At 41.0% G+C, this 144,179-nt stretch overlaps 4 protein-coding genes and 1 pseudogene across 4 annotated transcripts; all 5 read right to left on the bottom strand.

The window, feature by feature from the left end:
- Positions 1–3,502: 3,502 nt before the first annotated feature.
- Positions 3,503–15,399, bottom strand: LOC134496714 (vomeronasal type-2 receptor 26-like). The gene is made up of 7 exons (XM_063302423.1): positions 15,351–15,399; positions 11,910–12,099; positions 10,979–11,267; positions 7,759–8,601; positions 6,787–7,014; positions 5,297–5,423; positions 3,503–4,410 (listed from the first exon to the last, which is right to left on the bottom strand). Exons 1-7 carry the CDS (start codon positions 15,397–15,399, stop codon positions 3,503–3,505), a joined length of 2,634 nt encoding a protein of 877 aa, XP_063158493.1.
- Positions 15,400–41,670: 26,271 nt separating this feature from the next.
- Positions 41,671–58,408, bottom strand: LOC134496713 (vomeronasal type-2 receptor 26-like). The gene is made up of 6 exons (XM_063302422.1): positions 58,251–58,408; positions 56,649–56,937; positions 54,691–55,536; positions 46,557–46,781; positions 43,176–43,302; positions 41,671–42,572 (listed from the first exon to the last, which is right to left on the bottom strand). Exons 1-6 carry the CDS (start codon positions 58,406–58,408, stop codon positions 41,671–41,673), a joined length of 2,547 nt encoding a protein of 848 aa, XP_063158492.1.
- A 3,816-nt stretch (positions 58,409–62,224) lies between these two features.
- Positions 62,225–94,137, bottom strand: LOC134496712 (vomeronasal type-2 receptor 26-like). Its single transcript, XM_063302420.1, has 9 exons — positions 93,794–94,137; positions 93,175–93,401; positions 81,856–82,027; positions 81,579–81,716; positions 79,599–79,887; positions 77,887–78,732; positions 75,476–75,700; positions 73,786–73,912; positions 62,225–63,126 (listed from the first exon to the last, which is right to left on the bottom strand). Exons 1-9 carry the CDS (start codon positions 94,135–94,137, stop codon positions 62,225–62,227), a joined length of 3,270 nt encoding a protein of 1,089 aa, XP_063158490.1.
- Positions 94,138–103,405: 9,268 nt separating this feature from the next.
- Positions 103,406–116,455, bottom strand: LOC134496711 (vomeronasal type-2 receptor 26-like). The gene is made up of 6 exons (XM_063302419.1): positions 116,280–116,455; positions 114,631–114,913; positions 111,979–112,830; positions 109,235–109,462; positions 105,342–105,468; positions 103,406–104,307 (listed from the first exon to the last, which is right to left on the bottom strand). Exons 1-6 carry the CDS (start codon positions 116,453–116,455, stop codon positions 103,406–103,408), a joined length of 2,568 nt encoding a protein of 855 aa, XP_063158489.1.
- A 24,740-nt stretch (positions 116,456–141,195) lies between these two features.
- LOC134496710 (uncharacterized) lies at positions 141,196–143,372 on the bottom strand (annotated as a pseudogene).
- Between the last annotated feature and the right edge of the window lie 807 nt (positions 143,373–144,179).

Below are 144,179 nucleotides of genomic sequence, written 5' to 3'. Positions count from 1 at the left end.
CTGGTGGCTGATAAGAAGAAGCAGGATCTGAAAACCACGTGGAAACGTCTTATTGAAGCTGCCAAACTGAAGAAGACCTCTCTTTTTTGGCAACTATTATCCAATCAGACTGTCAGATCATCTACTATTCTAGACTCTCACATTTCACCAGAGGTGTGGGAATACCATTTCCAGAAAATGTATGAGGATCCTAACAATGCAATGTTGACACAAATGAACAAAGGTCTAACCAAGTGGCCCCCAGTCTCGGTGGCTGAAATCAAATTTCTTATTGGACAACTTAGAAAATGGAAGGCTCCAGGAATGGATTTTATTTCAGCGGAAGTATTAAAGAATAATGTTGAATGGTGGTCCCCAATTTTAGCATCACTTTTTACCTATATTGATAATTTGGGGAGAATCCCAGAGGATTGGGGCCTGGCTATTATAGTCCCAATTTTTAAAAAAGGGAAGACAAATGATCCTGCCAATTACCGACCTATTAGTCTACTGAATATAATTAGCAAGCTATATGCTAGACATTTGCAAGGAAAACTCAAAGACTGGCTGGACCAGAGAAATCTTATAGCAGAAGAACAGGCTGGCTTTAGAGAGGGCAGAGGAACTATTGAACAATGTCTGATTCTTCAACACTTGATTGAAAAATATTGTTCCAACAAGATAACATCATTGTATGCTGCTTACATAGACTTAAAGGCAGCTTTTGATTCTATATCTAGGCCTAAGCTGTGGGAGAAGTTGGAAGCCGCCTCAATAGATAGCAGGCTTCTCTACCTAATACATGCCCTACACTCTGATACGACCTTGAAGGTCAGGTGCAATAGATCTGGGTCACTGTCCAAGCCGATTATAGTACAAAAGAGGGTGAAACAGGGTTGCATTTTGGCTCCCCTATTTTTTAACTTTTACATTAATGATATGGTAAGATGCCTAAGTCACCCAGACTTTCATCCTCCTAAATTAGGGGACCAAAGTATTGCCCTGCTTCTCTATGCAGATGATGCGGTCATACTCTCTAGGACTCCTGTAGGTCTCAAGAGAGCTTTGACATCCTTAGCCCAATATTGTATTAACAATCAGTTAGAAATAAATTATCAGAAAACAAAGATAATGACCTTCAGTAAAAGGCCGAAACTTCGCTCCTGGCATATAAGTGGGCACAGAATAGAGCAAGTGACGAGCTTCAAATACCTAGGGGTAGTCATGCATGCCACTGGATCTAGGAAACCTCACTTTGGTTATGCAGCTGATTCTGGACAAAAATCAGCCAATGCCTTTCTAAAGTTTTTCCAAAGCAAAGGCGGGCACTATATTCCAGCAGCTCTTAAGTTCTTCCAGGCGAAGTCATTAGCCCAGCTCCTTTATGGGTCCTGCGTTGGTGCTCCGACTTCAAGCATTACACCTCTGGAAAGAGTGCAGTCCAAATTTATTAGAGCAATACTCCAAATGCCCAAATGTGTGACAAATGCTCAACTTCGATTGGAAGTCGGCATGATAAAAGTCGAGGCAAGAGTGTGTCTAGCCTCCCTGGACCTTTGGTTAAAACTCAAGCATTATCCCCAAGGTTTAGCACCATGCATTTTTCAAGATTACTTCCAATCTTCTTGGTTAAAGGACATTGAATTTAGCCTCGCAAAGCTAGGATTTTCTACAGATTCAATTCTTAGGATGGATTACGAACAGGCAAAACTGACCCTGAAGCAAAGGATAAAGGATATAGAGAGAGACAAACGGGCTTACAGAAGGCTCCTCATTTCCTATCTTCAGAGCATAATAAATATATTGTCAATACTGCTAACTACATTTCTCAACTCGAAATTCCTACCCAGCGGAAAGCTTTCTCCCTAGCTCGAAGCCATGAACTTTTTTCTGCAGTCTTGGAAGGCAGATACAAAAAAATCCCAATAGCTGCAAGGCGGTGCCCTTGTAACAATGGAGAGATGAAACTACAGACCATGTGCTTCTCCATTGTCCTTTTTATAAAGAGCTCAGGAGTGAACTAATACTACCTTTGATTAGTAAATGCCCTAGATGGAAAGATATAGACTGTATGCAAATGTTACTTATAGATGAATATCTCAAGTAGCCAGATTCTGTGCAGCTGCTATGAAGGTACATCAGATTATGATTGGAAAAATGTAGTAATGTACCCCTTGTAATAACTTTGTGGTCTATATAACACATTTTATATATAATATTTTTCTCTTTTTATCGCTTCTTTTAATATTTTACATATATTTTTATAGACACTTATACCTGATAGAACATTAGTCATGATAATGCCAATTAATAAGATTGTTTTTAAACTTGATTAAGGGGCTCATTTACATTGTGATCCAAACGTATTTTAACACTTAATTGGAACTTGTAAACTCAAATTTAAAATTATTTTAATTTAGATGGCTCATGTTTTATGGCTAATGGCTTTGTTGTTGTTGTTTATTCGTTTAGTCGCTTCCGACTCTTCGTGACTTCATGGACCAGCCCACGCCAGAGCTTCCTGTCGGTCGTCAACACCCCCAGCTCCCCCAGGGACGAGTCCGTCACCTCTAGAATATCATCCATCCATCTTGCCCTTGGTCGGCCCCTCTTCCTTTTGCCTTCCACTCTCCCCAGCATCAGCATCTTCTCCAGGGTGTCCTGTCTTCTCATGATGTGGCCAAAGTATTTCAGTTTTGCCTTTAATATCATTCCCTCAAGTGAGCAGTCTGGCTTTATTTCCTGGAGGATGGACTGGTTGGATCTTCTTGCAGTCCAAGGCACTCTCAGAATTTTCCTCCAACACCACAGTTCAAAAGCATCGATCTTCCTTCGTTCAGCCTTCCTTATGGTCCAGCTCTCGCAGCCATATGTTACTACAGGGAACACCATTGCTTTAACTATGCGGGCCTTTGTTGTCAGTGTGATGTCTCTGCTCTTCACTATTTTATCGAGATTTGTCATTGCTCTTCTTCCAAGGGGCTAATGGCTAATGTGCATATTTTTTATAGAATTGTATCTTGTACTGGTCAGTGACCGTAATAAAATCAAGTGAATTGTATTTACACACTAGGGAGTAAAAGCATATTTTTTCAGTACTGTTTCTCTCCACGCAGGGAGATAAACTGTTCAAGCAAGACACAGAAGCAGAAGCAGGAAGCCAGAAAGAGCAAGCCCAAAAGATTCATCTTTATCTAGGCTATTGACAATTAGTTACCATAGTAACTATTAGCATATCAATTTGGAAGACAAAAGACTGCCTTGTTGACCTGGCCAACACTCAGACTTTTTGGCTCCAGCAAGAAAAAACTACACCCACCAGAACTTTTTGCTTCTTGATTCCTAAGCCATAAAAAATGAAATAACAACAGAATAATATAGGAATTTATATCCCATCATTTTAAGAATTTCCTTCTCAAAAAGTGTTGTAGGACACGCTGAAGAGCAAGAGCAGGCTTTGAAATTTTAAGATCTGAAACAAGGACTGCTAAAGGAAAGGGAAATAGGAAGAGAGGGTTATGAATTATTTATACTGTTTTCCATGTATTAGCACTTCTCTCTTGTTTAGCTCAGGTCTCAGGATAATGATGTAACATTTTGGTAAAAACATGCAACTGAGTAACCCAGCACTGGAGGCTAAGATGGAAAAAATCTCCACAGCAGCCACATATTTTCCTTTGGTGCTCAGGTAGCTGGGAATAAAGGAGAGCCACACACTGCAAAAGACCAACATGCTGAAAGTGATTGGTTTGGCTTCATTGAAAGTGCTGGGGAGTTTCCTGGCCAGAAAAGCCACTATAAAACTGGCCACAGCCAGGAAACCCATGTAGCCCAGGACGCAATAAAACATGAACACCGAGCCTTCGTTGCATTCTAGAACAATCTCCTCAGTGACTGAGATCATATCAGCGTCTGGGAAGGGGGGAGCCATTGCCAGCCACAAGGTACAAATGACGGCTTGCACAAGAGAGCAGGTAAGTACAATGGAGGTTGCCAATTCTTTCCCCACCCACCTTTTCATTTGGGATCCTGGCTTGGTGGCCAGGAAAGCTAAAACCACAATGATGGTTTTGGCCAAGACGCAGGACACAGCCACTGAGAAGATGAGTCCAAAAGTGATTTGTCGGAAGAGGCATATTATAGTCCCAGGCGTAATGAGGAACTGCAGTGCACAAAGGAAGCAGAGCTGGAGAGAAAGGAGAAGAGTGTAGGTGAGATCCCGGTTGTTGGCTTTGATGATGGGGGTGTGGTGGTGTTTCAGAAATGTTCCCAGCACCAAAGCTGTGAGTAAAGAGAAGGAGAGGGCCACAATACTTAAAGCAGTGCCCAAAGGTTCTTCATAAGACAAGGAAGTAACCCTCTTGGGAATACATGAAGTTTTGTCTTTGCTTGCGTACTGATCTTCTGGGCAACCTGAACAGTCTTCAGCATCTGAAAAATGGAAAGACTCATTCTCTTACTATTCTCCCACAAATATTTCTATCCTCAGTAGCACAAAATCATTATGATGATTATGATTTAGAACTAAATTTTATTGTAAACCAGTTTATTCCACTTCATTCTGGGGAAGACCTAGCTATGCAGTCAATAAGAGGTGACCATTCTGTGATGGCACATAATCAATCAATCAATCAATCAATCAATCAATCAATCATTTATGGTATAATATTAAGATTTTAACGTTTCTAGGATGAGAACAAGTGGAAAGCATCCTAAATATTCTTTATTTATTTAATTTAGCCTGAATTCAGAATATTCATGGAAGAACAGCAGAAGTCTGGAGCACCAGAGAGTTACACTCATGTTCAAAACACCATGAATAAAAATGTCATTCTCAGGTCTTCACTGGACATGTGCAGATGATAAAGAATAGAATAGGGAACTGCCCTGTTTGTTTTACTAATTATTCCAGGTTGATTTTTTTTTTAAAAAAATGAAGTACTTTAAATAAGATTTATCTAGTTCAGCTAACTTTGAATTAGACCTATGCAATCTGAACAATTCTTTGTTAGATTATCCGATGAAATAGTTACATTAAATATCTTTGATACTGGTATATTTCTGTAGCAGATTGCTATGTTGAAATTTATTAATGGTTGTTAACAAAGCTGAGTTAAATTAAAAAGTCCGAATAACTCTGGCACTTTTTTCCTCCATCAGCTTTGTTTGTGTGCTGGGTGTGCATGGGTATTCCCACCATACACAGGGAAAGCAAATTATGCCTTCTACACAAAAAAATATGTGTATTGAAGCTTGGACAAATCTCTCTTGTATATTCCTACAGAATGTAAGGTAACTGTTGATTGATAGTTCTTACCATTCTGGCCTGACACCTTCCCTGCAGGACATAGGATGCAGTCATAGCAGCAAGGTGGTTTCTCCCCTTGCTTTTGCCTGAAATAACCAGGATGGCAGCTATCAGTACACACAGATGAGGGCACGGTCTAATCCATAAATGGGAAAAAGGAAAAAGGAATTTACCATTCAGGACAAATATTTGGAAACCTTCAGAAGATAAATTGGGATTTTAAAGACTTACAGGTCTACAGAAATTTCAGGGGAAATTTCAATGGATCTGAATTGCCCATCTGGATGGAAATTGGGTTATGGTACAGACATACCTTTGACACATATATGACATTTGCTTTGAGTTCATACTTATTTTCTTGGTATCATAGGGCTGTAGAAAGCTTCAAAGGGGGATTTTGGTTCAACAGAGGTTAAAATGGACCTTAATGGACCTCTTAAAGGTGCTTTACGAAGTGAAGTGGCTATCTTACCTAGTGTTGGCCAAAGTGCTTCCCTCTTTTTTGTATGCTGTGGTTAATTCTACAGCACTTATGAGACCTTCCAGACTAAACATTTTCAAATTTCCTGAAGGTCTTTCAGGCTGGATCTCATCACTCACCCTGCAGACAATCCCACAGAATTCGACAAATATCTCCTTCCTCAAATTCTATCAAGGTTTCCTGTGTGAGTGGCTGGGAAGCTTTGAAAGGTTCCTGTGCATCTGTTTATACAGTACTTCATAAACAGATTCCCATAAACTTTCCCTTTCTCATGATGTTTTGTAGTGAAATTGACAAATAACACTATATACATAAAAGAAAATAGAGTGAATTGAGGGCTACTATTTATTTATTTATAAATACAGAATGTATTATTTTTATTCATGGACCCAGTGGAACCTGGAAGGAGAAATAAGATTGGGAGTTTCAAGGCCAACTTGATATTATAGCAATAGAGCACTGACTAAATAAAAGTACCCCTGACTTGAATGTTTGTCCTCTGAGAGCTTTAGACTTGAAGATATTTATCTATGTGACCATTTTCATGATGTAAGGGTTAACATCGATCTGAACTATGGTAACTAGACATAGATCTGGCCTTGAACAATGTTTAACCTGAGTTGATAACAGTTGTAATGCAGATAGGCTAGCCATCTGAAAGGCCTTGTGTTTTACAAAGACATAAATATCTCTACCTTTGATTACAAGTTTACTCGTAATCCTTTGCAATCATTCATATCTATCTATCTATCTATCTATCTACACATACATACACATACATACATACACATACACACACATACATACACATAGATACATACACATATACATATACATACACATACATACATACACACACACACACACACAGACACACAGACACACAAAAACATATATTTGAGAATGCACATACATGTGTGCATATACGTATGTACAGATGTATACTGCAGAAAATCTTTATTTCATGATGCTTAGCATTATCAACTGAAAATTATATTAGATGGACATTCGAGGCTACCTGGTTAACGCTGCTATGCCAAGTGATGTTGTTATCATTGATCACAAACATCTTCTCTTGAGGAGCCCAAGGATCCAGTTTCCCGACCTTCCTTCGATGAAGGGATTGGTTTGGGAATGTTATCCAGTTTATAATATCAAATGCAACTATCAATTTCCCATTCCTGTCAAAAGAAATTGCATCTCCAGCACTGTTATTAAATGAGACTCTTTTCAGATAATAGTGGAGCTGGATATGAAAGGAAAAAAATAAGCACATACAATAGGGTAAGTTAGGGAAGAGATGAAACTATTCCATTTCAAGTAGAGGGAACCTCAGATACTGCTGAACTATTTCATTAAAGCTGGAAAAAAGTTAATGAACATCAGTCATCAACCACATATTTCACTTATACAGAAGCTAGAAACTAGATGAGCTTATCTTCTGCCTCCACTGCCAAAAGGTCCCGTTCTTGAACCCACCCATTCTGGGAGTGTCTGGCTTCCACCTAAACAAACAAACAGACAGATAGAATCATACTGCATTTTTTCCATGTCATAAATAGAGGAGTAACACTATTAATGATTTTATTTTATTTGCAATTTTATGTAAGCACTAATCACTATGTCACCAAATTCCTGCTAAGGGAAAAAATGAGAGAGTCTTACTCATATCCACTTGGGCTCTTAGAGGAAAGGTAAGATATGGAAGGAAGGATGGAAGGAAGGAAGGACAGACTGATTTTAGGCTAAAGATAGAAATGGGTTTATTGTCAATCCAGTATGAGACATATGCATATGTAACAGAAGCAAAATTGAACTGCTTGATTTACAGATATTCCAGCCCTCTAATCTAATGGAGAGAGAAAAGACAGCTGGGGAAGTAAACTCATGAAATCTTGGAGGGAAATGCAAGTTTTCCATGCATTCTTGAAGTACGAGATGAACTCTCCAAATTTAGTACTCTCCACTATTTGTTTAGCTTCCACTTTACCTGCCATGGCTGCTGATCCGGAAGGTGCACTTTCCCTCTGTTCATTGGCACTCTGTGTTTTTCTGCACTCAGCTGCATGTCATGTAAAGCATACGCGGCAGCAGAGACTGAATTGTATATACTGTAACTGTGGCCAGTCATGCTCATTTCAAAAAGAACCGCAGGAAGGCTCTCCAATCTCTCTTCCCCAGTGCAGGTGCCATCTTCATTCACAGATGGAGTGGGATAATCACAGCCAAATGCTTGTTCCCACACTTCTCTGACAAACAGATCCCCTTTTATGAATAAATGGTTCCTACTTCGAAGGAAAGTTTGAAATCCTGGAACTTCATTGGAGTAAGTGGCAAAAGACAGCGCACCATGGAGGACTTGTAGATCCCAACTTCTTTGAAAAACGTAGGAAGCCAGATCCATCTCAGACAGCAGGATCCACACTTTAGCTTTAGGCTTTACAAGTACTTCCTCCATTTGAGGTAAATGTAACAACACCCTCAAAAGTAAAACATTTCTTTCATAGACTATCACTGCATTGGCTTTGCTGTTCATGATAACGTGATATGTTTCCAACAATTGTTCCATTCCATCAGAAAGAGAACTGATGAAAAAAGGCTTAAGACTTTCTAGGAATTCAACACAAATGCCAGAATGGGGGAATAAGGAAAGCATGTTTTGCTGAAATCCTTCTATTTCATCTTCTTTAACCAGAACCCCAACCCAGGTCCATCTGAAATGCAGCAATAGCAGAAGAATCCCTCTGTACTGATATTCCTGATTTGGGACCATTTCATAGAGAGAAGTGACTTGGGTTTTCTTTTCTATTTTTGGAAGAGAAGTGTACACAAACTAGAAATATAAAAATTAGATTGTTTAAAATGGGAAATTAAAGGGGAGGGGGAATATTATTTACAAGTACCGTATGGTTTAAAAAAAATAGATTGTTCCTTTTATCCTTTTTTACAGGATGAATTGCATGAAAAGAGATTAGTGTGCCCAATGTTTTTAATGCACTTAAGAGTCTGGGGTACTTTCTCTTAACTTGCAATTATACAGATAATGTTCAGAATTCCTAATACAGAAGTTTAGAACTAACAACAGTCATTGAAATGGTGGATAAGACTTGAAAGACCATGTTGAGGACATATCATCTTTCTTTGTGATTGCTAGGAATCAGCACTAACTCAATGGAACAAAAGTCAATTAATCAATTCAAAGGGCTTCCTATAATTCAAAAACTTCATGTTACTTGAAACTGAAGTCTCAGTTCTCTCAGCCTATATGTATCTCCAAAGCATACTTCTCTGATTCCATTTTTCTGCTACATTTTTCCTTTACTGGACTTGGTGCACTGTTGAATTGTTGGGTTTTTGATCTCTGTTAGAAAAGTTATGTAAATCTTTGTACTTAAACTTTGTACTTAGGGATGTTTGGATCAGGAAATTTATAATTCATTTTACTCTCCAAATAATCAGGGCAATCTTATATTTTACTTACTGGATAGTAGTCTTTTAAAAAGGTAATACTCAGAGATAACTCAATGTACATACATTTACATAATTTTAACAGACTTTGAATACACTTTGTCTTAATGTTCATAGAATTATTGAAACTTAAAGTCTTCTATACTAAGACCAGTGAGATAAAATACTTGATAAGATAAAGAAAAAAAATTATAAATCATTTCTCAGAAAATACTCCAGCTACATGTAGCTGTGCATAATAACACATAGACATTTTTATAATATATGATCAATCTGAAACAAAGAAGATAAAAAATAGATAGTGATCACAAATACTCAAGGAGAAAACTCAGAAAGGTGGCCTGGAAGTTATCTTTTGTCTGATTTTATATGCTATCATACAAAATGTGGTGGCATGACAAAATTGACTTTATAATACATAATCAGAGAAACAACATTGCTCTAATTAACCTAGATTTTTTTTTCATTTTTTTAAAGTATTTATAAGCATGTAACAACAAAAGCAAGAAGAGAGGAAAAAATGAAAAAAAAATCTAAAAAGAGATTTAAAAGCACTAAACTATTGACTTTAAAAAATGCAGTATTAGGTTAGTGTTGCATATTAAGTATCTTTTATTAATTTAGAACTTCAGAGCCTTATTGAAATCAAGTCAAGGCAATTAACTTCTGAAGCCAGTACAATATAATTTGTAAGTCAAGATAAAGGATTAACAATAAGTTCCGTCTAATATAAGTATGATTTCCTTAGTGAATCAAACAGAGGCTTAGCTATTAAACCCTTACGTTAAGACAAACCCACACTTAGGCTCCATTACAAGCCCATGTGTGCAATTATAATCAATGAATGGATTCCAATTTGAATTAAATTCTCTGTCAGACTCCTTTTTCAAATATGAAGTTATCTGTGACGTTGACATATACTCTCAGAGCTTAATCTATCTCTTGCTTACCACCTGTTCTTTAAAGGTAAGGGCTAGAGCTATGTTCCAAATCAAGGTAAAGCTCAAACCCAGTGTACATTAAAGTACTCCACTGTAGAGTGAGAGCATACAGCTATAACCCATTTTCTCCAAATTCAAAAGCTAGCATGAATCTCTGCTCTTCCACGTTGTTCTAGAGATTATCATATAATTGGAAGCACTGTGAAATCCTATCAAGAAGGGAAAACAAATAATTTTTGCCCTTGCCCTTGAAGCTTAATAAGCTTCAATGTGGAAGAAAGAGAAAACTGGATTCAGCAGTCAATGAGTCTCCCAAAAGCAAAGTGATTCTTGCAATGAGATCACTATCATTTACACAAATTAAATCCTTTTGGCAATGATAATAAAAATATATGGACACTTTGGAATGGTGTAAAAAAATCCTAGCAAGAAGTTGATGAATTCCAGAAACCGAAGACAAAGTCTTTGAGATACTGTGATGAAGGATATAAGACTCTGAGTCTAAATAGCAGTCCATATTGAGAGTTGATGATTAGCTGGCTGTGTGGGAAGGCTTAAAAAGGGCACTGTTTGAATCACAACAGTTGATGCCCAAAGGTATTTGAAATGTTATTATCTCAAACAACTTTAAAGTCTAAAATCTTCACATACACTACTTCAGTCTATAAGAAACTGCCTTTGATTTCTCTACTGAGATACAATTCCAAAGAAGGTATCAATAGATACTTCTGTGCCTCTTATATTAGAAAAGTCTTAGAAAGTGAAGAAAATGGGTGTGACTGAAGTCTCCTAACAACCTACCTGTGGAACTTTGTACATCGCCAAGATAACTGACATATCAAGAGAGATTTCAGGATACAGAGCCCCAATCACGGAAATCATGTTGTTCTGGGTACCACACTTATAATTGGGAATCAATTTGTTTTCAGGGGAGAAAAGTTCCATGGTAGTATGATAAGTCCATTTTCCAGCATACTTGTCATAGATTCTGAAGCCCAAGGTGATATTGGGTAAAACCTGGACGTTTTCATTGATCTCTTTCACAGCAAATACGAATGCCAAAACATGCTGGTAATGCTTAGTGAGAACTCTGCAAAATATATATATATACAATCAATCAATATCAGCACCTAAAAGAGACATTGCAAATGAGATATACTTCATCAAACAGCTGTGTTTTATAAGGTAACACTTAATCCGCCAGTTAAAGTATATAACCCAGTATTTTGGACACTACAATGAAAACCTTTCTTAAGGGTATTGGTGTTCTCTTCTGTTGAGATGTGCATGTATATGTGTTCAAAGAAAAATGGATTTATTTTTTTTTAAATCATGTCTATATTGAAAACTCAGTTTCACAATGCACCTTTTCCTCTTATTTTAGCAAAATACATATTTTTTTAATTCTTTCTACCTTGGCAATAATGTTCCAGGACTGTAAGTTAGAATAATGGGGGGAAAAAAGAATGTATTGTCTCGAATGGCAGAACTAATTTGAGTACATACACGGAAATTAAAAACATGCTTACTTTATTGCATAAATCCAAGCTTAGTATATGATTTCACACAGAAAATCTGGTCAATTAAGTAAATATATCTGAGCATAGGGCTGTCCAAATCTTTGAAATGTTTCTCTTCTGGAAATGCATATCTGCATTTTAATAACTTCTCAAAATTAATTTAAAAGGTATGCATTTTAATATATACATATATATATACATATATTGCTTACAGAAGTTCATCAATAACTGTAAAGATGTGGTTTTCTTTAAAGTGAGTTTGCACTTTAGGAATAACAAAAAGAGAAGTAATGGCACCAATGATGAAGTCTTCAGTTTGAAAATACTTGTGTTGAGTAATAGGAAGATCACTGAAAGCACAATCTATTCTCTCTATATGGCATGCCACGTGAGGAAACAACACTAAAAGAAAAGCAAATATCATTCTTCTCAATGTACGTTCAATGCTGAAAGAGTTAGTCTTAGTTAATTCTGCAGTGTCTGTGAGATAGCTGGATTAGAATGACCATTCATATTTAACTTCTTAAACATTCTGTACTAAAGAATTTTTTTTTGAGCCATCCTAGAAACCTACCTACCTTTAGTTTCTAACGCAACACATGAAATTACATGAACCTTTATATTATCTATCACCTCCCCATCCTTAGTTAGGCTGATGGGAACAGTGTCTTCAGAATGGCTGTGCCAAGGAACAGAGTTGTTCAACAGTCATTGTAGTAATTAGAGGTGAAGAAAAAATAATTCTAAATTAGATTTCTCTGTTGCATTATGAAGAATGTATTTTTCACCTCTAATTACTAGTTAACTACCAAGGGACATATCAACGTGAAATGAACTAGGGGTAGAAATGTAGTCAATGGTTAATTTAAATCTCTACTTTTTAAATTTATATAGTTTTGGACAGAGGCATGGATACATAAAGAATTTTAGTCTGAAAGTTTTTAAGAGAAAATTCCAAACACTGTGCAGAAGCTACTTTGCCATCTTCAAGGATTGGATCCAATCCTCTAGAAATAGACTGTCTTGACTCAATTGTGGTTCCAGAATACAATTTGGGAAAACACAGTTCTGTCCTTGTTGTGAGGATTCTTCTTATCTTCTTATAAATCTCTCCAATCTCAATGGGGATGTTCTCAATTTGTCCATCGAGAAAATGATTGGGACCAGGAATCTTTTTATCCCCTTCCTCCCCATTTTTCCAAAACTTCTCATATGGAATTCTATGTAGATAATGTTTAAGCCCGAGACTACACAAGCCATTTCCTTTATAAGACTGTAGAGGGCCTGATCCAAATATCTAGAGTTTTGGATAACTTTTGGAATGCAGATCCTGGCATTTCATAATCACTTTTGTACTTTAGTTGGAAAAATCAGTACTTGGACCACATAATTTCATTCTGAGCTATACAATAGGACTGCTCAGGAATGTAGAATACCTATGCATTATAAAAAACAAAACAAAATAATGTTTTCTTAGGCTGATAAATAAGTTGGAGATCTTCACAAATGCTAATTGGTTCTCTAGGCATAACGACAAGAGAAGTGATGTCTCCAACAATGAGGTCACCTGGGTGGAAATACTTGTGAAGAATGGGAAGAGGATCCCCAATCGTATGTTTCATCATTTGTAATTTGGAGGTAAAGAGCACACCCAAATCCAAGGATTATGCACCAGATCCAAGGATAGACTAGCCAGATTTGAATTGCCATAAACATCTCACTCTATCCTGTTATGTTCTGAAACATGGAATATGAAACCCACAGGATCAGAGGTGATTCTGATAGAATCCTTGTTGTTGTTTATTTGTTCAGTCACTTCTGACTCTTTGTGACTTCATGGGCCAGGCCATGCCAGAGCTTCCTGTCAGTTTTGGCCACCCTCAGCTCCCCCAAGGATGAGTCCGTCGCCTCTAGAATATCATCCATCTTGCTCTTGGATGGCCCCTCTTTCTTTTGCCTTCCACTCTCCCTAGCATCAGCATCTTCTCCAGGCTGTCCTATCTTCTAATCATGTGGCCAAAGTATTTCAGTTTTGCCTTTAATATTGTTCCCTCAAGTGAGCAGTCTGGATTTACTTCCTGGATTATGGACTGGTTTGATCTTCTTGCAGTCCAAAGTACCCTCAGAATTTTCCTCTAGCACCACAGTTCAAAAGCATCAATCTTCCCTCTCTCAGCCTTCCCTATGGTCCAGCTCTTGCAGCCATGTTACTGTGAGGAACACCATTGCTTTAACTATGCAGGCCTTTGTTGTCATGTGATGTCTCTGCCCTTAGCTATTTTATCAAGATTTGTCATTGCTCTCCTCCCAAGAATTAAATGTTTTCTGATTTCCTGGCTGCAGTCAGCGTCTGCAGTAACCTTTGCACCTAGAAATACAAAGTCTGTCACTGCCTCCATGTTTTCTCCTTCTATTTACCTGTTATCAATCAAGCTGGTTGCCATAATCTTTTTTTGTTTTTTGAGATTGAACTGCAACCCCACTTTTGCACCTTCTTTTTTCACCATCATAAGGCTCCTCAGTTCCTCCTCACTTTCAACCATCAGAGTGGTATCATCTGCATATCTGAGATTGTTTTTCTGAAACTCCCTGGCTTTTTCCATTATCCAGCGGACGTTGGCAATTTGGTCCCTAGGTCCTCTGCCTTTTCTAAACCCAGCTTGTACATCTGGCAATTCTCACTCCATAAATTGCTGGAGTCTAGCTTGTAGGATTTTGAGCATTACCGTACTGGCATGTAAAATAAGTGCCACTGTTCGATAGTTTGAACATTATTTAGTGTTTCCCTTTTCTGGTATGGGGATATAAGTTGTTTTTTTTCCCCCAATCTGATGGCCATTCTTGTGTTTTCCGAATTTGCTGGCATATGGTATTGACAGCATCATCTTGCAAGATTTTAAACAGTTCAGCTGGGTTACTCTTGTCTCTTGCTGCCTTGTTATTAGCAATGCTTCTTAAGGCCCATTCAACCTCACTCTTCAGGATGTCTGGCTCTAACTCATTGACCACACTGTCAAAGCTATCCCCCATATTATTATCATTCCTATACAGATCTTCTGTATCTTCTTGCCACCTTTTCTTGATCTCTTCTTCCTCTGTTAGGTCCATGCCATCTTTGTTTGTTACAATCCAATTTGTCTCTAATTTCTATCTCAAGACACGAAAATAGAGGGAATTCTTACACTACTTGGTAGCTCTCAGACTTGCAAACAGATACCAGTCTCCATAATGGCTTTACCTAGAAGCTGAATTAATACTGATCATTTTTTATAATTATTATAGAGGGAAAAGTGTCAATTTTTAAGTTGTTCTTAAATATTTTTCACCTCCAAATAATGCTTCTTAAGGGAACAACAAAGGCAGATTAACTTGGAATGAAGTAAAGTGGCAGAAAAGCATCCAAAACCCAGGTAACAAATGGTTTATGAGATGATAAAAAAGAAAACATTGCTTCTGTAGGCACATCTTTAGACACATATGTAGATGCAAGTTGGCCAGAAAGTTCTCAAAGAAATATTGCATTTCAAAATTGGATATGGAGTATCATTTTAAGGCAGGCTTCATGAAGATCTGTAGCTTAGTATTAGTGGCTTTTTATTTTTTAAAATCATTTTAATTAAATACAGTTTCAGTTATGATGTCATTCGGAGTACCTCCTAGCTGGACAGACTCTTTGTTATTTTCCTGGCATATTTCATTCATAGTGCAATTTCTGGGTTCTCTGCAGTAAAACAGCTGCCACTGTTCTCCAACATGAAGGCAAGCTTAAGACTAGCAAGTCAAATGAGCAACATTCTCACTTACCTGGCTTATCTGTTTATGTTTGTATTTCTGTTCATGTGTGTGTATGTGTGTGTGTGAGAGAGAGAGAGAGAAGCTATATCCATCTATACGTCTATCCATCTGTCTAATTGTAGTCAATGAAACAAACCAAAATATAGAGACTCCAGACAAACAACTTTACAAATAAAATATACTATACATTATTATACTAGAAGAGGAATATCTGAGCTACCTGAAATATATCACATGGCCAAGGCGTGAAGGCACATTGTTGTTAAACAGTTTTTTAAAAAAATCTTATCACATGAAAATGCAATTATTTGTTTGCTTGGGGGGGAGGGAGAATCCAGTGTCTTGTTCCTAACATTGTAGATAACACCCTAACAGGTAGTTGATGGATTATATACAATCTATATAATAACAGCTATAAGTAAGATTCCAGTTTAAAATCTTGAAAAAAAGTACATAGAACTGGACTAGATATTCTAAGGTCAACAGTAATGTAAGATAGTTTTATATACCTAAAATTGGAATGATTCTAATATTCCAGCTCGAGATGTATCTAAAATAATTCAAATAGACTGTCATGAGTGCCGTTGAGCTGAAGACATCAGCACAACGGCACACATGACAATACCGAGGAAGCAGAGGAAGGGACTTAAGATAAGCATAGCACACACAACAACAGACACAGACCCCGGCCGGATGATTCAGCCATCAGGACACAAAAGAGGAAGAAGGAAAGACAAAGACAGGGCTGATCACGAGGCACACCTAAGCTGTCAGCAAAGCGCAACGGAGATCGCCCAGCTGACAGCAATCACCGGCTGAAGGAAGAAACAGATTATGGGCAATCCCGGGGCACCAGCAGGGGCCCCGCAACCCTTCACCTACCGGCACGAAAGCATGCAGGACAAAGGGGGGATGACACAACCCAAGGTGAGGGGGCGCTGACCGGCACGGGGTATTTAAACCCCGCACCGGCGCGCTCCCTTCACTCTCAGCTTTTTTCACGTCTAGCACTACATTTGAATAAACCTGAACCTGCTCTTCTCCGAATCAGTGTCTGTGTTTTACTCAGCGGTAGGCAGCGCATGACATAAAGCTGAGAGTCACAAACTCAGCCTCGCCGAGCCCCACCGGACAACAACGAGCCGCGGGAGGAATAGACGGCAAGAAGAACACGAGCGATGGGGCCGACGCGTCGCGGCCAAGGCGGGTGAACCGCACGGTGAGAAGCGGAGGAGGACCGATCGAGGCCAGAGGCACCGCGGACCCCAGGAGCCACGGACACCCTCCCGGCCCACCCCAAGCCTCAGCTCCAACCCCAGAGGGAGGCGGAGGCGGAGGCGACCCAGCCACGGGAGGGAGCAACATACCTCCCGAGACCCGCGGAGACCCCCCCGCCCCACATCGCACCCCAGCCACAGGCGTGGAGCGTCAGCCCAACTGCAGCAAGCACGGTGGAGGACGGAGAGGCAACCCAGCCGATTCACTTCCAAATGGAGGAAGCTGACCAGCGGACGGGAACGCCTGAACCTCACCGGCGGCTCAACCCTGCGGAAACGCCGACAGATCCGACCCCAATTGCGGTGCGGATCTCAGACGGGGAAACACAAGCCAGACTCGCGGCCATGGAGGCCCAGCTAAGGGACCTCAGGACCATGCTGCAATTGCTGATGTCCCCCACGCCTCACAACTACGTTCCCGTGCAGGTACACACCCCGATCCACACCCCGAGCGGGTCGTCGCACCCCCATAGGCCAAATGCTAACCAACAAGCGTCCCAGGCGGACGAAGCCATGGGTCGGGAAGCAAGAAGAGGGGACTCACTGAACGCCTGGGCCCCAAAGGACTTCCCCATTTTCTTCGACGGGAACCCCGCGAAACTGCCGTTCTTCATCACGAACGCAGGGAGTTCATGGGGCGGCACGGACACTCCTTTAACTCAGAAGCGGACAAGATCACAGCCGTGGCGATCAAACTACAAGACAGGGCGGCGGACTGGTACGTCCAAATGTATGAGTCCAACTCCCCCGCCCTCTCTGACTTCCATGCCTTCATCACCGAGATGAAGCACTACTTTGAGGACCCGCTAGCCAAAGAGAGGGCTAAAAGCGCACTCCAAAGCCTCAAACAGGGCGCACGAACTGTCCCGGACTACGCCCTCGAATTTAAAGCCCTCGCAGGGAAGATCAACGACTGGTCCACGACCACCCTGCTAGAAATGTTCAAAAGGGGCCTCAACCGCGAGGTACTCCAAAGGGCTCTCTACCGGGATGACCCGGAGACTCTGCAAGGCTGTATCCACCTCGCGGGGAGAGCGGAACACGTGCACCGCACCTTCCTAATGGCGACGACAGAAGACAAAACCAACACCAGCCCAAAGGTACCCGCGCCACACATGGGGCCGGCCGGTCCCACATATCAAAGGAAGAAATTTAGTCGCGGGCCCTGCGGGAGGTGCGGAAAAATGGGGCACAAAACGGCAGATTGCTTCTCCAACCGAACCCTAGCTAGCGCTCCCAAACCCGCACTGAAACCTAGCCTCAAACCAACGAACCCATCGCCGCCCCCCCACCGCCGAATGACCGGAGCCACAGCGACACCGGACGAAGGCTGGGATGCTTATTTGGGGGGAGAGGACGCCGAAGACCCAGACCAGCTGGCGGGAAACGCTCCCCGCCTGCCCTAAAACGCGCCGCGAGGCAGGTGGTGGGACAGAGGCGCGAATCACTTTGACAGAGCGATGAAAGCTCCATAATAATGGCGGCAATCAAGCTCTCTGTGGGCAACGGAGCCACCACGGCCGCGGCACTAGTGGACTCGGGGTGCTCGAAAAACCTGATCCACCCCGACATAGTCACCAAGCTCGACCTACACTGCCTCCCCCTCCCCACACCACTGGCATTCCACCAGCTGGACGGCTCAACAGTGGGAGGGAAACCAGCCACGATGCAGACCGAGCCGGTCACCCTACAAATGGGCACCCACACCGAACGAACATCGTTCGTGGTAACCCACATAGGGCGGCCCATCGTAGTCTTGGGAATACCATGGCTCGCGACAAACAACCCGCGCATCAACTGGAAGACCCGCACCTTCCAATTCGACGACGGCGCGTACCGGGCGCCAGTTCCGGCGGGCAGGACCAACCCCACTGTGGGACGGGCAGAGGTGGCAACCCAGGACAACATAGCTACCCCAGAAGACCTACCTGAGCAATACGCTGACTTCTCAGAGGTCTTCGGAGAGGCGGAAGCTGATCAACTACCCCCCCACCACAAGACGGACTGTAGGATTGACCTGCTGCCTGATGTCCCCTTACCTAGGCCGAAGATTTACTCGATGACCCCGAAGGAGATGACAACCCTCCAGGAGTTCATCGACAAAAACCTGGAGAGGGGCTTCATAGAGCCGGCATGCTCACCGGTCGGAGCGCCCGTCTTATTCTGGGAGAAAAAAGACGGCACCCTACGGCTCTGCACCGACTACCGGGGCCTCAACGCAGCTTCCCTATCCAATAAATACCCCTTACCCCTCATGAAAGACATGCTCGCCCACCTGTCCACGGGCAGAGTATTCTCCAAGCTGGACCTTCGCGAGGCGTACTACCGAATCCGAATCAGGGAGGGGGATGAATGGAAAACTGCGTTCAACTGCCCCCTAGGCGCCTTTCAGTACAAAGTGCTGCCATTCGGACTAGCAGGGGCCCCGGGGGTGTTCATGCAGCTCATCAATGAGGTTCTGCATGAACACCTGTTCAAAGGGGTCCTGGTCTACATAGACGATGTCCTCATCTACTCCAAGACGCACGAGGAACACGTGACCCTAGTCAGACAAGTCCTCGAGAAGCTAAAAAGGGCGAAACTCTATGCCAAACCCTCAAAGTGCGAATTTCATAAAGCACGCCTAGACTACCTGGGGTACCGAATCTCCGGGGAAGGCATAGAGATGGACCCCGCAAAAGTCGAGGCGGTGGTGAATTGGGAACGCCCCCGTAACAGGCGCCAACTCCAGAGCTTCCTTGGCTTCGCGAATTTCTACAGGTCATTCGCACGGGGGTTCGCGGAGATAGCCCTCCCCCTAACAGACCTCCTCAAAACTAAAGGGGTGGGGGACACACGACGCACCAAGAACCCAGGGACAGTACTAAATTGGACTCCCGCGTGCCAAACCGCATTCAACAGGCTGAAAGCACTGTTCACCACGGAGCCAATCCTCGCACACCTGGACCCAGAACGGCCGTTCGTGGTCCAAGCCGACGCCTCAGACTTCTCCCTGGGGGCCATCCTACTCCAAAAGGACCCCACAGGAGTCCTGAAACCATGCACCTACCTGTCGAGGAAATTCTCAGAGACAGAAAGGCATTGGCACGTGTGGGAGAAGGAAGCCTTCGCAGTAAAATCGGCACTAGAAACATGGAGGCACCTACTGGAAGGAGCCACCCAACCATTCGAGGTCTGGACAGACCACCGGAACCTCGAGGCCCTCCAGACGCCCAGACGCCTCAGCCCAAAACAGGTCAGATGGGCCCAATTCTTCAGCCACTTTAACTTTCAGCTGAAGTTCATGCCGGGCAAAAAGAACTTCCTGGCTGACGCCCTCTCCCGACTGCCCCAAGACGAAGAGCCCACTCCAGATATGATCGGGATGGTCCTATCCGCTTCCCAGCTGGGGATGGCTGTGACCACCCGGAGCGGCGCTCGGAGGCAGCCCAACCCCACGGCGCAACCGACGGTGGGGCAACCAGTGACCAGACGGCGCCACCCGCAACTGCCAGAGGGGATACGCGCGGACCTCACCGCCGCCCTCAAAACTGACCCCTGGCTACTAGCAAACCCCGACAAGGTGATGATGGCACAGGACCTGGCATGGGGGGAAGAGAGAATATATGTCCCGGACTCGCAACGCCAGGCGATCTTGCGCAGATCCCACGACACCAAGCAAGCGGGACACTTCGGGTTCCTAAAGACCCTGCATCTAACACGACATCAATTCTGGTGGCCCGCACTGAGACGGGACGTGAAAGCCTATGTAGCATCCTGCCCGACATGCGCCAGGGCCAAATGGGCACCAGGTAAGCCCCCGGGACTTTTACAAACAGTGGCAGAGCCCTCCCGCCCATGGGAGGAAATCTCCATGGATTTCATAGTAGATCTCCCACCCAGCCAGAAGAAAACGGCCATTTGGGTGGTGAAAGACTACTTTTCGAAACAGGCCAACTTCATCCCCTGCTCATTGGTCCCGTCCGCCCAGCAACTAGCCAAACTCTTCCTTATACATGTGTACAGGTTACACGGATGTCCCGCATGCGTGGTGACCGACAGGGGCACACAATTCACCTCGAAATTCTGGCGGGCCTTCCTAAAGCTGACGGGGACCCAACAAGCCCTATCCATGGCCTGGCACCCCCAGACGGACGGAGCCACAGAGGTCCTCAATGCCACCCTGGAACAATTCATACGCTCATACACCAACTACCACCAAGACGACTGGGTCGAACTGCTCCCGTTCGCAGAAGTCGCATACAATAATGCCGTCCACACGAGCACAGGGAAAACCCCGTTCAAAGTAGTCTCTGGGCGCGACTTCATACCCATACCGGAGCTACCGCAACCCCCGGGACCCCAAGTGGACGCTAGTGACTGGGGACAGAAGATAGCGGAATCGTGGCCAATAATCACGGCACCGCTGAAGGAAGCACAGGCGGCCTACAAAGAGCAGGCCGACAAGCACCGGCGCCAGCAACCGACGTTCCAGGCAGGGGATATGGTCTACCTATCCACCAAATTCCTGAAGTCACCGCAACCCTCGAAAAAACTGGGGCCTATGTATATCAGGCCGCTTCGAGTGACACAGATAGTGAACCCGGTGGCAATACGCCTGGACCTGCCGCACAACCCGGTATTTCACACCAGCCTCCTGAAACCTGCAACCACCTCTCGATGGCACCCAAGCACGGCACTGCCCTCCCCAGTAATGATCGACGGCCAACAACATTTCGAAGTAAGAGACATACTCGACTCTCGCCGTCAACGGGGAACACTACACTACCTAGTAAGGTGGAAACACTTCCCCCACCCAGAATGGGTGGCGGCGCAACACGTCAAGGCGCCAGACCTGACCCGGGCATTCCACAGGATGTACCCTGACAAGCCAAAGGGTCGCCAAGCCGAACCGGCCCCTGAACACCCTTTTCCCCGTGGGCCTCCCCCCCCACCCGCCGTGCCCCCAGGGAAAAGGGCCCCCCAAGCCCGCGACTTGAGTAGACCTCCTCCCCCCCAGGACTCACCCTCCCCCCGCCCCGAGCCCACGAGGGAGTGACGATTGGTCACCAGTGCATGCCTGGGGGCAACGCCCAGGATGCACACATACAATGGCGATCGCACAATGCAAATGATAAGGTTCCTACCTGGAGCTGAAAAGCACCCGACCAGCCACGCCTCTTCCCTCGACGAACTGAGCCAAACAAGCAGGGTGTGGCCGGGGCATGCGCACGCCCAGGGTGTGGTCAGGGCATGCGCACTCAGAACACACCCTAAAGATGGACACGAGGTAGAGGGCGGAACAGAGGGAGGGGCAAAAACACTCCAGCGGGAAATTTAAAAAAAAAAAAGTTTTGACAGCTCTCCTGGAGAAAAACGGAAGGCCGGGGGGGGGCACTATTCGGACGGGGGGCAGTATGTCATGAGTGCCGTTGAGCTGAAGACATCAGCACAACGGCACACATGACAATACCGAGGAAGCAGAGGAAGGGACTTAAGATAAGCATAGCACGCACAACAACAGACACAGACCCCGGCCGGATGATTCAGCCATCAGGACACAAAAGAGGAAGAAGGAAAGACAAAGACAGGGCGGATCACGAGGCACACCTAAGCTGTCAGCAAAGCGCAACGGAGATCGCCCAGCTGACAGCAATCACCGGCTGAAGGAAGAAACAGATTATGGGCAATCCCGGGGCACCAGCAGGGGCCCCGCAACCCTTCACCTACCGGCACGAAAGCATGCAGGACAAAGGGGGGATGACGCAACCCAAGGTGAGGGGGCGCTGACCGGCGCGGGGTATTTAAACCCCACACCGGCGTGCTTCCTTCACTCTCAGCTTTTTTCGCGTCTAGCACTACGTTTGAATAAACCTGAACCTGCTCTTCTCTGAATCAGCGTCTGTGTTTTACTCAGCGGTAGGCAGCGCATGACATAGACTATATTCAGAATTCAAAATATTTAAAATTTGATTGATGGGGTTTATAGCCTACTCCAGCCAGAAATAAGTGATCTAGATGCTGCTCTTGAAAATAAAATGAAGAGAGGGATTCTAATATGTCTTATTTCAAGATTTTTCCTCATTAATTCTTCTCTGATATTTAACTGTGGCCTGAGAAAAATTAGGAAACATTTTGGAAAAAAAAAATACAATCCAATAATGCAGCACTTGAGGCCAAGATGGAAAAGATCTCTACGACCACCATGTATTTCTCCTTGGTGCTCAAATAGCTTGGAACAAAAGACAACCAAACGCTACAGAAGATCAACATGCTGAAGGTGATAAACTTGGCTTCATTGAAACTGCTGGGGAGTTTCCTCGAAAGAAAAGCCACTGTAATACTGGAAGCTGCCAGGAAGCCCATATAACCCAGGACACAGTAAAACATAGTAGCAGAGCCTTCATGGCATTGCAGTATAATTTCTGCAGTTTCTCAGTGTAGGTCCATATCTGGGAAGGGAGGAGATGTTCCCAACCAAACTATACAAATGCCTGTTTGAATAAGGGAACAAGAAAGGACAATGGAGATGGCCAGTCCTCAACCTACCCACTTCTGTACTCTGGATCCTGGTTTGGTGGCCATGAATGCTAAAAGCACAATGATGGTTTTTGCCAACACACAAGATACCCCCACAGAGAAGACAATGGCAAAACTGATTTGCCGGAGGAGGCAAGTGATATTCCCAGGTTCAATGAGGAACTGCAATGTGCAGAGGAAACACAACAATAGAGAGACAAGGAGCATGTAGGTGAGATCCCTGTTGTTGGCTTTCACAATGGGAGTGTTGTGATATTTCACAAATGCTCCTAGCACAAAAAGAGTGGAAATAGAAAAGGAAAGGGCCAATATAGCTAAGGTCATCCCCAAAGGGTTGTCATAGGAAAGGAAGGTCAATCTCTTCATCATGCACAAATCATGCTTCTTGCTTGCATATCGGTCTTGTGGGCATTCAGAACAGTCATACGCATCTAAAGACAAAAAGGTTGGTTCAGGTATGAGTGTGAGCTGAGAAATTATCCGATACTGATCAATAATTATCAAGAACATAAAACATTCAAGCTGTTAAGATTTTTAAGAATTACAAATATATAATTACAAATATATAATATATTCCTTATGTAAGAAGTACATTTGTAAACCTATTGTCCTCAAGCCTACACTGTTTATTGTATATAGGCCAGCAACCCCTCTGTAAAGATCTGCTCAAGAGGAATTGGAGTTAGAATGTAAAAGAGCAAGAAATTGATTTTTTTCCCCATTCCAGTGAGGGCTAATTACAATCTTTATTGGCTATACACAATATTTGTTAATTCTGAGGGATTTAGGCAATATTGGATGGCTATTTCATGAGGAAAGGACTGATTTGTAAGCACAAAAAGGCAAGTAAACAGAGGATTTGAATGCAGTCATCTGACCTGGATTTTTTATTAAATTTATAAATGTTTGGAATTCGATGTGACTGTGAAATAAAATCTGAACCCTTTTAACAAAATTTTTGAAGCTAGTAATAAATATTTATCTCCACTCATGTAGCATTTTCTTTAGGTTTATTTGATACCACACAGTTATTAAATTCTACCTTTCTTGGGAGAAAAAATCTGCCTCCACCTTAGTTCAATGTTCCTGGAGATTTCTCATAAGCATTTTGGGATGATACAATAAGCTGAAGGATCTTACCATGCTGACTGGATATTTTCCCTTTGGGGCAGGGTGTCATGTTCCCGTTCCGATGTTTATGGTTCCTCGTAACGTTTCACATGTCATATCTGCAGTTGCGTGCCTGCCTGGCCACGCTGGTAAATTTCCTTTGTGCTGACTTGTGATCTTCTGGAATGTATGTTTGGGTTATCTCTGCTGTTCAAGGTTACTTTCTCAGGCAATTCTAATGGTTGCTAGCATCTGGGGTGGGTGGTTGCTATGCTAGCCTGAGGGGAGGGTTTGCAACGGGAGCAAGGCTTTTTAAGTTTGTAATTGGCACGCTTTTGCTTATTCTCAGCTTTCTTCGTACTTTGCATACTATTCATTCAATAAATTAGTTTTCTCTAGTAACTACTGATGAGACTCCTTTTATTGGAATAGGCAATCATTACACAGGGGAGGCAGTCATAACAGCAGAACTGCTTCCCTTCCTGCTTTTGTTTGAAATAACCGGGGAGGCAGCTATCAGTATATGAAGACACAGGCAGGGCCTAGGAAATGAACAGGAAGGAGAGTTAACCACTGCCATTTAGGCTAAAGCTCTAGAAACATTCTGGAGATGACTTGGAGAAAAACATATCCCTTGGGGATCAGCAATTCAGCAATTCAAGGAAAAGGCCATTTGCACTGAAGCAAACATTATGCAAACTTTTTACATAGTTTTATAGGTTTTTCAGATTTCTATTGGTGATGTAATAAAATTATATACAGAATTAAGTTCGGAGTTCTATAATGTTATGAACCCCATCTGTAAGAGAATTCCATCTGGCGGTGTCCAGGAAATGGGCCTTCTCTGCAGTGGCCCTCGCACAATGGAACATCTTGCCCCCAGAGGTAAGGCTGGCCCCTTCACTCCTGACCTTCCAGAAGGCCCTGAAGACTTGGTTCTGCTATCTCGCCTGGGGTGGGAAAGGGGATAACCATTCTTGGTGGTGGCTTGCACCCTAGAGTCCCTCCTACCAGCTGGGAATTTTATAGCCTCTTGATTTTATATTTATTTATTGTATTTTATTATTGTGATATGTTTGATTTTTATGAGATTTTAACGTTTATGGTCGTAGTTTGATTTTATTGTAAACCACCCAAAGTCCCTCTTGTGGGGGAGATGGGAGGTGATTAAATTATAATAATAAAATAAATAAATAAAAATAATACGGTATCCTTGCTCTCAGCCTTGTCATATGTCTCCCTTTCTTATTCAGGAACAAGGGGGTATGGGAACCAAACCTCATATTTCCATTTATCAAGAACAGACCTTCTCAGAATTGCAGTGTTGTCTACTCTTCTTCATTTGATTATCTAAATATATTCAATTGCATTAATATGGTGTTGTTGCATAATGTTGATGCAAACTGCTCTTCATCCAAAAGGAAAAATAAACATATGCCAATAATTCTTATCTAAAAGTGAATACGTATGCTTTTAGATAAAAGTCAAAGACTTGTTCCTTTTGACCTGTTTCCAAATAAATATCTTTCCTCTCTCTTTCTATCCTTACACAAACACACTTATACATGACTACTTCTGTATTAACTCATAATATACTATAATTCCAGGTTTTAAAAGGATGTATAAAATCTCTCCCTTTCTGTTGGCAGAATGCTGGGAAAGCCTTTAGCCCAGGAGAGATCAGAAAAGTCACACACCAAGCATTTCTATAAAAATAATTTATTTACAGAAAGCAAAACAAAAGCAAAACATATTTAAAGGACTTAGCTCTCATTGAGAGCAAGCCTGGCTTGCTACATATCAGCAGAGAGAAAAAAGAGGAAGTAAGAAACAAGTCCGGGCAGGATCCTCCCCCCAGGCGATCTGCATCAAGCACGTGAAAGGAGTCAATCAAATACAACCTCTTCACCTGGCCAAAATGATTAGGTACAATAGCAGTCTTAATAGTTAGTAGGAAAACCTCAACACTCCCCTTTTTACACTATAGATTAAGATGCAAACCAATTTTCTCTGACAACTTTATGTGTCTTTCCATTCACATTACTTTACCATTATCTCCCCTTTGGTTTAACAGAAAGCTACCATCCTTCGTCCTGTGTTTTTCCAAACCTAGGTTGTTATAATTCCAAGGCTTTTTAATGTGAAATGGCTTTTCATGCAGGCTTCAAAATCAAGCCTTTGTTTTTCAATTGATGTGAACAGCAGCAAATCATCAACATAAATGCACAGATACGTACAGCCTTGTTTGTCCTTCATATATACACAGGATCTGCTTTTCCTTTTTCAAAACCAAAAGTCTGCAGTTTTTCATCTAATTTTTGGTTCAAGGATCTAGCAGCTTGTTTTAACCCATAGATTGACTTCTGCAGCTCACAGACTAGATTCTCCCCTTTTTCATAGCCAGGGGGTTGCTGCATGTATAATCTGTGATCTAAATCACCATAGGGAAATGCAGTCTGAATGTCATAGTGGTTAACTGACATTCCTTTCAGTGCAGCAACTTTTAACAGTAATCTAATTGATTCACCTTTAGTAACTGGTGTAAAAGACTTGTCAAAGTCTAAATCTTTCCTTTGAGTGAATCCTTTTGCAACTAACCTTGCTTTATATTTTTGGATTTCGCCATCAGCATCCCTTTTTAGTTTGAAAACCCACCTACAACCCAGACAGCATTCATTGGGAGGTAGATTTACCAGTTTCCATGTTTTATTTTCTTTCAAGGATGCTAATTCCTGTTGCATGGCAGAATGCCAATTTTGTGCAATCTCAGGTGGTAAAGCATTCACTTGTTCTAAAGACTCAGGTTCTGTGAATATGTGAAAAGCCTTTACTGTTTCAGCCTGAAAACGTGATGGAGGAACGCCTTTATTACTCCTCTGAGATCTGCGAGGTAATACAGGGCTTAAATTTTGACTCCTATCACTTTCCTGAGAAGCATCTATCTCATCAGACAGATCTTCAGTTTGCTTTTCTGGTTTAATGTCCTCATCAGGCAAAAGATCACCATCAGCAAGTCCTTGTGGTGGTCAGTTCAACTGGAGAGCTAGAATTTAATCTCCCCCAGTTTTGTTCAGCAAAAGAAGCGCTTTTGCTAATTATTAATTTATCTCCCATTATGAACCTGTAGCTCCTTTGGCTTTGTTCATAGCCAACAAAGATGGCTTTGTTGTGGGGCCTCCTTTCCTTCTCTGTTGTTTTGGAATATGAACCCAAGCAGTGCTACCAAACACTCTAAGATGGTTTACCTTTGGTTTCACACCATAAAACAAATGGAATGGAGTGTCCTGAATCACAGAGTTATACAACCTGTCCTGTACATAAGTGGCAGTAGATATGGCCTCTCCCCAGTACTTAAAACATAATTGTGAATCTTTAATCATGCATTCCATCGCATTTTGCAAGGTTCTGCCCTTTCTTTCAGCAACACCATTTTGCTGAGGGGTGTACGGGTTAGAAAGAATTTGTTCTATCCCCTTTTCCACTAGGAACCTTCTGAATTTGTGAGAAAGGTATTCTCCTCCTCTATCACATTGGAGTGCAGATACAGGCCTAGGGAATTTTCCATTTGCCCATGTCACAAAACTTTTAAATTTCTCAAATGCCTCATCTTTATGTTTTAAGATGTAGATAAATGTGTATCTTGAGAAATCATCAATGATGGTCATTGCATACCTTACTTGTCCAAGACTTGGAGCAAAAGGACCAATAATGTCAGAGTATCCAATTTCCAAAGGTCTAGTTGTAACTCTGTCACTGTGCTTACTCACAGAAGCTTTTAGTGTTTTGCATTCTTTGCAAACTACACAGTCTAAGTATTTATCACAGGGTTTTATCTTTAGGTCAGCACACAGCTGTGGCATTTGTGCTATACACTTGACATTAGCATGACCAAATCTCCTGTGCATCAGGTGTACACATTGGTCATGATATGGTGTGTTGCCAACTGCAGCCTTGCAGCTTGGCTTCCTTGCATTTTGCACAATGTACAAGGAGTCTTTTAACATACCAGTAGCACACAATTTCCCATTTTTTTGTATCTCACAACCATTTTTCTTAAATGTTATGACATACCCTGTTGCAGCCAATTGTGCCACAGATAAAAGGTTTGATTGTAAATTTGGCATATACAACACACCTTTTACAGTTTCTCCTAAGCAGGATAAATACAAGTCACCTTGTCCCATAATTTTGGTCACAGACCCATCAGCCAAAGATACACTTTGTCTTTCAGTTTTAGACAGTGACACAAAAGAGCTTTTACAATTACATAAATGACAATTGGCCCCAGAATCTAACACCCATACATCAGAATTACCCTTCTCAGCAACCTGTGCAATCTGAGTTGTCTGAACAGCCTTCTTCTCTGTTGCCCTTGTGTTTTTCTTCTCTGTGTTTCTACTCTTGGGTCTCATGGCACAGTCTCTTTGCAAATGTCCAGCTGAACCACAAGTGAAGCATCGCTGGCTGGCTAGCGCTGTGGCCTCAGGTTCCTTTCCCTTCTTTTCCCTCATTTTCTGGTCTTGCAGCTTTCCAGAAGAGATGGGGGGGGGATCTTTCCTCTCTCTTCTCCCATTCAGCGAGTAAGCACTGTGTAACATACGATGGGGTGAGGTCTGCTTCAGGCATAGCCTCCAGGGTACAAATCAGCATGTCCCACATTTCATTCAGTGAGGACAGCAGGATATATGATTTTGTGAGAGGTGTAAATTCCATTCCTCTCTCCTGCAACTCAACAAACAGCCGCTGAATATAATGCAGGTGCTCAGGAAGGCTATCTCCTTCTGCAAGGTAGGCTCTGTACAGCTTTTTCGTCAGAGTAACTTTACTCCCTACTGTTGCCTTTACATATAAGTCTCTCAAAGCATCCCAAAGTTGCTTTGCAGACTGCATGCCTCACACGTGGACTAGCTGATTATCCTCAACTCCCAAGATAATGGTGGCTCTAGCCCGCTCATCCTGTCTCAGCCATTCAGCACTGGGATTTTGGGGGGTTTGCTCACCAATTGGCAGCCAAAGATTCTCTCTGCGAAGATACATCTCCATCTTCAGGGCCCAATTCAAATAGTTGGTCTCTGATAGGCACTCCAGAGGCATCGCTGAGGGCTGGGAGGTAGCCATGGCTTCTTCCTTCTTTTGCAAGTCACCTCAGCTGGCTTCTTTGTCCTGTAGACCGGCAGTTGCTGGAAAATCTCCAGGTGGCTCCAAAGAAAATCTTCACAGGTCTTTGCTACCTGCCTTTAAATTGTGCATGAGGTGTGGAGCTGATCTCTCTTTTCTCTCTGGGTTTTACTGGGCTGCTCACTGGGCACATAACCTGTTGGCAGAATGCTGGGAAAGCCTTTAGCCCAGGAGAGATCAGAAAAGTCACACACCAAGCATTTCTATAAAAATAATTTATTTACAGAAAGCAAAACAAAAGCAAAACATATTTAAAGGACTTAGCTCTCATTGAGAGCAAGCCTGGCTTGCTACATATGGGCAGAGAGAAAAAAGAGGAAGTAAGAAACAAGTCCAGGCAGGATCCTCCCCCCAAGCGATCTGCATCAAGCACGTGAAAGGAGTCAATCAAATACAACCTCTTCACCTGGCCAAAATGATTAGGTACAATAGCAGTCTTAATAGTTAGTAGGAAAACCTCAGCACTTTCCTCCCAGTGGAATTTTTCTTTCCCCTCAGCATACACTTGATTATTAAATGACAACTTCTTTAATAGTCAAGTTGCCACTTTTTTTGAAAAAAATATTAACCAGATTATATGAGGCACTCTTTACTCTCACATACAGACTGCACATACACAGTGTATGCATGTGCATGGCAGAGAAAATTACAGCACAGTGGACTCTGGGCTCAGGCACATTTTCCTAAAGCCCAAAAATGTTCTCTGGATCAAGGAGAATTCCAGGAATCAGCCCATCTGTCCTCTGAAAGGCTGATTGTAGCCAGAAGATTGCAAACTGAGCTTCGAATTTGCCTGGTGAGATCAGCTGGGAGGCATGGGATTCCACCATTTTCTGTGCTGTTGCCTCAATATGACACTAAGTCCAGCCAGCCCACTTCTTAACCACCAGTTTTCAATTACTTTTAAGCATATGTACCCCAAGAGAGGCTTTATACAGTGAGGCAAAGCTGGTTCTCTTGGTGCCTAACATTATTTCTGGGATCACTTCTTAATTAAAAAAAAAAATATTTTTAACTTTTGGAATTCATTTTCCTTCTAAAAAACAGATAAGATTGAGATTGAAAAAAAATGTTTTCCTGTTAGAACATTTGTGTTAAATTTGAAGATATCAACTTTTTTCCACATGTTGAATTGTGTCATGAGCACTGATGGTGAGCAGGAGGGGGCCACTATCCAGGGGGGAAAATGCATGCGTAGTAGTGAGGAGTTGAGCAGCCATCAAAGAGACACAGAACAGACCCACCTTGACTTTTGGGGTTTATCTGTCTGGGTTTTCCCACGCTTCTTCAGTTTGTTAGGATTTTCTGTCTAATGGAGCAGTAATGAAACACTAGAGACCTATTCCTCATCTCAGTGTGGTTCCTGACTATTAGGACATCAATCCTAACAAACTCTTACTCCCATTGAAAGAGGGAGGAACAAAAAAAAAAGGACATTTGGGAACATGTCTTCGGAAAACCAGGAAATTCAGCAAGCCATCCAACAGCTGGCAGAAGCCTTGCAACAACACCAGCAACAAGTAGATCTCCAGATCAACACATTACAAGCAGCTATTCTACAGCAGTCACAACAACCAGCTCCGATTAACCCACAACTGGTGCCAGCAGCAGCAGCAGCTCTGCCAGTAGTGTTGAGATCCCAGGGCAGTCTACCAGAGAAGTTTGGAGGAGAAGCAGGACAGTTGAGAACCTTTCTCACACAGTGCACAATGTTTTTCGACAGCAGACCAGCAGAGTTTCCCACAGACAGAACCAGAGTCACCTTCATTTTAAGTCTGCTAAAGGGCCCAGCAGCCAAATGGGCTATTCCCATGGTGGAGAACAATGACCCAATTCTCAACGACTACCAGAATTTTCTGGCAGAGTTCCGAGCACACTTTGACGACCCGATCAGAGAGGTCACTGCCAGCCAGGAAATTTGGAACCTCAAGCAAGGCAACAAGAGGGTGGGAATTTACAATGCTGATTTCAAGCTGTTAGCAGGAGATCTGGACTGGAATGAGAGTGCTTTGAAAGACCAATTCAAACGGGCTGGATGAGGAAATTAAAAATGAATTAGTGCACCAGCAAACACCAGCTACCTTAGAAGTTTTATATCAGCTGTCTGTGGTCATAGACACCAGGCTACAAGAGCTCAGACAGATGCAGCTGGGGAGAGGCAGTGGCTTTAGAGTGCATCCAGGATTTCCAGCTCTCTCTGCAGCATCTCTCTACTCAGGACCAGAGGAGCCAATGCAGATTGGGGTGAGCAGGAGGCTTACTTCCGAGGCTGAGAGACAGAGAAAGTGAGAGAGCCCTTTGTTTCTACTGCAGAGTCCCGGGGCATATGGTAAGAGCTTGTCCAGCGAGAAGCCAGGCAAATTCCGTAAGAGCCCCAGGGCAAGCAGCAGAACCAAGAGCCACCTCCAGCTCTACTTCCAACCAGGGAAACTCTGTCAGTCTCCCTCCACAGAGCTCAGCAGGGAGACCATCTATCCATTAAGAAGGGCTAATTCTGGGGATTCCAGGCAATCCTTTTACTACTTACCAGTCATAATGCACATAATCCCAGAGCACCAGGTCGAGCAAGAGTCCCTCATGGATTCCGGAGCTTCCACCAATTGTATTGATGTGCAGACAGTACAAGACCTCAACATCCCAACCAAGGAATTGCCACATCCCATAGAAGTTGAGACCATTGATGGCCAGCCCCTCAAGGCAGGACTGATTCGAAGTTTCACAGAACCTTTGCAACTAACAATGGGGTACAACACTGAGTGGATTCAACTTTATGTTACTGCATCATTTAATGTGCCTATAATCCTGGGCACACCTTGGCTGAAGATCCACAACCCATTGTTGGACTGGACTATGGGAGCAGTCTCCTTTCCAGCTAAGGAATGCCAGCACCACCAGATTCAAGCCGGTCTTCTCTCTCCAGCTACCAATGCAGTCACTGAAGCAGGGGGGATCTAGTTGCCAGCCAAGTATGCAGATTTTGCAGATGTTTTCAGCCAAGAAGAGGCCACAGCACTACCCCACCAGAGGGACTGTGCACTATTGACTTGATACCAGGAGCCAAGATACCAGCAAGGAAACAATATTCCATGTCCCCCAAGGAGCTAGCCACCTTAAAAGATTACTTGGATTCTAAACTCCAAAAGGGTTTCATCCAACCATCTACTTCCCCAGCATCTGCTCCTACATTCTTTGTACCAAAGAAGCCTGACCCTTTGGCACTGGGAGCTCAGGAGACACCCATGAGAGTGGTGCATGATTTCAGCTCCCTCAATAAGGTCACGGTAAAAGAAAATTTCCCACTCCCCTTAATATCTGATCTGCTGGATCGCTTACAGAAAACACACATTTTTACTAGGTTGGACCTCAGGAATGCGTACAATCTGATCCGGATGAAAGAGGGGGATGAATAACTCACTGCCTTCGATACCAGGTTTGGTAAATTTGAGTACCTTGTTTTGCCCTTTGGCTTGACAAACGCAGGAGCCATATTTTCCCGAAGCCATGTATTCCCATGCTTCTTCAATTTGTTAGGATTTTCTGTCTAATATAGCAGTGATAAAACACTAGAGACCTATTCCTTGTCTCAGTGTGGTTCCTGACTGTTAGGACAAATTGGCTGATCAGTTTCATGTTCACTTTCCCTTGTGAACTGCCTGCTATCTCACTCCCACTTCACGTAAACAAGCTGCTGACTTTCACTTTTCGCTGATTAAGCTTCTAAGGGGAATTTACTGTGTGAGACATGGAGGATTTAGACAGATCTTTTGTGAACTTCACCAGGATATCAAGCAAATTTCCTCTGATTCTTATTTTGCTTTTATGCAAGACATACAGGACATTGTAGGATCTAAAATGTGTCTTCAGGTTAGGGTTGTGGTGGATGGAATTGAAGAATTTAAGAGTGAAGGAAATGACTTTTTCAAGACTGAGAGTGGAATTATTAGTGGGATGCTGGAGGAAAATTACACAAAGGGCTTGGAGAAAATTACAAGGGAGAGAGCTACCTGCAAGCAATTGATTTCTTGGTGGAATTCCAGGAAAAGGATCTGGAATTTCTGAGGGATAGGAGTGCAGTTGGACTGGCTGATTTTCCTACAAGGGAACTTCTGAGCATACTGTGGATATGTAACTGCTTTGGTTTATTATGAAGTGAGATAAGGGTTGAAAAAAAAATATCTGGTTTGCTTTAAGGATTTGACTGATGATATTTGCCTTTAAAGATTTGGATTTAGTCTCTTGAATTGTTTTTTTACAGGTTTATTAAGATTAAAGTTATTAAAATTCTTGTATAAGGGTTAAAGAATATCGGTCAGGTTGTTATCATCAAAATTGTTGTAGTATTAATTATAATTTTCTCCTTTTATTTCAATATAAGGGTGAGGAGTAACTGTACTTAGTGATTTTTATTGAAAGTTAAAGTGGATTGATTTATCAAAATAATGTGCTATTTTAGGTTTAATATAGAGTAAGAGACATTAACAATCTCAGATATGCAGATGATACCACTTTGATGGCTGAAAGCAAAGAGGAACTGAGGAGCCTTATGTTGAAGGTGAAAGAAGAAAGTGCAAAAGCTGGCTTGCAGCTAAACCTAAAAAAAAACAAGATTATGGCAACCAGCTTGATTGATAACTGGCAAATAGAGGGAGAAAATGTAGAAGCAGTGAAAGACTTTGTATTTCTAGGTGCGAAGATTACCGCAGATGCTGACTGCAGTCAGGAAAACAGAAGACACTTAATCCTTGGGAGAAGAGCAATGACAAATCTCGATAAAATAGTTAAGAGCAGAGACATCACACTGACAACAAAGGTCCGCATAGTTAAAGCAATGGTGTTCCCCGTAGTAACATATGGCTGCGAGAGCTGGACCATAAGGAAGGCTGAGAGAAGGAAGATAGATGCTTTTGAACTGTGGTGTTGGAGGAAAATTCTGAGAGTGCCTTGGACTGCCAGAAGATCAAACCAGTCCATAATCCAGGAAGTAAATCCAGACTGCTCACTTGAGGGAACGATATTAAAGGCAAAACTGAAATACTTTGGCCACATGATTAGAAGATAGGACACCCTGGAGAAGATGCTGATGCTAGGGAGAGTGGAAGGCAAAAGGAAGAGGGGCCAACCAAGGGCAAGGTGGATGGATGATATTCTAGAGGTGACAGACTCATCCCTGGGGGAGCTGGGGGTGTTGACAACCGACAGGAAGCTCTGGCGTGGGCTGGTCCATGAAGTCACGAAGAGTCGGAAGTGACTAAACGAATAAACAACATATATATATGTGTGTGTGTGTGTGTGTGTGTGTGTGTGTGTGTGTTTGTATGCGTCTGTGTGTTTTCACTTTTTGTAGTTTTTTTTTTCTTTTTTGTAATTTGTTGTTTTCTTGTAGTTTTTACTTTTCTTCTTAAACATAAATATATATATATATATATTAAAAAAGAGAGAGGGGGGGGAGAGAGATGGCCCTAATTGTGTCCAAAAAACCAACTTCTCGAACATGAAAATGTGATAGGTACATAACCATGAGAGTCCCACACTCTCATGCCCCAGCTTCCTAAAACAGGAAGGAATAGCATTGGTTTTTGACACATGACAGAAAGCCTGGTTGCACCTCTTCTAATTTACAAGCTTTATTAAAAGCATCAGGTTTCATAATGGGCATGTCACTTTATCTGATGCATATATGGCTAGACGGATTTTATTTTGTTCAATGTACTCTAACATTGCTTTATAGAGTTACATTCTGAATGATTCAAAGTGTTTCCTAAGAATTCAAAAACAATACATTCAGAAAACTAAATAATTTAAAACTTTTATTGATTGATAGATAGAGTTTATATGCTAGTCCAGCCAGAAATAACTCTGAATGGTGTGTAATCAGGGGATGATGATTATAAGAGAGAGTTCTCAATATATCTTCTTTCAATGTTTTTTCCTCATTAGCTCTTCCCTGATATTTAAGTGGGGCCGCAGAAAAATCAAGAAACATTTCGGGAAAAAAATACAACCCAATAATGCGGCACTTGACGCTAGGATGCAAAAGATCTCCACGGCCACCATGTATTTCCCCTTGGTGCTCAAATAGCTTGGAACAAAAGACAACCAAACGCTACAGAAGATCAACATGCTGAAGGTGATAAACTTGGCTTCATTGAAACTGCTGGGGAGTTTCCTGGAAAGAAAAGCCACTGTAAAACTGGAAGCTGCCAGGAAGCCCATATAACCCAGGACAGAGTAAAACATAGTAGCTGAGCCTTCATTGCATTGCAGTACCATTTCTGCAGTTTCTGAGTGTAGGTCCATATCTGGGAAGGGAGGAGAAGTTGCCAACCAAACTACACAAATGCCTGCTTGAATAAGGGAACAAGAAAGGACAATGGAGATGGCCAGTCCTCTCCCCACCCACTTCCGGACTCTGGATCCCGGTTTGGTGGCCATGAATGCTAAAAGCACAGTGATGTATACACACACACATAGACACAAACAGACATACATATATATATAGATATATATAGATATATAGATATATACACACACACACACACACATACATACATACATACACATACATATATACATACATACACACAAACACACACACACACACACACACACACACAATTTTTAACTGTAATAAATCCACTGGATGATATTGAAAGCCTGGCATTAATGAAACTGAATTAGTAAAAAATATATGTCCGTCTGAATGAACATAAGGCAGCACCTTAGATGGCTCAGTTGTCGTTTTTTTTATTTGCTAAGGTCATTTTCTGGCTATATGGAAAAGGTTTTTGTGATTGCAGGGATTGTAACAGCTGAAGGCAGATCAGCATTTCAGCTGGGGGGGTGAATTGATTCGTCCATGTTATCCTCTTGTGATGGTTGCCTTATTCTACAAAAACACAGACTCACCAGCCAGGGCTAAGGATATCTGGTTTATTGCGAATAGAATGCAGACACTGAGAAAGATGGGAATGAGCACATGGCGTGTGAGGTAGCCGGTAATTACCCACGGTGCGGACCCAATCCTTCCCCCTCCCATTGTCCCAAAGTCCTGCCCGACAGCGATTCCGGAGTCTTGATGGGTGATCAGGGGGCGATTCCGGAGTCTCGATGGGCAATCCAGGGGATTAGTGCTGATTACCTCTGTCCTCTTCCTGTGTCCAGAGCAGGTGTGTCCCCCATGGTAATGCAGAGATGTCAGGTAGATAGGATGATGGCTTCCTGGGTCAGGGCAAAGGTATGGCTCCTTTGTCCCTTATCTGCATTGCCCCTCAGTGCTTAATGGATTAGCACTGATTCCTTCCTCCCCTCTTCCCTTCACTGGGAAGGCATGTTCCCCGTTGTGATGTATGTATACATCGCAACGGGGGACATGACACCCCTCCTGTTTCAGCATTTGGATGCCACCAGATTGAAGGTTGGTGTCAGATTTTCAGATCGAAGAAGCAAAGAAAAAAACTTTTACATAAAGTACAGCCTTAGTGTAGGATTAATCAACATCTGTATTTCTTCAACGATAGGGTTACTATCTATTTGCTTCTTAAATTTATATAGCCACCCATCTTGTTCTTGTGAGAATGAACCAATTGTGGCATATTTTTAAACTTGTAAAGGATTTGAAAATACAAATATCTCAATCTGTTAAAATGCTCTTCAGTTTTAACAGCAATTTAAAGATGGCCTTCTAATCTGAACTATCATAACGTAGTAACAATGCTGTATGTTATTACTAGGCTGACCTAGTCATAAGAAGAATGGGGTAGTAAATTTATTAAGGGAAAATACATCAAGGTTAAAAGCAAAATAAGGACTGTAAAATACACTAAAATTTCAGGGCATCTTGCAAATATTCCTCTACAAACATGGATTGTCTTGAGATCCTTTTTCTTTTCTATCATGCAGAAAAATGTTGGTTCAACAGTAGCATTTTTGTGACATACTGTCAGGATCTCTTCATCTTTAATTAGTAAACTGAATTAAATTAAATTGTGATTCCCTTCAGAACTTCAAATATATTAATCAGAGCTAAAATATTTGAACTGGAAAATTCCTTTGTCACTATAACTAATGTTGCTTTGTGTAGGGTTATCCCAAATATAATCTGGAATCCTGTACTCCATGCAGTGGGGCTGGGGATACTTACACAGCTTCACCAATAAAAGAAAGATGGGGATCTTCAGAGAAGCTATCTATGTCTGTAGGCATGAACATAAGAGACATAATGGCACCAATGACGAGATCACCAGGTTGTAAATAGTTGTGAGGAATAGGGAGAGGGTCACCAATAATGCAATTTCTAATGTCACATTTCCAAACTATGTGAGACAAAAGCAGGAATAAAACAATCAAGGTCATTGTGACAAATCTACCTCTATAGCAGAGCTTGTCTGATGAAGGTTTATAGTCTCCAAAACTAAAGTAGCATCATCTGCAGTACCACCCCACCTTCACACTACTCAGAATTACTCCAAAACTTTGAATAAAAATTATCAAGAATAAACTTGACAGGACTTCATCTGTTCTTAGACTTGAGCTACAGATGAGGGCAGCCAGGGAATACATTCTCCAAAACTATCCTAGCATGATCTGCATTACCATCTCAACTTCACAGTAGTCAGAATTATTCTGAAATTTTGAGTACAAATTGTCAGGAATAATGTTGACGGGACTTCATCTGATCTAAGGCTTGAGCTATACATGAGGAGAACCAGGAAAGATTTATATTCTTCCTAGGGTCTCAGTCCTTACTGGGTGTAATTTTGCCAGAGAGGCTTTAACAACAGGCAGAATTAATCACAGTGTTTTTGATAATTATCAATGGTGGGAAGAACTCTCTTTAGATTTCAATTTCTCTGTGGTATGTGAGGAACCTGTTTTCTTACCTGGACATACACATCTTTGCTATCAGGTTAATAGAACAACAAAGGACATGTCAATTTTGAAAGGAGCCAGTGTGAAAGAAATCTATAGAATGTAGAAGAAAGCATTAAAAAAAAAACTTTTCAAGGAATTCGGGTGCTGGCAAATGTGGTTTCATCTGCAAAGTCATGTACATGCTGAGTATGAAGCTAAGATTTCCAAAGGTGACTGTCCACTCAAACTGGATCAGGGCAGTTTCAGAGGAAAGGTCATGCATGTGGAGGGTCAACATTGATATCCCTCCATTGTATGTGCATGTGTGTTTGAAAACAAGTCATCTATTTCGCAGAGAGCGGAGCACATTTGTGGGGGGGGGCGGCAGAGGGTCAGAGTAGGGTGTCAGCTATGCTGCAGAGTAAGGCATGAAGGAATAAGTCTTGTCTCCCAGTAAGTACTCTGACTTGGTGCCTCCAACTGAAAGCCTTTTCTGCCCCTCCTATCTCACCACTCAAGGTGTGCAAATAATCAGAGCAAGGGAGATCCCTGCCTTGAAACCCAAAAGCCCCAGGCTATTTTACACTTATTTTCCATGCCTTCAGCACAGCTGATTTGTGAGTCTCAGAGAAGAACTGCAGGAAAGAAGCAGCATGGAAGAAAGCAGGAAGCCTATGGGGGAAGAGCTGCTGCCCACCACCTACACCTCCAGAATCAGCTCTTGTCTCCATATCCACTTGCCCTCTCTGTAGTGAGGCTCAGGCCCACTGCTGCTGATGAATGTGGCCCTCCTTGCTTCTTCCTCCTGCCCTTGGTTGCTGAAGCCTGGAGAGGAGGCTCAGTTCCTGAGTGATCTCTCTTGGAGCCAGGGAATTCTAGACATGTCCTTCATTGAAGCTATGTAAGATAATTTTCTTTTTCTGTGCCAGCTTCTAAGCTGTGTTATAAGCTCTGCTCCATTTCAGTGCTTCTAGCAGGCCGCTGAATTGGCTTCATTGGCAAGATTGATTAGCACTTTCTTCTTTGGTGCCAACATCCTGCCTATGAGTGTGCCATTACTGGCTTCTGATGCCTTTACCTACCTGGCTGTACTTCTGTCTGCTGTAGCTTGAAGAGTCTCTCAAATTTAGATGGCCTGCATCCATTAAAGCCTGTCCATCTCTTAGCAACTCTGGAAATCCTGGCTGTTATATGAGCTACAGTATGCTTCCTACCTGACTGCCTGCCAAATGAAGCTACTGATTTCAGAAGAAAAAGCCAGCCTGGTACTCTCTGTAACCCATGGATTAGGAGGTTTAAAATACACTGCTCTCAAGGACAGAACAATAGGCATTTTTAAAATTTGTTTATTTATTTATTTACTTACTTATTTGATAGGCATTATTCTATGCATGCCAACATCAAACGGAAAACTAAGAGCTTTCTATATAAACTGTTTTGAAAGTTGGAAAAAAATACTTGGAAAACAATCCTTTCTGCACTGCATCATGACACTTTAGCTTGAGCTCTTTTCTTAACACAATTTGTTGGTTTATTTATTTATTCATTTTATTTATCATACATTTATCACCGCCCTTCTCCCTTATATGGGGGACTCTGGGTTACTATTTAATCCTCACTGCCTATTATCTTTGGATGAAAAGAAATGCAGGGACACCCTTTTAGGTTTATACTGCAGTGAAAATGAGCTTTAAAGCTTATTTTTATATACTGTGATGTCTTAAGTGGAGGAGGAAGAAGAAGCGGCCGTGACACAAGAGGTATACATTTTGATGTTTTCTAATGACAGTCCATGTCTGAAGCTCTTTTCAAATCTTGACTCAAAATGGCTTGAACTGCATATTGTTCATAAACTCCTGAATCTCAAATTCAAGTTCATTTTGCCTAATAGACAGAACTAAGCTATATGAGCAGGCACTCAAATTAACTGTAAATTCATATGCATTATGGACAAACCAGGGAGTCACCAGGAGTCAACAATGACTGGAAAGCACCCTCCCAAAAGAAGAGGGTTAGAAAAGAGAAAGAAGAAGAAGGAAACAAAACAAAACAAATGTCTCTAAATATTTCCTTTTAAACAAAACCTCAATTAATCCATGCAGAGAACTGTCAAATACTTTATTTTAAATATAAGTTGAAAGGGCACATTTTGAACAAGGGGAAAACTGAAAAAGGGAAATCCCATGATTTTTTGCTTTAGTTGTTTCTTTGCTCAGCTTAGGGCTCTTAATAATGATGTGGCATTTTGGGAAAAAGTATGCAACCCAGCCATTCAGACCAGGAAGAGAGCATGAAGGAGACCTCCATGGCCTCCAGGTGTTTTCCCTTAGTGCTCAGGTAGGTTGGAACAAAGGATAGCCAAACACTGCAAAAGGGCAAAGTCTAGAAGAGATCAATGTAGCTTTGTTGAAAGTGCTAGGTAGATTTCTGGCCAGAAAAGCCATGATAAAACCAGCAAACACCAGAAAATCCATGTAGCCCATGATGCAGTAAAACCCTGCAGAGGAACCTTCATTAAAATTCAGTAAAATTTCTTTCATTTCTGAAAGCATGTCTGCATCTGCAAAAGGGGGAGAAGTTAACAACCATACAAGGCAAATTACTGCTTTAATAAGGGAGCAGAAAAGAACAATGTAGGTAGTCAGTCTTTTTCCCACCCACTTCTGCATCATGGATCCTGGCTTACTGGCCATGAAAACCAGAATTGTTGGCCTGTATACAGCCCCTATTCTAAAACCATTACTTACCAACAATAACAGGTACTAATCAGAAAAATAGAGATGCTACTGATACAAACAGTGGTAACAAATCTGTCAGCAAACATTGTTTCCTAAAATTTCAAACTGTGACCCATATAGTTAGAGCCATGGAATATGGGACATAAGAAGAATAAGTGGTAAAGAGTAGGAAGAGAAAGAGGGAGGGAGTCTTCTGACTCTGTGCAACTCAATCTGTGTTGTGCATTTTGATGCTTCCCAATTACAGGCAGTTTTTTTTTTCTTTTTTTAAATTGAATATTGAATCAATAAACAGCCTGAGGCAGATTTGATTGCATTCAAAAGTCAACTTCCCAAATCAGTAGAATGACACTTTCCTTTGACTCTGTGAAACTCAGTCTTCAAAATCAGACTGTGCATGTTGATTCTTCCCTAGTTGTATAAATATAAATGATGAAAATAATGGAAATTAAAAAGGATTACTAAAAGAGAGAAATAATGAAAAGAGGAGTTTTCTGTGTATATTACTAATTTTTCCTCTTAATGAGTTGTTCTCTATTGTTTAGCTCTGGCCTAACAAGGATTAAGTAACATTTGGGGAAATATATGCAGCCCAGCAACCCAGCACTAGAGGCCAAAATGGAGAACACCTCCACAGCCACCATGTATTTCCCTTTGGTGCTCAGGTAGGATGGAACAAAGGAGAGCCACACACTGCAGAAGATCAGCATGCTGAATGTGAGACATTTGGCCTCATTGAAACTGCTGGGGAGCTTCCTGGAGAAAAATGCTACTGTGAAACTGGCAGCTGCCAGAACGCCCATGTAGCCCAGGACACAGTAGAACATGGTAGCTGAGCCTTCATTGCACTGCAGGATGATTTCCTCAATTTCTGAACAGGTGTCAACATATGGGAAAGGTGGAAATGTGAACAACCAGACTGTGCAGATGCCTGCTTGAATCAGGGAACAAGAAAGAACAATGGAGGTGGCCAGTCCTCTTCCCACCCATTTCCTCATCCTGGATCCTGGCTTGGTGGCCATGAAAGCCAGAACTACAGTGATGGTTTTTGCCAGCACAGAAGACACAGCCACGGAGAAGATGATGCCAAAACTGATTTGTCGGAGGAGACATACTATATTGCCAGGTGAAACGAGGAACTGCAGTGAGCACAGGAAGCAAAGGAGGAGGGAGAGGAGTAGGACGTAGCTGAGGCTTCGGTTATTGGCCTTGACAATGGGGGTATGGTGATGCTTCACAAATGTTGCCAGCACCACTACTGTGCAGAGAGAGAGAAAAAGTGCCAGAATGACTAGACTTATTCCCATTGGTTCTTCATAGTTTAAGAAATATATTTTCTTTGGAAGACATGAATCTTGGTCCTTGCTGGGATGTTGCTCTTCTGGGCACTCAGAACAATCATGCATGTCTAGAATATAAGCACATATTTTTTTATATGTTCATATTCTATAGTCATTGCATTACTTTGTACTTTGATATCCTATGCTGCTACTATTCATCTCACTTCCTACTATTTCATTTAAGATTTAGTAAGCTGAGGTTAGAAAGGTTTCTCTCTCTCTCAACTATTTTTTCATGGTTATTAATGTGTGCCTTACATTATGTCTAACTAGTTATTTATTTTGTATAATACAGTTGGCCATATAAGTTTCTAAAAATAAATGAATGAAAAATAAATGAAATGAAATGATAAAATGACTTTTTAGGGTAAAATCAAATGAATGTTCATATTCATAAATACAACAGTGCTTAAAGTGGATAATTTGATGCACAGTTAAAAATGAGCAAAAGAGAAAGGAAAAGTGTTTTTGTTTTTTTTGATCAAATCTATTAATTGCTTGAATTAAAGAAAAAAAAGGTTTTTTTAATATATAGAAAGAGGTATCCTAAAGTCTAAATAGACAAATAAACAAGTAAATCTGTACTACAGTGATATGTCCTATGTTCTCCAGTCTAAATCCTGGTGTGTATTTACAACCTTAAGATCTACTCTGTTCAACATGTTCCTTACCATTCTGGCTTGAAATTTTCTCTTTGGGACATGCAAGACAGTCATAACAGCAAAATGGCTTCCCCTCCTGCTTTCTTTTGAAATTACCTGGGATGCAGCTCTCAGTACACACTGAAATAGGTAGGGTCTGCCCAAGAAGTGAAACAAGAAGAAAAATGTTAGCATTCAATCAGGTGTTTGAAAAAAAAAAGCTGAAAAATCATGATTGATTGATATTCAGCAAATTAAGGATGCTATTCTATTTTATTAAATTCTATTTTAGTCTCAGACCATGCTGAAATTAATTCAGTGGGACTCATGATAACTGAAATATTATTTCCAAGCACTTCATCTCTTGCTGTGAATAATACAGACATTTTAAATATAATTAAACATTTTAAATATAATTAAAGAGAAATTAACATATTTTTCAGGCTTATTTTAAAATACAGAATTTAATGCAGTGGTCTGGGATATAATGAATGCATTTACAAGAGGGTGGCATACAGGTGAATATGATAGGGGTAAAAGATGGCATCCTCAAAAGAGATCACAAATTTATAAGAAAGCGCAGTGGCATCTTGTCCCATGAGCCCAACTGCAGAAACAATGCATCACACCAATTACTCAGTAGTAGTGCTAGTACTAGTAGTAGTAGTTGTTGTTTATTAATTGATTAGTCCTGTGACCTTATTAATAAAATAAAAAAAGAAAATACTATACAGAGTCTAATACCAAAAAGAAAATAAATAAAAGAAAATACAATAATAAATATTGATAATACAAGGAGTCAGTAATCAGATATATCCCTTACGGGATACCCCAATTAGTTATAGACCATTAAGCCTTATTGGAATTGTGGCTACAATGTATGCAGAGCACCTGTTCAGCAAAATAGAAGACTGGGTTATAGAAAATAATCTTTTAGTGGAGGAACAGGCTGGATGTAGACCAGAGCACTTCACAAGAGACAATTGTTTTACTTTGTATCATCTTCTATCAAAGCAACTAACAAATGGCAAGACACTGTTTACCACATTTAGAGATCTTAGTCTGGCTTTTGATTTGATCAATAGCAATATTCTGTGGATGAAATTGTCCAGCTTAAATATGGAAGCCAGACTCTTACATTTGGTTAAGGCCCTCTATTCAGACACACATCTGAAAGTTTGTACAGGTATAAATGGCTCTCTAACTAAGAGTATACCCACCTTCAGTGGCATCAGACAGGGTTGTATACTAGCCCCAATGCTTTTTAACCTGTATGTCAATGATTTACTGGATTCCTGTATGATGTAGGCACTCATATGCCAAGGATCCTTCATAAATTTATTAATATTCTGCTATATGCTGAAGACATGGTTCTAATGGCACATTCCCAAATAGGCCTGAGAAGACTGCAGCAAAAACTGAATAACTACTATGCTCTCAATTTTCTAAACATCAATACAAGCAAATCCAAAGTGATGGTATTCAGCAGAAAAAGTGTGAAATATAACTGGCGGATAATTGAGGAGTCTATTGAACAAGTGATTTTTTTTCAATTATCTAGGAGTGTTTTTTACCAGCACAGGCCTGAGGTTAAATCATTTCAAAAAAGCTTGGCAAGAGCCATGGCAAGTAGCAAAAGATCATATAAACTATTTAACTACCATTATGCAGGCAATCTGAGCCCTATATTGAAAGGGTTTGGGGCCAAAATAGTTCAAATGCTGACCTATGGTGCAGAATTGTGGGATTTAAATAAAGCTTGAACAAATCCAGACCCACTTTTAAAGATGCTTATTGGGAACTGATAAGAATATGTCTGCCCCTGCAGTCAGAGTGGAATTAGGTATCAATTCCTTACATAGCCATTTAATGATTAAAGTTTTTACCTACTGGCTGAGGATTCAATCAATGGATTCTTATCGACTTTCCAAAATATGCTTAACAGAACAGGTACTGTAAATATGGCACAGCCCAATTCTTGGGTCAGCCAACTTTTTGAAGTTACTTCAAGACATGGATTTTCCAATCAGTATTTCCTCTCAATGGTCTCCCAGACAAGGGAAATTTTTAAACAGTGAATCCTGGATATTAATGCGCAAACTGACATGGAATTATTAACTAAAAATAGATCTTTAAGGTGGTTGGCTAAGAATAAAATTACTTTTCAACCCGAAAAATATCTATCAATGAGCCTGTCACAATTTTTAAGAAGGGCCTATTCTAGAGCTAGATTTGAGTTGCTGGATTCCATGGCCAAATATGGGCACTTCCATGTCTTGCCATATCATGAGAGGACCTGCATATGCGGTTCTCCAACCATTGAAAATATTTCTCATATTCTGTTTAATTGCCAATTATAGGTATCCATTAGGCTTAAGTATCTATCATCCCTATTAGAAAGAACAGCACACTGGGATCCAAACCTTATCTCCTCCTGGGTTCTAATGTACACCAATTACTTATGAAACAGTGTCTCTGGTCTCCAACAGAGTTTCCCACATTACAGGTTCTTCCTCCCCTGCTCCAATGCCAAACACAAAACCTGGATGGGCACATTTTCAGAGGGAACATCTCCCTGCTTCCCCATTCAGGTCAGGACTGTCCTCTCCTGCCAGATTACAATGTGGAGGTATTACAGGGTGTTATTATTAATGCATGGAAATTTATTGCAAGACAATCTGCCTTCAAGAGCAACAGCCAGAAACTACAGTAAGGCTTCTGAACACCTGGTTCTCATGACATGATGATGCTTCCATCCAACCAACCTCATGTCAAAGTTAAATAGTGGAAAGAGAAATCCAAATCTGGTTGCACCCTTATGGGAGCAGCCACTGGGTTCATCTCTCATCCCAATATCCGTAGACAGAAACCACAACTCTTGCGGACATTGCAGGAAAATACTACAGTTCCATGTATTTTCTTAATTATAGAAGAAATAATCTCATTTTTAATTACTGAAGCAGAATGATTAGAATAACATATTGTATTCAGTTCATTACCAATGCTTTTTTTTAGCATGACTGGTTTAAAAATCTTCATTTATATTTTCCCCCTGCTTCTAATATTACTAGAGGCTTCATCAAGCATGATTAACATTGAATTTGGACCAATTCATTTTGTCAGCCTGCCCACTACTTTTTAAATTCTTGTTATATTTTATTTTAAACTTTTAATTGTTTTTCAAATAAATTAGTAAAAGTTATTTGCTTCTTAACATTTTTCTGAACATCAATATGTTTTATTCCTTAAAAAACCCTCTCTGAAGGGTATTTCAAATAACCTGTGTCACAACTAAAACTCAGTTTTATTTGTAAAAAATATGTCTATAATATTTTTTCTATGTTAAATGATATAGAGCTATTTTTTTTGTATATCTTCCCTATAATTCAAGCAAAATAATGCAAAACCTACTTGGTTGAAAGTCCTGGGCCAGGTGATGGCTTCCTCATGGACGGTGAACTTTTCCTCTTCAACCCAGGGATCCAGTTTCCCAACTTTCACTCGATGGAAGGATTGGTTTGGGAATGTGACCCAGTTTATAATATCAAATCCAACTATCAATTCCCTCCTCTGATCAAACAGAATCCTATCCCCAGCACTGTTATTAAATGAGATCCTTTTCAGAAACCGGTGGAGCTGAGTAAAAATGCATACACAAATGTTGGTAAGAAAACAGAATCAGTAATAAATACACTATTTTCACATCAACTGCTGCAGCATTGTGTGCAGATGCTCGACTTGCTCTCAGAATTTGGTTCATCCCTTCAGACCCATTATGTGACTCCAGTACGGGCTGAAAAAGTTCCATGCTCCTCATTGTCCCATAGAAGCAACACCTTCTTTATATGCCATTTTAATTTAAAATGATAACAATTATTTCAACATGGTTCACAATGTTCTAATGATTAAAAACATGTTGTCCAACTATAAACCCCAAGTATAAAACCAACTGAGTTGATCAGCTGAAAAAAAAAAGAGTATAAGTTTGCTGTCTATGTGGGGAGACACATTTCTTATCTAGCAGATATTACTATCAATAGTCAATATTATTTGAAAATGTGAAGAAAAAGCAACAAAGTTGAATCCAGAGTATGTAGTATTGCACTTGTTTTCTAAAATGTATGAGGTGGTTAAGGTGTTTTTTTCAATCTTTATTTTTATTTTTTTAATTCAACACATATACTTGAATTCCTTGGAAGAATCTGTTGTTGTTGTTGTTGTTTTGCTTTTTGATGAATCTGCTTTGGTTGAGCTGGATCTTGTCATACTGATATTTCTGTGAGAAAGTGGTTTGTTGCTAAAATTTTCCTTTGTGTGGACTGGAAAATATATATAAAAAACAGTAATTGGAGAGGTTTTCCTCCCCTTCCTGGAGGTTTGTTCTGACTTTTATTTTCAAGTGATCTCCCACTTTTATTTTGTATTTTATGACACTAAAGGGAGCCATTGACCATTGGGAAGAGTGCAGCCAAGAGGCTCAAGGCATATGGGCTTTTTCAGAGCCATCTTTGAGGAGCTGACTGATAAAGTTACCCAGTCTATTGAAAATAAATTTCTGGAATTGCAGAAATGGTTTGATGATAAACTGGAAAAGACTGCTGGAGACATTAAACAGCTAACTGACAGAGTTGAAGTTTTATAAAATTAGATGGATTCTAGAGACTTGGACAGAGAAAGAGAACTGGACAAAATTGCATTGCTTGAGGTTAGAGAAAAGGAATTTTGTTTGAGACTGCAAGGGATCCCAGAAAACAGGGATAAGGATATAAGGGAAAAGATTTCCCAAGCACTAGCAAAGTCACTAAAATGGGAGGAAGACAGGATGGATGAAGAGTTGCATAAAATCCTTTGTATTAACTCAAGGTATGCCACAATGAATAAGAAAGCAAGAGATATTCTGGTTCATTTTTCCAGGAAAAGAACAAGGGATCAAGTTCTACGAAGTTACTTTGATACAAAATTAAGAATTGACGATGTGGATATAATTGTTTTAAAAAGAAATTCCTGTTAATTTTAAGAAAAAGTAAAGAATATTCATTTTTACAGATGTTTTGAAGCAGAACAAGATTATATTTCTTTGGAATAAGTTGGAAAGTATAATTTTTACTTATCAGCAACAGAGATTTAGATGAACTTCAGTTCCAAAGACTAAGGATTTTCTTGCCAAATATGGGGTAAACTTGGAGCAGCGCTCTGTGGAAGATAAAGAATAAGCTTTACAAGATCACCAACATTTAGAGGATACTGAACAGGATGCGGAGATGGGAACCACATCTAAGGACTTTGATGGACATTTTGCCTAGAAATTGAGTATAAATATGTTACTTGGAATATAAATCAAGCTAATGTTTCTCAAAAAAGAAAGATCTTTCATTATTTGAGAAAGTTAAATTGTGATATGTCTACAGGAAATTCATATAAGAAAAAAAGGTGTTAAATATTTGACAAATTTTTTGGGGGAAGAATTTATTTCTACAGGTTTGAAAAAGATTAATGGACTTGTTTTATATGTTAAACCACAATTGAAACAAAGGTGTTTAATTTTTGATGAACATGGTAGATATATGGCAGTTGAAGTAGAGATGCAGGGATTTAAATCTATAATTCTTGGAGTATAAGTCCCACACTAGGACAAAGAGAAATTTTTAGACATCTTATGGATCAACGGTCACATTTGTTCATATCAGAATTGTTTTTTTGTTTTGTTTTGTTTTTCCTGCTGGGAGACTAGAATGGAGTAGTTTCCCCATTAATTGACAGAATCTCAAGTAAAGTAATTAAACTTAAACAAGGAAAACTACCAAAGTCCTTTTTTTTTTTTTTTTTATGACAATTTGGCTCTGGTGGACTCTTGGAGACAGAAAAATGGAATCTTAAGAGAATATACCTTTTTTCTGAAAGGCACAAATCCTTTTCAGGAATTGATACAATATGGGTTTCAAAAAAATTGGCTAATAAGATGCTTATAACATTTTACCCAAGACATTTTCAGATCATAATCCAGTCAGTTTAGTAATTAAAACAAATCCTTCCACCTTTAGATGGAGACTAAGTGAAGCATTGTTACAAAAAGAAAAGGTGGTGGAAGATGGTAAAGGAGATTAAATGAACATTATGACATTAATTTGGATAAGGGAAATGATTTAAAGCCTGGGATATTTTATTCAATATAACCATGACTTAAGAAATCTCAAGAAAAAGAGCAGACCATATTGGACCAAATTAAATAAAGGAGGAGACTGAGTTATACAAAAAGCCCATATTTTGTATCAGCTTAAACTTTTGCATCAATGACTATCTATATTAACTGTAAGAGGAATAGAGACCAATTTGAACTGTCCAGAAGAGACACTTCAAATTTGCAAATAAGCCAGGGAGATAGCTAGCCAATAAATTAAGGAGAGAGAGAGAAAATAAAATGCTATGAAAGATTCAAGAAGGCAAGATTGCTTTAATAGATAATGAAATAATTTAAAAAATCCTTTCATGACTTTTACTCAAATTTGTATAAAAAACAAGAGGTTTCTTTGGAAAAGATGTATGGATATTTGGGGGGAAAAAAGTTACCAAAACTCTCACAGTCACAGAGATGAATTATGAATAGCCCTATACCAACTTTTGAAATAGTTGAATATAATAAAGATTAAACCAGGGAAAGCACCACGGTCAGATGGGATGTCAATCCTGTATTACACATGTTTTAAGGAGCAACTTATTCAACCTCTTCAAAGGATGATGAAGTCAATATTGCAGGGATCTGCAGTGCCATACAAATGGAAAGAGTCCAATATTGTTACCAAAGGTAGGACAAGATCTTACTTTAACTAAAAACTATAGACCAATTTCATTGTTGAACAATGATTATAAAATATTTACGTCAATATTGGCTGATAGACTAAAGATGATTTTGCAAGACTTTATTCACGATTATCAATGTGGTTTTTTACCTAAACGACAATTAAGAGACAATGTGAGAATAGTATTGGACATTATTGAATATTTAAAATACCATAATGAAAATCAAGCAGTGTTGACCTTTTAAGATGCAGAAAGCTTTTGACAACTTGAATTGGTCCTTTATGTTCAAAGTTCTGGAAAACATGAGCTTTGAAGAAAACTTTAAGTTGATATAAAATTTTAATTAAGTTGAGATACATACCTCAAAAAGCATGTATTATTGTTAATGGTGACTTAACCATACATGTGAGATACAGAAAAGGATAAGACAAGGCTGCCCCTTGTCCCCTTTACTTTTTTATTCTAGTTTTGAAAGTGTTAAATTGAGATATTAGATTAAGATGAAAATGTGAAGGGTCTGAAGATCAAAAAGGAAGCTTTTAAATTCAGGGCTTTTGCTGATGATTTAGTTTTGATGCTACAATACCCCTTGAATGATATTGAACATTTGATGAAAAAAATGAAAGATTTGGGGGCACTGGCTTGCTTTAAACTAAATAAGGAAAAAAAAAATACAGTGTTTGGTTAAAAATATGACCCTTCAATACCAAGAGACATTGATGAACAAGACTGCTTTTAAGATTGAAAAAAAGGTAAAATACTTGGAAGTTACATTATCAAATATGAAATGTATGTTGATTGAGAACAATTATGTTAAGGTGTGGAATTATGTAAAAAAAACTTATCAAGATGGGATAAACTGCAACTATTATTGTTGAGATGGATTTCAGTGATTAAGATGAGTGCTTTACCTAGAATGTTATTTATATTTCAGTCAGTACCAGTTTTGAAAATGGATGTACCATTTAAACAATGGCAAAAAGGTATTTCTAAATTTATATGGCAAGGTAAAAAACCAAGAATTAAATATAAATTGTTACAAGATGCTAAAGAATGGGGAGGGTTAGGGTTACCTGATTTGAAATTGTACTTTGGTGCTTGTTGTTTGCTTTGTATGAAGGAGTGGGTGACCTTGAGGAATAAGAAACAATTGGAATTGGAGGGGCATGATTTGAGATTTGGGTGGCATGGCTTTATGATATGATAAAGTTAAAGTTAATATGGATTTTAAAAATCATTTTGTTAGACTTGCCATATTAAAAGTTTGGAGTAAATATAAAACAAGGGTGTCTCCTAATGTACCTTTGTGATTACCACCACAAGCAGTTTTTTTTTTTAGAAGAGAGATGATTGTGAAACATCTTGGCTGTTGTATGCTGAACTACTAACCTTTGTGGAAGGAGAGCCTAAGCTAAAAACAAGAGAACAGTTAGAAATGGAAGGTCACACTTGTCATTGGTTTACTTTTGCACAATTCCCTGAACAATTTACCTTGGATGAGAAGACTTATAATTTTGTTAATGAAAAAACCCAGTTAGAATTGAATTTATGTACTAATGATGAGTATGTTATCACTAAGATGTATAAAATATTATTGCAAGTAAACTTGGAGGGCGAATATGTTAAAGAATGTAGGATCAAATGGGCAAAAAACTTTGCATATAATATCATGCTTGATCAATGGGAGAATATGTGGCACAAAGGTTTGTATTTGTGAAATTTACATTGAATTACAATTTGATAGAGAAACTGTATAAGATGACTTACCATTGGTATTTAATACCCAATAAGTTGTTGAAGATGTATAAAGGGTTCAGCTTCATGTTTATTATAGCCCTAAGGTCAGACACAATAAAACAATACAATAGCAACAATCTTACATTAATACATACATACATACATGGGACGCGGTGGCGCTGCGGGTTAAACCGCTGAGCTGCCGATCGGAAGGTCGGCGGTTCGAAACCGCGCGGCGGGGTGAGCTCCCGTTGCTCGTCCCAGCTCCTGCACACCAAGCAGTTCGAAAACATGCAAATGTGAGTAGATCAATTGGTACCGCTTCGGCGGGAAGGTAACGGCGTTCCGTGAGTCATGCCGGCCACATGACCACGGACGGGTCCTTAGGGACAACGCCGGCTCCAAGGCTTAGAAACGGAGATGAGCACCGCCCCCTAGAGTCGGACACGACTGGACTTTACGTCAAGGGAAACCTTACATACATACATACATACATACATACATACATATATATATATATATATATAACACAAAAGCAATTACTCTTGTAATATTATGATCCAAAATTAATTAAGAATGAGAATACTAAAATAAATTGAAATAAAATACTATGTTAAGAAATTCTAAATCTAAGTGATGGTGCAGCATATTGTGCAGATGGTAGCACAAAACTGGGCAACCTGGGAGAATATTTTTATGTCCTTGTCCAAAAGAAGTAGCATTAGAAAGAAATCACTCTCCCTGTCTGGAAATTTCTTCAATAATGGATATATATAAGGATCTGTCTAGAGTACTTATATTGGGAACAGTATACCAACATATGGCTTAGGGTTTCTGTTGAGCTGTCACCACATGGACATAACCGAAGGTGCATAGGAATACCCTTAAAATGTCCAAAAAGGACTGCTGAGGGCAGTGTGTCCAGCCTGGCTAAAGTGAAAGCTTTACAAAATTTCAAAATTGTGATATATGATAAATAAGAAGCTGGAACCAACACTTCCAGAAGATAATGACAGATCCTGGGATGTAGCAGGATCTTCAATTTATTTGGATGTATAAAGGGGTATCAGATATATATTGGAAATGTTCCCAAGGTGAAGATAACTTTCTTGGACCTGTAAGATAGTGAAGAAATATTGGGATCAGATATGTATTATAATTCAAAAGATTCTTAAGATGAATGTACAATTGAAACCAGAAGTTATTCTTTTGGGCTTGATGGATAAACAATTTGAAATAAAATTTGGGACTTTGATTTTGTATTTGATAATGGCAGCAAGACTTTTGTATACACAAAGGTGGAAGGATTCACAAATCCCCACAGTGGAAGAATGGATGGTGAAACTAATAGAATTGGCAGAGATTGTGAAACTGACAGCATTGGCTAGAGAAAATAATTTGTCTGGATTTGTTTTTACATGGAAACCATTTTGGGACTTTTTCCTTGTAGCAGAAAAAATGTAGTTTTGATTTTGGATTTTGAAGATTATGTTGTTATAGTTTGTAGAAATAATGTTTATTATGGTTAGAATTAGAGTAAGAGGTATTTGTATCCATGCTGGATAAGGTCAGTACTCACTTCTTTTGTATTTCTTTCTATCTCTGCACGTTTTAATTTGTCTTTTTTCTTTTAGTCTTTCTACAAACTTTCTGTATATATTTTTCTATTTTATCTATATTTTTAAACTTTATTAAAGTTTTTTTTAAGAAAAAGATCATTAAGGTAGGGGATGGAAGTAAGATGTTCCATATCATGAATAGCCCATAATTTCTCCATCATTCCTGAGTAGAATGTACAGTAGTTGCTAAATCAGGATCTCAATCCATGAACCTATCCCCACAAAAAGATTGCTTAAGTCCTGACTTAGCTGCTTTAGACCACCAGGGATTATTGCTTACTTCCATAGGACAGATAGTGGCATAGTCCAAAACAGTAAGTGTATCCTGTTTCCCACAAGATGTCTTGGGCTGGATAGACCCCACAATGTCTACCTCCACTGTCTGGATTGTAGTTCCCATGACAGAAAAAGGCTATCAATGTATCTTCTGTTTGTTCTTGCTGTTTCCACCCCTCGGCTAAAATTACATAATTTTACTTATCAGTCACTTCCTGCCATATCCGTCCAGCAAAACAAATTAACTTACCTTTGATGTGATCATGTGTTAGGAGAAAAAAATAAATAAATAAGGAATGAACACAATGCTGTGGCTTTGGCTGAGAAGCCAAATTATTTGCAGAGAATATTGGCCAGATGGAATGATGCAAAGCAAATATGAATCTGAAAATTAGAATCACAAAGGCCAAGGTACTTCTGTTTGACTGGAGTGAACAGTTACAAGTCATATACAAATGGTGAATAACTAGAGCAGATAGATGAATTTAGTAACGTGTACTAAATATGAGAGATGAAAAATTAAGGAAGTAAAATACTGCTAGGAAAGTAGTGGGCTACATGTAATCGGAAAAGTTGTTGAAAGGAAAAAGAACGTCTTTGTATAAGAGCACCTTTTCTTGTTCCATGGAGAGGACAGTTGAGTGTGTACGATGAAAGGCAAGAGAGAGTCATGGATGAAAGGTGCTGAATGAATATGCATTAAATACCACGAGAAATGAAGAAAATTGAGATGATTTGACAGACTGAGCATAAATGAGAATTGAATGACAGAACATATTTATTAAGGAAGAGTGAATGGAATGAGAGGAAGGGGAAGGCTGAGAACTTCATGGAGAGATTTGATGAGATCCTTAAAAAGAGAGAGCTAAGGAGAGTTGAAGAACAATGAGCAATACTCTAAGCAGTGCATGGGCATGGGTGGAAGCTCGGAGGGTTAGGAAGTTGCGGATTGATAAGTTGGTGCAAACTAGATTTACCCATATACCTCCTTTGTGTCTATCTGATCCTTCCTTTTCTTTCGTTTACTGTGATTTGTATTAAAAAAAATAGTAGATTGTCTCTGCATGCAGGCTTGTGTGTAGAGAAAGGGGAAAAAAAGCAAAAATGTTCAGTACCTGCCATGGCTGTTGCACCTGGATATTCAGTTTCCCTGCATTTGGCATTCCATTGTGTTTCTGTTCCATCTGCATGGCATGTAAAGCATGAGCTACAATGTGCACTGCATTGTAGATATTGTAACTATCGCCAGTCATGCTCATTTCAAAAAAAGCCCCAGGAAGGTTCTCCAGTTTCTCCCTCATAGTGCAGATGCCACTATCTTTCTCATTCACCAAGGGACTGGGAAATGCACAGTCAAATGCATGTGCCCATACATCTTTGATAAAACCATCTTCTTTTGATAAGAAATGGTCCCTTGCCTGAACAAATTGCTGAAATCCTGGAACTTCACTGCTGTAAGCTGAAAAGGACAGGGCACCATGGATGTCTTGAATATCCCAGCTCCTTTGGTAAAACACTGATGCAAGATCCATTTGGGAGGGCATGACCCACACTTTACCTCTGGGCTCCATGGACATTGGTTCAATTTTAGGAAGGTATAGCAACAACCTCAAATGCAGAAGAGTTCTTTCATAGACAATTACTGCATTCGCTTTGCTGTTCATAAAGACATAAAAAGTTTCTACTAGCCACTCCAGATCCTTGAATAAACTACTGAAGTAAAATGGTTTGATTCTTTTTAAAAAGGCAATGCAAATGCCATGAAGAGGAAAAGTTGAAAAGGCCATCCTCGCAAATCTTCCGCCATCATCTTCCCTCACAAGGATCCCAATCCAGGTCCACTTGAAGAGCAGAAACAACTGAAGAAGTCCTTGGTACTGAACATTTTCATCTGGGACCATCTGGTAGAAGGAAAAGGATTCACTTTGATCCTGCATCTCTGGATGTGACCCATATATAATCTACAGGAATAAGAAAATCAATAGGAGCTTAGAGCAGGGAAAGAAATGAAGAAATATTTGCTAAAATAGCAGGTGTACCAAAATTCTAAATTTGGAGGTCATTTTCAAGCATTTAGCAAATTTCAATTTGTGTCAGAACTTAATTTAGCAGCCTTATAAGAGCAAAAATGTTGTTTTCTATTCATCAGACAATAGTATTTCAGTGATGTGCTTCCATTTCAAATTAGATGCTTTGGCATTATCAGAATAAGGTTTTCCATGAATTTCTTGAAATACAGGTCTTGATTGATGTATTTATTTATAGATAGATAGATTGATTGATTAAAATTTAACTTGCTCACAATTGAAAATCAACTTCAAGTCCAGCTCTCAGTTACCTATCTTGGAGAAAGGATAATGAGAAGCCTTGTATAATACAGTTTACTGAGTCAGAGGATTACTTTCTAGCTCTTATTTGAATATCATTTAAAAAAAAAATGATTTGTAATCATCTCCTGTTGATTCACTACCCTATAGTTTATATAAGTTACGGTATATTAATATTATGCTTGATCAATGGGAGAACATTTTTTTTTTTCTAAAGAAAAATGATAGATTAAAATTTAAGTTGCTTTCAATTGAAAATCATCTTCAAGGACAGATCTCATTCACATAACTTGGAAAAAGGAAAGTGAGAAACCTTGCATGGAAAAGCTTACTGAGTCAGAAGATAATTTTCTAGCTCTCCATAGTTGAACATCATGTTTCTATGAATTGGATTTAGAGTCTTCTGTTGATTCAAAACACTACAATTTGTTCCAGTTCAAAACAATTGGGGGTTTCCATATAATCTCTAGTTATTAAGCAACACTCCTTTTGTCTAATTTCATTGGGGCACTCTTCTAAACATCACGTCCCTTTCATAAAAGCCTTACAATCTGTCTATAAAACCAAATGCATTTTCCACATTGCCTCAGGCTTTAATACATTGGCTTTCTTTATATGCTGTGTTAATGACTGTAACCTAAGTATATGTCAAGCACACACAAGCATGTTTAATACTTACACAGATGTAGAAAGTTCAGAAAAATCTGGATGATTCATAAGATCTCACAGCTCACCATAAATCCTACCTGTGGAAGTTTGTGGATTCTCAAGATATCTGCCATGTCAATGGAGGTTTCAGAATAAAGAGCGCCAATGCCTGACACCAGGTTGTTCTGGATGCCACATTTGTAATTGGGGATCATTCTCTTCAGAGGTGAAAAAAGTTCCATTGTGGCATGATAAGTCCTTCTTCTATCATAGCTGTCAAAAATACTGAAGCCCAAGGTGACGTTGGGCAAGATCTGCGGGTTTTCATTGACCTCCTTCACAGCAAATATCAAAGCCAAAATATGCTGATAAAACTTTGTCTGGACTCTGCAATAACAATTGTATGTGTAAAAAGGAGCATCCTGCACCTATCAGAAAACATTTCAACAAATGTATGGTCCATTTAGAGATGTTATTAAAACGACATTCCATGTGTCATACTATTTCAATATATATCAGTTGATTCGTGTTATTATGGAGTGACCCAGAATTAATTCTCAGTAGAATAGTCCATTAATTTTTCCTGTGTTCTTGATTTTTTTTATTTTTTCTTAATTGTTAGCTGTAATAAATGAACTAAATGAAATTGAAAGCCTGCCATGAACTAAAACTGAAGGAGTACAAATTATATGCCTGTCTGCATGAACATCAGGCAGCAAACCTGGATGGCTGCATTGTCCATTTCTTATTTGCTTAGGTCATTTTCTCACTATCTTGCAAAGGATTCTGTGATTGCAGGGATTGTGATAGGTGAAAGTGGATCAGTGTTTCAACTGGGGATGAATCGATTGGGCCATGTTATCCCCTCCTGTTTCAGTATTTTGATGCCAACAGACTGAAAGTTGGTTTCAGCCTGGTTTGTAAGATTTTCTCTCCCCAAAGGGACGAAACACAGTAAAACCCATTACATAAAGAACAGCATTACTGTTTGATCAATCAATATCTGAAGAAAAGCAAACATTAGCTTTTGTTTATCCGACTTTAGGGTGATTTATTATTTATTTATTGAATTGATATAACCTCACATCTTATGCTTGTGAGAATGAACTTACTGTGGCATATGATTTAACTTGCAAAGGATTTGAACTAAAATTAGAAATATCTCAATATGTTAAAATGCTCTTCAATTTATAAGAAAGATTTAAAAATGACCTTCTAATCTGAACAATCATAACATGGTAACAGTACTGTATTTTATTAATGAGTTAACTTAGTCATAGAATAATGCATTAGTTCATTTATTAAGGAAAAATAAACGAATGTTATAAGCAAAAGAAGTAGTGTAAAAAGAAAATCTTTCTTACAGCTCTAAAAAAATACTAAAATTTCAATACATCCTAGAAATCGTCTTCTATAAACATGAATTGCGTTGAGATGGTTTTTCTCTTTTATCATGCAGAAAAATCTTGGTTCAATAGTAGCATTTCTGTGACATACTGTCAGGACCTCTTCATCTTCAATTAGTAAACTGAAGTAAATTAAACTGTTATTCCCTTGAGAACTTCAGAGAAATTAATCAGAGCTAAAATATTTGAACTGGAAAATTCCTTTGTCATTATAACTAATGTTGCTTTGTGTAGGGTTATCCCAAATATAATCTGGAATCCTGTACTCCATGCAGTGGGGCTGGGGATACTTACACAGCTTCACCAATAAAAGAAAGATGGGGATCTTCAAAGAAGTTATCTATTTCTGTAGGCATGAACATAAGAGACGTAATGGCACCAATGATGAGATCACCAGATTGGAAATAGTTGTGAGGAATAGGGAGAGGGTCACCAATAATGCAGTTTCTCATGTCACATTTCCAAACTATGTGAGACAAAAGCAGGAGTAAAACAATCAAGGTCATTGTGACAAATCTACCTCTATAGCAGAGCTTGACTGATGGAGGTTTTGAGTCTCCAGAACTAAAGTAGCATCATCTGCAGTACCACAACACCCTCACACTACTCAGAATTACTACAAAACCTTGAATAAAAATTATCAGGAATACATGGACGGGACTTCATCTGATCTAAGACTTGAGCTATACATGAGGAGAACCAGGGAATATTTGTATTCTTCCTAGGGTCTCAGTCCTTACTGGGTGTAATTTTGCCAGAGAGGCTTTAACAACAGGCAGAATTAATCACAGTAATTTTTAATAATTATTGATGGTGAGAAGAACTATCTTTAGATTTCAATTCCTCTGTGGTATGTGAGGAATCTGTTTTCTTACCTGGACATACACATCTCTGCTAGCAGGTTAATAGAACAACAAAGGACATGTCAATTTTGAAAGGAGCCAGTGTGAAAGAAATCTATAGAATGTGGAAGAAAGCCAAATAAATAAATAAATAAATAATCAAGGAATAGGGGCGCTGGTAAATGTGGTTTCATCTGTAAAGGCATATACATGGTGAGCATGAAGCTAGAAGTTCCAAAGGCGACTGTCCACTCAAACTGGATCAGGGAACTTTCAGAGGAAAGGCCATGCATGTGGAGGGTCCACATTGACAGCCCTCTGTTGTCAGTGCATGTGTGTTTCAAAACAAGTCATATATTTCTCAGAGAGTGGAGCACATTTTTGGGGGGCAGAGGGTCAGTGTAGGGTGTCAGCTATGCTGCTGAGCAAGGCATGAAAGAATGTGTATTGTCTCCCAGTAAGTAGTCTGACTTTGGTGCCTCCATTTGAAAGCCTTTCCTGCCCCTCCTATCTCACCACTCAAGGTGTGCATCTAATAAGGGCAAGGGAGATCCCTGCCTTGAAACCCAAAAGCCCCAGGCTATTTTACACTTTTTTTCCATGCCTTCAGCACACCTGATTTGTGTGTCTCAAAGAAGAACTGCAGGAAAGAAGCAGCATGGTAGGAAGCAGGAAACCTATGGGGGAAGAGTTGCTGCCCACCACCTACACCACCAGAATCAGCTCTTGTCTCTATATCCACTTGTCCTCCCTGTAGTAAGGTTCAAGCTGACTGCTGCTGAGGAAAGTGGCCCTCCTTGCTTCTTCCTCTTGCCCTCGGTTGCCGAAGCCTGGAGAGGAGGCTCAGTTCCTCAGTGATCTTTCTTGGAGCCAGGGACTTCTGGCCATGTCTTCTGCTCTGCCTCAACCTCTACTTCCAATATGCTGACATGATCACCCAATGGATTGACTGGCATTTTCTCCCACCTTGCCAGCCTCCAATTTATAGCAGTCCCATGATGGCCTCTGCTGCTTTTCTCTCCCCAGCAGGCCCAACTGCTCTACCTGATGTAATCTATCAGCCAGATTGATTAGCACTTTCTTCTTTAGTGCCAACCTTCTGCCTATGAGTGTGCCAATACTGGCCTCTGCTGCCTTTACCAGCTTGACTGTGTTTCAGCCTGATCTAGCTGGTGGAATCTCTCAAATCTCTATGGATGGTACTAGAAATCTCAATGGCCAGCATCCAACAAAGCCTTCCTGTCTCTCAGCAGCAGTGGTATTTCTTCCATTGAGGTTATTAGGGGATGACATCCCCTGAGAAGAGCAACCCTCTTAATTATAAACAGATTAATAGGCCCAAGCCTTGGACAAGTGAGTTGCTGTGAAAGTTTTCACTGTGTGCATTTGTCACTGTGCATCTGGGCTACACGCATATGGAGATGGTTGCCAAGAATAACAGTTGCATGCCAAGCTGGCAACCAAGAACGTGACCCATCCAAGGATGGAAGATGAACTCCTAGTTTCAGCACCTCAGCTCTGGAAATTCTGGGTGTCATATCTTCCAAATGAGCTACACCATGCTGCTTACCTGCCTGCCTGCCAAATTGGTTGCTGGGTCTCTCTTTAATCCTTGCTACCTATCATCTTTGCCTGAAAATAGATGCAGGGAAATATTTCAAGGATCTATTGCAGTGAAAATGGACTTTGAAGCTACTATCCACATAAATTTCATATATGTTGCTGAGAGGAGGAGGAGGAGGAGGAAGCATGGACACAAGAGTTATACATATTGAAGTTTTCTCATGAGACCCCATGTTTGAAGCTGTTTTGAGATCTTTACTCTCAAACTGTCTTGTACTGCATCTTGTTCATTAAGCTGCTTAATCTCAAATTCCTGCTCCTTTTTTTTTTTTTTCATATTAGACAGGACTAAGCTGCAGTAGATGAGGAGGCACTTGGATTAAAAGTAAATTCCTATACATTGTAGACTAGCCACCAGGGAGTCACCAGGAGTCAACAATGACTCAAAGGCAACCTCCTGACCAAAAAAAAAGGAAAAAAAGGAAAAAGGAAAAAGGAAATGAAAGGGAAAGGAAAGGAAAGGAAAGGAAAAGAAAGGAAAGGAAAGGAAAAAAGAAGGAGAAAAAAAAAGACAAATGAATCTAAATAATTCCTTCTAAAGATTACCTCAAAGAACCCATGCAGAGAACTGTCAAATATTTTATTTTAAATCTTAAATTGAAAAGGCACATTCTGAACAGTGGGAAAATAGAAAAAGGATAATTCATTACCGGTTGTATCTTTTAGTCTTTTCTTCTCATTGGCTTGTCTCTGTTGCCTAGCTTGGGCCTCAGAACAATTATGTAGAATTTTGGTAAAAATATGCAACCCAACAATCCAGCCCTGTGAGCCAGTATTGAGAAGACCTCCATGGCCACCATGTATTTTCCCTTAGTGCTCAGGTAAGATGGAACAAAGTATAGCCAAACACTGCAAAAAAGCACCATACCAATGGTGATCAACTTAGGTAGTGCTAGTAGTATTTCTGGCTAGGAAAGGCTTGATAAAACTAGCCAATGCCAGAAAGCCCATGTATCCCAAGACATAGAGAAGCATAACAGATGAAACCATTGCATATCAGTACAATTTCATCCATTTCTGAAAGCATGTTCACCTCTGGAAAAGGGGGAGAAGTTGCCAACCAAAAAATACAAATGACTACTTGAATAAGGGAGCAGAAAAGAACAATGTGGGTGGCCAGTCCTTTTCCCACCCACTTCTGCATCCCAAATCCTGTCTTACTGTCCAGAAAGATAGAACTCCTGGCTTGTACACAGCCCCTATTATGAAACTATTATTTACCAGCAATAAAAGGTACAAATCAGACAAAATAGATGTTACTGATACAAACAGTGGTAACACATATTTTAGCAAACATTGTTTCCTAAAATTTCAGCATTTAGTAAATGTGACCATTTAATAAGAACCATGGGATTTTGGATGTAGGAATTTGACGTGTAAGAAGAGAAAGTGGTGAAGAGAAGGAAGGAAGGAAGGAAGGAAGGAAGGAAGGAAGGAAGGAAGGAAGGAAGGAAGGAAGGAAGGAAGTCTTCTGTCTGTAAAACTGAACCTGCAAAATCAGATTATATATTTTGATGCTTCCTATAAAAGGCTGTTATTTTTAATTGAATTAATAAACAGCCCTCAAAGCGCAACTTGCAAAATAAATAGAATTACACTCTCTTCAAAGCAAACTGAATGATGGCTGATTCAGTGACTCCTAGTACATATATCCCAAGATAGGATAATTCCAATTTTAATATAGGGGTCATTCATTTATCACCTCACAAAATAATTCAGGAGATACAAATATAAATGAAAACTCTGGAGGTTTCAAAGAAGCATTACTAAAAAAAGAAAATACTGAAAATTGTATGTTTATTACTAATGTTTTCTCTTAATGAGTTGTTCTCTATTGTTGAGATCTGGCCTAAAGAGGATTATGTAACATTTGGGGAAATATATGCAGCCTAGCAACCCAGCACTAGAGGCCAAAATGGAGAAAACCTCCACAGCCACCATGTCTTTTCCTTTGGTGCTCAGGTAGGATGGCACAAAGGAGAGCCACACACTGCAGAAGATCAGCATGCTGAACGTGAGACATTTGGCCTCATTGAAACTGCTGGGGAGCTTCCTGGAGAGAAAAGCTACAGTGAAACTGGCAGCCGCCAGAAAGCCCATGTAGCCCAGGACACAGTAGAACATCGTAGCTGAGCCTTCATTGCACTGCAGGATGATTTCCTCAATTTCTGAATAGGTGTCAACATCAGGGAAAGGTGGAAAGGTGAAGACCCATGCTGTGCAGATGCCTGCCTGAATCAGGGAACAAGAAAGAACAATGGAGGTGGCCAGTCCTCTTCCCAGCCACTTCCTCATCCTGGATCCTGGCTTGGTGGTCATGAAAGCCAGAACCACAGTGATGGTTTTTGCAAGCACAGAAGACACAGCCACTGAGAAGATGATGCCAAAACTGATTTGTCGGAGGAGGCATACTATAATGCCAGGTGAAATGAGGAACTGCAGCGAGCAAAGGAAGCAGAGGAAGAGGGAGACAAGTAGAATGTAAGTCAGATTTCGGTCATTGGCCTTGACAATGGGAGTATGGTGGTACTTCACAAATGTTGCCAGCACCACAAGTGTGCAGAGAGAAAAAAAAAGTGCCAGAATGACTAGACTTATTCCCATTGGTTCTTCATAGGATAAGAAAGATATTTTCTTGGGAAGACATGAATCTTGGTCCTTGCTTGGATGCTGCTCTTCTGGGCATGCAGAACAATCAGGCATGTCTGGAATGTAAGCATATAAAATTTTTATGGTTGTTTTCTGATGTCATTTTATTGTTGTTTACCTTGGTATCCTGGGCTACTACTATGCATCTCACTTCCTACTGTTGCAGTTATTACTTAGTAATCAGAGATTAAAATGGATTTTTTTCTCTTAAGGGACTATTTTTTCCTGGTTGTTTACTGTTTGCCTTACATTTTTAGTAGAGGGCGAGCCAAGATTGTGATCAACTAATCTCGAGAACTCCTGAACTAACTCCTGGGACTGGCCTCACACCCTCTGGCTTAGCTCTACAGCCCAAAAATGCTATCCAGATGCAAGAAAAGAACCCATACCAGCCCCAGTAATGATACTGGGACCATAAATCCAACAAAGCAGAGAAACAGATAAGGATTGACTCTTACCTTCCTACCACAGAGATGACAAAAACCTGAGTAACAGATCTACAGCTTCAGAACTTCCCTCACTCCCAAATAATGCAACAATAACAATACTGGACTACTCCCCAACCCTCCCCAACTTCAGCCCAAGTCACTCCCTGGAGCAGGGAGGCAGAAAAGATAACCTCTTGGAACAATCCCCCCCCCATATCCCACGAATACATTTTTCAACCCTCCTATGAGATCTGCCTTTTTTCTGCAGAAACTTTGTTCTTTATACTGCAATGGCTAAATGATATTACAGTCAAGGCAGACAGTTTCCAGCAAGTCCTTGATCTGAAAATTCTCCATGGCAATCGGGGGGCTAAAATGGATCGCCACACTGGCATTCTGGTAGCCCATCCCTCAATATCCATAAGACATGTAAAAGCAGTTTCTACAGCCAACCACCACTGTGTGCTGCAGAAATAACAGGTGCTTTTAGAAATCTATCAGAACTGCCATCAGAACTTCCTCAGATGGAACAGTCATAAATGTATTGTCTCGTCCTTATCTCATCTCCTGTAAGATTTTCTTTATTGACCCAGCCAAAGAAATGTTAAGTGCATACTCCTGACTTTTAATCCGCCATCTCTCCCCACCAGACTCACACAAATGAGCAAGTACTTGTTGCAGACTCACCACATTCAAACTGTCAGAGTCTTTAAGGATGAATTAGTTCACAACCTCATTACTGGGAATGTGACGAATGGCATGACCCTGCAGGTAAGAGTCATATTTTGGCCATCCATCCAAAGACTTCAAAGGAGGAAGCAGAATCTATAAACACAGTACTCATAATCTGAAGAAAAAACTAGCAGACATCAAAACAACCGTTCTGGTGTACTGTCCCAGTACTGGTAGTGATATGGAAGTTCAAGACTGGCTTCAAAATTCTGCCCCCTGAGCATCCCCTCCAAACCATCTAATCAGATGCACAGAAAGCTATCAGCTCAATATTCTGACTTCACCAACAATAGTGAAAGTGATACTGACTCCTCTGAGAACTCCACTCCAGCAATATTCAAGGAACCAAGGCTATCCCAAGTAGCTGACACCCAAAAGAGGCTGCCTTGCAGACAAAACAAATCTCAGCCAAGCACTATAGATACCCAATCTGGAGGTATACCCTCATCTGCTTCTGAATCTGAGGGGCCTCCCTTGGCACTATGGGAGCCTGGCTCACAGCAAAAACAGCTTCCCTCACCTCCTCTTTCACTGGACATGTGAAAGGATGCTCCCCCTACCAAAGAGTTGGGATCCCTGCTTGTCAGTGATCCACATTTTGCTGCCCGTGCTGCACTGATTCGTCTGAACTTTATGCCAGAAGTACAAGCCCCCCTGCCCCACCATGAGAACAGAAGTTTCATGGACAAGCAGATGGCAGAGAAGGGAGAGCAGGAACTTTATGGTAACCACACCTTCCCTCCAACAGAGGGAGACACAATTGCAACCATCTCAACAAATAACTAATACGAAGCCACTACCCTTGCAAAAATCCACCCAGCCCCTGGTTCACAATGCATCCTCTTAACATTAAAGTGACCAGCATAAGGTCACACATCTAACTTGGAATGTGGCTGGGTGGTTTGCATCCACCTGAGGCCCGTGCTTCACTGACATCCTCTCCCACCATGACATCATACTGAACCAGGAAACATGGACTGCTGATGAAATGATGTTAAATGGATTTCATTCATTCTCAATTGGGGCAGAACTTGGGGTAAAGCAAGGAACAGTGAAAGGAGGCCTGAGGGTCCTAGTCTCTACTATACTATGTGAAATACTAAGGCTTCTCCCCCCACTCAGATCTTATGCCATGGCAATGCTAATCCAGTTCAATCACCATGCCCTGTTGATAATAAATGCTTATACTGCCCAGAGTCCCTCTGGTGGGAGGACTTGGGTGGTGACAAATTTGATAAATACATAAATACATAAAGAAATAAATATGCCCAGTGAGGCAGAAACCCCAGATCAGAGCCTTGTGGGATGAATTGGAAACTTATGCTGCGGAGTTTATCCTGCTGATCTCAAATGCTGGGTAGTCTGTAGTCCTGGAAATGGACCTCAATGCTAGATTGGGCCCCAATGACTACACCATCTATGCACAGTACAAATGTACCCCCCCCCAACCCTGAAGACAAGAGATTCCTCCCCAACACCCAACACCCCATTGCTCAAAAGATCAGAAATCAAACTTTGCCTGGCTCAAACTGCCTTCAGTGCTATTGACTATATAACCATCTCTAGAGACCTTCTTCCTTATGCCAAAGTCCTAGAAGTTATGCCTAAATTTGACAGTGATCATTTCCCAATCCTACTGCAACTAATTGCCTTCACTGAAGAAACACACACTGAGGACTGTTACCAACCCCTTCTAATACCAGCAGGAAGAACTTACTGCCCAGCCAAGTGGACCTCCCATCTAAATCAAATGATAACTGCACTACTGGCCTCAGATCACCTACAGAGCCTTCAGTCTGCCCTGACATCATCTGAGTCTCCTGATGCACTCCTGGAGAAGTGTAACACCCTTACCCAAGAGCTCCACCAGCCTCTAATCCATAATAACACTACAACCTTGAGGCAACAACAGCACTACTCCAAGCTATGGTATGACAAGGACTGTGTTAATGCCAAAAAAGCACTTGCTATCACTTACCAGGCTTATACAGTACAACACTACACTGACAGCTGCACAGGACCTTCTCCAGCAGAAGAGGTACTACAAGCAACTACTGGCATGCAAGAAAAAGGAAGCCATGATAAACAACTGGATACGGCTTATTCAAGCAGTCAAACTTTATTCAAGACATCTACAAAAAAAAAAAAAACATACTTGCAGAGGAGCAAGCTGGCTTTAGGGAAGGCCGATCCACCATTGATCAGTGTCTAGTTCTCCAACACCACATTGAAGAATACTATTCCCATAATGCAAACCCCCTTTATGGTGCCTTCATAGTCTTCAAAGCAGCTTTTGATTTCCCAAGCTATGGGAAAAACTGGAGGCCTCCTTAATAGACTGATGCTTTCTTTATTAAATAGCTATACACCATGAAAGGACTTCACTCAAAGTAAGACGTAACCCCCAGGGCCATCTCACCAGTGCCACTGGAACTGAGAACAGCAAGGCTGCATACTGGCCCCTCTCCTATTAAATTTCTATATCAACTCCATGGTGGACCATCTCCACAACACCAACTTTTACTCCCCAAAACCTGCTGGAAGACATATCTCTGTTCTACTCTATGCAGATGATGCAGCAATACTTTCAAGAACACCTACTGGCCTTCAAAAAGCACTGAGAGCACTAATACAGTACTGCAAGGAAGAACAGCTAAAACTCAATTATCTGAAAACTAAAATCATGGCATTTGCCAAAAGGCCAAGAGCCACTCCTAGGTCATTTGTGTTGTTTATTCGTTTAGTCGCTTCCGACTCTTCGTGACTTCATGGACCAGCCCATGCCAGAGCTTCCTGTCGGTCGTCAACACCCCCAGCTCCCCCAGGGACGAGTCCGTCACCTCTAGAATATCATCCATCCATCTTGCCCTTGGTCGGCCCCTCTTCCTTTTGCCTTCCACTCTCCCTAGCATCAGCATCTTCTCCAGGGTGTCCTGTCTTCTCATTATGTGGCCAAAGTATTTCACTTTGGCCTTGAATATCATTCCCTCAAGTGAGCAGTCTGGCTTTATTTCCTGGAGGATGGACTGGTTGGATCTTCTTGCAGTCCAAGGCACTCTCAGAATTTTCCTCCAACACCACAGTTCAAAAGCATCGATCTTCCTTCGCTCAGCCTTCCTTATGGTCCAGCTCTCGCAGCCATATGTTACTACGGGGAACACCATTGCTTTAACTATGCGGGCCTTTGTTGTCAGTGTGATGTCTCTGCTCTTAACTATTTTATCGAGATTTGTCATTGCTCTTCTTCCAAGGATTAAGCGTCTTCTGATTTCCTGACCGCAGTCAGCATCTGCAGTAATCTTTTCACCTAGGAATACAAAGTCTTTCACTGCTTCTACATTTTCTCCCTCTATTTGCCAGTTATCAATCAAGCCGGTTGCCATAATCTTGGTTTTTTTGAGGTTTAGCTGCAAACCAGCTTTTGCACTTTCTTCTTTCACCTTCATCATAAGGCTCCTCAGTTCCTCTTCATTTTCAGCCATCAAAGTGGTATCATCTGCATATCTGAGATTGTTAATGTTTCTTCCAGAGATTTTAACTCCAGCCTTGGATTCCTCAAGGCCAGCTTGTCGCATGATGTGTTCTGCATACAAGTTGAATAGGTAGGGTGAGAGTATACAGCCCTGCTGTACTCCTTTCCCAATCTTAAACCAGTCTGTTGTTCCGTGGTCTGTTCTTACTGTTGCTACTTGGTCGTTATACAGATTCCTCAGGAGGCATACAAGATGACTTGGTATCCCCATACCACTAAGAACTTGCCACAATTTGTTATGATCCACACAGTCAAAGGCTTTAGAATAGTCAATAAAACAGAAATAGATGTTTTTCTGAAACTCCCTGGCTTTTTCCATTATCCAGCGGATATTGGCAATTTGGTCTCTAGTTCCTCTGCCTTTTCTAAACCCAGCTTGTACATCTGGCAATTCTCGCTCCATGAACTGCTGAAGTCTACCTTGCAGGATCTTGAGCATTACCTTACTGGCATGTGAAATGAGTGCCACTGTTCGATAGTTGGAACATTCTTTAGTGTTTCCCTTTTTTGGTATGGGGATATAAGTTGATTTTTTCCAGTCTGATGGCCATTCTTGTGTTTTCCAAATTTGCTGGCATATAGCATGCATTACCTTGACAGCATCATCTTGCAAGATTTTGAACAGTTCAGCTGGGATGCCGTCGTCTCCTGTTGCCTTGTTATTAGCAATGCTTCTTAAGGCCCACTCAACCTCACTCTTCAGGATGTCTGGCTCTAGCTCACCGACCACACCGTCAAAGCTATCCCCGATATTATTATCCTTCCTATACAGGTTTTCTGTATATTCCTGCCACCTTTTCTTGATCTCTTCTTCTTCTGTTAGGTCCTTGCCATCTTTGTTTTTGATCATACCCATTTTTGCCTGGAATTTACCTCCAATGTTTCTAATTTTCTGGAAGAGGTCTCTTGTCCTTCCTATTCTATTGTCTTCTTCCACTTCCGCGCATTGCTTGTTTAAAAATAATTCCTTATCTCTTCTGGCTAACCTCTGGAATTTTGCATTTAATTGGGCATATCTCCCCCTATCACTGTTGCCTTTTGCTTTCCTTCTTTCTTGGGCTACTTCTAGTGTCTCAGCAGACAGCCATTTTGCCTTCTTGGTTTTCTCTTTCTTTGGGATGTATTTTGTTGCCGCCTCCTGAACAATGCTGTCAACTTCTGTCCAGAGTTCTTCCGGGACCCTATCTACTAAGTCCAGTCCCTTAAATCTATTCTTCACCTCCACTGCATATTCCTTAGGAATATTAGTGAGCTCATATCTAGTTGATCTGTGGGTCTTCCCTAATCTCTTTAGTCTGATCCTAAATTGTGCAAGAAGAAGTTCGTGATCTGAACTACAGTCAGCTCCAGGCCTTGTTTTTACCGAGTGTACAGATGTCTGCCACCTTTGGCTGCAAAGGATGTAATCAATCTGATTTCGGTGTTGTCCATCTGGTGAAGTCCATGTATAAAGCCGTCTCTTAGGTTGTTGGAAGAGAGTGTTTGTTATGCAGAGTGAGTTGTCTTGGCAAAATTCTATCAGCCTGTGTCCTGCTTCGTTTTGTTCTCCCAGGCCATACTTACCTGTAATTTGAGGTGTCATTTGACTGCCCACCTTAGCATTCCAGTCTCCTGTGATGAAAATAACATCTCTTTTAGGCGTGTTGTCCAGTAGGTGCTGCAGATCCTCATAGAACTGCTCTACTTCAGCTTCTTCAACATTTGTGGTTGGGGCGTATATTTGGATCACTGTGATGTTAGATGGCTTGCCCTGAATTCGAGTTGAGATCATTCTGTCATTTTTTGTTTTGTATCCAAGCACTGCTTTAGCCACTTTACTATTAATTATGAAGGCTACTCCATTTCTTCTGTGGTCCTCTTGTCCACAGTAGTAGATCTGGTGGTCATTTGATGTGAAGTGGCCCATTCCAGTCCATTTCAGTTCACTGACGCCCAGAATGTCTATCTTTAATCTTGACATCTCACCAATAACCACATCCAATTTGCCCTGGCTCATAGATCTTACATTCCAGGTTCCGATGGTGTGTTGATCCTTAGAACATTGGATTCGCCGTTCACCACCAGCACCGTCGGCCGCTAGCCGTCCTTTCGGCTTTGAGCTAGCTGCGTCATCACGTCTGGGGCTAGTTGAGCTCATCCTCTGTTCCTCCCCAGTAGCATTTTGACCATCTTCCGACCTGGGGGTCTCATCTTCCGATGGTATACCGACATATCTCTGGTTGTACTGATCCATTTAGTTTTCACGGCAAGAATACTGAGGTGGGTTGCCATTACCTTCCCCAGGGATCGCATTTAGTCTGACCTCTCTGTCATGACCTTCCCGTCTTGGGTGGCCCTTCACGGTTTAGCTCATGGCATCATTGAGGTGCTCAAGCTCCAGCACCACGACAAGGTAACGATCCTTTGCTGAAGACTCCTAGGTCATAGATGGCCATAAGACTGAGCAGGTCTCATGTTTCATATACCTGGGAGTAGTCCTTCATTCTGCCAGCAGTAGAAAAGCCCATGGGGACCACATTACTGATATTGCACAAAGGAGCTCTTCTGCCATTCTTAAGTACCTAAAGTCAAGAGGTGGCCACTATATACCTGCAGCACTCAAATAATTCAAAGCCAAGCCAATAGCACAAATCCTGTATGGTGCCCAGCTTAGTCCCTTCTCAATTTTGCACCATGAGAACTTGGCAATCCAAATTCCTAAGATTGGCCCTTCAAGTCCCAAAATATGCCTCAAATGCCACCCTGAGATTAGAGACAGGCCTCATGAAAGTGGAGGCTAGAGTGTGGGTGGTCATACTCAACTATTGGCTCAGATTATCCCTTTTTCCCTTGGCCTTGCCCCATTAACTATGAGGAATGACTTCCAGTCCACAAGGAAAGAGGCAGTGGCAACTAAAATCTCATCTCTGAGCTTCTCTCCAGGTCTACTGCTCAGCATGAGATATGATCAGGCCAAAACACTCATTAAACAGTGTGTAGCAGACACAGAGCGCCAACTGGATTTACCCAGGTCTCCAACCTTTATTGCCAGTGAATCCAGCAGGTACTGTATTCTGCCCCCCTATGGCATACTTAAACTTGAGGTATCCAACCATCGGAGGGCCTTTACTCTGACATGATGTCACGTTCTCCCCTCAGGGAGGGAAGATAAAGCCCCTGTGACTCTGGTCACATAGAAACAAGAGAGCATGTGCTCCTCCAGTGCCTGTATTATAGAGACATCCATACTAGCCTCATTTTACCTTTATTGTATAAATACCCAGGGCACTTAGGATGATTTTACACCTACCTGATGCTATCAGATGCCAACCCTGCTACAATATACAATATTGTCATGTTCTGTGCAGCAGCACTTAAAATTAGCTAGATGATGACCAGTGCCATAATCTAGCATTTATTTTATTATAATAGACTACTGTATTTACAGATACACTAACCGTTATGCGCCCCTATACCCATCTAATGCTTCTACCCCTCCCTCCAGATTTTCTTTTTTCCCTTTTCCTTTAGACTTCTGTGTTTTAACTTTTAGATTTTAATGTATTTTTTATTTCTGTGTCTTAGCTTTTTATATCAGATTTTAATGTACATTTGTGTTTTAGCTTCTTAAATTAGATTTATTGTACCTTCTATCCTTCTAACTGAATGTACCCCAACCTCCTTATCCCGGTCTGCAACTGTAATAAAGATTTGTTTGTTTGTTTTGTTTGTACATTTTGTCTATTTATTTATTTTGTTCTATTTTTGTGTCATGTTTTATGGGGTACAATTTGCTATAGGATTCTCTAGACACTATTATTAAGGCCTACCTTGTGGTGATAAAAGCGGCGAAACGTCAATATTTCTCTGCTCTTATTGCCTCTGCAGAATGCCTTCCTGATGGCCCTGTTTAAGATCACTTGATCCCTTTTGGGGAAGGTGGGCTCAGTGACCCATCTACAGGGCTGTGCAGAGAAATTTGCTGAGCATCTGCAAGACAAAATTGCTCAGATTCACTCCAAGTTAGACTCCAGGCATGAGGCTTGGTCTGGAGAGATACCAGGGGAAGGGGCTTACCCAGTTATCTGGGAGGAGTTTGATCCTGTTGGACTTGAGGAAGTGGACAGGATCCTACAGACTGTAAATGCCACCACATGTCATCTAGACTCGTGCCCCTCCTGGCTAGTAAAAGCAGCCCAGGAGGTGACATGTGGTTGAGTCCATGCAATGGTTAATACATCCTTGGGAGAGGGGGTGTTCCTGACTGCCTTTAAAGAGGCATTGGTGCACCCGCTCCTCAGGAAGCCATAGCTGGACCCTACTGTTCTGGACAATTTTCATCCAGTCTCCCACCTTCCCTTTTTTGGGAAGGTGGTGGAGAAAGTGGTGGCTTTGTAGCTCCGGAGGGTCCTGGAGGAAGCAGGTTATCCAGACCCCTTTCAGTCAGGTTTCAGACCCGGTTATGGGACAGAAACGGCATTGGTCACACTTATGGATGATCTCTAGTGGGAGCGGGATGGAGGGAGTGCATACATCCTAGCTCTCCTTGATCTCTCAGTGGCCTTTGATGCCATTGACCATGGTATCCTTTTGGCCAGGAGAGCCTTTGTGCAGCTACGTGCTGTGCACCAGTTACGCCCCTTCCTGGATCGGGAGGCCCTTCGAACAGTCACTCATACCCTTGTTATCTCTCATATAGATTATTGCAATGCGCTCTACATGGGGATACCCTTGAAAAGTATCCGGAAGCATCAGCTGGTCCAGAATGGAGCTGCGCAAGCTGTTTGTGGTGCCCCCAGAAGGGCACATGTAACACCGCTGCTGTGTGAGCTGCACTGGGTACCAGTTTGCTTCTGGGTCAAATTCAAGGTATTGGTTATTACCTTTAAAGCCCTACATGGCATGGGGCCAGGTAACCTGAGGGAAGGCCTCTTCCCCATTACATCAACCTGTCCCACCCAATCATACAGAGGGGGCATGCTGTGGACCCCCTCTGCAAGAGAATTCCATATGGTGGGGTCCAGGAGGCGGGCCTTCTCTGCAATAGCTCCCGCCCTGTGGAACATGCTGCCCCCGGAGATGAGATCGGCCCCATCGCTCCTGAACTTTTGGAGGAGTCTGAAGACCTGGTTCTGCTGCCTCGCTTGGGGTGGAGAGGGGAATAGACCTACATGGGGATGGTTGCTATAGACCACTCCTCCCACACTTGGACTGTTTTTAGCTACTTCGCCACTTGGACTTTTTATTTTTTTTATTTTTATCATTATTTATATTATTTATTATTGTATTTTTATATGTGAATTTTATGGTTGTTGTTTTAATCGATTGTGAACCACACAGAGTCCCCCGATGGGAGGAGATGGGTGGGGACAAATTGAATAAATAAATTATTGAAAATGATATCACAAAAAATAAATATAGTGGATTGTGTTAGTATCAATTCATTTCTGTTTGATTTTGTTCCTTTCCTTCAACCAGGCATTGGGCTAAGATAGAAGTGAGCCAGCTAATGTAAAAGCAGAGGGAGTCTATATGATGTTGGATCACTTTGCTTGGAATACGGAGTGTTCTCATGGGGTTTGTTTTGCTTTATTTCTTGTTTTTATTTAATATTATTTTGAGCCACCAAGTATTATCTTGTATAAGACAGGTGGCCATATAAGTTTATAAAAGAAAAGGAAAGAAAAGAAAAGAAAAGAAAAGAAAAAAAGAAAAGAAAATACTTCCTAGGATAAAATTAAATGACTATTCATATTCACAAATACAACAGAGTTTATAGCAGATATTTTGATACAGAGTTAAAGAAAGGAGTGAAAGAGAAATGAAAAGTGTTTGTGTTATTTTGATCAAATCTATTAACTGCTTGAGTTATTTTTCAAACCACAACAAGATCTTTTTTAATATAGAGAAAGAGGTATGCTAAAGTCTAAATAGATCAACAAACAAGTAAGTGTGTCCTACAAGAATATGTACTGTGTTATCCAGGCTAAATCCTGGTGTGTTTTTACCACCATAAGATGAACTCTGTTCATGATGCCTCTTACCCTTCTGGCTTGAAATTTTCTCTCTGGGACATGGAAAGCAATCAGAGCAGCAAAACGGCTTCCCCTCCTGCTTTCTTTTGAAAGTACCTGGGAGGCAGCTCTCAGTACACACCGAAACAGGTACAGTCTGCCCAAGAAGTAAAATAAGAAGGAAAATGTTTGCATTCAATCAGGTGTCTGAAAAAAGAGCTAAAAATATCATAACTGATTAATATTCACCAAATCAAGGATGCAAATTGCAAGGACTTATTTTTTCTCAACAACATCATTGTCAAAACTATTTAATAATGGATTTTCTTCCTGTTCCACTAATTGAAAAAGAAACTTTGCTTCTTCTAAACTGGGAAATATTTCAGGCTCAGACCATGCTGAAGTTAATCCAGTTGGACTCATAACTAAGTTATTTTTTGCAATTAGTTAAACTCTCGCTATGGATAATAAAGACTTTTAACATAAAATTAAAGAGAAATTAACATACTTTTCAGACTTATTTTAAAATCAAGAATCTAGTGCAGTGCTCCTGGATATAACGAATGCATTTACAAGAGGGTTGCAATGAGGTGAATATGATAGAGCTAAAAGAGGGCATCCTCAAAAGAGATAACACACTTGAAAGAAAGTGCCCTGGCAGTCTTTCCTGTGAGCCCAACTTCAGAGACAAGACCTCACACCCAATTCCATGTGGAACAGCGCCTCTGGTCTCAAACAGAGTCTCCCACATTACAGGCTCTTCCTTCCCTGCCATAGTTTCACAATAAATGCCAAACCCAAAACCTGGATGGGCACATTTTCAAGAGGAACACCTGCCTCTTGGCCATTCAGGTCTGGACTCTCATCTCCTGCCAGATTAAAACATGAAGTTGTTAGAAGGCATTATTATTAGTGGAGAGAATATTATTTCAGGAAGATCTGGCCTTCCTGAGAAACAGTCAGAGAAGAAGGCTTCTGAACACCTGTATGATATGATCATAGACCTGTATGATATGATGATACTTCAATCCAACTTTATGTAGAAGTGAAATAGTGGCACCCTTATGGGAGCAGCCACTGGGTTCATCTCTCCTCCCCACCGCCAAAGAATGGAATCACAACTCCTGCAGGCATTCCTGTAGGATCCTACGGTTCCATGTATCTTCTTCTTTAAAGAAGAAATAATCTCATGTTTAATTACTGGTGCAGGATGATCAGAACAACATAATTTATTTAGTGTATTAGTAATTCTTTATATTAGCATGACTTGTTTAAACATCTTAATTTATATTTCCCCCCTACATCTAATAAAAGCAGTTTGCCACAATCATTACTATCAGAATACGAAACTAAAATATCTACCAGTGATATACAATTACTAGAGACTTCATCATGCACACTTGACATTGAATCTAGACTAACTTGTTTTAGCAGCCTGTCCACTCCTTTTTAAATTCTGATTATATTTTGTTCTTCTAAATTTTCACTGTTTGTCAGACAAATCAACACCAATTCTATGATTTTTTAACTTTTTTTCTGAATATCAGTATGCTCTATTCATAAAATACTTCTCTCTGAATAGCCTGTGTCATAACTAAAGCTCATACTTTTATTTGTGAAAAAAGTATGTCTATAATATTATTTCTATGTTAAATGATATAGAGCTATTTATTTTTTGGATATCTTCCCTATAATTCAAGCAAAATAATGCAGAACCTACTTGGTTGAAAGTTCTGGGCCAGGTGATGGCTTCCTCATGGATGGTGAACTTTTCCTCTTCAACCCAGGGATCCAGTTTCCCAACTTTCACTCGATGGAAGGATTGGTTTGGGAATGTGACCCAGTTTATAATATCAAATCCAACTATCAATTCCCTCCTCTGATCAAACAGAATCCTATCCCCAGCACTGTTATTAAATGAGATCCTTTTCAGAAACCGGTGGAGCTGAGTAAAAATGCATACACAAATGTTGGTAAGAAAACAGAATCAGTAATAAATACACTATTTTCACATCAACTGCTGCAGCATTGTGTGAAGATGCTCGACTTGCTCTCAGCATATTGTTCATCCCTTCAGATCCATTATGTGACTCCAGTACTCGCTGACAAAGCTCCATGCTCCTCATTTTCCCATAGAAGCAACACCTTCTTTATATGCCATTTTAATTTAAAATGATAACAATTATTTCAACATGGTTCACAATGTTCTAATTATTAAAAACATGTTGTCCAACTATAAACCCCAAGTATAAAACCAACTGAGTTGATCAGCTGAAAAAAAAAGAGTATAAGTTTGCTGTCTATGTGGGGAGACACATTCCTTATCTAGCAGATATTACTATCAATAGTCAATATTATTTCAAAATGTGAAGAAAAAGCAACAAAGTTGAATCCAGAGTATGTAGGATTGCACTTGTTTTCTAAAATGTAGGAGGATGTTAATGAGTTATTTTTTAAAAAAATATTTTTATTTTTTTAAAAAAAAATCAACACATATATTTGAATTTTTACCTGCCTTTTCAGAAATAAAGCTACATGTAAGTGAATAGGAATAAACTGGTTTGCTTTTGTACTGAATGTCTGAGTTCTGATTTAACTGACTGGGACTTCCCTCTCCCAATGCATCAGTGCCAGCAGCCCTTTCACATCTCCCTCCTGCAGAAGTCTAAAAGAGGAAAATCCCTTATGCAAATAAAGGCTGTGGCACCATCAAGTCCCAGTTGTTGCATTAGCCTTTTTATCATGACATCCAAAGTGCCACTGATCTTCTCCACTAAGCTATATTTGATCATTATTGTAGGGGACTGAAGTGAGATGTTCCATATCATCAGTAGCCCATAATTTATCCATCCCTCCTGAGTAGAAAGTAGTTGCTGAATCTGTCAGGATCTCAATCTGTGAACCTATCTTCACAGAAAGATTGTTTAAATCCTGACTTAGCGGCTTTATACCACCGGGAATTATGGTTTATTTCCTCAGGACAGCTAGTGGCATAGTCCAAAAGAGTAAGTGTATCTTCTCTCCCAGAAGGTGACTTGGGCTAGATAGACCCCACAATGTCAACTTCCACTGTCTGGATTGGAGTTCCCATGACAGACAAAGGCTATCAATCTATCTTCTGTTTGTTCTTCCTTTTTCCACTTCGTAGCAAGCATTACAGGATTTTACAAATCCAATCAATTCAGGAATTTTACAAGTCAGTCACTTCCTGCCATATCAGTACAGCCAAACAAATTACCTTACCTTTGATCTGATCATATATCAATAAAATGTGTATTGACATTTTGTGAACATATGACATATGACACAACGTTGTGTTGTTGGCTGAGATGCAAAATTATTTTTCAGAAAATATTGTAAGATGCAAAGAAAATATGAAAATTAGGGTCACATAGGCCAAGGTAGTTTTGTTTGGGGAAATGGCGTGAACAATTTCAAGTCATGTAGAAATTGTGAATACTTATACCAGATAGATGAATTTAGTAAAGTGTGTACCAAATATGAGACTTAGATTAAAAAAAGAAAAAAAATATTAAAATGTTCTAGGAAACTAGTACATGATATGTACTCTGAATATTTACTCAAAAAATAAAAATGTCTGTCTATAAGAGCATCCTTACTTGTTCCATTGAAAGTATTGTTGGGTGTGCATACTGAAAGATGAGACAGAGTCAAGAATGAAGGGTGCTGACTGAACATGGATTAAATACCAGGACCAAAAAGGAAAATCGAGATAATCTGACAGATTGAGAATAAAAGAGAATTGAATGATGGAACATATTTATTAAGGAAGAGTGAATGAAATGAGAAGAAGGGGAAGATTGAGAAATTCATGGAGTGAGTTGATGAGATCCTTAAAAAGAGAGCCCTATGGAGAGTTGAACAACAACAACCTTTCATGAAGCAATTCATGAAGCAGTGCATGGGCATGGGTGGAAACTAGGATGGTTTGCAGGATAGAAAGTTATGAAATGGTATAGTTGGTGAAAACTAGTTTTACCTATCTACCTCCTTTTTGTCATGTCCCATCCCTTCATTTATTTTGATTATTGTGATTTATCTTAAAAGAGTAGATTGTGTATGCATGTAGGTTTGTATGTAGAGAGAGAAAAAGGCATAAATGTCCGGTACCTGCCAAGGCTGTTGCTCCTGAATATGCAATTTCCCTGCATGTGGCATTCCATTGTGTTTTTGTTCCATGTGCATGGCATGTAAAGCATGAGCTACAATGTACACTGCATTGTAGATATTGTAACTATGGCCAGTCATGCTCATTTCAAAAAAAGCCCCAGGAAGGTTCTCCAGTTTCTCCCTCATAGTGCAGATGCCACTATCTTTCTCATTCACCAAGGGACTGGGAAATGTACAGTCGAATGCATGTACCCACACATCTTTGATAAATCCATCTTCTTTTGATAAGAAATGGTCCCTTGCCTGAACAAATTGCTGAAATCCTGGGACTTCATTGCTGTAAGCTGAAAAGGACAGGGAACCGTGGATGTCTTGAATATCCCAGCTCCTTTGGTAAAACACTGATGCAAGATCCATTTGGGAGGCCATGATCCACACCTTACCTTTAGGCTCCATAGACACTAGTTCCATTCGAGGAAGATACAACAACAACCTCAGATGTAGAAGAGTTTTTTCATAGACAATTACTGCATTAGCTTTGCTGTTCATAGAGAGAAAAAATGTTTCTACTAGCCACTCCAGATCCTTAAATAAACTATTAATGTAAAATGGTTTGATTATTTTTAAAAAGGCAATGCAAATGCCATGAAGAGGAAAAGTTGAAGATGCCATCCTTGCAAATCTCCCATCATCATCTTTCCTCACAAGGATCCCAACCCAGGTCCACATGAAGTGCACAAGCAGCTGAAGAAGTCCTTGGTACTGAACATGTTCATCTGGGACCATCTGGTAGAAGGAAAAGGATTCACTTTGATCCTGCATCTCTGGACATGACCCGTATATAAACTACAGGAATAAGAAAATCAGTAGGAGCTTAGAGAAGGGAAAGAAATGAGGAAATATTTGCTGTACTAGCAGTTGCACCAAAACTCTAATCTGAGAGGACATCCTCAAGCACCTAGCAAAATTCAGTTTGTGTCAGAACTTACTTGAACAACCTTATAAATGTAAAAATGTTTTTTTTTCCCCCCTATTCATCAAAGGAGAGATTTCTCATACTTTCATGCTATGCTATTGATAATACTTCATTTCAGTGACATGCTTGCATTTCAAATTGGGTGCATTGGCATTCTCAGAATAATGTTTTCTGGGAGTTTCTAGAAATACAGGTCTGTTTTTATTGATTGATTAAAATTTAACTTGCCTTCAATTGAAAATCATCTTGAAGTACAGTTCTTGATATCACCTAACATGGAGAAAGGAAAATAAAAACCCTTACATGCAAAAGCTTACTGTGCCAGAAAATGACTTTACACATCTTATTTGAAAATCAGGTTGTTTTGAAGGTGATTTATAATTGTCTCTTGTTAATTCAATACATTGTACATTGTACCAGTTCAAAATAATTTTGGTTTCCCATAGAATATCTGTCTACTAAGTAACTGCCCTTTTTTTTGTAATTTCATATGTGCACTCTTCTTAACATTATGATCCTTTTGTAAGAGCTTTACAATCAGTCAGTAAAACCAAATTCACATTATCCACATTGCCACAAGCTTTAATACTTTGGCTTCCGTTATATGCTTTGTTAATTTTTGTAAACTAAGTATCTCTCAAGCACACACTAGCAGGTTTCCCACTCACACAGATGTAAAAACTTCAGAAAAACCTGGATGACTTTATAAGATCTTATGGCTGACCACACATCCTACCTGTGGAAGTTTGTGGATTCTCAAGATATCTGCCATGTCAATGGAGGTTTCAGAATAAAGAGCGCCAATGACTGACACCAGGTTGTTCTGGATGCCACATTTATAATTGGGGGTCATTCTCTTTGGAGGTGAAAAAAGGTCCATTGTGGCATGATAAGTCCTTCTTCTGTCATAGTTGTCAAAGATCTTGAAGCCCAAGGTGACATTGGGCAAGATCTGAGGGTTTTCATTGACCTCCTTCACAGCAAATATCAAAGCCAAAATATGCTGATAAAACTTTGTCTGGACTCTGCAATAACAATTGTAAATGTTAAAAGGAGCATCCTGTACCTATCACAAAACATTTCAACAAATGTATGATCCATTAAGGCATGTTTTTTAAAACAACATTCCATGTGTCATACTATTTCAATATATATCAGTCGATTCATGTTATTATGGAGTGACCCAGAATTAATTCTCAGTAGAATAGTCCATTATTTTTTCCTGTGTTCTTGATTTTTTTTATTTTTTTCTTAATTGTTAGCTGTAATAAATAAACTAAATGAAATTGAAAGCCTACCATGAACTGAATCTGAAGGAATACAAATTATATGCCTGTCTGCATGAACATCAGACAGCAAACCTGGATGGCTGCATTGTCCATTTCTTATTTGCTTAGGTCATTTTCTCACTATCTTGCAAAGGATTCTGTGATTGCAGAGATTGTGACAGCTGAAGGTGGATCAGTGTTTCAACTGGGGATGAATTGATTGGGCCATGTTATTCCTCCTGTTTCAGTATTTTGATGGCAACAGATTGAAAGTTGGTTTCACCCTGGTTTGTAAGGTTTCCTCTCCCAAAAGGGAGGAAACAAAGTAAAACCCATTACATAAAGAATGGCATTACTGTTTGATTAATCAATATCTGAAGAAAAGCAAACATTAGCTTTTGTTTATACAACTGTTTTGTTGCTTTTTATTTTTTCAGTTGCTTCGGACTCATTGTGACTTCATGGACCAGCCCACACCAGAGCTTCCTGTCGGTTGTCAACAACCCCTACTCCCCCAGGGATGAGTCCGTCACCTCTAGAATATCATCTATCCATCTTGCCCTTGGTCAGCCCCTCTTCTTTTTGCCTTCCACTTTCCCCAGCATCAGCATCTTCTCCAGGGTGACCTGAGTTCTCATTATGTGGCCAAAGTATTTCAGTTTTGCCTTTAATATCATTCCCTCAAGTGAGCAGTCTGGCTTTATTTCCCGGTGTATGGACTGGTTTGATCTTCTTGCAGTCCAAGGCACTCTCAGAATTTTCCTCCAACACCACAGTTCAAAAGCATCGATCTTCCTTCGCTGAGCCTTCCTTATGGTCCAGCTCTCACAGCCATATGTTACTACTGGGAATACCATTGCTTTAACTATGCGGACCTTTGTTTTCATTGTGATGTCTCTGCTCTTAACTATTTTATCAAGATTTCTCATTGCTCTCCTCCCAAGAATTAAATGTCTTCTGATTTCCTGACTCTAGTCAGGATCTGCAGTAATCTTTGCACCTAGAAATACAAAGTCTTCCACTGCCTCTACTTTTTCTCCCTCTATTTTCCAGTTATCAGTCTAACTATACGGTGATTTATTATTTATTTATTGAATTGATATAACCTCACATCTTATGCTTGTGGGAATGAACCAACTGTGACATATTATTTAACTTGTAAAGGATTTGAACTATAAATACAAGTAACTCAATTGGTTAAAATGCTCTTCAATTTTAACAAAGATTTAGAGATGACCTTCTAATCTGAACAATCATAACATGGTAACAGTACTGTATTTTATTAATGAGCTAACTTAGTCATAGAAGAATGCATTAATGCATATATTAAGGAAAAATAAATCAATGTTTTAAGTAAAAGAAGCATTGTAAAAAGAAAAACATACTTACAACCTCAAAAATATAATAAAAATTCAGTACATCCTAGAAATATTCCTCTACAAACATACAATGCATTGAGATGCTTTTTCTTTTTTATCATGCTGAAACATGTTGTTTCAACAGTAGCATTTTTGTGACATACTGTCAGGATCTCTTCATCTTCAACTAGTAAACTGAAGTAAATTAAATTCTTATTCCATTCAGAACTACAAAGAAATTTATCAGAGATGAAGTAGTTTAACAGGAAACTACTTTTGTCACTATTACTAATGTTGCTATGTGTCAGTTTATCCCAAATATAATCTGGAATCCTGTACTCCATGCAGTGGGGCTGGGGATACTTACACAGCTTCATCAATAAAAGAAAGATGGGGATCTTCAGAGAAGCTATCTATTTCTGTAGCCATGAACATAAGAGAGGTAATGCCACCAATGATGAGGTCACCAGGTTGGAAATAGTTGTGAGGAATAGGGAGAGGGTCACCAATAATGCAGTTTCTCATGTCACATTTCCAAACTATGTGAGACAAAAGCAGGAGTAAAACAATCAAGGTCATTGTGACAAATTCACCTCTGTAGCGGAGTTTATCTGATGAAAGTTTAGATTCTCCAAAACTATCCTAGCATGATCTGCAGTACCATCTCAACTTCACAGTAGTCAGAATTATTCTGAAATCTTGAGTACAAATTGTCAGGAATAATCTTTACGGGACTACATCTGATCTAAGACTTGAGCTATACATGAGGAAAACCAGGAAAGATTTATATTCTTCCTAAGGTCTCGTCCTTATTGGGTATAAGTATGCCAGAGAGGCTTAACGACAGGCAGAATTAATCACAGTATTTTTGATAATTATTGATGGTGAGAAGAACTATCTTTAGATTTCAATTCCTCTGTGGTATGTGAGGAATCTGTTTTCTTACCTGGACATACACATCTCTGCTAGCAGGTTAATAGAACAACAAAGGATTGTCAATTTTGAAGGAGCCAGTATGAAAGAAATCTATAGAATGTGGAAGAAAGCAATAAAATAAAAAAAAAAACTTTTCAAGGAATGGGGGTGCTGGTAAATGTGGTTTCATCTGCAAGGACATGTACATGGTGAGTAAGAAGCTAGAATCTCCAAAGGCGACTGTCCACTCAATATGGTGTCAGGACCGTTTCAGAGGAAAGGCCATGCATGTGGAGGGTCAACACTGATGTCCCCCTTGTGTGTGAAGGTGTGTTTGACAAGTCATCCATTTTTGAGAGTGGAATACATTTGGGGTGGGGGGGTGTCACTGTAGGATGTCAGCTATGCTGTTGAACAAAGCATGAAGGAATGTGTCTTGTCTCCCAGTTAGTACTCTGACTTTGGTGCCTCCATCTGAAAGACTTTTCTGCCCCTCCTATCTCACCACTCGAAGTGTGGAAATAATCACAGCAAGGGAGATCCCTGCCTTGAAACCCAAAAGCCGCAGGCTATTTTATACTCCTTTTCCATATCTTCAGCACACCTGATTTGTGTGTCTCAAAGAAGAACTGCAGGAAAGAAGCAGCATGGAAGAAAGCAGGAAGCCCTTGGGGGAAGAGCTGCTGCCCACCACCTACACCTCCAGAATCAGCTCTTGTCTCCATATCCACTTGCCCTCCCTGTAGTAAGGCTCAAGCTAACTGCTGATGATGAATGTGGCCCTCCTTGCTTCTTCCTCTTGCCCTCGGTTGCCGAAGCCTGGGGAGGAGGCTCAGTTCCTCAGTGATCTTTCTTGGAGCCAGGGAGTTCTGGCCATGTCTTCTGCTCTGCCTCAACCTCTACTTCCAATATACCAAATGATCACCTAATGGATTGACTGGCGTTTTCTCCCACCTTGCCAGCCTCCAATTTATAGTAGTCCCATTGATGGCCTCTACTGCTTCTCTCTCCCCAGCAGGCCCAACTGCTTTACCTGATGTAATCTCTCAGCCAGATTAGCACTTTCTTCTTTAGTGCCAACCTTCTGCCTATGAGTGTGCCATTACTGGCCTCTGCTGCCTTTACCTGCCTGACTGTGTTTCAGCCTGATCTAGCTGGTGGAATCTCTCAAATCTCTATGGATGGCACTAGAAATCTCAATGGCCTGCATCTACCAAAGCCTGCCCGTCTTTCAGCAGCAGTGACATTCCTTCCAGTCACATTATTAGGGGTTGACATCCCCTGAGAAGAGAAACCCTCTTAATTATTAAAAGATTAATAGGCCCAAGCCTTGGACAAGTAAGTTGCTGTGAAAGTTGTCACTGGGCATTTGTCACTGTGCAACCAGGCAACCCACATGAGGAGATGGTTGCCAAGAATAACAATCACATTCCAAGCTGGCAGCTGAGAAAGTAACCCATCTGAGGATGGAAGATGAACTCCTAGTTTCAGCACCTCAGTTTTGGAAATCCTGGGTGTCATATCTTCCAAATGAGCTACACCATGCTGCCTACCTGCCTGCCTGACAAATTGGTTGCTGGGTCTCTCTTTAATCCTTTCTACCTATCATCTTTGCCTGAAAATAGATGCAGGGAAATATTTCAAGGATCTGTTGCAGTGAAAATGAACTTTGAAGCTACTATCCACATAAATTTCATATATGTTGCTGAGAGGAGGAGGAGGAGGAGGAAGCATGGACACAAGAGTTATACATATTGAAGTTTTCTCGTGAGAGTCCATGTTTGAAGCTGTTTTGAGATCTTTACTCTCAAACTGTCTTGTACTGTGTATTGTTCATTAAGCTCCTGAATCTCAAATTCCTGTTCTTTTTTCATATTAGAAGAAAGTAAGCTGCAGTAGATGAGGAGGCACTTGGATTAAAAGTAAATTCCTATACATTATAGAGTAGCCAGGCAGTCACCAGGAGTCAACAGTGACTCAAGGGCGAACCTCCTGACCAAAAGAAAAAAAAAGGGGGGGGGAAGGGAAAGGAAAGGAATTTGACTTGTAAGAAGAGTAAGTGGTGAAGAGAAGGAAGGAAGGAAGGAAGGAAGGAAGGAAGGAAGGAAGGAAGGAAGGAAGGAAGGAAGGAAGTGTTCTGTAAGCATGCATGCATGCATGCATGTATATATATATATATATATATATATATATATATATATATATATATAAAATGGTTGTTTTCTGTGGTCATTGTATTTTTATGTACTTTGGTATCCTAGGCTACTACTATCCATCCACTGTAACAATTGTCTAGTCTAAAACATAATCAGACTCACAAGGATGATTTCAAGGAATTCTGATTTATTAAATATTAGAGTGCAGATCACGAGCAAAGCTGAGAATAACCAACACACGGGCAAATTCAAACTATTATCCCCTCCAAACCAACCCCTCCCTCTGAGGTCATCATACAGGTGCTCCTAACGGATCTTGCCAGTCTGCAGGAAAAGTCCTTGAAAGAGTCTAATAACCCAAACACACATTCCATCATAATGAGTGCAAGAAGTAGAGGCTGGTACACAGGATTAAAGCAGTACCCTCCCAGACAATAACACGTATCAACACCATGGCATGGGAAACAGTTATGATGTTTAAATAACATTGAAACAGGGACCATGACATACTCCCTCCCCCCCCCCAAAAAAGAAGCAGAATACAAGGCATAGACTAAGGAAAACAAAACAGGAACAGGAAACAAAGTCAACCAGAAGGCTTTAGAGGATAAGTGGAGAGAAAGTGTCTCTTTAAATCAGGGGCATTTACGTGACAAGCAAAAACCCATTCAGGATGGGCAAAATGTTCCCAGCAAACAAGATATTGGTGGGAGCCACTAAGCTTGCAGGAATCAATCATGTCTTTCAATTCAAAGTGCTGGTGACCATCAATCATGATCGGAGTGGGGGGGGGGGTGTCCCAGCGGGGATATTTGTGTACAGGCTTCAAAAGTCTGCAATGGAAAACAGGGTGAATATGCTTTAAATTTTGAGGCAATTGAAGTTTGACAGTAACAGGATTGACAATATCGACAATAGGAAAAGGACCAATGAACTTAGGTGCAAGCTTCTTTGAAGGCTGGGTAGACTTAATGCACTTAGTGGACAAGTACACTTTATCACCAATGTGAAAATCCAGCGGGGAAGAGCAGTGCTTATCAGTGTGCAGTTCGTAAGCGGCTTGGGCATCAGCCAAACCCTGCTGGATAACGTGACAGGAGTGTGAAATCTTTTGAGCCCAGTCTCCCGCTGAACAATCAGGGGAGGGCAGGGTCCATCTGTATGCCCTTGTAATGGTTGCCTATTCTAAAATGCTATCAGACTAATGAGCAGGAATTCAAAGATATCTGATTTATTAAAGAATAGTGTGCAGGATCACAGAGAAAGCTGAGAATGATGAAAGTGTGCCAAATTCAAACTAAAAACCCTCAGTACAAATGAAATCCCTCCCCCCATAGAATCTTCTTGAGTTCACAATTCCAGGTGCTCCTAACGGTTTCTGATGGTCTGTGGGAAAAGTCCTTGAACAGAGAACATAACCCAAACACGTTCCATTGTAATGAACACAAATACAGAGCTTGGTACAAGGTTTCACAGCAGCTCCCTCCCAAACAGAAATGCGCATCAGCACCATGGCATGTGAAACATTACGATCTATACTGTACATTGAAACAGTGAACATGACATACTGCCCCCCCCAAAAAAAATAAAGAATACATTAAGCAGCAGGCTTCAAAGGGTAAGCAAGGTAGAAACAGCAAACTAAATCAGGAGCATTAACATTGTGGGCAGACACCTATTCAGGATGAGGAAAGTGTTTCCATCGGACCAGATACTGAAGGGTGCCTCGAAGCTTGCGAGAATCAACAATGTCCTTGACTTCAAAGTGTTGTTGGCCATCATAATTGGAGCAGGAGGAGGAGGTTGAGGGTGCCAACATGGTGAGTGGTGCACAGGCTTAAGCAGGCTGCAATGGAAAACAGGGTGCAAGTGTTTCAAATTGTGAGGTAGTTCCAATTTAACAGTAACTGGATTGAAAAGGCCAACAATAGGAAAAGGACCAATGAATTTGGGAGCAAGTTTTTTAGAGGGTTGAGGTGATTTGATAAATTTAGTAGATAGATACACTTGATCCCCAACTTTGAAGGTGTGTTGTAAAGAGTGAGACTTGTAAGCAGCCTGGGTGTCATCTAAAGCTTGTTAAATGACTGGCCAGGAATCAGACAGTTTAATAGACCATTCAGATGTAGAACATGTTTGGGAAGGGGGCTGTGGCAATTCAGGGATGGGAACAAAGTCGTGACCAGGAACCATGCAAAAAGGGGTTTGTCCGGTACTTTGATGCACAACATTGTTGTAAGCAACTTCAGCAAAAGGCAATAAGTCCATCCAATTGTCCTGATGGTAGTTAATGTATGCTCTTAGAAACTGTTCAAGAGTGGAGTTTAAAATCTCAGTAGAACTGTCAGTCTGAGGATGGGACTATGTGGATAGTGCTTGTTTGGCGCCAATCAATTTTAAAAAAATGATTTTCAAAACTGGGAAGTAAACTGTGTCCTATAGTCACTGACCAAACAGAAGGGGCTACCGTGGAGGCGGTAGATATGGAGGAGAAATAGGTGTGCCAATTGTGCGGCTGATGGGATGGATGCACATGGAATGAAATGTGCTTGCTTGGAGAAAAAAAAATATATTTTACAACCCAAATTACAGTTTTCTTCTGACTGGGAGGAAGATCCACAATAAAATCCATAGAAAGCTCATCCCAAGGACAGGAAGGACTGGCCACTGGCTTTAAAAGCCCCTGTGGTTTCCCTCCTTTATGTTTTAACATGGCACAAACATGACAGGAAGCAACATAGTCTTTTACGTCACATCTCAGTGTTGGCCACCAAAATTGGTGGTGAATCAAATGCGAGGTTTTAACAAAACCAAAGTGTCCAGCAAGTTTATCATCATGGGAATGCTGCAAAACAGCAGCCCTCAACATTTCAGGCACATAAAGCAATGTTCCACCCATGCCAGACCGTTTTCAAAACAAACATTGTCTCTATTAGCTAGCAACCAAGTGTCAGATTTCAGTGCCTGGAGAAAGTCCTTCTGTAATTGACAAGGAACTTGCACTTTTCGCCTCCCAGGCTGTGCTGGGGGTGGGGTTGCCTGTGCATGGGTCTGGCTCCAAGTGACAGCAACCAAGCCCAGTTGTGGTTCAGTGAGAACAGTTCCAACCACATCTGCCACTGGGTCAAGGTCCCGAGGTAAACATGACAAAGCATTGGCCAGAAAATTTTTCTTTCCTGGGATAAACTTCAATTGGAAATTAAAGCAACTGAAAAACTGAGCCCAGCAAATTTGTTTAGGGCTGAGATGCCAGTGGGTATGGAGGGCTTCTAAATTCCTGTGATCGGTCCAAACCTTGAAAGGGCATTTAGCGCCTTCAAGGAGGTGATGCCAGGTTTCCAAACCGGCTTTTACAGCAAACGCCTCTTTTTCCCAAACATGCCAATGGTGTTCAGTTTCAGAAAATTTCCTGGAGAGATAAGTGCAGGTTTTAAGTGATTTTCAGAATCCCTCTGTAACAAAATAGCCCCAATAGAGTCAGAAACATCAACTTAGACCACAAAGGGGCATTCAGGATCAGGGTGCTGTAGAATAGGCTCAGCAGTGAAAAGGGTTTTCAACTTTTCAAATGCTACCTGGCATTCAGGCATCCAATTCAGCACAGCCCCAGGGTTTTTTACTTTGTGTGTCTCCCCCAAGCCCTTGGTACAGAGTAAGTCAGTGAGGGGCAAGGCAATCTCAGCAAACCTCTGGATAAACTGGCAATAAAAGTTACTGAACCCTAGGAAACTTTGTAATTTTATCCAGATGCGGAGATGTTCCCAACTTAGAATCACCTGAATTTTTGCAGGGTCCATTTCTATACCCTTGTCAGACACTTGATAGCACAGATAATCAAGCTGGGTTTTGTGAAACTCACATTTGGAAAGTTTGGCATAGAATTTGGCATCTCTAAGGTTGCGTAACACCTGTTTGAGGAGGTGTCCGTGTTCCTCCTCAGTTTCAGTGTAAATGAGAACATCATCTAAGTAAACCAGAACCCCTTTAAACAAATGATCATGTAAAACTTCATTAATCAACTGCATGAAGACTCCGGGTGCCCCTGCTAACCCAAAAGGGAGAACTTTGTACTAAAACGATCCTAGTGGGCAATTAAAAGCAGTTTTCCACTCATCCCCAGCTCTTATGCGAATGCGGAAATAGGCTCCATGAAGATCGAGCTTGGAGAAAATCTTGCGCATTGACAAATGAGCTAACATGTCCTTCATGAGAGGGAGAGGGTACTTGTTCACAACAGAGATGGAATTTAACCCTCAATAGTCTGTACAGAGTCAAAGCATGCCATCTTTCTTTTCCTGGAATAACACAGGGGCCCCAACTGGGGAATTAGCAGGTTCAATAAATCCCCTTGACAGATTATTGTCAATGAAGTCCCATAATGCCTCAAGCTCCTTCTGAGTCATTGGATAAATTTTTGGCTCGGGCAATTGAGCATTAGGGCCTAACTCTATTGCACAGTCAGTTTTCCGGTGGGGGGGGGGAGGGTAACTACTTCTATCTCCCCAAACACGTCAGCAAATTCTTGGTATTGAGCAGGTAAGCCTTCTAATTGGGGTCAGTCAGGGCGCAGTGTGGCGATCGCTGCCCTTCCAACCCCTGCATGTGCAATGATCTCTGCTGTAGGAGCTTGGTAAAATCCATCTGTAAAAGTCACAGTTCTGCACTCCCAGTTTATATATGGGCTTTGATAGGTCAACCATGGGATCCCCAGGATTACCAAGGGATTTCCAACAGGTGCTACAACGAATGTCAAAGTCTCATGGTCACTGCCCATTTGCACTGCCACAGTTCCAGTGAAATGGGTTGCCACCACCACCCCGCCATTGAACCATCCAACTGTGTGAAGAACAGAGATTGCTGGAGGGGGAAACTAGGAAGTTCTAAAGCAGCAACCAGATCAGGGTTAATTAAACACCTGGAACACCCAGAGTCAACTAACGCCCATACCTCTGTAGTTTTTGTGCGGGGACCCAATTTCACATTTACTACTAAAGTGGGGCAGTCAGCACTCACCAGAGCATCTTCACGCCCTTCCTCATCCACCTGCCCAGTGGTGCCCTTCATGACAGGTGGCTGGCATTTCCCGCCGGCCCCTTGTAGTTGTCTTCAGCCTCCCCCAAGAAGTATAGTACTTCTTCAGCATCAGCTGTCCCTTTGGCCACTGTCATCTGCTGCGGGGGGGGGGGGGGGGCGATTTGGCCAGCGGCTTCCCATTTCGATCTCCAGCCTTGGCTTTTGGGCAATAAGCTGCCCAATGGCCCTTTTTTCTGCATCAAAGACACTGACCCCTTGCATAGTGCGCCGCCTCTCCTCATCCCAGGCTCTATAGCTTGGCTGGGCAGAAGTCACAGCACTTCAGGGTCCCCTTATGGTAGTGGGAGGTTTTTCATATTTTCTTGTTTGCATAAAGGTATTTTGAACATGCTAAGCCTTTCTGGCCAGCAGATCCAGTCGTACAATTACTCTGGGTTGTCTCTACACAATGTCCACCGTAGGATGTCCCAGTTGAGTCCCTCTTTAAACCATTCTATTAGGGTTGACTGACATCAGTCAGGGATTTTCGCAGCTAGAGCCTTAAACTCTAGGGTGTAATCAGCTATGGACATTTGGCCCTGGGTAAGATCCTTCAGTGCCTTCTTAGCTCTTGCCTTGGCCAGAGGACCTTCAAAATGCAGCTTTAATGCCCTCATGAAATCATCAAAATAATCAAGTGGAGGGGAGTCAGCATCACTTAATTGAACATACCAGTCAGCCGCTCAGTCCTTCAACTTGGTGGCAATGGCAGTTATTTTAGCCTCTTCAGAAGGGAAGTATGCCCCAAACTGTCTCATATAACTCTTAGCATTAGTTAAAAAGAAAGATAACTTTGTTGGATCCCCATCAAATTTGACAGAAAAGTCTCTCACCCCCACTCCAGTTGGAGTGGAATCAGCAGCCACTTGAGTGGTTGGGCCCCAGGTTACAGTAGCCTTCCCTCTTTGGGGTGGGGACACTGGTGATCGAGCCCTGCGGGGTGGAGATTCATCCCAGAGCCATCTCTGGCCCTGCTATGCCGGCGGTCTGGATGGGAGGTTGGGGGATGGTTGTGGGAAGCGGGGATCTCCTCTACACCTCCCCTGACCCTCCAGTGACAGAGACAGGTTTTTTAGCATGTACTCTATTGATTCTATTTTGGCTTCCATCACTCTTAGTCTCTCAGGGGTTTGAGAGTCCTCCCTCCCTTGCGTGTTCGGCTTTCTCTCTGTTGACACTGTAGTAGATTCCTTGTCTGGGGTTAGCAGGAACCAATACTTCCAGGACACCCCCGGCGTCTCTGGCTGGGGTTCCCCTACTTCATCCAAGGTGATCAACTCTGCGAGCGATTCACTGGGTGCCGGTTGCTCTGGCTGTTCCCCATCCTCAGATTCCTCCCCATCAGAATTGGAACTCAATGCCTCCTGGGAGTCTGAAGGGGTGAGGCTCAGTTCTCCGCTCTTGACTGTCAACTTGGGCATCAAGCTAGCCATCTCCTCAAGTCCCCCAGTCATGAGCTTGGGCTCAGCCATCGTTAACTATATTCCCTCGCAAGAAACTAATCTTGGTAGGAGCTAACGGTACAACTTTGGTGATTCTCAGCTTTATGTAATGGTTGCCTATTCTAAAACACTATCAGACTCATGAGCAGGAATTCAAAGATATCTAATTTATTAAAGAATAGTGTGCAGGATCACAGAGAAAGCTGAGAATGATGAAAGTGTGCCAAATTCAAACTAAAAACCCTCAGTGAAAATGAAATCTCTCCCCCCGTAGAATCTTCTCAAGTTCACAATCCCAGGTGCTCCTAACGGTTTCTGATGGTCTGCGGGAAAAGACCTTGAGCAGATAATATAACCCAAACACATTCCATTGTACTGATTTCAAATACAGAGCTTGGTACAAGGTTTCACAGCAGCTCCTTTCCAAACAGAAACATGCGTCAGCACCATGGCATGTGAATTGTTACAATGTATGAACTACATTGAAACAGTGAACATGACAGCCCTTCACAGACAACCTATATCCCAGGTAGTCAAGCTGAGTCTTGTGGAATTCACCCTTAGATAGTTTGGCGTAAAGTTTCGTCTCTCTGAGTTTTCTCAACACCTGTTTGAGGAGACGTTCATGTTCCTCCTCAGTTTCAGTGTAGATCAATACATCATCCAAGTAAACCAGTACACCATTAAACAGATGATCATGTAACACTTCATTAATCAATTACATAAACACAGCAGGGGCTCCAGCCAGTCCAAATGGGAGAACCTTATATTAGAAGGACCCCAGCGGACAATTAAAGGCATTTCTCCTTTCATCCCTGGCCCCATCTTTTTTTTTTTTTACAGAAGAGTATTGGTGCCCTAACAGGGGAATTGGCAGGCTCAATGAACCCATGTGCAAGGTTTTTATCAATGAAGTCTTGTAGTGTGTCAAGTTCCTTCTGAGTCATTGGGTATATCTTAGGTTTAGGCAGCTGAGTGTTTGGTATTAGTTCAATGGCACAGTCAGTGTTCCGATGGGGACGTAATTGGTCCGCTTCCATTTCCCCCAAAACATCAGCAAAGTCCTTGTATTGCATAGGCAGTCCTTCCAGCACAGGACTACCAAGATGTGCCTGCCCAACGCCAAACTTGCACCCCCCACTCCTGCTGGCAATGGCCACCGTGGGGCTGTAAAACCCATTGGAGAAAGTCAAAGTCCTAAATACCCAATTGATGTACAGATTGTGGAGGGCTAACCAGGGCATACCAAGAATCACTGTGGGGCTACCAGCCGGGGCAGTCACAAACTTTAAAGTTTCAGGATGGGTGCCCATGTGCATTGTGACATTCCCAGTAAAGTGGGTCGCCTCCCCCGCCCCTGCTTCCGAGCTATCTAATTGATTGAACACCAAAGGTAGTTGCAGAGGAAAACTCGGCAGCTCCAAAGCAGACACGAGCTTAGGATGCATTAAACACCTAGAACACCCAGAGTCTACCAAAGCCCAAACCTCTACGGCCCTCGTATCAGAGACCAGCTTCATTTTCAACATCAAGGTAGGGCAGTAATCAATCACCATGGAATTGTTGCACCCATCATCCTCCACCTGCCTGCCGGCGATCTTCAAAGCAGATGGGTGGCGTTTTCCACCGGCTCTTTGGGGTCACCTTCAGCTTCACCTGAGAAGTAGATGAAGTCCTCCATCTCGATTGCTCCTTTGGCAGCTGTTGACTTTCAAGGAACAAGTGGTGATTTGCTGGGAGGTTTCCCACCTTTTCTGTCACCTCCTGTCTTCGGGCAATCAGTGGCATGGTGTCCCTCTTTCCCACAATGGAGGCACTGGCCCCGGGCATAGCAGCATTCAGGCTCCTCCTCCCATTGCTTGGCACTGTGCTTGCCCACTGTAGGGTCACTGCATGAGGTTTTTGCAGGCAAGGAAGCTCGCTCGGGTTTGCGGGTCTGGAGGAATGTAAATTTGGCATCCTCAGCTTTGCCAGCTAAGCAGATCCACCCATAGAGCATGTCATGGTCATCTTGACACAATGCAAAACAGAGGACGTCTCGGTTGAGTCCCTCCTTGAAGTACTCAATCAGGGTGGACTCTGACTAGTCGCTAATCTTACCGGCTGATGCCTTGAACTCCAACGCATATTCAGCCATGGACATCTGGCCCTGGGTAAGGGTTCTCAGTGCCTTCTTGGCCCTTGCCATAGCCAACGGGTCCTCAAAATGCATTCTTAAAGCCCATAGAAAGTCGTCGATAGTGTCTAGCACAGGGGAGTCAGCATCAAGGAGATGGACATACCAATCAGCGGTGTGACCCTTCAGCTTGGTGGCAATGGCAGAAATCCTGGATTCATCCAAGGGAAAGCATGCCCCAAACTCACACATGTAGCTCTTGGCATTGGTCAGAAAGGATAGATTTGATGGGTCCCCATCGAACTTAACAGGAAAGTCACTCCTGCTCTCCCAGGGCTAGGTCCTGCCAATGTCTGCAGACTGTCCCCCCAGGTTACCATTGCCTTCGGTCACGGTGTTGGTGATTTCCCCTGGAATTCCCTCCATCTCCTGTCACCCACTGACATTGAGTGGAGAATGGGGGAGGGCTGTGGATAGAATTTCTCCTTGCGCCTCCCTTGGCCATCTAAAGACATGGACAAGTTTTTTAGCAGGTGCTCTATTGACACCATCTTCGCCTCCATCACACGCAACCATTCAGGGGTGGGAGAATCCTCTCCTCACCAGCCCTTGGGGCATGTGTCAGGTGAGATGGTGGTGGACTCCTTGTCGGGTGTGAAAGGAAATCGGTACTTCCAAGACATCCCCGACATCCCTGGCTGCGGTTCCACCTTGTCCAGCATGATTAACTCACTCAGAGAATCATCCAGTTGTGGCCATTTAACCACTGTGCTAACTTCCAATTCCGACTCTGTAGACTTGGAATCCACATCCAACCCCTTGGTGAGATGGTCCTTGGACATGGATAAGTCACCAGAGGCATCTGGTTTCCCATTGTCAACCTTCAGCTCTGGAAGTGAACTGGTGGGCTCCTCCACTCCATCGGTTCCAACTCTGCTCTCAGCCATTGTTAGCTATTTTCCCTCACAAGTGCAAAACCTCAGTAGGAGCTAACGGCACTGAGTTCAGTATGTTTCTCAGCTTTATGTAACAATTGCCTAATCTAAAACATAATCAGACACACAAGGATGATTTCAAGGAATTCTGATTTATTAAAGAATAGAGTGCAGATCACAAGCAGAGGAAAACTCGGCAGCTCCAAAGCAGACACGAGCTGAGAATAACCAAAGCGTCGGCAAATTCAAACTATTATCCCCTCCAAACCAACCCCTTCCTCTGAGGTCATCACACAGGTGCTCCTAATGGATCTTGCCAGTCTGCGGGAAAAATCCTTGAAAGAGTCTAATAACCCAAACACACATTCCATTGTAACGAGTGCAAGAAGTACAGGCTGGTACACAGGATCAAAGCAGCACCCTCCCAGACAATAACACGTATCAACACCATGGCATGGGAAGCAGTAACAATGTTTAAAATAACATTGAAACAGGGACCATGACACTCACTTCTTACTGTTGCAGTTATTACTTAGTAATCAGAGGTTAGAATGGCATTTTTTTCTTAAGTGACCCTTTTTTCCACGTTATTACTGTGTGCCTTGTTTTGTCTACTTATTTATTTTGTTCTATTTTTGTGTCATATTTTATGGGGTACAATTTGCTTTATGATTCTCTAGACAGTATCACTGAAAATAATATCTCTAAAAATAAATATAATTGATTTTTTTGGCATTCCTTTCTGTTTGATTTTGTTCCTTTTATAAGATCTCTTCAACCATTTTTTGGACTAGGTAGAAGTGAGCTAGCTAATTTAATAGCAGAGGGAGTCTACGTGATGTTGCATCTCTGTGCTTGGAATATGTGGTGTTGTATGGGGTTGGTTTGCTTTATTTATGTTGTTTTTATTTAATAATATTTTGAGCCATCAAGTATTATCTTTTGATGAAATCTATTAATTGCTTGAATTATTCTGTAAACTACATCAATATATATTTTAGTATATAGAAAGAGATATACTAAAGTTTAAATAGATCAATAATCAAGTAAACCTGATCATGATACTTCTTACCCTTCTGGCTTGAAATTTTCCTTTTGGGACATGGAAGACAATCATAGCAGCAAACAGATTGTCCCTCCTGCTTTCTCCTGAAGTAACCAGGGAGGCAGCTCTCAGTACACACCGAAAGAGGTAGGGTCTGCCCAACAAGTGAAATAAGAAGAAAAATGTTAGCATTCAATCAGATATTTTGAAAAAAAAAAGCTGAAAAATCATAATAGATTAATACTCAGGAAATCAAGGATGCTAATATTAAGGAGTTGATTTTTCTCAACAACATCATCATCTGTCCTAACAACCAGGAAACACACTGAGACAATGAACTGGTCTCTAATATTTATTGCTAGTACTTAACAGGAATCCTAACAAATTGAAGAAGCGTGGGAAAAACCCAGACATATAACCCCCAAGGGTTAAGGCGGTCCCGATCTGTGTCTCTTTGAATGGCTGAACAATTCCTCAGTGCTACGCATGCGCTTGACAGTCTGGATGGGAGCCCCCTGCTCGCCATCCTTACTCATGACATCATCGAAGCTATTGAAGAATGGATGTTTTTCCTTGTTATAGTAATGTTGGAAGTTCCCGGCAAATCCAGCATGCCTCATTTGCATGTGAATTATCATGTAAATTGAGTTTGCCCACAATGCAACTCTGAGGAAGCTGTTTGTTGCCACTCTTATTTCTTTTCCCTCTCTTCTTTCTTCTCCACCAGAAGCAAGTACACGGATGTGTGATGCTGTCCTCCATTCTGGGCACCATGTGGTAGGCCTGGAATTCCCCTTTCTTCCACACAGCTCATGGCAGATGTAGGGCTGAGAGTTTAGTGCAAAATTAAAAATTTAGGAAGAAAAGAAAAACAAAGGATCTTCATCTTTTCCATCAAGATGGATGTAACAGAACAAGCAACAATAAAATCAGTAAGATTTTTTTTTTCTTCTTAACCTAATATGTCTAAGTGTGTAATTCTTCATGCTTGGGGGTGCTGAATGTGTAAGATCCATAACCTGTATTTCTCTGGCATGTTCAATGAAGCTATCTAAGATATTTTTCTTTTTCTGTGGCAGCTTCTCAGCTGTGTTACAAGCTCTGCTTCATTTAGCAGGCCACTCAATTGGATTCATCGGGTATTGGGCCCAGGCTTTTTTAGGAAGAGATTTGGGGGGAGGGGCATTGTTTTGTTTGCATTAACATTTTTGTTTTTGAGAGAATACTCAATCTAGCTACTGAGGGGTTATCTTACACAAAAGAAATTGCCTTAAGCATAAAATGAAGAACTTTTTAAAAGTATTTTTTAAATCCTTTTGCTTAGACAAGATGGCCAGTGTAATGCCTTACAATTCAGTGATTTTTATACTCAAACTAGGAGAATTTTATCCCTGGAGAATTTGGGTGGAGAAGCTGGCAAAGATTCTGAATCTGTATAATATTTTAAAGGAAGATTCCCCCTAGTCTAGATTCAGAAAACTATGCAAACTGGGCAGCCAATGAGCTCAGACTGCAAGGACTAATTATGAGTTCCTTTGATGAATCAATGTTGGTGCAGATCCAGTACAGAGGGACTACAAAAGGAATGGTGGAGGAATTGTTTAAACTCTTTGGGAAAGGAGGAGACTACCAAGTTGTTAATTTGGTTAGAGAATTATCCAACATAAAGCTGCAGCCAGATGGAGATATTGATAAGCATATTTCCAGAGTATGGTCATTATTGCACAAGCTTGCTTGCAATGATGTGATTTTGGATAATAGAATTCAAGTTGGATTTTTATTAGGATCTGTCCCTCAAAGTTTCTCAAGCTTTGCTGCAAGTTACAGAAATTCTACCCAGCCTCTCTCAAATTTAATTCAACAATTAAAATCTGAGCATTCCAGGCAGACTTTATTTTCAAATGCAAAACAGACCCATGAAGAGGCAAGCTATTTTTCAAAAACTCAGGGCAAAGATGGAGGTCAGAAGCAGAAAAGTGCTTCAAGACAAAGAAAACCATCAAGTGCAAGAGTGGGCACTTAAAGAGAAATTGTTGGGCCAGGAGGGCAGATCAGAAAACCAACAGGGAAAAGGCTCCAGAAAGAACTTTTGTTGCATTTTCAGCCATTAAAAGAAGTTGCTGTTCTTTTAATATAGACAATGGATGCAGTTTGCACATGATTAATGACCCTTCTTTCTTTATTGAATTGAACCCACGTTCAAAGGAAGAAATCAGTTTGGCTGATGGAAGAACAATCCCAGAAGAAGGGGAGGGGCACAACCTTCTAAAGCGTGTAAATGGAACCACACAGGTAAATATGATTGCAACTAATATTTTGTATGTTCCAGTACTGAGAATGAACCTGATAAGCACATCTTCCCTCATGAAGAAGGGGCATACCCTTCAATTTAAGGTTGGCAGATGCAAAATAATGGAGAGAAAGTGTGTCTTTTTAACAGGGTTCCTAGATCAAGGTTTGATTTTTCTCAATTGCTAAAGACCAGACATGATATGCATGGCTAGTCACTGAAGAAAGGAGGACAACAGACCCACTTTCTGGGAGAGACCATTTGACTGCAGAAATTCAAATTCAAATTCAAATTCAACTTAGTCAGTTGAAGACAATGGATTGGCAAGCAAGGACTGTGGTAAGACTGATGTAAGGCACAAAGCCTGCATGCAGAGAAAGGCCACTAGGCCTGCAATTCCAAAAAAATCAGGCGCTCCAAGTAGCCCCTGGAGCAGATTCACACCAAGCTGTGTGGGCCAATTCAGGGATTTGTTGGGGGTAACAGACAGTATTCCTAAAATAACATTGTCTGAAGGATATTTTAAATAGCATGATTCATTTATTTTTTATTCACATTTCTATCACTGCCCAACTGCCCGTAAAAGCTCATTTTTTTCTTTGAAAAGAATATCTCTATAATATTCTCTCTATATTAAATGATCTTCAGTTATCTTTACGATACCATTCCCATAGTTGTTTATTCATTTAGTCGCTTCCAACTCTTCGTGACCTCATGGAGCAGCCCACACAAGAGCTTCCTGTCGGTCGTCAATGCCCCCAGCTCCCCCAGGGATGAGTCTGTCACCTCTAGAATAACATCCATCCACCTTGCCCTTGGTCAGCCCCTCTTCCTTTTGCCCTCCACTCTGCCTAGCATCTGCATCTTCTCCAGGTTGCCCTGTCTTCTCATTATGTGGCCAAAGTATTTCAGTTTTGCCTTTCATATCATTCCCTCAAGTGAGCAGTCTGGCTTTATTTCCTGGAGGATGGACTGGTTTGATCTTCTTGCAGTCCAAGGCACTCTCAGAATTTTCCTCCAACACCACAGTTCAAAAGCATCGATCTTCCTTCTCTCAGCCTTCCCTATGGTCCAGCTCTCACAGCCATATGTTACTACAGGGAACACCATTGCTTTAACTATGCGGGACCTTTGTTGTCAGTGTGATGTCTCTGCTCTTAACTATTTTATCAAGATTTGTCATTGCTCTTCTCCCAAGGATTAAGTGTCTTGTGATTTCCTGACTGCAGTCAGCATCTGCAGTAATCTTCACACCTAGAAATACAAAGTCTTTCACTGCTTCTACATTTTCTCCCTCTATTTGCCAGTTATCAATCAAGCTGGTTGCCATAATCTTGGTTTTTTTGAGGTTTAGCTGCAAACCAGCTTTTGCACTTTCTTCTTTCACCTTCATCATAAGGCTGCTCAGTTCCTCTTCGCTTTCAGCCATCAAAGTGTTATCATCTGCATATCTGAGATTGTTAATGTTTCCTTCAGCGATTTTAATTCCAGCCTTGGATTCCTCAAGCCCAGCATGTTGCATGATGTGTTCTGCATACAAGTTGAATAGGTAGGGTGAGAGTATACAGCCCTGCCGTACTCCTTTCCCAATCTTAAACCAGTCCATTGTTCCGTGGTCTGTTCTTACTGTTGCTACTTGGTCGTTATACAGATTCTTCAGGAGGCAGACAAGATGACTTGGTATCCCCATACCGCTAAGAACTTGCCACAGTTTGTTATGGTCCACACAGTCAAAGGCTTTAGAATAGTCAATAAAACAGAAATAGATGTTTTTTCTGAAACTCCCTGGCTTTTTCCATTATCCAGCGGATATTGGCAATTTGGTGCCCAGTTCCTCTGCCTTTTCTAAACCCAGCTTGTGCATCTGGCAATTCTCGCTCCAGGAATTGCTGAAGTCTACCTTGCAAAATCTTGAGCATTACCTTACTGGCATGTGAAATGAGTGCCACCGTTCGATAGTTTGAACATTAGTGTTTCCCTTTATTGGTATGGGGATATAAGTTCATTTTTTTTAATGTCTGATGGCCATTCTTGTGTTTTCCAAATTTGCTGGCATATAGCATGCATTACCTTGACAGCATCATCTTGCAAGATTTTGAACAGTTCAGGTGGGATGCTGTCATATCCTGCTCCCTTCTTATTAGCTATGCTTCTTAAGGCCCATTTCGTTGCAGAATGCTGGGAAAGCCTTTAGCCCAGGAGAGAACAGAAAAGTCACACACCAGGCATTTCTATAAAAATAATTTATTTACAAAAAGCAAAACAAAAGCAAAACATATTTAAAGGACTTAGCTCTCATTCAGAGCTACCTAGCTTGGCTACATATCGGCACAGAGAAAAAAGAGTAAGTGAAAACAAGTCCAGGCAGGTTTCCTCCCCCCAGGTGATTTGCATCAAGCACGTGAAAGGAGACGATCAAATACAACCTCTTCACCCAGCCAAAATAATTAGGTACAATAGCAGTCTTAATCGTTAGTAGGAAAACCTCAACACATTCAACCTCACTGTTCAGGATGTCTGGCTCTAGCTCACTGACCACACCATCAAAGCTATCCCCGATATTGTTATCATTCCTATACAGGTCTTCTGTATATTCTCGCCACCTTTTCTTGATCTCTTCTTCTTCTGTTAGGTCCTTGCCATCTTTGTTTTTGATCATACCCATTTTTGCCTGGAATTTACCTCCGATGTTTCTAATGTTCTGGAAGAGGTCTCTTGTCCTTCCTATTCTATTGTTTTCTTCCACTTCCACACATTGCTTGTTTAAAAATAACTCCTTATCTCTTCTGGCTAACCTCTGGAATTTCGCATTTAATTGGGCATATCTCCCCCTATTACTGTTGCCTTTTGCTTTCCTTCTTTCTTGGGCTACTTCTAGTGGCTCAGCAGACAGCCGTTTTGCCTTCTTGGTTTTCTCTTTCTTTGGGATGTATTTTGTTGCCAGCTCCTGAACAAAGTTGCAAACTTCTGTCCATAGTTCTTCCGGGATGCTATCTCCTAAGTCCAGTCCCTTAAATCTGTTCTTCACCTCCACTGCATATGCCTTAGGAATATTAGTGAGCTCATATCTAGCTGTTCTGTGGGTTTTCCACCCTGGATTGAGGCCCCCTCCTGCTTGCCATCAGTACTCATGACAGGAACTATCTGAATGTTCACTCTGATGAAACAATGGTAAGGCTGTGATGAATTCACAGAAAGTATATTTTCTGTCTTAAAACAAGCATTTTTTTTCCAGCAGACTGGAATACCAGCTATGCTACCGTATCTATTCTGGCAATGCTATGATGAGGCCAAATAACATTGTTGGGCTACTTGGCTTGAACACAGCAGATGCTATCTAGACACTCAGCATGGCATAACAAGATTAAAGTCGTTACTACATACCAGAATGAAGCTGCACAATTAATCTCTATCAGAATAACGGTACAATCCTTTTCTTATACCCACTAAAGTATAACTGGGATGTGGCTAGTTGTATGATGGCATGGAAGGTAGTCTTTACATTAGACGTCCAAGCTTGCACTGAACAGCATTAGTAGGAATGGGGTAAAATTGGGTTTTATTTGTAATTCTGGCCTCCTGGCCAAAATGTGTTAAAATTGACCAAGACTACACATTCATTTACTAGGGACTTGCTATATCTGGCACAAATACACCTAAGACAAAACAGCTGATCAGCATGCTGGCTCTGGTGACCCAAATGTCAGCTGCTTCTGATTCTCCATAAACTCTTCTGTAGCTCAAGGTAAGGTCGAAGATGATCATTGTCTGTTTCTGTCCCAGGCTGCCCAAAGTCCCAACATGGGATATGAACTGTGCTGGCCAGATAATAAAGCAGTCTAGTCCCATCCAGCCATCTGGTCTGGGGAAAGCCTGAGGGACTTCCATAAACACATCACTTGCCAATTCCATCCACAAACCGTAACAACATGCAACAAACCTGAGCACCGTGATAGAAATATATATGTGTGTCTGGGTGGGTATACACACATGTATATAAGGCAGCATTGCCAATATCCGCTGGATAATGGAAAAAGCCAGGGAGTTTCAGAAAAAACATCTATTTCTGTTTTATTGACTATTCTAAAGCCTTTGACTGTGTGGACCATAACAAATTGTGGCAAGTTCTTAGTGGTATGGGGATACCAAGTCATCTTGTCTGCCTCCTGAGGAATCTGAATAACAACCAAGTAGCAACAGTAAGAACAGACCATGGAACAACAGACTGGTTTAAGATTGGGAAAGGAGTACGGCAGGGCTGTATACTCTCACCCTTCCTATTCAACTTGTATGCAGAACACATCATGCAACAAGCTGGCCTTGAGGAATCCAAGGCTGGAGTTAAAATCTCTGGAAGAAACATTAACAATCTCAGATATGCAGATGATACCACTTTGATGGCTGAAAGTGAAGAGGAACTGAGGAGCCTTATGATGAAGGTGAAAGAAGAAAGTGCAAAAGCTGGTTTGCAGCTAAACCTCAAAAAAACCAAGATTATGGCAACCAGCTTGATTGATAACTGGCAAATAGAGGGAGAAAATGTAGAAGCAGTGAAAGACTTCGTATTCCTAGGTGCAAAGATTACTGCAGATGCTGACTGCAGTCAGGAAATCAGAAGACGCTTAATCCTTGGAAGAAGAGCAATGACAAATCTCGATAAAATAGTTAAGAGCAGAGACATCACACTGACAACAAAGGCCCACATAGTTAAAGCAATGGTGTTCCCTGTAGTAACATATGGCTGCGAGAGCTGGACCATAAGGAAGGCTGAGCGAAGGAAGATCGATGCTTTTGAACTGTGGTGTTGGAGGAAAATTCTGAGAGTGCCTTGGACTGCAAGAAGATCCAACCAGTCCATCCTCCAGGAAATAAAGCCAGACTGCTCACTTGAGGGAATGACATTAAAGGCAAAACTGAAATACTTTGGCCACATAATGAGAAGACAGGACACCCTGGAGAAGATGCTGATGCTAGGGAGAGTGGAAGGCAAAAGGAAGAGGGGCCAACCAAGGGCAAGATGGATGGATGATATTCTAGAGGTGACGGACTCGTCCCTGGGGGAGCTGGGGGTGTTGATGACCGACAGGAAGCTCTGGCGTGGGCTGGTCCATGAAGTCATGAAGAGTCGGAAGCGACTAAACGAATAAACAACAAATATAAGGCAGCTGTGCAGAGATGGAAAAAGAGGTTCATTTTCCTCTTCCAAAGTGTAGTACACTCCTTATCATCTTTTCTAGTTATATATTAAAAAAAAAAAAAAAATGACTCCCAGATCTGACATCAATGCTTTTTCTGTGTGGATATTAACTTCATTTGATCAGTAAATTCATATTCTTCCTGTACAATCTGGAGAGTGCTATATTATCCCTCATCTATGCTAACTAGTTTTTAAGAGATATGGGGGAACCTTTTCAAAAACATTTTTCACTGAAACCCTTGAAGCTCTGACTCTAAAACCTAGCAGAGTACCCCAAAGGAATTATATTCCTTCCCATTTCTTATTGTACCAAAATATAAATCATCCCAGGAATTTTGATGCTTACCCATTAGAGACTATGAAATCTTTGTTTGATTGACTGTTTTTGGAACTGAATCTTGAATCCGTAAGCAGTTTCAACCAGTTGAGTAGTTTAACCTTAAACCTCAAACTGCAAACTTTTATAGAATCACTTCCTTTTCAAAAGAAACTGAATAATGGCTGATTCACAGTAGCCTAATACACATAGGCTAAGCTAAAATACTTCTAAGAATTTTCTGTTCAGCAATTACAACATGAAAGAATCCACAAGCTATAGGAATAAGTAGAGGCAGAGGTAGAAGTAAAGAAGAGGTAAGGTAGAGATAAAGATAAAAATAAACATAGAGATGTTGAAAATAAAGGAAATTTCAAAGAAAGATTTCTAAAAGAAATCAATACTGAAAACAGGAATTTTGTGGATTTATAACTATTTTTTTCTCTTAATGAGTTGTTCCCTGTTGTTTAGGTCTGGCCTAAGAAGGATTATGTAACATTTGGGGAAATAAATGCAGCCTAGCAACCCAGCACTAGAGGCCAAAATGGAGAAAACCTCCACAGCCACCATGTATTTCCCTTTGGTGCTCAGGTAGGATGGCACAAAGGAGAGCCACACACTGCAGAAGATCAGCATGCTGAACGTGAGACATTTGGCCTCATTGAAACTGCTGGGGAAGTTCCTGGAGAAAAAAGCTACTATGAAACTGGCAGCTGCCAGAAATCCCATGTAGCCCAGGACACAGTAGAACATGGTAGCTGAGCCTTCATTGCACTGCAGGATGATTTCCTCAATTTCTGAATGGGTGTCAGCATCAGGGAAAGGAGGAAATATGAAGACCCACACTGTGCAGATGCCTGCTTGAATCATGGAACAAGAAAGAACAATGGAGGTGGCCAGTCCTCTTCCCACCCACTTCCTCATCCTGGATCCTGGCTTGGTAGCCATGAAAGCCAGAACTACAGTGATGGTTTTTGCCAGCACAGAAGACACAGCCACGGAGAAGATGATGCCAAAACTGATTTGTTGGAGGAGACATATTATATTGCCAGGTGCAATGAGGAACTGCAGTGAGCAAAGGAAGCAGAGGAGGAGTGAGATGAGTAGAACATAGGTGAGATTTCTGTTATTGGCCTTGACAATGGGAGTATTGTGATACTTGAAAAATGTTGCCAGCACCACAACTGTGCAGAAAGAAAAGAAAAGTGCCAGAATGACTAGACTTATTCCCATTGGTTCTTTATAGGATAAGAAAGATATTCTCTTTGGAATACATGAATCATGGTCCTTGCTTGGATATTGATCATCTGGGCATTTGGAACAGTCATCTATGTCTGGAATTTAAATATATATGTGTATTAAATATATATACATATGCATATATCTTCAAATTTGTGTTTGTGTTATGTGATAATTCTCTGATTATTATTATGACACAGGTCTTTGATATGCCTTTCTTAACAGCAAGATTGGCACTGACTATCCATCTGACTTTCTACTCTTGTGTTTGAATTTTAGAGAGCACAGTGAATAAGGCAATCTTTCTTAAGGCTTTCTATTTAATATTTCTAATTCATTACTCTGTGCTTTCAATTTTGTCTTCTTAATTATATGACTCTGGTTTTACTGTTGCATCTTGGTTTTATGGAATACAATCTGGCCCAAGATCTTTATAATGGTATTATTGAAACAATATGAATAAAAATAAATATAATAGGATTGTGCTGCTATCCCCTCATCTATATTTAATTGTGTTCGTTTTATATGTTCCTGTCATGAGTGTTCATATCCAAATCTATTCCATGCTCAAGGAAAGGAAGAAAGAATCTGCCTCTTTTCCTTACATCTTCAACATATTTCCCTCTCAATCATGTGGCACAGATTTTGTGGGAGATAAAATGATATGCAGTGAAAGAAATGAGAATGTAATCTCAGTATAAGAGAAACTGGGGTTGTCAATGTTCTTTTAATCAATTATATTAACTGCTTCAGTTTTGTGTTAAATCCATTAAGATTTATCTTTTTATGGGGAATGATATACACGAATTCTAAATGCATGAAGAGGAAGTAAACATGCCCTAGAATAATGTTTAGTTCATTATGGCATGTTGATGTAGCATGAATGATATTGGCATGAATAGAAAAGGACTGATTTATTCAAGCTCCCCCAATTCATATGATTCCAGACTGTTTTAAAGTCTTTGCCTGAAGTCTTCCTTTCAAATGGTTGGGGGATCTTTTTTCTGTAGAGAGAGCAAACTCTACCGGCAAAGAAAAGGATATAACTCAGCTTCCATAGTTATATGCTCATGGGTCTGTCTGTCTAGTGTGTTTATTTGAATGTAACTTAGTTCATGATGCCTCTTACCCTTCTGGCTTGACATTTTCTCTTTGGGACATGGAAGGCAATCATAGCAGCAAAATGGCTTCTCCTCCTGCTTTCTTTTGAAATAACCAGGGAGGCAGCTCTCGGTACACATTGAAACAGGTAGGGTCTGCCCAATAAGTGAAATAAGAAAGAAAATGTTAGTGTTCAATCATGGATTTGAAAGAAAAAAAAAGTTGAAAAATGATGGTAATAAAAAAATGCTATTTATAAGGCAATGCATTTTTTTCTCATCATCATCATCAAAAACTATTCAAGATATTTTTTTTTTATTTCTGTACAATGAAAGCACAAGTGGGTGACTGTAGATCTAGAAGAAGGATATGCAAAAGAGATCATGAATTTTGAACAAATTTCTGATGTAGAGTATAAACACAAGTCTACTGGTAGTAATAAAATGTATAGGCATTTGTTAGCAAAACACAAACAGAAAGAGAGAGAGAGCTAGAGAGAGAGAACTGCACAGGTTGCATATAATTAAATTGTATCAGCCATCAATATACTGAACAAAATATGAATTATTAGCCTACAAATTTAAAAAAATGAAAATATTAGATAAATTATTAGCAATTTCTCTAATTAATATATTAATTAAGCTCAATCAGGTTTTACTAGAGGTACATACTGTATATAATGGAGCCAGAAAGGAAAATTATTGATTCATTTCACTGGAGAAAATATATATATATAAACAAACAAATCAAAGAACCACCAAAACTCTGTAACCATTTTATAACAAAACCACTCTAAGAAAATTAGTTGGTCTTATTTCTTTGAGAGCATATGAAGTCTGGAGTCAATTTCATATAAACAATTTATAACATATAATCTGGTACAAAGGTTAATTTAAGATGAAATGGTACAGACTCTCCCTTACTTAACAGTGAATGAGGGAGAAAGCAAGGATTTTTTCTCTCCCTGTTACTTTTGCTTTTGTTCTAGAACCCTTAGCTAAGGAAATGAGATAACAGCTGAATTGATTTCAGCTTCAGAAACCTCTGAAATAAAACGGTGCCTCTAGTCACTGGCAAGGCTTTCTAAATTGCAATTGCCTCCCTTGTCTTGCATCTGCAGCTGGTGCCAAACCAGAAGCAATGGATTAATCTATTCCCAAGAAGCAACCTGCACTCCTTCAGACCCATTCAGATCTCCTTCAGGTCTGCTCTCTCATTCAAAATTAAATCATGGATGAGGACAGAATTATTACAGGGACACCTGGCATTCCTGCGCAACAACCAGAAACCCAAACTTCTGAACATCTCACAACCTGGTTCTTAGGATCTGAATGATATCTCATTCCAAACCACTGGATAACATCTACTGTAGAGTGACTTTGTGTAGCTGTTAACTAGCAGGGAGTAAGAACCAAATCCTGTGGCACCCCTCATGGGATCAGCAAATGGAATATCTCTCCTCCCCCACATCCATGTATGGAACCACTCACTCAGAATGGCATAGAAGTACTACAAAACAGTGCCAATTCCTTACAATTCATTTTTTTTCCTAAATATCGACAAATTTTATTTCTATAATATGCCCTTCTGAAGACTATGTTAAACAACCGGCATCATAAATATAAGTTCAAAATTTAAAACAGCTTTCTGTGATTTTAGGAGACAATTCTGAATTCAAAATTATTCTTTAACCATCTCCTATTTGATAACTTAATGGAGTTCAAGCAAAGCTCCTGCCTCATGAGGGGGTATAGCATCCTCCTGTTCTGAAGCCTTTCTCCCCAGCTCTGCTGTTCCTTCCTCAGTGGCTAAAACTGAGAAAGGCTTTTCAGCAAAGGTAGTGTCTTGTTCAGACTATGAAACCAGGCAGAGGAATATAAAAATAGTCTTTATTAAATAACTACTTACAATAATTAAGTCATTTTAAATATGAAGAACTGAATTCAATCAAGCCCAACTGGGCCACAACGAAACAGCAGAACAGGACCTCCCAACTGGGAAACCAGAGGCTGGCACACTGGATGGGACTGAAGACTCACACTGTACTGGAAGCCGGTAACTGGAACCTCAAACAACACTGGTAGCTAGAAACACAGCTGGATTCGACAAGATAATCTGAACTCGACTGGATACTTTATATGAATAGGAAGAGTGTGCAGGAGTGTGTATGTGTGCTTTTTAGCCAGTGTTGATTCCTGGTGACTGGCTGGACAAGTCCCTGCAGTTTACTTGGCAAAGGTTTTCAGAAGTAGTTTGCTGCTGCCTGCTTCCTAGGGCGGAAACTCAGGACTGGAGTATAGAAGCAAGACTGGAATTTGGAGCAAGGCTTGGCTCAGTTGAGAGCCTTGGACTAGGCTGGATTCTCTGGACTGGAGACTTGGAGCAAGGCTGTGGACTTGGAACAAGACTGGACCCAACTGGAAGCCCCAGACTGGGCAAGATAGGTTTGAAATACCTGAACACAGCTGAGCACATGAAGCATGGTTGGACAGAACCGAAGGCACGCAACAGCGCTGGAGTTTCAATGTACAAAGAAGCCGCTTGGAATATCGTGGAGTTTCAAGACTGGAAGCAAAACTGAGACTGCTGGGCTCAGTGAGCAAACGATCCTCAATGGCAGCAGAAGCAGGATTTAAGTGTTCTACAGAGTGGAGCGAAGGTGCTGATTTCTTTTCAGCAAAGGACACTGTCTCCGATGCAGGTAGGGACTCTTCCATGGAAGCTGGAGGCTTGGAGGATCAGTTGTCTCCAGCAGCTCACTCTTTGTGCAGCTGTATTTTATCCTGATCCTTGGCATGCTTGGACCCTCCTGCAGCCAATCAGGCTGCCTTTTCTTTTGCAAGCTTTTCAGCCCATCATTGGCACACACTAATTGGTGGGTTCAAATCCTCCCCCGAATCTTGTCCAATCAGCACCTTGGACTCTTCCCACACTGCTGACTCATCCTGGAGTTTCATTTCCCCAGTTTCAGCCTGCTAAGTTTCTATTTCTTTCTCTGACTCAGAAAGAGTTTCACTTTCTGAATCAGAGGCAGGCTTGACTCTGACATTCAAGTAGTGCAAAAGGGCAGAGTTGTCTCATCTGGTTACAAGACATATTAAGTTCCCCAAATTGCAAAAAACAAAGTACAATCATTTAATTATTCTTTTGGCTTATCATTTAACAGACATTCTGCATACTCTTGGAAAGCCAGTTTGGTGTAGCGGTTAAGGCACCAGGCTGGAGAGTGTGAGTTCTAGTCTCACCTTAGGCATGAAGCCAGCTGTGTGATCTTGGGCCAGACACTTGGTTTCAGCCCTAGGAAGCAGGTGACAGCAAACTACTTCTGAAAACCTTTGCCAAGTAAACTGCAGGGACTTGTCCAGCCAGTCACCAGGAATCAACACTGGCTAAAAAGCACACATACACACTCCGACATATTCTTCCTATTCATGTAAAGTATTGGAAAAATAAAAATTAACACAGCTGTCCAGTATATATTTTGGCACTGCATTCTGCATGTATAAGCTAAGAAGTAAAATGAACTGAGTGTTTAAGAATTCAATTTCTGGTACCAATTTATCTGGCATGACTTCAACCAAATGTAATAGAATTAAGTAGATGCATATATATCTACCTTATACTTTACAAAAAATGTTATGTTAAAACATTCTCTCTCTCTCTCTCTATTGCCTTTTTAAGCTTTACTGTAACATATGTTTCAAAACCCAATAATATTTTGTATGATGAATTAGATATGCTTGGTTTTCAGGATTTTTTAATTATTGCATTGCTTACATTTCTTCCCATTTCTAGACAGATGAATATCAATTGAAAGAATAAGCCTACAATGTTATTTCTCTGTTAAATGATATATAGCTATCGTTTGGATATACAGTAACTCCAAACATACAAGCAAAATCACCTACATTCAGAACTTACTTGGTTGAAAGTGCTGGGCCAGGTGATGGCTTCCTCATGAATGGTGAACATTTTGTCTTCAGCAGCCCAGGGATTCAGCCTCCCAACTTTCACCCTGTGGAAGGACTGGTTTGGGAATGTGACCCAGTTCTCAATATCCAGTCCTGTAACCAGTTCTCCATTTTGGTCAAAAGAAATTTCGTCCCCAACACTGTTGTTAAATGAGACTTTTTTCAAAAAGGAGTGAAGCTGAATATAGAAACAATGTGGACATATTTGTAAAAAGAAAAGAGGAGAGAGAGAGCATGGTTAATATATACATTTCCATGATAGCTCAAAACTATTCACATAGGTTGGGGTTGCTTCATAATTTACAATGTTTTGGAGTTTCTCCAGGAACATTAACTTTTTATACGACACCATTGTTCAAAAATGATGCTCAGTAGTTGTGATGGAATGTGAAGGTGACCTTGGAGAACAGAGGGAAGAGATGCTGCCTAGGGAACAATCAGGTAAAAGGAAAGGAAGTCCATGAGAGGGTAATGGTCTAAAGAAGAAACTTAGGAAAGACCCACCCTGACCACTCAAGTGATAACTAAGGGGGGGGGGGAGATTTGTACTTTCAGACTTGCAAGATTCTGTTCATGTAGCCTTACAATAAAGTAGAATTAGTTCATCTGATTGTGTTTCCTGTCTGGTTTGCCTGGAAGGACTGACAACAATCTTGCAAGTCTAAAAGTACAAATCTCCCGCCCTCCCTATTTATCACTTCCATGGTCAGGGTGGGTCTTTCTTAAGTTGCTTCTTTAGAGCATCACCAGCTTGTGGACTCCCTTTTGTTTTATCTGATGGTTCCCTAGGCAGCATCTCTTCCCTCTGTTCTCCAGGTCACCCTCAAATTCCATCACAGTAGTCTATAAACTACATTAAAAGAAATGTAGTCCAATAAAATCATATATCTAAGACATTTTTCTGCTGGAAAAATATTCCATATTAGACAAACAACAACAACAACAGATCAGGAAAGATCTAAAGATGATAAAATTTGCACTATTTTTGGTGAGGATTAGAACACGCTTCTCCTTAACTGTCATTAGAGACATAGAAATCAGGAAAGATTTAATAAGTTTAATTTTTATATCAACTTTTAAAACTAAACAGCCATAGAAAGGAGTAGAGAATTTTTGCATGTACTTGTTAAAATGTCAAAATTATCTTTAATTAATGGCTAAAAATCTGGTATCCATGCTTTTTGATGAAAGGAAGAGAGGGAGGGAGGGAGGAAGGGAAGTCAATGTTCCTGCTTCTGGAAGATGCAATAAAGGAAGGAAGGAAGGAAGGAAGGAAGGAAGGAAGGAAGGAAGGCAGGCAGGCAGGCAGGCAGGCAGGCAGGCAGGCAGGCAGGCAGGAAGGAAGGAATTTTCCTGCTTCTGGAAGATGGAAGGAAGGAAGGAAGGAAGGAAGGAAGGAAGGAAGGAAGGAAGGAAGGAAGGAAGGAAGGAAGGAAGGAAGGAAGGAAGGAATTTTCCTGCTTCTGGAAGATGCCATGATGGTGAAGAGAAAAGGACTGGATTCAGTGACTGATAAATTTCTGCTCAAATTGGAGTGATCCTTACTATCAATCTTACATGCATGGGAACATTATGAGGATTATGAAGATATTTTTGTATCTTTCACAGCTGATAAGGAGGCGACTAAAGCTGAAAATAATAAGTAACTCACTTGAACTGAACATATTTCTCTAGCCTGTCCTATGATTAATTCACAATTCAATTCATCTATATTCAACCACCGGTTCCCTGTGTGTGGCAATCACTAGATTGGAAAGGGTGGAATATAACCATGATAACTGCATCAAAAAGCTTATTTGAACTTGACTAATGGAAAATGTTTTCTGAGCTTGGAAGGGAATGCAGAAAGAACAGTATTTAGTTCAATTATCAGAAGGTCTGTCCTTCAATCAGAGCAAACCTTGAACATTCAAACATTATTGGATTTCATATTCTGCATCTTTTCTTCATTCCTTAGACTGGGTGGCTGACATCCTCTCCATGTCTTCCCATGAACAGGACCCTTCTGTCTGTTTCATCTTGTTGATGTCCAGCTGTAATTTACAACTAACATGTTGACAGGAGATTATGTCAACTCAAAGGGGAGGAATGCATTGAATAAGAATTCATTTGTTGCATCTCTCTCTTTTGCCACCTTGATTGCAGTATCTCAGTTTCCCCTTCTGGCCTTGACTTGCTCCTAAATTACTTTGACTCGCTCTTAAAACAACTCTTTCAAGGATTCATTGTTCATATAGACATGGGGAACATGATCTGACAATTCAAAGTTACCCTCTTTTTTTCCTTTTTATCCAAATAAGAGTATATTTTAATAAAGCATCTGTAGATGACTAGGCCTTGCAGTATTATGAGTATCCTACCATCACTCTTTCCTCACATTTGCAATTCATTTTTAGTTTCATTTGGCATATAGGCATATATCTTAGAACCTACATTATGATGGGCTTCTTTCCATGCCATCATTTGAATGACCTTCCATCTGTAACATTTTTGGGGGTAAACACAGAAAGAAAGGACTTCGATTTACTAATTTCACAAAAAAACAAGCAGTGTGAGCGATAAAGAAACTCACAAGACATTCCTAGTTTCCTATATACATCACACCACTCTTTCGTTTCAGGAGGCTGGAAGGTGCAGAAAAGTCAGCACAACTGAAGTCCTATTTTCAATCTATTTGACTATTCAGAAAATTACCTGCCATGGTTTTACATCCTGAAGATTCTCTTTCCTGCCATTCAACATTCTCCTATGTTGTTGTTGGCCCAACCTCATGGCATGTAAGGCATGGGCTACAGCATAAACTGCATTGTATATACTGTAACTATGACTGGTCATGCTCATTTCAAAAAAAGCTCCAGGAAGGCTCTCCAGCTTCTCCTTTCCAGTACATACACCCTCAGTTTCCTTGTTCTGAGATGGATTTGGAAAAACACAGCCAAATGCATGTTCCCACACATCTTTGATGAAACCATCTTGATGAAAGAATGAGAAATGGTTTCTTGTCTGAAGAAAATGCTGGAATTCTGCAACTTCATTTGAGTAAGCTTCAAAAGATAGTGTACCATGGAGGACTTGGATATCCCAGCTCTTCTGGTAAAAGAATGATGCAAGGCCCATTTCAGAGGCCATGATCCACACTTTGCCTTTTGGCTTTATAGCAACTATTTCTATTTCAGGTAGATGCAACAACCATCTCAAATGTAGAACATATTTGTCATTGATTACCATAGCATTGGCTTTGCTGTTATTAAAAAGATAATATGTTTTCACAAACCATTTCAGATCATCAAAAATATTATTGATATAAAATGTCCGGAGTCGTTCTAAGAATGCAATGCAGATACCATGGAGAGAAAACACTGAAAAGATTAGGTCCTCAAAAATTGCTCCACCATGTCCTTTCACAAGTATCCCGACCCAGGTCCACCTGAAGTGCAAAAGTAGCTGAAGAATCCCCCTGAAATGGAATTCTTCACCTGGAAACATGTGGTAGTAGAAGGCAATTTCAGTTTTACCATTCATACTTGGAGGAGTACCATATAGGAACTATAGAAATAAAAATTAGATAAGAAAATGGAGAAAAGGAAGGAAGGAAGGAAGGAAGGAAGGAAGGAAGGAAGGAAGGAAGGAAGGAAGGAAGGAAGGAAGGAAGGAAGGAAAGGAAATGTGAATCTACTGTTATTAAAGATAAGAACTCTGAAATATATATGCTTTCAAATTATTTATGTGCAGATTTATGAGACTAGGGTTGGACTTGATAATCCATATGATTCTATAAATTCCCTTCCTTTTCTATTTAAATTGGAGATTTCTTCTTTTTTCTTCTACCATAGAAATAATTTTACTGTGAAAGTTGTTATAATACCTTCTAAACCAAGATAGAAATTGTAAACTCCTTGTACTCACTGTACAGACTATATAGTCTATACCTTCTCAGTTTGCTGAAAACTATATACAGTCTGTACCTTCTCATTTTATTAAAGAATTTTGTTTGCACAACTGAACATTTTCTGTAATAAATCATTCTCTTTAAATGATTTATATATATTTACGTTCTCTCTCTCTCTCAAATGAAAAAGAAATGACCACCACAAATGAAAAAAAAAATGACCTTTTTTCTGACAACCTCTCTAACATTTGGAAAAATAATTTTGATATATTTGTGCCAGTCTGACTGGAGTCAAGTGCCGGTGATGTAACATCTTCCACAGTGGTTCTTGCATTGAGGCTGAGGTGAATGCACTGGTTTCCATGATTTCTCCCAATTTGTCTCCAGTAGGCTTACTGAGTTTATTTACAGGAACAAACTTCAAGCTTAAAAATAAGGAACATATTATCTATTTAATTTTAGCAGCTAAAATAATAATTGTCCAACATTGGAAAACACTAGATAACATATCAATTTAGATGTGGATTCACAAGACCCCTTCAACTGCCACATTAGAAAAAATCACAAAGTTAAAATAATGAATCATCAGAAGCAAGAACCACCATTTTATCAATTTTGGATCCATTTTATGGTTTATACTGGGCCCTGACTGGAGCATAGTACTGACAATAAAAAAAGACATGAGTCATGTTTTCTATATCTAGAGCTAGGTATATACGCTTCCTCTTACCACACGCTCCCACAGGGAGGGCATGCTCCAGTTTCCTTCTTTTAAATCTTGTCATCTTATGGGAAGTGTGACCAGGGTATTTGATTTGGTGTGGGGTTAGCAGTTCACAGCAAGATTCAGTGAAAATGGACAGTATGATAAAACATGTTTGGTGCCAATTATATTTAGTATGCTTCTTATTGAAATACTACCACTTCAGGCTTCACTTGGTTGATTTTCAAGCAGTTGGAAGCATGATAGTAATTAAGGTGTGAACTAGGGAGACCTGGATTCAAGTTTACCTTCAGCTGAAGGAGCTCACTATGTAACTTGGTGCCATGGGCTCTCTCTGAGTCCCACCAACCTCATCTGGTAGTTTTAGGGAATTATAGGAGGAGACAGCACTAAGTATGACTCCTTCAGCACCTGAATATAAGTTAGGATATGAATCTAATAATGAAAAGAAATAAAAATAAATAAAATTCAGAAACCTTATATTGGTTTTTGCTCATCACACGGACAACTACAGAAATCCAAAGTTCCTGCCTAACAACTAAGGTTTGATGATCATACATGGTCAATTTTTGAAATTTAATACTCACACCAAATTCTGAAAATGAATTTGGATTTCCTTAAGCTATAATATTTAGAAAAAATATAGAGAAATATATGTTCAAATGGACTTGCAAATGCATATATCTAAAAAGAAAAGGCAAAATGTGGAGAACTTATCATTAGTGCATCTTACCTGTGGAACTTTGTAAGTGCCTAAAATATCTGCCATATCAAAAGAAATTGCAGAAGCCCCAACAACCGAGATGAGTTTGTTCAGGATGCTACAGGTATAGTTGGGAATGAATCTGTTCTGACTGGAGAAAAGTCCCATTGTGGCATGATATGTCTGTTCCCCAGCATAGCTATCATAGATTCTGAAGCCCAAGCTGATGTTAGGTAAGAGCTGGATGTCTTCATTGATCTTCTTCACAGTAAATATCACGGTCAAAATATGCTGATAATACTTGGTCAGGACTCTGCAATGGAAATTAGATGTGGTATCAAATGAAATTCTGCACGGAAAAGGGGCAGTGAAACTAAGCTCCATCAGAATCATGTTAACTGATTAATTGTTACCATTCAGTTTTCAGTGGAATCATTACTGACTTTTCTCAAGTATGCTTGTTAAACAACTTTGATTATATGACACTGAGCCAAATAATTGACCTGCATGTAAAATAGACATTAAGCTCAATTAAGGAATACACTCCCTTTTTCTTTTGCTAGAAAAGATTTCATTTTAATTTAAGGGATTGCAAAGAAATGGCATGGATTTAGATTTGGTTTGGTTAACCTTTTCCTAGAAGAGTACCTAAGTCCTGTTCCAGAACCAAGAAAATAGTATTTTAACAGCACCACATTATTGACTATTTCATAATGGTAGCTCTTTATATTATCTTAATAAGCAATTCAAAAATCCCAGAATATTCCAAAGTCAGTTTAATTTTAAGCAAAATCCAAAGGCTTTTCTACCCTACAAACAACAGTAGCCAAAGGTAGTTTTGATGTGATGCCTTTGTTAGTTTAGCTGTAAGAACTTCATATAATGGAGAAATCAGGATTTTAAATAATAAAAAAAAAACTTTACAAAAGCAGAAATAGAATTTTACTAATTAAATAACCTTGAGGACATGCATTTATCCTCTCCCCATTCCGAAAAAGCTTCAGTACACCATCATATGTGCAGATTTATTTATTGGTGTTTTAATTATTGAGGTAAAGTATGTTGCATCTCTGACTGAATAGTATCATTCCTATGGTTCAGTAAAATTTGACTTTTCTTTGAGAGACAAGAGTCAGTTTTAGAAGCTGATGCTTCCCCCAAACTATGTAGAATCTGTTATTTATTTTATTTATTTATTTCTATCCCACCTTTATTATTTTTATAAATAACTCAAGGAGGTAAGCATGCCTAGTACTCTGTCCTCCTCCTATTTTCCCCACAACAACAACCCTGTGAGGTGGGTTGGACTGAGAGAGAGTGACTGGCCTAAGGTCACCCAGCCGGCTTTCATGCCTAAGACAGGACTAGAACTCACAGTCTTCTGGGTTCTAGCCCGTTGCCTTAACTACTAGACCAAACTGGTTCTCATGTTTATCATGAAGAACTGAATAATTATTTTGATTTTTCCCCCTTTGTTTAAGGAACACAGAATATTGTTATTGCTTTCTTTTACAAAGCACAATTAATTCATATATAAGTAGAAAAGCCTTATTTCATTTAGATTTTAAAATGTATATGTGCAATATTGGAGTCAATATGACTCACAGAATAGATCTATTAAAGCATTTTATTTAGAGTGATATGATTATAGAAAGAAAATCATCATCATAATGTCTTACAGAGGTTCACCAACAGCAGAATGCTTGGGAACGTCCTCAAAGCTTTCTCCATCTGTAGTTAGGAAGACAAAAGAAGTAACACCACCAATGATTAGGTCACCTGGTTGGAAATATTTGTGAACAATCGGGATAGGGTCTCGGATGCTGCATTTTATTGGTTGAGCCTTGCAAGCCATATGTGGCAATAGCAGTAGGAGAAGAATCAAAACCATCATGATAAATACTCATCCCAGTTCACAAGGTTTCTATCATTTTCATATAATGCTTCAGAGTTTCCAAGAATAGGCAAGCTTGAATTGAATTTCTCTTTACTCCTCAGATAACTCCCATTCTGTTTTCAATCTTAGAATCAGAATCACTCTGAGATGTCATTCCGATAATGATCTTACCAGCCTCTAAAGTCTAAGAAGAGATTTTTCAAAACACAAGAAGGATTTAAACTGTCCATCAGCTCTTACTGCTCATTCTTCCAAGTAAAAATAAATTGTTGATCAGGGCTTTGAGATGCAGCAAAATTAATAATAATCTTTTTGATAATTATAAGAGGGAGATAAAATTGCAACCTTTATATCTCAATTTCTCTGTGGAATTAAGAATATGCTTCACAATTCTGGATGCAGTATTAGCAATTCCATCCATTAATAGAACAACAAGGCTGGAATGAGACAAAAAATAATCAAATATTGAAGGATATGTTTTTGACATGAAAAGTGAGGCACAGAAAATACTGATGAATCTGTGCTTGATTCTAAAGCCAGGCCAAACCTGTAGCTTTCACCCTCATTTAAAAAAAAAAAAAATAATAATATGTTGATGATGACCTCATAGAGTAGTAGTAGTAGTTTATGTTATTTCATTTCTAAACCAGACTTCCTAAATGTCTCAGGGTAGCTTTCAGGAAAGCCTTGACATCTTAAGGGCATGGGTGGCCATCTGAAGGGCCACTTGATTCAAGAAAGGGTGCAACTGGCACACCAGATTTTGCTGAACAACCCTCCTTGGCCACAGCTGCCACCTGCTCTTTCAGCAGGAGTTGTAAGTCCAAGAGACCCCCTGCTTGTGCAACACTCTTGAATGGGGAAGTACAGCCTCATCCTAGACTATGGATGGAAACTTCCAAAATACACAGCCATGAGTCAGAGCCTCAGTAGTCTTGAGTCAGAGCCAGTTCCTCCCCAGCCAGGCCTACACAGCCTCCAGGCATTGGAATAGGACATCAGTAACTTCACTTGGTCAGATAGGGGTCCCAAAGTTATAACTGAGTATAATGTTGATGATTGATCATGCCAAACCCCGAACTGATAGACAAACACATCCAGTGAGTTCATGGGGTTGTTAAATAGGAGAGGAGAGAACATCAAACCCTGTAGCACCACACATAAGAGGGGCTTAGGGGATGACTTCTTCCCCTGCACCAACACTAACTGGAATCAAGCAGGAAGGAAAGACAAGAGCCACCATAAATTCTGACACCAATTCCCAACCCCTGCAGCCAGTTCAGAAGGATACTACAGTTGACAGTATCAAAGGCTACTGAGAGACCTAGGAGCACTCTGGCAGACGCATCACCTTCATTCCAGCTTCATCAAGTGCAACCAAGATGTTCTCAAAGAGCTGAGTGTATGTGTATAACTGTGTGCACACACATGTTTGTATATGCATGTGGCCAGAGAAATATAGATTTGATTCATTGTTCCTTGCAGTGCATACAAGTGGCTCTTAAATATTTGTGGTGTTCACAGTCTAGGAGTTGAGTCATATTGATCCTTACCCTTCAAAGATCAAAGATATTAAATCAAGTGGTGCCTCTTTTCTCATTTCAAAATTCTAGGAAAAGATGGAAACCTGAGATTACAATGGCTCATGCTATTTATAAGCATTAATTAGCATAATATAAAGAAGCTATGAAATTGCACCTAACACACTTCACTGGTGTTTGAAGGAAATGTAACAGCAGGCTTGTATATATATATGTATGTACAGTATGTAATATGTACTGTATGTATTGGATTTCTATAGCTGCCCATCTTATGCAGCATGACCCTAGGTAGTTCAAAAATAATAGTAAAAACAATAAAAGCAGTAAAAAAAAATCCTAACGAAGAACCTTCTGATGCCGCAAAGGCAATACTTCCCCATGTTCAAAAAGAACTTTAGGACTTCACAGGGCTCCACACTCACACTAACCCAAGACTTGTGGGAAAAGCCAGGTCTTCCAGCATTTTGGAAGGCCCAGGTTTAGGGGCCTGCCAGATCTAGGGGGAAGGGTATCCCAAGGGTGAGGCTGCTATCGAGAAGGTGTTCTGCCTAGGTTCTGCTATATGACAACTTTATCCTCAGGAAAAGGCAGTCCCACAAATAACCTGGCCCTGTGCTTTTTTTTTTTTTTAATCTGTTTGATCTTGTCCAATTCTCAGAGATTGCCTGGTAAGTCCCGGCAGTTTTCCCAGCAAGGTTTTGAAGGAGTAGTTTGCCATTACCTCCTTCCTTGAGCTCAGATAAAGTGACTGGCCCAAGGTCATCCAGCTGGCTTCATGCCTAACGTAATGCAGAACTAGAACTCACAGTCACCTGTTTCTAACTTGATACCTTAATCACTACACCAAACTGGCTCTGACCCTGTGCTATTCAGAGCTTTAAAGGTTATAACCAGCACCTTGAATTGCACCTGGAAAGAAACTGGGAGCCAGTGCAGCTCACAGAGCCTCAGTGTAACATGGGTGAACCTTCTGGACCAGTTGCAATTTCTGGATGGTCTTCAAGGGCTTCCCCATGTATAGCATGTTGAGATACTTTAATAATCCCATTACTCCAAAACAAAAAAGCCAGTTCACCAATAGAGTTCATGTAACTGGCTGGGTCATCTGCATGGGGCATGGGCAAAAAAAAATATGTTAAAATAAAGTGATCAGAAATTAGAGAATGGTCATTTAATTTAGTATATAATTGCACGTTGTAATAATAATAATTAAAAAAAAACAAGAAAACTAAGGGAAAGAAAAAGAGGGAGAAAAACAGAGTCAGACAGACAGATAGAAGACAAGTGTCACAGGTGCACTCATGGGTGTTCCTAATCACTATTTGCCGGATCCTAATTATAGCACAGCCTTAAAGAAAAGGAGGATCACTGCAGAAAAGCAAGTGATATTAGGATGCTTGCTGCAATAGTTCAATGCAGCTCAGGTTCATTTCTGCTCAGTGTCCTGATGCTAGATGATCCCTCATCTCTGCTATCTGCTTGATATTTCAAATATGTTTTTCAGTGAGACCACTGAAGCTCTCAGTCTTAATGTCCTCTAGAGCAGTTCCAGGTCCAAAAGAAAATGCATGTCCAGACATCTTCATTCTTCTCCATTACAGACTGAGAATTTACCTTTTTTAAAAATAATGAATCCTGATTCTTTAGGTAAAGAATTTACCAATTTACCAAAAAAAATGAACCATTCTTTTTCTTTGTAATCTAAGCTGCACCCTTAAATAGCTCATGTTCTCTTACTATCTCAAATATTCAATTTTAGTTGAAGGAAGGTTAATTTCACCAGGCTTTGCTCCTATACCTGAAAAATTTCCCAAGAAATTCTGCCTCTCCAAAATCAGTGACAAAAATACTTTGAAAGAAGGCCGTTCAAAGAGAGAATGAATGAAACGAGGAGGTCTATGCGTTTATTACATTTTTTTTTCTCTTAATGAGTAGTTCTCTATTGTTTAGGTCTATGCAGTGGAGGGGAAGAATAGATTTAAGGGACTGGACTTAGTAGATAGGGTCCCGGAAGAACTCTGGACAGAAGTTGGCAGCATTGTTCAGGAGGTGGCAACAAAATACATCCCAAAGAAAGAGAACACCAAGAAGGCAAAATGGCTGTCTGCTGAGACACTAGAAGTAGCCCAAGAAAGAAGGAAAGCAAAAGGCAACAGTGATAGGGGGAGATATGCCCAATTAAATGCAAAATTCCAGAGGTTAGCCAGAAGACATAAGGAATTATTTTTAAACAAGCAATGCACAGAAGTGGAAGAAGACAATAGAATAGGAAGGACAAGAGACCTCTTCCAGAAAATTAGAAACATTGGAAGTAAATTCCAGTCAAAAATGGGTATGATCAAAAACAAAGATGGCAAGGACCTAACAGAAGAAGAAGAGATCAAGAAAAGGTGGCAAGAATATACAGAAGACCTGTATAGGAATGATAACAATATCGGGGATAGCTTTGACGGTGTGGTCAGTGAGCTAGAGCCAGACATCCTGAAGAGTGAGGTTGAATGGGCCTTAAGAAACAATGCTAATAACAAGGCAGCAGGAGAAGACGGCATCCCAGCTGAACTGTTCAAAATCTTGCGAGATGATGCTGTCAAGGTAATGCATGCTATATGCCAGCAAATTTGGAAAACACAAGAATGGCCATCAGATTGGAAAAAATCAATTTATATCCCCATACCAAAAAAAGGAAACACTACAGAATGTTCAAACTACTGAACAGTGGCACTCATTTCACATGCCAGTAAGGTAATGCTCAAGATCCTGCAAGGTAGACTTCAGCAGTTCATGGAGCGAGAATTGCCAGATGTACACACTGGGTTTAGAAAAGGCAGAGGAACTAGAGACCAAATTGCCAATATCCGCTGGATAATGGAAAAAGCCATGGAGTTTCAGAAAAACATCTATTTCTGTTTTATTGACTATTCTAAAATCTTTGACTGTGTGGACCATAACAAATTGTGGCAAGTTCTTAGCGGTATGGGGATACCAAGTCATCTTGTATGCCTCCTGAGGAATCTGTATAATGACCAAGTAGCAACAGTAAGAACAGACCACGGAACAACGGACTGGTTTAAGATTGGGAAAGGAGTACAGCAGGGCTGTATACTCTCACCCTACCTATTCAACTTGTATGCAGAACACATCATGCAACATGCCGGCCTTGAGGAATCCAAGGCTGGAGTTAAAATCTCTGGAAGAAACATTAACAATCTCAGATATGCAGATGATACCACTTTGATGGCTGAAAGTGAAGAGGAACTGAGGAGCCTTATGATGAAGGTGAAAGAAGAAAGTGCAAAAGCTGGTTTGCAGCTAAACCTCAAAAAAACCAAGATTATGGCAACCAGCTTGATTGATAACTGGCAAATAGAGGGAGAAAATGTAGAAGCAGTGAAAGACTTTGCATTCCTAGGTGCGAAGATTACTGCAGATGCTGACTGCAGTCAGAAATCAGAAGACGCTTAATCCTGGGGAGAAGAGCAATGACAAATCTCGATAAAATAGTTAAGAGCAGAGACATCACACTGACAACAAAGGCCCGCATAGTTAAAGAAATGGTGCTCCCTGTAGTAACATGCGGCTGCGAGAGCTGGACCATAAGGAAGGCTGAGAGAAGGAAGATTGATCCTTTTGAACTGTGGTGTTGGAGGAAAATTCTGAGAGTGCCTTGGACTGCAAGAAGATCCAACCAGTCCATCCTCCAGGAAATAAAGCCAGACTGCTCACTTGAGGGAATGATATTCAAGGCCAAAGTGAAATACTTTGGCCACATAATGAGAAGACAGGACACCCTGGAGGAGATGCTGATGCTAGGGAGAGTGGAAGGCAAAAGGAAGAGGGGCCGACCAAGGGCAAGATGGATGGATGATATTCTAGAGGTGACGGACTCGTCCCTGGGGGAGCTGGGGGTGTTGACGACCGACAGGAATCTCTGGCGTGGGCTGGTCCATGAAGTCACGAAGAGTCGGAAGCGACTAAATGAATAAACAACAACAATGAAACTGGCAGCTGCCAGAAAGCCCATGTAGCCCAGAACACAGTAGGACATGGTAGCTGAGCCTTCATTGCATTGCAAGATGATTTCCTCAATTTCAAATGTGAACATCCAACACCGAAACAGGCACAGTCTGCCCAAAAGACAAAAACGAAAGAAAGAAAATATTAGCATTCAGACAGGGATTTGGAAAAAGTTGAATCAAAATTGCTCTGTCTACAACTCCATACTTAAAATTTAATGGACTTCAAGCAGAAGCTTGCATGTTGGATGACAATGGTGGCAAACCATAAGGAATCTTATAAATGATTAATACATTTCAGGAAAAGCTTTTGTAAGCTGAAGCTCATTTCATCAGATGCCTTTTATTAAAATGTGTTGGTTGGAAAAGGTGCTACTGGATTCCTTTTGTGGACATGCAGCAGCATTCTCCTCCAAATTCATTCTGCCAGGTCTGGTCTTCCTTCATCAGAAGACAGAGTTGAGTTTTGGGGAGAGTCTGGCTGCACACCAGGGGGAGTAAAGAGCTGTTTCTTCAGCCTTCAAATACAAAGAAGTAATAGGGGACAGTATAGTTATACAATTATTTTGTGTAATGAATTATATATTTCTGCTTTTCGTAGTTTTTCAAATTCTTACATTGCTAATAACTCTTTTTAGTTGAAGATAGATTCTTATCAATTGAAAGATGTCTTTAATATTTTTCTATTAAATGAAATATAGCTATCATTTGGATAGGATGCATATATGAATATTTCCATAGAAATATGCAAATATTTATGTTTTTATATTTCAAATTTCCATCACCGCCCATCTCCCCCCAAAAGGGGACTCTTCTAAATATGTTTAGAGAGCATAGTTAAATTGGATATTATCCCAGTTCTTTAGCAAAATTACCCAAATTCAGAAACTACTTGGTTGAAAGTGCTGTGTCAAGTGATGGCTTCCTCATGAATTGTAAGCTTTTTCTCTTCAGCAGTCCAGGGATCCAGCTTCCCAACTTTCACACAATGGTAGGACTGGTTTGGGAATGTGACCCAGTTCTCAATATCCAGTCCTGTAACCAGTTCTCCATTTTGTCCAAAAGAAATTTCATCCCCAACATTGTTGTTAAATGAGGCTCTTTTCAAAAAGAAGTGAAGCTGAATATAGAATGAATATGCAAATATTTGTAGAGACCATAGTTAATGTAAAGAAGTATGTGATACTATATAGGGAAGGGAATATGATGGGATTCAATGGCTTATAAGTTTCTCCTCAGACTGGACCGATCCTTACAATCAAGTAATTGAATCATATAGTACTGGATGTGTGGGAAAATTGTGAAGGGAAGTGGAAAGGGGCAAAAAAAATTCTCCCCAATATTGGTATTTTAATGTATTTTTAAAAGAACCATTGCAATGAAAATGTCCTGAAATGGACTAAAACCAGCAATACTTTGGCTGGCAAAGAGAAGAGTAAAGCTGAAAGTAAATATTAACACACTTGAACAAGGCATATTTCTCTAGTTATGTCCTATCCTCAGTTCAAAATCCTCTAAAAATCAAACGTTTGCCTTTGATTGGTATTTAAGGAATCCCACTGGATTGGAAAGTGTGGGATGAAACCCTGACAGCTTAATGAGAAAGCAATTATTTGAATTATCAGAAGGCCTGTCCTTCAATTAGAACAAATTTTGAAAATCCAAACAGCATTGGATTTCATGTTCTTCAGCTTTATTCCATTCCTCAGATTCAGTGCCTAACATCTTTGTAATGTCTTCCAGGATCAGGAATGTTCTATTGGTTCCTTCTTGGCAATGTAGCATGTACCAATCTACCATTGCATTAATCCATGTACAATGTACAATTGGCCATGGTAATGAGAGATGATATGTATGCTAAATTGCAAAAGAGAACATTGATGATTCCCTGTTTGCAGGAAATAGTTTTTGTACATCTGCTAAGAAAATTGCCCATCTTTCAAATTAGAAAGTATATTTGAAGTTCTTTCATCTGTCCCCTGCATTTCATCTGCTTGCATTTTATTTTCTGACTTCCTTTCGTTGTATGGAGACATTCTACTTTCTTAGGACAATAAGCTAGCATCTGACCCAGGCCATTGTAATGGATGAATCACCTTTCCCTGTACAGGATGTTGCAAACTGAATCTGGAGATTTTTTTTTCATTCCTTTCTCTGATAAGACAAATCTTTTGGGCAGTTTATTATAAAGTTAAGATCCGTCCCATCTCTCATTACCACTGCATGCATTATAGTCTCATAACTTTTTGGTAGTTGAGTTTAGAAGCAGGGCAATAAATACATATTTCTGTTTATATTCTTATTTCTTCCCCTTCAAGGTGCCTCTCATTTCTTGCATTTCATTCATATGCTACTTGTTGGAAGTGTTAGCAAATCAGCATGCCTCAATTAGCATGTAAATTAAGTCTGTTCCCAAGAAGCAACTCTCCATGCTTGTTAGAGGAAGCTCTTTGTTGCCACTCCCACTTCTTTTCTTTCTCTCTTCCTCCTTCCACCTACTGAGGAGGCAGCAAGCATGCTGCTCTCCTCTGTCTTCATCTTGGGTCTAAAGCCGTGTGCCTAGCCCTTTCTTCCATGTAGCTCTTAGCAGCTATAGTGCTAAGAGATCACTAAGAACAGGGAAAAAGAAGAATGAAGATTTCATTCTTTCTGAACAGAAATGTAACTGGACTAAGAATAAAGTCAGTAAGATTCTTTTTACTTAATTTTGAACTTACTCTGTCTAAGCATGTAATTCTTTATGCTTGGGAGAGCTGAATGTGTAAGATCAATAACCTGTGTTTCTCTGATGTGCTCATTAAAGCTATCTAAGATAATATTATTTTTCTGTGTGCAGCTTCTCCACTGTGTTAAAACTCTGCTCCATTCTGTGGTCCTAGCAGGCTACTAATGGCTTCACTTCTCATATTCAGTTCTTCTCTTAATCTCTTATTTCATTGCAGCTTAAAAGTTAAGCTTTTGAAAGTGAGGATCTTTTTTTATACACTGTGAAAGAGTTTTCCAAATATCCTTGTCTTTATGTAAATCTCAAAGATGAACAAAGGTAGTTTCATGCACTCCCAGGAGGACCATTTCTACTGCTCTGGCATTGGTAGCATCCAATCTTCCTTGATCCTGCTCTGAGTTCATGGGCCTTTCTTTGCCTAGGAGAAAGGATGTCCACTTTGGCTTCTGAAGATTTTCATCTTGAAAGACCAAAGAGGAATGTCTGGTCTTTCCAACTTCTCCATAGATTGAAGCTTTCCTGTAACCATGCAGAAAGTTGTCTCCTTTCTTTTTCTGATCTTTTCATCAACTTCTCCATATGATTTATCCTTTTCTCTCTATCAGAAAATCATGTTATTTACTGATCTTGGCACATAACCCTGTTGACTGAAATGATCTGTGTGTATTCCTTAGTTGTGAGAATCTAACTGCCACCTTTGGGAAACAAACTAAGTATAAATGAGAGGTCTTTTTATCAAATTAGCAGCAAAACCAACAAGAGAACATAGCAAACAGAAAGAACAACTAGATGCCAGAATAAGAAAATCAGAACAAATGCATAGAGCTAGACACAGACAATGCCTTTGATAACTTGCAGTGGCAATTTTTACTTGTAATATTGAAAAAAAAAAATACTGGAAAAGAGTTCAAAGCCCTTATTAACACTAAATATCAACAGCAAAATGGAAAGATCATGGCCATTAGAGCCCTTTTTGCACATTGTCAGGAAGGTAAAGGCAATAGCAAGAACACCCATTCTCTCATCACAAAACCACAAAGTGTGATAAGACATTTAATGAAAAATTGTTATGAAAGCACAGTTCTTCTTACTAAGCAGAACTCCAAAACAGTTTTTTTTTTCTCCTTTTGCCTGCTTGTTTGATCCTTCCTTCCTTCCTTCCTTCCTTCCTTCCTCCCTTCTTCCCTTCCTCCCTTCCTTCTTTTTTAAAATAAAATCTAACTTGGGGAAGCAGGTCTTTGAAATTTTAACAGAAATATGGTTTGTTGCATGAATTACATGTATGTCTGCATATGTGTATGTGTGTGTGAAAGGAAGGGAGAATAAGGAAAACGTAGAACTCAACTAACTACATCTTATCAGGAAGAGAATTAAAGAGCAAGTAAGCCTGGATGACAAAATCTGGAAGAAAATATCTTGAAATTAACAATATAACAAAAATAGACAAAGTGAGAGATAAAGAGGAAATAAATTCCTAACTTTATACCTCACTGCCTGTAAGGTACTGAAGGCTCGGTGCAATTTAAACCCCATTTCCAACAACTTTGACTATTCAGGAACTTACCTGCCATGGCTCTACCTCCAGAACATTCTGTTTCCTGCCACTCAACATTCTCCAGTGTAGTTCTGGGTTCAACTGCATGGCGTGTAAAGCATGGGCCACAGCATACACTGTGTTGTATATACTGTAACTATGACTGGTCATGCTCATTTCAAAAAAAGCCCCAGGGAGGCTCTGCAGTTTCTCTTTCCCAATGCAGACATTCTCTGTTTCCTCATTCACAGATGGGTTTGGAAATACACAGCCAAAGGCCTGCTCCCACACATCTTTGATGAAACCATCTTGGTGAAAGAATGAGAAATGATTTCTTGTCTGAAGAAAATGCTGGAATCCTTCAACTTCATTTGAATAAGCTGCAAAAGTCAGAGCACCATGGACGACTTGGATATCCCAGCTCTTCTGATAACAGAATGATGCAAGACTCATTTTGGAACCCACAATCCACACCATACCTTTTAGCTTTATAGAAACTATTTCCATTTCTGGTAGATATAACAACCATCTCAAATGTAAAACATAATTATCATTGATAATCACTGCATTGGTTTTAGTGTTACTAAAAAGATTAAGTGTTTTCACAAGTGAATTCAGGTCATCAAAAATACTATTAATATAAAATGGCTTGAGTTTTTCTAAGAAGGCAACACAGATATCATGGCGAGAAAACATTGGAATGTTGAGTTGATAATATTCTGCTGCACCATCTCCTTTCACAAGTATCCCAACCCAGGTCCACCTGAAGTGCAAAAGTAGTTAAATAATCCCTGTCATGTTCCCCGTTGCAAGGCATATGTGCATCACAACGGGGAACATGCACATTAGGTAAGAGGAAGGGATAAGCATAATCCCTAAAGCACCCATATCCAGAAGGGAACCCCCCAACACAATAGATAAGCCCTTCAGACCAAACTTAGCACCCATAAAGAGGTAAGGGGAACGCCTTCCCATTCCCCCCGGGGATGCATTCACACCTCCCTCAGGCACGCATGTCCACAGAGGGATATCCAACATAATGGGAGCACCCATCAGACAGCAGTTAACGCCTATCAGAAGATCAGGGAAACACCTTCAGGGGACTCACCCAGTCCGGACGAAGACAGGGAGACAAAGGAGATCGCCGGGATCGCCCATCAGCTGACGCATCGCGGTCTCAAGCACCCATCCGGTCCTGGCCCGAGGGTGGAGAAGCACAACATCCACCAGCAAAGTATAAACAGGGCACCCTGTCACCACATAAGGATTCCCGTCTTTCTCTTTGCACGCACACCGTTCAAATAAAACCAGAAATCCTTAGACCTTCTAAGTGAGTCTGAGTCTTATTCTGAGTGTGGCTGCCCTGACATAAAGACAGGAATCCCCAAAAAAATTTTTCACTAGCACCTTTCCAGACTTGTCTGTGAGGGAACAATGCAGTGATGAAGCGGCACCCAGGAACTGGCAACAGCACCCCCAACCTCGCGGTAAGGACCAGCGGATGCCCAGTGGGGGAGGAACCGAGCCGCAACGTGACCGGAGTGACCACCGGTGAGTCGCAGGAGGAATGGGTAACCATCGATGCAACGGGGGAATCCCTACCCGTGATGGTCGAAGCGGTGTGGGAGCAATGGAACACACCAACAATGAGAGGTGGAGATCACTGGCAGAGCGGGCAAGCCGCGGGAGGTGCCACGGAGAACGTGTGCTGTGGAGCCAAGGAAGCACGCCTGGCACAGATCGAGTGGCTACTCGCAGAACTAGCGCTGGAGTGTGGAGGCAGTGACCAGGGTGAGTGCGAACGGAGCTCCAGAAGCTCGTCCCCACCCCCGCTTGACCCCGAAGCATGGCGGTTGCAGCAGCAGGGCACAGCACGGGAGGAGGGAGCCGACCACACCAGAGCACACCGTACTGGGTTGCCTGGGAGAGGGTTTCCCCCCCCCTCTTCTGCAGGGCATCAGCTGGGAAGAGGCTGGAGGTGAGTGGATGCTGAGCTGACACCACCTGGAGCCTGGTTGAGGGAATCCCCACATCGGGACGACAGCTTCCTACCGGAGGGGGGAAGAACCACACGTCCGGAGGTGCCCTGGAGCCCACCCACGATGGGAGTGAGAGACCTCGTGGCAAGATTCAATGGCGACCCAGCCACGTTGTCATTCTTCATCATCAACGCGAGGAACTACATGGCTGAATATGGACCCTGCTTCCGGACAGAACAGGGAAAGATCAATGCCATTGCCAACAGACTCAGGGGGAGGGCGGCTGACTGGTACGTCCATCTATGCCAGGCAGATGCCCCAGAGCTCAAGCATGTGGATGCGTTCCTGGTTGCTCTGGACTCCCATTTCAGAGACCCCCTCGAGACCGAAACGGAGAAGAGAGCACTATGGCAAATCAGGCAAGGACAGCGCTCTGTGGCTGCTTATGCAAGTGGGTTCCAAGCGCTTGTGGGCAAAGTGCAGGACTGGTCACAATCCACCCTCACAGAAAAATTCAAGGAGGGGCTTAATTTAAACGTTTTAAGATGGGCGCTAAATCGGGATGACCCCACCACCCTCCGCAAATGGATTTGGTTGGCAGGAAAGGCAGAGAACGCTCAAGAAACCTTTCAGCACATCCAGAGGTCCCTACAAACCACAGCAAAAGCAAGAGGACCCCGATCCGGCGGTGCTCCAGCGACACCGGTGCCCCGACCCTGGGGGGAGGAACGAGAGCACAGGTTTGCCCAGGGGCAGTGCTTCAAGTGTGGAGAGGCGAACCACAAGGCGGCGGCTTGCCCAAAAGCAAAGATAAGAGACAGCCAGGGAAAGGTTCCCAACAAACCAGCACCAACGCCAAAGAAAAGGCCAGTCGCGAAGGGGGAAACCTCGGCAAGGGAATTCCCTGATGTCACCGATGACGAGGAAAGTGGAAGCGACGAACCGGCAGGAAACGCCAGCCACCTGCCTTGAAGAGTGCCAAAAGACAGGTGGACGATAACAAAGGGCGCAACGACTTTGGGGTGAGTGACAACTGTCCTACCCTATATGTGAGAGTCACCCTGGCCCACGGGGGGAAAACACAGAGGGTTTGGGCGCTGATCGACTCGGGCTGTTCGAAATGCCTCATGCACCGGGACCTGGTAGCCGTGCTTAACCTCCGCTGCTATCCACTTCAGCACCATTTGGTGTTCACGCAGTTGGATGGATCAGCAGCGGGAGGGGGCCCAGTCACCCAATACACAGAGAGAGTTGCGATGAGGCTCGGCAACCACGAGGAAAGCCTCCCCTTCATCGTGGCACTGGTGGGCCAACCTCTACTCATACTAGGGATCCCATGGCTGGGGCATCACAACCCCCAAATAAATTGGGCAACAAGAGAGATCACCTTTTCAGACGGGCATTACAAAGCACCCACAGGAGATCGGGTTCCCTGCGCTGCAATGGGGAGGGCGACAACGACATCAATGCACCTGGAGGCAGAAACCCCGGAGGGCCTGCCTGCCAGATACGCAGACTTTGTCGATGTTTTCGGGGAAAAGGAGGCTGACAAACTCCCCCACCCCCTATAGAAAAACAGACTGCACCATTGAACTGATCCCGGGGGCAACCTTACCAAAGCCGAAAATTTATGCTATGACTCAAAGGGAGTTGGCGGCATTAAGGGACTTTATTGACAAGAATTTGGCACAGGGGTTTATTGGACCGGCTAACTTGCCAGTCGGAGCCCTGGTCCTCTTTAGGGAAAAGAAGGACGGGTCCCTCAGGCTCTGCACAGATTACCGTGGGCTCAATGCAGTGTCCATTTCAAATAAATAGCCCCTGCCCATAATAAAGGGCATTCTAGCCCACCTCGCAAAGGGAAAAATATCCGCAAAATTAGACCTCAGGGAAGCCTACTTCTGGATTTGAATAAAGGAGGGGGACGAATGGAAAACGGCTTTCAATTGCCCACTGGGGTCTTTCCAATACCGGGTTCTGCCTTTTGAGTTAGCTGGGGCACCGGGTGTGTTCATGCAGCTAATCAATGAGGTCTTGCATGACCACTTGTTTAAGGGGGTGCTTGTTTACCTTGACGATGTTTTGATTTATTCTGAGAACGAAGCCGAGCACGAACACCTTGTAAAGTCAGTGCTCACAAAACTCTGCAAGGCAGAGCTATACACAAAGCTCTCCAAGTGTGAATTTCACAAGGAGCAAATCGGCTACCTCGGCTACTGGATCTCGACAAGGGGGATCGAAATGTACACCAGTAAGGTCCAGGCTATACTAGAGTGGGAGCGCCCGCGCATGAGGAGACAACTTCAAAGTTTCCTGGGATTCACGAATTTCTACAGGGGTTTCATCCAGGGGATAGTGGAAATTGTGCTGCCGCTGACTAACCTCCTCTGGACAAAGGGCCTGGGAGACACCTGTAAATCACGAAACCCGGGGGTGCTGTTAAACTGGACAGCTGATTGTCAAATGGCTTTCGAACGCCTAAAAAGCCTCTTCACCGCAGAACCAGTATTACAGCATCCCGACCCCGCCAGACCCTTTGTCGTACAGGTAGACGCCTCAGACTTTTCTATCAGAACGCTCCTCCTTCAGCGCGATTTTGACAATCAGCTGAAGCCCTGCGCGTACTGCTCCCTCAAGTTCTTGGAAATGGAAAGGAAATGGCACGTGTGGGAGAAGGAGGCATTCGCAGTCAAGGCAGCCCTGGAAACATGGAGGCACCTCCTAGAAGAGGTCTCCTGCCCTTTTGAGGTCTGGACTGACCACAAAAACCTGGAGGCTTTCAGCACCCCGAAATGCCTCAGTCCAAAGCAAGTACGCTGGGCACAATTCTTTAGCAGATTCTATTTTAAACTTAAGTTCATCCCAGGGAGAAAAAACTTCCTGGCAGATGCCCTTTCCCGACAACCTCAAGATGCTGGCCAAGCACTGGACATTGTGGGGACTGTATGGACAGACACACAGCTGGGCTACCCTGCTGTCACACACAGCCAGACTAAAACCCGACGTGCCTCAGAGCAACCACCGGCAAACGGGAGAAGGTGCAGGTCAATTTCACAGGACTGGCAACAAAGACTTGCCCAAGCCCTCGAAAAAGATACATGGTTGCAAAACAACCAACACCATGTATCTATTACGAACGGGCTCGCATGGAAACAAAAAGCCCTATACGTATCAGAACCATTGAGAGCGGAGGTGTTAAACCGCTCCCACGATGATAAAATGGTTGGACATTTTGGGTTTGTAAAAACTTTACACTTAATCAGGAGGCAATTCTGGTGGCCCACCCTAAGAAAAGACATCAAGGACTATGTAACATCCTGCCCCACATGTGCAAGGTCTAAACGGAAGGTGGGGAAACCCCAAGGACTGCTGCAGAAAGTAGCAAGCCCCTCCCATCCCTGGGAGGAGATTTCCATGGACTTCATTGTCGACCTGCCACCCAGCCAAAGGAAAAGCATAATCTGGCTGGTAAAATACTATTTTTCCAAGCAGGCACACTTCATACCCTGTGCATCCATCCCCTCTGCACAGCAGCTGGCATGCCTGTTCCTCACCCATATCTACAAAATCCATGGCGCCCCCTACCATTTGGTGACAGATAGAGGCACACAATTTACCTCCAGGTTCTGGAAAGAGTTCCTAAACCTCATTGGCACGAAGCAAGCAATGTCAACGGCTTGGCACCCCCACACAGATGGCTCTACAGAGATCCTCAACTCTACCCTGGAGCAGTTCCTGCAGGCGTTTATTAACTACCAACAGGACAATTGGGTGGACCTGCTTCCTTTTGCAGAGGTGGCCTACAACAACGCGGTACACCAAAGCACAGGTCATACCCCCTTCAAGGTAGTTTATGGCACAGACTTTGTGCCAATCCTGGAACTGCCCCAACCAGACACCCCACCCTGTTCTCCAGATGACTGGGCAGCTCAACTGGGTACAGTTTGGCCCATCATCCAGCTAGCCCTGGCCGATGCACAAGCTACATACAAGAAGTTTGCAGACAATCACAGGGCACCGCAACCGAACTACAAAGTGGGAGATAGGCTCTACCTCTCCACTAAGTTCATCAAATCCCCACAGCCCTCCAAGAAACTGGCACCCAAATTTATCGGACCATTCCCCATCACAGAAATTATTAACCCAGTCACTTTCAAACTGGACTTACCCCACAATCTAAGGCACATACACCCAGTTTTCCACTGTGCCCTCCTGAAACCAGCCACCCTTTCAAAATGGCACATAGAAACCCCCCCCGCTTGGATGAAATATTCATGATTAAAGAATTGGGGACAAGTGGAGAAACAATGGTATCGAATTAAAAGACTATACAAATGAGCCTATTTAGGGTTCTTTTTACCCTCAAAAGCTCCAGAAGATCCCTGATGACTAAAAACTCATGTATAGAATTGAAAAAGAGGAAAGGGAAAACCCAGACATGTGTCAGATTCCTCTGATCAAAAGGTTCACAGAACCCCTTATCGGAGCATCTTCCATTACTTCCTTATCAATGGGTCAGACTCTCTGTCACAAGATTGGACGGGGTGTTGGGATGGAGTGTGAATTGCATTATTATGGCTAGAGATTTATGGTGGTACACATCAAGGTCAGTCAGTAGAGATACATCAGCAACACCACCTGGATGGGAAGAGGGGTGACAGACTTTTGTGGGAAGAAGGAAAAGAAAGCAATTAAGGGAATGCAGTTTTAAATGTATGTTTTAGTGGGAATTCTCCATTTGCAGCTTTACTTCTGTCCTGGTCATTTCGCTTCATTAAAACAGTTAAAGGACCCTGGTCTCCTGACTGTCATTGTGTGAATGCTTGAATGAGCCAGTACTGACAACGTGTTCTAGTCAAATGGGCCAGAGAAGTTCAACAATTGGTAAAGGGAACTAAAGTACAACACCTTTGATATGGTAGGGTATGTCATCTCCTTAACCAGCAACTTGTCAGCAGCAGCTTTTCCCCTGTTGGAAGGAAATCTTACCCAGTCCATTCCGAGCCAGGAATGAAGATAGCCAGGCAGTTGCTTGAATAGAGGTGATTCTTTATTGTCTGAGAGCATGAGATATAGGGTCTTACATAGGGACACGGGTCTTGCTGTTAATGAAAAGAGCATGAAAGATGATGTTTTGTCTTAGCTGGATCATGCTCAGTTGGTTTCCTGGAAAGGGGGCACTTGCTAAGTATTGTGAGAGAGTGTAATTGACTAAAGATCAGAGGCATTCCTGTGGTCACGCCCCCTATTGTTTTATGGTTTCTTTTTCTTTCTTCTTTCTTTCTTTCTTTCTTTCTTTCTTTCTTTCTTTCTTTCTTTCTTTCTTTCTTTCTTTCTTTCTTTCTTTCATAAATTAACCGCCCATCTCTCCCCTATGGGGGGGACTCTGGGCAGCTTACAATAAAACAAGATTAAAATATAAAACCCTTACCTTACAAAATGCAGTAAAAAAATCTGAATACAATAAAATCTATATATGTTAGGATTGAGACTGAGTCAGAGAGTGAAGAGGGCAGCCTGGAAAAACCACTAAGCCAAGCCCCGGAAAAATTGCAAAGCCAAGCCCCAAAAAAACCACTAAGCCAAGCGGAAAAAACAGAGGAAGTCTTACAAGCAAAGAAAAGCCTCGAATGGGAAGAAGCAGAGCAACTGAGGAGAACAGGCAATGAATCGGGCTTGCCACCACCAATCAGCGCTCGAGAAAGGTGGTTGTTAAGGAGAGCCAAGCAACGAGAAGCCCGATTGGCTCACAATTGGCAATGGTGTGATCTTGCAGACTATAAAAGCCACAGGAAGATTCAGAAGGGCGCTGGAGACAACCATTCCTAACTGCAGCCTTGCGAATTCACCTCAGCACGTCCTGATCAGTTTCTGGACTCAGAAAATCCTATTGATATTGGTAAATCCAGTCTACTGGTAACGGACATCATCCAATCGTCCACTTCTTCCAGCACCTCAGACTTTAATTCGGCAATCCCTTAAAAATTACCTCAGTCCTCATGGCCATACATCTGCCTTCAAAACCTTAATTGTGATGTAATTTCAGCACTGATGCATCTTGCTTGCTTATTTATTTAATTTTATCATTGCCCATCCCCCCACAAAGGAGGGACTCTGGGTGTTTTGCTAATGTGTTGCCTCTTCACCTTTGTCTTTTAGGTTTCCTGACCTGACCGGCTTGCAGGGTTTTTAATTAAGTTATCAGGAGGTTCCCTTATGAGCACATGTTGGCATTCTCCTATTCTTCTGTTGTGATCCTTTATGTTTAAGTCATTTCCCTTCTATTTTAATCCTAGTCTTTTGTGCTGAGGTTTCCATCTTCTTACCTAGTTTGGGGAAGTGTTTTTGGCAGGAAGTGGCTTGAACACTTCTTTTAGTATTTAATTGGCAAGGTCCCTGGATCTTCCTGGGTCATGGAAATAGGACTAGTAGAGAAGCAGTACCCATATACATGGAACACATTAACTTCAGTTGGTTTTCTTTAAAAATTGCTAACAATAGAAAGAGGTGGACATATTCTAATACAAAATCACATTTATCCAGGAGGCCTCAGAGGAATGAGGAATCCATCCTTTTTTTTTTGTTTGTGTATGTAATTATTTATTAATTATTATTTATTAATTAATAATTATGTAATTATTAATTAATTATTTCTTCAGCAAAGGATCGTTACCTTGTCGTGGTGCTGGAGCTTGAGCACCTCAATGATGCCATGAGCTAAACCGTGAAGGGCCACCCAAGACGGGAAGGTCATGACAGAGAGGTCAGACTAAATGCGATCCCTGGGGAAGGTAATGGCAACCCACCTCAGTATTCTTGCCGTGAAAACTAAATGGATCAGTACAACCAGAGATATGTCGGTATACCATCGGAAGATGAGACCCCCAGGTCGGAAGATGGTCAAAATGCTACTGGGGAGGAACAGAGGATGAGCTCAACTAGCCCCAGACGTGATGACGCAGCTAGCTCAAAGCCGAAAGGATGGCTAGCGGCCGACGGTGCTGGTGGTGAACGGCGAATCCAATGTTCTAAGGATCAACACACCATCGGAACCTGGAATGTAAGATCTATGAGCCAGGGCAAATTGGATGTGGTTATTGGTGAGATGACAAGATTAAAGATAGACATTCTGGGCGTCAGTGAACTGAAATGGACTGGAATGGGCCACTTCACATCAAATGACCACCAGATCTACTACTGCGGACAAGAGGACCACAGAAGAAATGGAGTAGCCTTCATAATTAATAGTAAAGTGGCTAAAGCAGTGCTTGGATACAACCCAAAAAACGACAGAATGATCTCAATTCGAATTCAGGGCAAGCCATCTAACATCACAGTGATCCAAATATACGCCCCAACCACAAATGCTGAAGAAGCTGAAGTAGAGCAGTTCTATGAGGATCTGCAGCACCTACTGGACAACACGCCTAAAAGAGATGTTATTTTCATCACAGGAGACTGGAATGCTAAGGTGGGCAGTCAAATGACACCTCGAATTACAGGTAAGTATGGCCTGGGAGAACAAAACGAAGCAGGACACAGGCTGATAGAATTTTGCCAAGACAATTCACTCTGCATAACAAACACTCTCTTCCAACAACCTAAGAGACGTCTTTATACATGGACTTCACCAGATGGACAACACCGAAATCAGATTGATTACATCCTTTGCAGCCAAAGGTGGCGGACATCTGTACAGTCGGTAAAAACAAGGCCTGGAGCTGACTGTAGTTCAGATCACGAACTTCTTCTTGCACAATTTAGGATCAGACTAAAGAGATTAGGGAAGACCCACAGATCAGCTAGATATGAGCTCACTAATATTCCTAAGGAATATGCAGTGGAGGTGAAGAATAGATTTAAGGGACTGGACTTAGTAGATAGGGTCCCGGAAGAACTCTGGACAGAAGTTGGCAGCATTGTTCAGGAGGCGGCAACAAAATACATCCCAAAGAAAGAGAAAACCAAGAAGGCAAAATGGCTGTCTGCTGAGACACTAGAAGTAGGCCAAGAAAGAAGGAAAGCAAAAGGCAACAGTGATAGGGGGAGATATGCCCAATTAAATGCAAAATTCCAGAGGTTAGCCAGAAGAGATAAGGAATTATTTTTAAACAAGCAATGCGCAGAAGTGGAAGAAGACAATAGAATAGGAAGGACAAGAGACCTCTTCCAGAAAATTAGAAACATTGGAGGTAAATTCCAGGCAAAAATGGGTATGATCAAAAACAAAGATGGCAAGGACCTAACAGAAGAAGAAGAGATCAAGAAAAGGTGGCAAGAATATACAGAAAACCTGTATAGGAAGGATAACAATATCGGGGATAGCTTTGACAGTGTGGTCGGTGAGCTAGAGCCAGACATCCTGAAGAGTGAGGTTGAGTGGGCCTTAAGAAGCATTGCTAATAACAAGGCAACAGGAGACGACGGCATTCCAGCTGAACTGTTCAAAATCTTGCAAGATGATGCTGTCAAGGTAATGCATGCTATATGCCAGCAAATTTGGAAAACACAAGAATGGCCATCAGACTGGAAAAAATCAACTTATATCCCCATACCAAAAAAAGGAAACACTAAAGAATGTTCAAACTATCGAACAGTGGCACTCATTTCACATGCCAGTAAGGTAATGCTCAAAATCCTGCAAGGTAGAATTCAGCAGTTCATGGAGCGAGAATTGCCAGATGTACAAGCTGGGTTTAGAAAAGGCAGAGGAACTAGAGACCAAATTGCCAATATCCGCTGGATAATGGAAAAAGCCAGGGAGTTTCAGAAAAACATCTATTTCTGTTTTATTGACTATTCTAAAGCCTTTGACTGTGTGGACCATAACAAATTGTGGCAAGTTCTTAGCGGTATGGGGATAGCAAGTCATCTTGTATGCCTCCTGAAGAATCTGTATAACGACCAAGTAGCAACAGTAAGAACAGACCACGGAACAACAGACTGGTTTAAGATTGGGAAAGGAGTACGGCAGGGCTGTATACTCTCACCCTACCTATTCAACTTGTATGCAGAACACATCATGCGACAAGCTGGCCTTGAGGAATCCAAGGCTGGAGTTAAAATCTCTGGAAGAAACATTAACAATCTCAGATATGCAGATGATACCACTTTGATGGCTGAAAGTGAAGAGGAACTGAGGAGCCTTATGATGAAGGTGAAAGAAGAAAGTGCAAAAGCTGGTTTGCAGCTAAACCTCAAAAAAACCAAGATTATGGCAACCAGCTTGATTGATAACTGGCAAATAGAGGGAGAAAATGTAGAAGCAGTGAAAGACTTTGTATTCCTAGGTGCAAAGATTACTGGAGATGCTGACTGCAGTCAGGAAATCAGAAGACGCTTAATCCTGGGGAGAAGAGCAATGACAAATCTCGATAAAATAGTTAAGAGCAGAGACCACACTGACAACAAAGGCCCGCATAGTTAAAGCAATGGTGTTCCCTGTAGTAACATATGGCTGCGAGAGCTGGACCATAAGGAAGGCTGAGCGAAGGAAGATCAATGCTTTTGAACTGTGGTGTTGGAGGAAAATTCTGAGAGTGCCTTGGACTGCAAGAAGATCCAACCAGTCCATCCTCCAGGAAATAAAGCCAGACTGCTCACTTGAGGGAATGATATTAAAGGCAAAACTGAAATACTTTGGCCACATCATGAGAAGACAGGACACCCTGGAGAAGATGCTGATGCTAGGGAGAGTGGAAGGCAAAAGGAAGAGGGGCCGACCAAGGGCAAGATGGATGGATGATATTCTAGAGGTGACGGACTCGTCCCTGGGGGAGCTGGGGGTGTTGACGACCGACAGGAAGCTCTGGCGTGGGCTGGTCCATGAAGTCACGAAGAGTCGGAAGCGACTAAACGAATAAACAACAATGTAATTATTTGTATTGTTGTAATGTATAAATTAAAAATAAAGAAAAGTTACGATGAAAGTATAAGAAATAGAATAGAGGTGCAGAACAGAAACAAAAGAAGAAATGCAAACATATATAGACATTTAACAAAGTGACTTCTGACTTCCTTTACAAGGGATATATACAAAAAATATTTCATATAACACTTGTTTAAATTTATATTATTGCTTCTATTTTTCCCAATAATCTATAATTATAACTTATCACTGAAACCATATGTCACTATTAGACTGTGTTCAGTTTCATGCAAAAAGTCAGTTAATGGCTTCCAGTCTTCTTTAAATTTTATCATTTTTTTTTCTTTTATAATAACCTTCAGTTTCGCCATTCCTGCTAATTCTGAAAGCTTAACCACTCCTCAGCTGTGGGTAATGCCTGGTCTTTCCAATGTTGGGTCGAAAGCAGTCTTGCAGCCATTGTAATATAAAGAAACAAAGTGCTATGCACTTTTTCTAGGCGTATGTCCATCATCCTCTATGAGAAAATTTCATTCTCAATTGAATGTCCATTTTCAAATTTTTTTGAATAGTTGTGTATATGTCCATCCAATATTCTTTAACTGTTTTACAAGGCCACCAAAGGTGGTAAAAGTTTCCTTCATGTCTTTTACATTTCCAGCAGATGTTTGATACTCCTTTTTACATTTTAGAAAGTTTATCTGGTGACAAATACCATCTATACAACATCTTATAGAAATTTTCTTTAAGATTATAACATCCTGTAAATTTGAGACCCTTTAACCACATACTTTCCCATTGTTCAAGCTGGATGTTATTTTGAAAAAAAAATGCCCATTTTACCATACAATTTTTTACTAGTTCCTCTTCTGTTTCCAATTTTAACAATAATTTGTACATTTTAGTTCTAAGATTAGCATCGTTTGAACATAATTCTGTTTCAAATATAGTTTTATCTCTCAAATCCATATAATTTCTTATCAGTTTTAAATCTTTCTGATAGTTGCATATATAGAAACCAATGGCACTTGAAACCTTGTGTGATCAAATCTTCTCTAGTTTTCAATTTAACGTCCCCTTGATAATATTCCAACAAATCCTTATATCTTATCCAAATGTAGTTACCCATCATCTCTTTTCTGTGAAAGGCTTGTTGTGGAGATACCCATAGAGGTAGCTTGGGATATATTCTGGGTTTACATTTATTCCAAATTCTTAGAATGGCACACCGAATATAGTGACTTCTAAACCCTGCATTGGCCGTCACCTTATAACACAAATAGGCATGCCACCCAAATTTCAAGTCATGACCTTCTAAATTTAATAATCTTATACCCTGAGTGTTTGTCAGAGGATCATCCTAGAAGCAATAGTTACTTGCTTCTGGAACATCTCCACTGCCATGGGTTGTATATATATTTTATTTTTATTTTTTTCAAATGATAAAATATCTTCTTCCTTTTTTGAGGAGAGATTGCCCCATTTATGTTCCATGTCAAAAATCTGTAATCCAAATTTATTTAAATAATTTTGAAAAGTGCATACTTGTAGCACCCCTGTATTGCATCCAGTTCATTTCCCTCTAATACATTTTGTGTTATTTTCCCCGCTTGTTTCTTGATTTGTCCTGTGCTTTCTTCAGATGTCTGTTGCAAATCTTTTTTTTTTTTTTTAATTTCTCTAAAAACTCTCTTGCCTTTTGTACTGTATTTAAACAAAAGTTCCTTTGGTGAAAGAACATTATCCCCTCTAGTTTCTCCCATCTAAATTGAATTCCATTTTCTTTCAATAAATCAGTCAAAAAGAAGTATTTTCTTTTACGACGAATTCTAAGTGGGATCTCTTTTATTACAATGACATAAGCTTGATTAATTTTTAATTTATTGTTGTAATGACAATGTAGTATTTGATCTCTCTTAGTTTTCTTAATGAAATGCACCAGTGCATCTCTTGGGACTTGTCTTAACTTCGCAGAATGTGTACTGACTCAATATGTTTTATCGATGCCATGTTCTAGATCATTTCCCTGCACATCTATTATGTATGCCAGTGCCTTGATGACTTTATCATGAATATTTTCTTCTGTATCTTCAGGAATTGCTCTTAATCACGAAGAATATTCCTTCTCTCTTAATTCTAACATTGCTAAGTTATCCAGGGCTCTTTCCAAATCCATATCTATAAATCTCAATTTATTATTTATTTCTTTATTTGATTTCTATAGCCACCCATCTCAGTGACTCTGGGCAGCTTACAACAATAAAACTATAAAACAATTAAAACAATTACAATTAAAATAGTTAAAATATAAAATAAATACAAAATAAATATACATGGCTGTCAAGTGGACAGTGCATGGATATTAATACAACCAAGAAACAGGACCATTCATACCCTCAGGGCCCCAGGCCCGGGCACAAAGCCGGTTGTTTATTATCAGTTGTTTGAACTCTGTCAATATTTATTTCTCCTGAAATTTGTTTAACATCTACATTAACTTATTTTATAAATTTATCCACCTTATCAAATTTCTTTTCTATCTGTTTTTTCAAATTTCTGGAATTGAGTATCTAATTGTGTATCCAATATCTGGGTTAATTTAGATCCTAATTCCTCAAACATGGCTTTAATCAATGTGGGAGTAAGTGAGATTTCTTCTTTCTTCCTCTCTAGTGGTTGTTCCATGGAGGGCCTTTTCATCTCCACTCAGACTTTCCTTGTGACCATTATCATACAAGTTACAAAAAATAATCTGTAGGTTTTGTCATGCCAACTGGATTTCTTTCCCTTTTGGTAGAAACATTTCACTGTTTGTCCAAGCAGCTTCTTCAGTCTGGGCAAAGGTTGGTAGGGGACCCCATATATGTCTTCCAGGGTGGTTGTCCCTACACCTGAATGGATGTTAATTGTGCCATGGAGGTCTGGTTTGTCTTTGGGATGTCCTACTCCTAAATCCTTTATTCATCACCAAGTGGATCATTAAGAGTGGCCTTCCTGGTGGTCTTAATCTTCCTAGGGACTGATGAAAGAGCAGCATGAAAAATGGGGGACAATTTGTGTCTGAGGCCTCTGCCTCTATTGAGGGAAGGATTTTCCACTTTGGCATGAATGGATTCCTTAACCCCTCTCTCAAACCTCCTATCTTCTCTGTCCAAAATGTGAACATTGTTATCCTCAGGTGAGTGTCCTATTCCTTTTAGATGAAGGTAAACTGCTGATTCTGGTCCTGTAGTGTTGCTCCTTCTGTGTTGGGCCATCATCTTGTGTAAAGGCTGTTTGGTTTCCCCAATGTAGAGCTCAGAACACTCCTCACTGCACTGGATTGCCTATACTACATTGCTCCTCTTATGTTTCGGTGTTGGATCCTTAGGGTATACAAGCCTCTGTCCCAGTGTGTTAGTGGGTTTAAAATATACCGGTATGTGGTGTTTTCCAAATATCCATTTTATCCTTTCTGACACGCTGGCCATATAAGGAATGACCAGATTCTTCCACTGACTCTGGGTCTCAGTCCTGTCTGCCATTGTTTTAGGTCAAGGGATAGACTTAGATTTTGTCCTAACAGCCAGGAACCACGCTGAGACAAGGAACAGGTCTCTAGTGTTTTATTGCTGCTACATAACAGGAAAATCCTAACAAACTGAAGAAGCGTGGGAAAAACTCAGACATATAAACCCCAAAGGTTAAGGCGGGCCCGATCTGTGTCTCTTGGAATGGCTACCTAATTCCTCAGTGCTACGCATGCGCTTTACAGCCTGGATGGGAGTCCCCTGCTCGCCATCCTTACTCATGACAGATTTAATGAAAGCCCAATTTGCATACCCACAGTCCTTCAGGGCTGTCCTCAGGTGCTGGTTTTCTTTCTTTTTGGCATCCATGGAGGTGGGGATGGTTTCTGCCCTGTGAAGTGATGTCCTGATGACTCCTAGTTTGTGCTGCAGTGGATGGTGGGACTCAAACATCAGGTATTTTTTCTGTGTGGGGTGTTTCCTGTAAATCTCTATTTCTAGCTTGCCACTGGTCCCAATAAGAATCTCACAGTGTAGGAATGCCAGCCTGTTGTCCTTGGTGTCTTCCCTGGTGAATCTTATGTTTGTGTCTATGGTGTTTATATGGTCTGTAAAAGCCTGTACATACTGAGCCTTAATTTTAACCCAGGTGTCATCCACATATCTGAACTAGTGGGTGGGCACCATTCCCTGGAACGTGCTGAGTGCTTTCATTTCCACTTCTTCTATGTATAGGTTGGCAACAATGGGTGACATGGGACAACCCATGGCACAGTCATGTTTCTGTCTGTAGAAGTCACTCTTCTAAGAGAAGTAAGTGGTGTTGAGACACAGGTCCAGAAGATGGCAGATCTGGTTCAGGGTGAGGTTGTTTCTCCTGTTGAGGGTGCTGTCCTCTTCTAGTCTCTTCCTAACCAGTTAGGGCATCAGTGGTGGGGATGCTGGTGAAAAGAGAGGAAGCATTGAAGGAAACCATGTTTTCATCTGTATCCAGTTTCAGGACCCTAGCTTTAGCAACAAATTCTTCTGAGTTATGAATGTAGTAGTCAGTGTATCCAACCAGAGGTGATAGTATGGTGAAAGATGTTTGGCAATTTTATATGTTACTGAATTAATGCTGCTGATAATGGGTCTGTGAGGTGTCCCTTCCTTGTGGATGTTAGGGAGTCCATAGATGCAGGATACAGATGGTGGTAGGTTATCCTATCAATGGAGCCCTCTTGTTCCAATTGTTTCAAGCTGTCTATCACCTTTTTCTTGTAATTGCTAGTGGGGTCTCTTTTCAGCTTTTCATATGTGTGGTAGTCATCCAAGATTGAAGTAATTTTGTCATGGTAGTCTGCAGAGTTTAGGACAACCATGCATCTTCCTTTGTCTGCAGGCAGGATCATAATGGTTTAAATCTTTGCTGAGGGCTGTCAGGGCTCTCCTCTCTTGGGTGATGAGGTTGACGGGGGAGGTTGAGCACTGGACAGCATTGCAGATATTTTTAGCTGGAATTGTTCTGCTTCTTCAATGGGTAGATTGTTGTTATGGATGGCAGATTCTGTGGCCATAATGAGCTCCACCACCAGAACCTGCTTGGGGATGATGGCAAAATTAAGACCTTTGGCTAGGACATCTCTCTCTGGCTGGGTGAGTTCCCTGTCTGAGAGGTTCTTAACCCAAGGTTCTCTTTTCGTCCTCTGTTGTCCTGTCATTGCCATTCCTCCCAGCAGGTTGTTCAGTTCTTTGTTTCTGCTTACTGCAGGAGAGAAGGATGTCAAATTTCTTAGTTTGTCTCTCCTTCACTTTGTGTTGTTGGGCCAGTTGTGTTTTGTTACCAAACTGGATAATGATCCAGTTATCGATCCACCTGGGGATGAACAAAGGATTTAGGAGTAAGACATCCCAAAGACAATCCACATCTCCTTGGAGCAATTACTGCCATTCAGGTGTAGGGACAATGCAGCCACGCTGGAAGACATATATGGGGTTCCCTTACCAACCTTTGCCCAGACTGAACAAGCTGCTTGGACAAGCAGTGAAATGTTTCTACCAAAAAGGAAAGAAATCCAGTTGCCATGACTCAACTGACAGACAATTCCACCTGGATGACTGAGAATCTTCATCGACATACTACAAAAAATAATATACCTCATTATTTACTAACCACCACCACTGGGTGTGAGCAAAGGACTTCAGTAAAATCACTGTCCACTATTTGGGTTTAGGAATACCAATACAAGAAAGTTTCATATGAGCTGAGATTGTGCTCCTGTGGACAAGGAGCTATTGAAAGTATAGCTCATGTCCTGCTATACTGTACCTTCTATAAGGATTCATGGACCAATTATATAACTACCTATTTGATAAAATACTTGGGAAATTCTGGTCATTTTTATGTACAGTTGTTGCTATTTGATCAGTATGATTCAGTTTCTTTGAGTGTAGCTAAATTTTGTTATACTATCAGTAAAATTAGGTAGATATTGATTGCCCACTGATGATCCCACCACTAATATTATTTTCAT

The sequence above is a fragment of the Candoia aspera genome, chromosome 4 (genome assembly GCF_035149785.1).
Source record: "Candoia aspera isolate rCanAsp1 chromosome 4, rCanAsp1.hap2, whole genome shotgun sequence".
NCBI lineage: Eukaryota > Metazoa > Chordata > Lepidosauria > Squamata > Boidae > Candoia > Candoia aspera.
This window is presented reverse-complemented; position numbering and strand designations above follow the sequence as displayed.

What these genes read in the sequence shown, in the direction of transcription:
- LOC134496711 (XM_063302419.1), bottom strand. Translation starts at nt 116,455, where the DNA reads ATGGCTTGCAAGGCTCAACCAATAAAATGCAGCATCCGAGACCCTATC. An exon ending in GCACTTACAAAGTTCCACAG is followed by an intron (nt 112,831 to 114,630) that starts GTAAGATGCACT and finishes TTATTTCTATAG; the next exon opens with TTCCTATATGGTACTCCTCC. An exon ending in AGGATGTAAAACCATGGCAG is followed by an intron (nt 109,463 to 111,978) that starts GTAATTTTCTGA and finishes TTCTATATTCAG; the next exon opens with CTTCACTCCTTTTTGAAAAA.
- LOC134496714 (XM_063302423.1), bottom strand. Translation starts at nt 15,399, where the DNA reads ATGAATGAAATATGCCAGGAAAATAACAAAGAGTCTGTCCAGCTAGGA. An exon ending in GGCATAGCAGCGTTAACCAG is followed by an intron (nt 5,424 to 6,786) that starts GTAGCCTCGAAT and finishes TTTATGGATTAG; the next exon opens with ACCGTGCCCTCATCTGTGTG. An exon ending in GAAGGTGTCAGGCCAGAATG is followed by an intron (nt 4,411 to 5,296) that starts GTAAGAACTATC and finishes TCCATTTTTCAG; the next exon opens with ATGCTGAAGACTGTTCAGGT.
- LOC134496712 (XM_063302420.1), bottom strand. Translation starts at nt 94,137, where the DNA reads ATGGCTGAGAGCAGAGTTGGAACCGATGGAGTGGAGGAGCCCACCAGT. An exon ending in GACACATGCCCCAAGGGCTG is followed by an intron (nt 93,402 to 93,793) that starts GTGAGGAGAGGA and finishes GGATGAATCCAG; the next exon opens with GATTTCTGCCATTGCCACCA. An exon ending in AAAAAGCATCTCAATGCATT is followed by an intron (nt 79,888 to 81,578) that starts GTATGTTTGTAG and finishes TTGTTATTGCAG; the next exon opens with AGTCCAGACAAAGTTTTATC.
- LOC134496713 (XM_063302422.1), bottom strand. Translation starts at nt 58,408, where the DNA reads ATGAGAAACTGCATTATTGGTGACCCTCTCCCTATTCCTCACAACTAT. An exon ending in AGGTGCAACAGCCATGGCAG is followed by an intron (nt 46,782 to 54,690) that starts GTACTGAACATT and finishes ATTTTTACTCAG; the next exon opens with CTCCACCGGTTTCTGAAAAG. An exon ending in GAAAATTTCAAGCCAGAATG is followed by an intron (nt 42,573 to 43,175) that starts GTAAGGAACATG and finishes CTTATATTCTAG; the next exon opens with ACATGCATGATTGTTCTGAG.